Consider the following 144179-nt stretch of genomic DNA (forward strand, 5'->3'; position numbering starts at 1 on the left):
TCATTTGTTTGCATCATTTACAGGTTGCTTTTTTCAAGAAAATTGCCCAAGGTGACATGCACAATTCCAATGCACTTTACTAATTATTCACATAGCTAGAGATATCATACATATCAATTAAACCTACTAAAATAACAGAACTGCAAGGATAAAATAAAGGGGGGCAGCAAAACTGCTGGTGCAAATCTGAGAAGCTCTGTGTAGGGCTTTCATGCCTGGGATAGGGGTTAGGACAAGGATGCGGGGCCCCTCCTGGGCTTGAACCATCCCTCCCTGCCGTCTTCCCAGCCTGAAACACCCCCTCCCTACCCTCCCCCTGTCCTGTGGAGCAGAGCAGAGGTTGCCTGCTCTTTCAGCTGTAGATTCAGATTTGGTGCCAGTGCCACCCACTCACAAGTCCTGGCAAACATGCTTTTTGGCCTCTTTGCAATAGACCAATCCTATCTCCCACCATCTTCTGCCATGCAGCCACACTGACAGAGGGCATGCTGCATGCAGTGGTGGGGAGGTGACCAGATGGCCTGGGAGGGGGAAGTAAACATTTTTCTAACTTTCCTCCTTGTGGGCCACCTGGTCACCAACAGGTGTCCTTCAAGACTGTTTTGCTGTTGTATTGTGTTGCTACAAGTCTGAGGAGAGGCAGGGGGTCTATCAGCCTGGAAAAATGAGGACACTGCTGCCACAGGGGGTCCACACTCTCCATTACCCAAATCACCCCTGCCCTCTTCCTGCTATCTCCAAACCTCCCTTGAACAACTAGGTGACCCATGACCCATTCATGGTCCACCCCTGCTGGTGGTATCTTACCTGCTCCAACACAGGCTGGGTCCATACATGGTGGACCTATGGAGCCTCAGGCTTTTTCCACTGCCAACACATAAGATGGCAGCACAACAGTTGCACCACTGTTAGAAGAACTACAGCAGTAGAACAGGAGATGTACTGCCATAAACCCTCTATAGGATTGGACCGTAAGGAAAGTTAAAGATCAAAGTTAAAGATCATTCTGTTTTACTTGGTAAAGAAAAATACATCTGATTATTTCTGGATAGTATAAGGAGATGTCCACATTAGATATTTGAGTCATAGGTTTCATGATCATCAGAGCTCCTACCAAGTGGACTTATTCCTAGCTTTGGGACCAGTGGCAGCAGAAGTACCTAATACACCATCGGGGGTCAGACAAGGTATGCAGTCTAATTGCCCATACTGGGTTTTATTTGTGCCTCCCCCCACAACCTGCTGCTATGCATGTCTACACAGTGTAGTCTTATGCACATCTACTCAGAAACGAGTCCTACTGTTTTTAGTAGAACTTACTCCCACAGCAGCATGTACAGAACTTAAGTCAGGTCTAAATATCAGAGCTACACCTCTTCTGTACATAGATCACTTTGGGCCAACTATTCATCTCACTCGCGTTGGAAAGAAAGGCAGTCAAGAGCACTTTCAAAAACTAAAGAATCCTGATCGCCCAATTACAGCAGGGAGATCACAGTTTGTATGGCCTGGCAGGAACACACGAACCTCTTCCCCTGAGGGGACTGGCGAAGGGCTGTGGCTGGGAGGAGCAGAAGTAATTTAAGGACACAGCAACAGCCCCCCTTCCTTCTTTGCTTGTCTGCACCAAGCGGACAGCACCCAGCCAATGCCAGAGGCTCAACGGTGGAAGGGCCTCCTCGCGGTCATGAGACAGGCTAGGGGGGCCCGATAGCTATCCTGGGGAAGAGAAGGATTGTGGAGCAGGCAAGGGGGCACCCATGCCCCCCTGGGTTGAAAGGGGGCTTGCATCCCCCTCCCTGGCAGGTGGTCTTGTGGAAGGCTGTCCCCACTCACCTGCTCAGGTCGCGAGGTGGCCCGGGGCTCGGAGGACCCCCCGGGATGTGAAGGGCAGCCCCCCCAGCACCCGCCACCCGCCCGACGCGTGTAGAGGCGGCATGCTCCTCCCGCCCCCCCTTTTTGCTTCCCATCTTGCCCTGGCCTGTAGGAGGGCACTACCCTCAGCCCAATTCAGCCCCCCCGGGGGTGGCCTAAAAGCGAGCACCTTACTGGCTTGCGCTGGTGGCTGTGGCTGCTGCCTCCCCCCCAGACCCAGGCAACTTAGATGGTACTCCTGACTGAGCAGCCCAGAGTCTGATGGTCAGGATGATAGAAATACTGAAATTAGCTTACAGGGAGGTTGCCCCCCTTGAGTGGGGGGAGGGAGCTTACAAGTATTGGGCCATTTGGCCAAATGGATTTGGATTTATGCCTCAGCCATAATTTGGATGTGCCTTCTGGGTCCAACCTATTTTGAAGATGGGCACATAATACACCACGCCGATCAGGGCTATGGTGTATTGTGATCAGCAGGGCTATGCATGTTAGCAGCATTTTGAGACTTCGGGTTTTAAGCTCTAGTAAAACACCACTGGGGGTGGAAGATCCCACAGGGGGACTCGAGACATGGCTGGTTATGCTGCCCAAAGGGGATTGGAAGGGCTGGAAAGGTAGCAGTCACCTGATAGCTAGTAGCAAAGCTTAGTAGTCCTGGGCACGGGGGAGGTGCCAGGGATGAAGATCCTGTGCATTTTGAGTGTAACTCGGCCAGCAGTTTCAAGAGTACATGCCTGCAGTCTCTGCAGCACAACACAAGCAGTCTCTGAACGCCTTCGAGTGGAGTTGGCCCCAATCCGGCCACTGAAAGTGAGCACAGGGTGGCTGCAGAAGAGGTAGCAGGATAGTTGCTAGTTTCTTGTCCTGGACCAACGGTATTTGTAAATTGTGTAAGTTCCAAGTTGCAACCAGCATCGAAACTCCAACCACGGAGGGTCCCCCCCTTTTATGCAGGCACCTAAACTCCTCCCTGTTGATACTTCATCGGTTTCAGGGGATACTTAGGGGCACATTCGGAGCCCCTGGCCATCTAGGATTGCTTACAGCCTGCACTCCATCTAATTGGGAGCTGCTTCGAAAGCTGCCAGGCCAGGCTTCAGCACCCGTAGAATTGAGAGGAGTGGAAGGGGACACTCCGGCACATTTAATACTATGTTTTCAGTGGGCAGCAGCACAGCATTTAACAACGCATGTAGTGGGCATGCTGCCCCTGCTCCTTGACGGAGGAGATAAGTTTCGTACCACCCCGCTTACTGGGTGCACCACCCCTAATCCGTTAAGGGAAGAGAGGTGTTCCATTACTGACCTGCTTAACAGGCATGCTACCCCTTTCTCCCCAAGAGAGGATGTCGAGCTGTTACCAGCCTGCCTACCAGGTGCGCGTCCCCGTCTCCCGTGGGAGAGGTGGTGTTCTGGCGACAACGCATTTATCTACTCCTTTCAGAGAAGGGGGTGTTCCTGTGCTGACCGACTTAGTGGGCCTAATGCCCCTAAGCCTTTGGAAGAAGGGCGGAGGTTCCATTAGCAACCCACTTAGATGCTTCTCCTTATAGAGGGGTGATGTTCTGTTACCAGCCGACTTGATGTGTGCACTGTCCCTACTCCTTGGGAAGGGGCGATGTTTGGTTACAAACCTGTATGGCCCCTTCTCCTTTGAGATGGGGGTGTTCTATTAGCAACCATTTAATGTGTGCTCTGCCCCTTCTCCTGGGAGAGGAGTGATGTTCAGTTACCAACCTGCTTGACGGGATTGTGGTCCTTCTCCTTGAAATGGAGGATTTTCTGTTAACAGCCCGATTAAGGGGTGCTCTGCCCCCACTGCTCTAGGGGCGATGTGTAACCAACCCACAAAGTGGGTCCAAACAGAACAAAGTGTTAGAGTCACTAACTTTTGAGTTTTTTCAGAACAGTGGGGGGCGGCTTGTGGGGTAAGAATTGTCCCTAAAAAAGTGAATCATTTACAGAAGGGATATGCTCTGCTGATTAGTTGAGGGTGATAAGAAAGTTAATAAGGAAGTACTTTAGGTGCTACCTAAAGTTTTGCTAGACCCAATTTTTAATACAGGACTAAAGCAATCTCTCTGAATTTGCTAAAGAAGATTTATTGCTGAAACAACATGAGTGAAAGTGAGAGTGACAGCAAGAGAGAGAGAGAGAGAGAGAGACAGAGAGACAGAGAGAGCATACACATCTCTAACTGATCTGATTATCAGATGTAACAGCTGTTGGAAGCAAGGAAAGGTGCGTACACACTGCAGAAGTATACTGCACCTGAAGGGAGTGATAGTAAATTAGCCAGAAAAACTGTGAGGTTTTCCCTCTTACATTCTGAGCACACCGCAGACACTCACCTACCAGTCAACCCCACAGATAAGTCGACCCCACAGATAAGTCAAGGGCAGGTTTTGAGCCAACAATCATGAGATTTTTATGACCCTCAAATAAGTCAGGGGTTAAACTTAGGGGAGTGTCTAACTGTAGTTTTGTCTGATTTTACCCAAGGCCAGATCCTGAAAAATAACCTACCACTAATTGTTACCTAAGAACTGTAGTCTCTAATTTATTAAAAACACAGTAAAAGATCATAAGATACATTTTTATTCTTTTTTAAATTCTGGTCTTCACCACGTTTTTGTAAACACTATCAGAGTAAGTGCACTGTAAACTACATACCAGTAAAACAGTGGTTCCCAACCTGGTATTCACATACTCCCAGGGACACTCAACAGGACCTTTAGGGGTACTTGAAAAAGAATGGCAGAAAAAAGCAGGCCGTGGTCCAGAATGCCTTGCAAGGAAGGAATTTGAGTACATGCCTGCAGTCTCTGCAGCACAAAGCAAGCAGTCTCGGCACGCCTTCGGGTGGAGTTGGCCCCGATCCAGCCACTGAAAGTGAGCACAGGTTGCAAGGAATGCCTTGCAAGGACTAGCAAGGCAGGAAGGGAGGTAGCTAGTTGGCTGTGAAAGCCCCACCAATAGCTAGTTTTTGGTCATCAATTCATCTATGAACTAGTGATTGAAAACCAGCACAGTAAAAAAGCTGAAACATAATATGGAAAGTGATCAATCACCCAGAATTTCTCAGCACACTTCTGGTGCAAAACAGTGCAAAGGCAGAGTCTTCTGTTCCTCAAACAGATAAAAAGGGAAAACACTGTGATGAATACATGAAGTTTGGGTTTTCATAGAAAGGAGATGAGGGCTTGTATTATTACAAACATTTTGCTAATATGAAGGGTACAATTTATGGAAACGGGCTACCAAGGGATATGCAAGTGAAAAAGGTTGGGAACCACTGCAGGAGATCCAAGAATCAAATCCGCCCTGGGTCCCTTTAGGGAGACGGGCGGGATATAAATAAAGTTTATTATTATTAATATCCACCTTTAAGGTGAACATGAGAAGAACCATGAATCAAAGACACCTTTAAGGTGTCTGGTGTGTTAAGCCAGAAGCTCGACATACAACATACAACCCATAACACATAACTGAGAGTGTGCAATTCAATTCACCGCAGAGAGATGATATATTTGCAACCCTTTTTACTCAGAAATAGACCCACTGCTTTCCATGGGTGTTATTCTTAAGTAATGGTGCACTGAATTGTAGCCTGGGAAGGAGGGTCCCACCCTGGTGTTTCCAAAAACAGACCTGCTTTGCAAGCATTTGCCAAGCACAACCAGGCTGCAGCAGAAGGAAGGAGAATAAAAGGTTAACTTTGGCTGGAATGTCCCTGGAAAGTAACTGTAGCAACTAAGGAGGTGCCTGTCTGAGAACAAAACTGTTCAGAGTTGAAAGCTATGCCCTCTGATTGACCTGGAGATCAGTCGAAGTGAGAATTGGATTACTTGGCAAAAATTTCACATACTATAGGCGAGTATCTATAGTACTATAGTATAGTATAGTAGTATAGGTGAGTAACTCTTTTGTAATGCAGTTCTAAAGCTATCTTTTCTTCCTTCCAGATTCCACTTTCCAGCCAGGTCGCAAGCCTGTTGGTGCCTTTCCTCAATCCAAGTACCCAGCCTTCGTAACTAAAGCATTTCCTTCCTTTAAAACCACATGCCTGAAAGTGACCTATTTTAACAGAAGTCTCCCCAAACCTGCAGTGTGAACCAGCTATGCAAACAAAAACAAAAAAAAGAATTGATCACATGAATAAATGCTGCAGCCGAAAGTATTCTCTGTGCAGTATTCTCTACCTGATTCTCCAAGCAAATCAGGTAGAAGGAAAATGGTGTTGTTCTCATTAAGGTTGGGCATCTGTGCCTGGGCAATTTTAGTGCAAGTGTGGGATGGGAAAATCACATTACAAGGGCTTATCCAGGCAAGAATGTCTCCTTACACATAGAAATCCAGCCAGAGAGAAGACAAGGCTAAACTTTTTCTCCAGCATCTAGGCTTTCTGGTCAGTAAAACATATGCACCTTATTATGGGTTTGATTACTTGGCAAGCATGCTTTGTTTCTTTTCACCTTACTCTTTTCTCTAATAAGACAGGGCTGCTGGCCAGTCCCGTAATGTGACAATATGAGAATGTGACCCGAAGATACCACAAGAGTGCCATCTACCAGATGGTATTCTTTGGAATGATCTCACAAGGTTTCATTCTTGGAGCATGAACAAGTTTTACGTTTGTGTCAGGTTCCTTTGAAATATCATCTGATCAGGCAGCACATGTTTGCTTCCTGCAAAACCTACACCAGGTACAAACCTGTCAGTCTAGAAAATCTGTCATGCAGGGAATGAGTGGGGTGATGTGCATGTATGCACATCAGTTCACTAACCCATTACATGACGAGTATATATGCCAGATATGTTCCCAGTTCCCTTGCCTCAAAAAAGTCTTGGAAAAGTTATGGAAGTAGGGCAGACTTAGGGCCATATCCTACCCAGCTTTCCAGCCCTGGTGTAGCCGTGACAATGGGCTGTGTGCTGCATCCTGTGTGTGTGTGTGGGGGGGGGAGTAGTTATGGAGGTCTCCACAATGTAAGGGAACATTTATTCCCTCATCTAGGGGCTGCACTGCAACTGTACTGGTGCTGGAAAGTTGGATAGGATTAGGCCCTTAGGCTGCAATCCTGTATACACTCACCTGGGAGTAAGTCCCACTGAACTCAATAGGACTTACTTCTGAGTAGACATGCACAGGATTGCACTGTTAAGAGTCAGATCACAAATGACATGTGATCATATACATCTCTAGAATATAAATACATAAATGTATTACGTAACAGCCAGTTGGTGCATTGGATAGTGTTGTTGCACAAGGACCTCATTTCTGCATTTCTGCCTTGAGCACCTCCCTTGTGTGAGGGAAAAGGCAGGGCACAAATATTTTAAATGAATAACAAATGAAATTCCCATCTAGCCTACTTCCAAATAGAAAGCATCATGGACTGTTACGTGTGACAGACACATACGTGTCATTTTTACCAATGGACCCATCCGTAGTTTATGAATGTGACAAAATAGATGTTTGTCACTTATCTGTTCCTTAATTGAAGAGGTATATGCAGTGTGGACAGAGTTTAATCCTTACTATACAGAAAATGAAGATTTGAAGGCAGGAAGGAAGGAAGGAAGGAACCGGTTTGTAATGGAAAAGGGAAAGGGGGTCATGTGGTGCTCCACTTAAGGCAGCAAAATGTTGTGAATTTTCCCCTTCCCCACAAGTCTCCTACTGCCAAATAAGTGCAGGTAGAATTGGCTTGCACAGCTGTCATTCATGTGATGTCCGTTTTTCCCTGCAAGACGCCAGGCCATGACATAACAGATAGGATAAGTTCACTGCAGAAGGCAAATCCTGGCCACTGCAGACATGCCAGAGTTGTGACAGAAAGCAGCTCAATGAGAGCCTGAGAGCTTTAACCTGACTGCGGATTTGAGAATGCCCACTTGACTTGCTTCCTACCATCTCAAAGAAATGCGGAGCTCATGCTGAGAGTGTACTTCAAATAAAATACACAGTGCCCAAACTGCCCTGCCTTATAAACCATCACAGCAATTTGAAAATCAATTGGATGTTTGACAGGGAGCCAATGTCGCTCCCTCAGGATACTTGCATCACGCTGAGGCCACTTAGTGTGAGGAAAAAATCTGACAACAGCATTTTGTCCACATTTAAGTCTGAGAAAGTTCTCTTTTTCTCCCCCCTCCCCATAGAATAAGGTACAGTATGATGATAATAGAACTTAGGGGTAATGTTTCAAAACCTGGGCCATCATTGCTGTATAAATGGTTGCCAAAGTTGGGTGATATGTAGGCAGATGACATGATTGTGTCCCTTGACACTCAGAAAGTAGAGGACTGAGAAAAGGGGTCAGTTCTAGGGCCCACAACCTCAAAAAGACATAAGGCAATGGGGTTGGATTGTAAATGGTCTAGATGGTTGGTTGGCAACCTTCGAAAGACTATGGTATAAGCCTACAGCACCCGATATTCCCAAGCGGTCTCCCATCCAAGTACTAACCAGGCCTGACCCTGCTTACCTTCCGAGATCAGATGAAATGGTCTAGAATGTTGTTTCCATATAGGTAACTTGCAGTGGGCTCTAATTGTCCTGGACTCTATTGCCCCCCTTTTCTCCTTCATTGGAGAAGTTAATCAGCTGCTGCTTATTCCCCCAGTTGTGCATTCCCACCTAACTCCAAACAAGTAGGCCACCTGATATCTACAGTACAACCCTCTGCGCAGTTGTGTCTGCCCGGAAATCCAGGCAGAAAGCCTGCTGGGGCAGTGGACTTCAGATGTGGCTGCCCAGAGCACCACTCTGAAGAGACTGGGTAGGCTAACTGTGAACAGTGTGGCAGAATGGTAAGTGCTGCTCCGAAGTGGGAGGGCTTTTTTGCAACACAGCAGTTGCAAGTCTACTCTACTCTACTCTACAGTTGCAAGATTGCTACTCTAGCCAATCACTCTCCTTTCCTCTGCACTTCCTGTTCAGAGCCAAAGAGCAGGAGGAGGAGCAATGGAGGTATGGCTGACATTGCCAGGTAAGGGAGTGATCTTTGGTGCACCACCTCCTGTACCTGGACCAGCTGGTCATAGTGAATCCACACATGACTACACACATGACATCTCTGTGAGAGTGAGGCTGCAGAACATTTCTGCTCAAAGAATCAGAAATGTCTGAATCTGTCTTATTATCGTTCCTCACCTTACATCTCTGACATCTTGGGAGATCTAAAGAAGGTATTGTCTTACAAATTGGATATGAATAGATTATGATAAATCATAAAAGGCTGCGACAGCATTTCAAAGAACAAGGCTCTTTTGCTTATTCAATTAAATGTTGATTTTATTGTGCGTTTTTATAACAGTTACCAGCAATCCTGCTGACATTTTCAATATGGCTATCAATGTCTTTCATTACAATTACTTCAAGAGCTTTGAACTTTATGCTTTGACAGGAGAGAAGGAAACGCTGATGACATTAGATTTTATGTTTTCTTAACAAGCCTCAGTAGGCCACATTTTAAAAAGTAAAAGTATTATAGAGCAGAAAAATCAATTATAATTATGTGAGAAGGAAAGATGAGAAGTACTATTTTGTCAACTTTCTGGAAGTAAAATGATCTTGACTATGTTAAGAAAGCCTATGCTAAAAATATAGCATCTCCATGGAATTTGATGTGAATTTTGATGTATTTTTGGTGCTACTGTCACTCTGTGGGCCATTAAGAACATTCTGAATATTCTAGCTGGAAAGCACAGAAATGCTTTCTGCACAGAAAAAGAGGCTTAAAACCATGAATAAGTTGCCATGAGGTAATTGCAAACATTTCCGTTGATTATGAATCACTTTTACAATTACACAGAATCTGCCAGCACTGAGATCAAGGTGGCATATGTGGACATGGGTTAGTCCTCCTTACAAGCTGCATGCTGTCATTTCAACAGCGCCAGTTCTGCCGAGTCTTCACTTCAAAGAGTACCTCTCAGCTGATGAATGGTGAAGCGACACCTCAGCAGAGGCGGTGCTGCTGAAAGGGCAGCCACTGTGGTAACTGGGCTCTCAGAGGGTGACAATTGGGCTTTCCCATATCTTGAAAATATTATCAAGATTTGCATATTTTGTAATCCATCAGATGCAGCTAATGAGTTTCTATGTGAGAACGAAGTGCTTATTTCTGACCTTCATCCTCTTAATGACATCCCTTCCTGCTTAATGGTGTCACCTGGCCTTCAGCAGATGCCATTAACGCAAAATGGCCCACAAGAAGAACCAAGTTTTATACTCTTGTTCTGTAATGACTACACCAGTGTTTATCACTAGGTGGGTTGCGAGCCAATTTCAGGTGGGTCCCCATTCATTTCAATATTTTATTTTACTATATTAGACTTGATTGTACCATGGTATGTGATTGCATTGGGGAAATATTACAGATCTGTACTTTTAACAGGCTTACTATGTATGTGCTTATAACAATGAGAGTAAATGGGACTTATTCCTGGGTAAGTGTGGGTAGGATTGCAGCCTAGGATTGTTAAAAATTGTCCTGCTTGATGATGTCATTTCCGGTCATAATATCACTTCTGGTGGGTCCTGACAGATTCTTATTCTAAAAATTGGGTTCCGGTGCTAAAAGTTTGAGAACCACTGGATTACACCAGTGGTTCCCAGATTAACCCTGGTCACAGTGCCCTTCTTTCATGATGTCCTGTCACAGTAGTGACAGTAACCTTATTGCAGTAGCACCACAGGACAACAAGATGGCTGCCAGCAAGGCACCAAGGTTGTACAACAATCACAGAAGATCACGTGCGATATCAGCCCAGGCAAGATGGCCAGTGCCCAGGAGAACTGCGAAGAAGAGGCTGCCTGGGACATCCTGTGGTACGTCTGTCAGTACACTGGGATGCCTTGGGGCACTGCAGCACTCAGTTTGGGAACCACTGCCCCACACCATTATGATGCATCGATACAGAAACTGGCAAGCTGCAGCTTCCAAAGACATATTTAGGTGGACATAAATACATCACATCTTCACATAGTTCCCATGGGTTTTTCTACATGGCAGTGCTGCGGGTGTCTGAAATTCATGATGTTTATGGTAGCCAACAACAACAACAACAACAAAAACAACAGGTATTTATATACTGCCTTTCTTGGTCTTTATTCAAGACTTTATTCAAGGCGGTTTACATAGGCAGGCTTTATTTAAATCCCTTATTAAATAGGGATTTTTACAATTGAAAGAAGGTTCTTTCTTTCAAGAACCACTACATTCAAGTGTTTCATTCCGATCTGGCTTCACATTCTGGCCTCCATCCTCCCACGCTCAGAGCAGATGGAATAGCTCGGCTTCAGCTTGTCAGCTGCTTCAAGGTCGCACGGGCCGGTGGCCTTGAACTGGCGACCTTGTGGATGTTATCTTCAGGCAGACGGAGGCTCTACCCTCTAGACCAGACCTCCTGCCCCTCTAGACCAGACCTCCTGCCTGGTAGCCCACAGTGCAGCAGTAATATTTGAGAATTATCTTTGAATCGTATATATCAGGATATATTTTCCTATTATTGTTAACTTAAAATTTTATGTTCTGCCATTCTACCATTTAAGGCAGCTTGTTTCTCTAATGCAAATCAGTCTACCACAGTATCTGAAATCAACTCTCTTGAGATGAAATTGGGATTTCTGAGATTTCCAGAAATGAGTCTTTTTTTTGTCTTAAGTAATCTCACTATGACTTTAAAGAGTAAGGCAGTCTTGTGACTGAGAGCCCAATCCTGAACTCCTGGGCTGCATGACTGCGGCGGAACCGAAAACAGCTGCCACCACATCTTGTGCGCCCAAGGCAATTGAGGGCGGCACCACGGGAGAAGGTAGTAGCTCTGCAATGGGGCTACTTGATTCAGTGAGGTAAGGTGCCGAGCCTGACACAAAGGGTCAGGATCCGGTGGAGCATCACTCCACCGGTCCCGCCTCTCTCCTTCCCTGCTCCCTCACCTGGCATGCCTCCCGCCACCCTCTCCCCACCTCCCGCCTCCCCAACACACCTCCTCCTTGCCCTCCGCCCACTTCTCCCCTTCCCAGAATGCCTCCCCCCGCCTCTCCCCACACCCCCGCTTTCCCTTCTGCTGCTCACTGGTCTGTGCAACTACCGAGAGGCAGAGGCCAGACGCCTGCCTGCCCAGTGTTGGGCTAGCATGGGCGCTCACCCAGCATTAGGGCTCACAAGCGTGCCTTATGGCATGTTTGCGACAGTGTGCATCGGTGATAAGCCGGTGCGCAGAGCTCAGGATTGGGCTCTAAGTAGAGAGAAAGAGGCAAAAGTTCTCGGTAAATATCACTCTGAGGCGCATTTCCTCCCCCCTCCCTTCCCCATTTTGTCCCCTCCCTGCCCTTGCTGCTGTGTTACCAGCTCCGGCAGGCTCAAGGTCAGCTGACAGCCGCCTCTTGCAGCAGCACTCCTAAAATGGCCACTGGGACAGTGCTGTACATTCCATCAGCAGCTAATTTATAACACCAGAACTCTGTTCTGCTGTTCCCAGATAGGATTGGGCTGTCCATGTCCTGAAAGCAACTTCCCCAAAGTTTAATTCTAGATTTGTTAAACATTTCAAAGTTATGCAACTGTAATACAACATGAAAAGAAAAGGCAGCAGCATTTAATATTCAATGTACCTCTGGCAATCTGAATTAATTCAATACTGAGAATTGACAAAAAAAAAAAAAACAACTAAGGTAAGGACTCATGAATGAAGTCAGATATATTGTTCAAGCATGTATTATTTCATTCTCGGTAAAACTCAGGCGGGAAAAATATTGACTTTTTACGTTTGTATCCTTTAGTTATCATTGATTTATTATTTCTCTTCCTGCTATTAATCTATACCATCAGAGCTAAGAGTACCTTTAACAACACAAATTACTTTCTTCTTAAATTGTATTTCCAAAACAAAACCCACTGAAATATCAAAACAATTAGACCTATTGACATCATTTTTGGACAGCAGAATTCAAATACCAGAATTTAATCACAATAATAAAGCCTTTTGTGTGTGCAGTTTTGCCATTAATTCCTCTGCTATCTGGGAGCCTATTATCTGACATATACACATTTATATTGCTCTGTCAAATTGGTCAATGTTTTTGAAGTTGGACCTCATTCAGTATAGCGCACTTTTCGACAGATTGCCAGAATAAAAGTGGTTGAACAAATAATGCCATCTCAAATCTGTATAGTGTAAACTAGTGGTTTATGATTGATTTTAAGGTATTACGCATACCTTAAACAACCTTTTAATGCCTACCTCAGAAATAAATGATAATATGCTCGGCAAGGAAACAGATGGGCAGCCCAGACCTATCCTCTGTGGCGTTGCTGGGTGCAGCGGTGCCAAAATGGCTACCACTGCATCCAGTGGCACTATGAGGCTGCTGGAGGTCTCCCCAAAGGAAAGGAACTTTCACCCCCTTCCTCCAAGGAAAGCCCCAGGCCCTGCAATGGGACTTCTCAAGTCTTTTGCTGGTGCAGACTTAAAAACCTCCATGTTGGACTTTATAGTCCGATATGGAGGATAGCATCTGGCAGAGCAGGCCTCTGCTGCCCCCCTCCCCCATAGCTGTTTGGCTATAGTGGACTAAGAAATATTTTTCTGGTTGAAGACTATGCTAGATTTGTGATATCAACCTGGTGAGGTCGTTAGCATTATGAAGAGCTCAATCCCATGCACTTATTTCACACTTGTAAAAGTGCTTCCAGCAGCACACAAAGTAATGTGCTGCCGGAGTGTCGGCAGGAAAGCCAGAGCCTTCCTATGTGCGTTGACGGATCACTGGCCACCCACCCGAGCGGGGAAAGTGGGAGGGATGGTGTCACCAGGGCTTGGCCCTGGCAACACAGGCCTTCTCAGAAGCAAGGAGCTCCTCGGGAGTGGGAGGCTCCTCAGGAGTAGGAAAACCAAACAAGTACTGCCTGGATGCAGCCCCCAAGCAGGGGGTTTCCCAGGGAGTAGGGCCTGAGTTCTCATGAGAGCTCAGGCCAGTCACATGGCCAGAAGGGGTGGGGCTGGCTGCTGGGTTCATAAGGAGCCCAGCAGGTGGAGGTAGTTCTTCCTAGGGCTCAGGTACCTGGAGGATGGCTGGGGGAAGGTACAGCATCCCCAGTACATTTACTTGGCCTGTCTGTTACCTTGGAGGGGCGTAATCCTCTGTTTGGAACATTGCCCCTCAGAATCGGGGGAAGGCAGGAGGGGGCCAGACCTCTGGGGAGCTGCCTGCTGCACCGGGGAGAGTGGCGCAACACCCCAGCAAGCCCCTCCCATCCAGGCAGGGTGTCCAAGAGGGAGAAGGCCCTAACACAGGGATGCCCAAACCCTGGCCCTGGGGCCACATGTGGCCCTCGAGGTCTCTTAATGCGGCCCTCAGGGATCTCCCAGTTTCCAATGAGCCTCTGGCCCTCCAAAGATTTATTGGAGCCCACACTGGCCCGACGCAACTGCTCTCAGCATGAGGGTGACTGTTTGTCCTCTCGCATGAGCTGTGGGATGAGGGCTCCCTCCACTGCTTGTTGTTTCATGTCTGTGATGCAGTAGTGGCAGCAAAGGAAAGGCCAGCCTTGCTTTGTGCAAGGCCTTTTATAGGCCTTGAGCTATTGCAAGACCTTCATTCATTCATATAAGTTCACCTTTAATATATTCATTTATATAAACTTATGTAAATTTATTCAAATTTTAAATGTAAATTCATTATTTTTTTCCCGGCCCCCGACACAGTGTCAGAAAGATGATGTGGCCCTCCTGCCAAAAACTTTTGGACAGCCCTGCCCTAACAGAAGGGGGCAGGAACTGGGCAGTCGACCCAACCCACAGGAGGGTTTCCTGCCACCAAAAAACAGCCTAACCAGGCTCACAACTGGCTCAGACTCACAACAGGGTCAGGGCACCCACCTTTGCTGGAACTCCTGTTAAACCTTGGACTGTGAATGCTGACCTCTTGCGGCATAACAAGGGAGTCCAATGAATGTAAAATTGCTCACTAGACTAAATTGCCTCTGTGAAACCTGCAAAAAGTCTCTGGGGTTCATCCCTCCGAGGGGTAAGTCAGTCACATCCTGCATGCCACATCCCTTAGCCCCAGATCACCTGGGGGAAGGCAGGCAATCGCCATGGACATGACAGATGGGGAGGGTAAAACCTGGTGGGGAGGGGGCAGAACAGTGGGCAGGGAGTCTGCAACAAGGGGTGGATCCTGCAGAGATGGTGCATGCCAGATTCTCTCCCCTCCTTGAGCAGCCTTCCTGCCCCCTTTCTCTTCGCAGACTTGTGCCAGTGAAATCACTGGTGCACGCTTAGGGAGATTCACGCTTAGGGAGAGCAAGAAGCTTATGGAAGTGTAAAGGAATTTAAATCCCTTTCCCCCTCTGAAGTCTTCTGATTTGCCCTCCTCCCAGGTGGATACAGCACACCAGTTTTTGGCACAGCTTCTCCAGGTTTGGGTTGTGCAATAGGCATGTGTTTGAACACTAAACAGTTGACCAGGACTGTATGTATTCAAAATACAGCAACACAGAGAAGCTTCATCACACTGAGCTATTTCATCCATATGCAGAGATGGAATGACAAATGCTGTAATTCCCTCTGTAATGAATAATGGAAGTTAATAATGGAAACAATAAACTGACAAATCAAATTTTATTTTTAATTGTGAACAGAATCCATGTAGATCATGATTTATTTGTTTCATTTGTATTGGCTTTCATCCTGCTTTATTGTAAAGGCTCAGGATAGGGGCCAATATGTTAATTAAAATAGCAATAAATAAATTAAACTATTTAACTATTAAATTATAAATAAATTAAACTATTGTTTAATTTATAAACATCATAAATATAGTCACTAAGCTGACATAAGTATTTTAAGGGTTGTTTTTTTCCCCACAAACTGTTATTGAGATGTGTTCTAAAGAGCATGCGCAGAAGAAAGCTTGCCCAAGGAATCTTTCATGCCTGCTCAACCGCACTGCAGCCTTGTGTACACCCCAAAAGTTTGCTTCTGAGGTTGCAAATTCTCCAGAAGTACAAGATTGCATGGAGGGCTTCAGGGCAAGAGGTTATTAGCCAAGATTGCTGCTCCTTGTGTGAATGGAAGTGATTTCCATTCACACAAGAGACAGGATACAACCCACTGTTTTACGGGTTTCAGTGGGAGATAGGAAATAAAACCTCTTAAGAATGGAATATGACTTTTTTTTTTTTTTTTTTTTTTGCAAGAACTGAAAATGTAGTGGATGCTAATAGAGGAGAAGCATCAAGTGAAAGCAAAGTATGTTTAACAGCTCCCATATCAGCTGATTTTCTCCTGCTTGCCAAGACCCCTCAGGTGATGAGGAAACAATCACATGTGGCGATCCTGTATTGAAGCCCATGTCAAGCTGATGTAATTCAGTGATGAAAAGGTGACTAAGGTCAAGTTAGCAGTGCACCAAAACCTTTATGAAAGGGCCCAGAAAAATAGCAGATCTGAACTGGAGCTCTCGGAATCAGGGGTTTCCAAACTGGTGGGTTGCAGTCCACCAGGGGAACCAGAAGCAGGGCATTCCCCCTTAAGGGGATTGGCCATGCTCTGATGGCAGTGACAGTGCCACAGGGATCACGATGCTGCCATTTCCAAGGGGCTTTTTTACTTACCTTTGGGGGGGGGCTGTGCTAACCTCCTGCAGGGCCGTGGAGGCTTGCAGCCCCCTCTGATCTCCTCTGCAGCTGCAGTAAAAAGCCCCTATCTCTGATCTAAAGCAACTTCCTGTTTTACCCGTGAACACTAGAAAAGCCCTCCAGCTGTGAATGCAGGTGGAGGGAGACTTGCCCTGTTCCCTGCCTGCATGACTGGTGAGCAGCTATTGGTCGGGGGAGGGGGCAAGCTGGGCCGTAGTTTAAAGGCTGGCCTTTCCCAATCTCTTTGTTCCTCGGCAGCAGTGGGCACAGTACTGACCTGACTCCATCCAGCCACCTCGGTCTCAGGACCAGTGCGACTTCGGAAGAAGCCTCTTCTGTGCTGAATCCCACGTGCCAGCTGTGTTTGGTCAGTAAGGTGGGGATGGGGGTTTGGATGGGCTCTGCTCAAGGGAAGGATCAGAAGTGGAGCGCAGGGGACTTGCTTCTGAGCAGACGTTCCTGGAGGGTGCGCTCAGTCCCTGGCCCCACGAATGGAGGGAATGGGCTACTGCCTTCCAGCTCGGAGCCAGGTCTCCCTGCTGGCCTCAGTGCACTTGGCACTCGTGGCTCCTGCTGCTGCTTCCAGGGAGGGTGCGACCCGCCTGCTGTGGAGCCACCCGGGGTCGCTGGCGAGGGGCTCCGCGAGCGCGCGGCTGATCGCTGATCCCAGCTCTCCCCACCTGCCTGAAGCGGCAGGTCGCAGTGTGCTCCACGTGGGAGTGGGCCACATGACTTGGAGCCTGCGAAAGGCGCAGGTGCCCGGCCACACACTGGAGCTCTGCTGCAGCTCCCTGCGCTCAGTAGGCAGGTGAGCCCAAGCTGCAGGAGGTGTCCTGTTGAGCGGGCGACCTCCGGATCCCCACAGCATGAGTGCAGCCCGGGAGGCGGGCGCCAGCTCAGCGCCCCCGCCGGGCCTGCAGAGGGTCACCCACTTTGAGGGGAGTAAGCCCCAGGGACTGTAATGGGGCTTACATCTGAGGAACCAGGCAGAGGCTGGGGCTCTGGGGTTGCAACCCCAGCCGCGCTTTCCTGGGAGTAAGCCCCATGGACTAGAATGGGTCTTGCTTCCGTGTAGACATGCACGGCCTCGGACTCTAAGGCTGCGATCCTAAGCCCCACTTTCCTGGGAGTAAGCCCCATGGACTATAGTGGGGCTTATTTCTGAGTAGGCATGCAGAGGCATGGACCATAGGGCTGTAGTCCTTGCCCCACTTTCCAAGGAGTAAGCCCCATCAAGCACCCCCCCCCACACACACACACACTTTTTTTGCTCTTGAGGGCTTGGACAAGCCTTGGGCAAGGAGGTCTGGTCTAGTGGTAGAGCCTCCATTTGCCTGAAGATAACATCCGAAGGTCGCCAGTTCGAGGCCACCGGCACCGTGCGACCTTGAAGCAGCTGACAAGCTGAAGCTGAGCTATTTCATCTGCTCTGAGCGTGGGAGGATGGAGGCCAGGATGGAGGCCAGATCAGAACGAAACATCTGAATTGTTGTGGCTCTTGAAAGATAGAGCCTTCTTTCAATTGTAAAAATCCCTCCGGGGATTTAAATAAGCCTGCCTATGTAAACCGCCTTGAATAAAGTCTTGAATAAAGACCAAGAAAGGCGGTATATAAATAACCGTAATAATAATAATATTAATAAAGCCTCCCCCTTTGCCTTTCAGCCCCCTCTCCCCCTTTCTTCTCTCTATTACTTGGGGACAGGCGGTGGGAGGCAGCTTGGAAGGGGTGGCGACTGGTGAGAAGGGGTGCAGGGGGTTCTGTCTCAAAGGTGAGCTCAGTGCTTTTCATACTGCTTATAGGCAACCAAGCCCAGAGGAATAAGAAAGCGCCCTCCAGTTCTTCTTCAGACGAGGGGGAAGATGCTCCCAGGCTGAGGCTGCAGTCTGGTCCACACTTTCCTGGGAGTCAGCCCACGAGTGGACATGCACAGGATTATGCTCTTAGAGCACTAGTTGTTCCTGTGGAGGCGCTAGAGAGAGGGAGCATGTTGAGGGACTGGACTTGGGCAACATTTCAGCTGCTCCCCCACCCAGTCGGACGACTAATTGGAAGGATAGTGGGGCTAACCTAATGCAGATTCTTTCGTTCAGACTGACAGCCTTGGAGAAGCAGGTGAGCAGCAGCCTCCAGCTCAGCCTCTTTCTGCAGCAGCTGTGAGCCAAGTGAACATCCACAAGCACAGGTTGCACCGGCACCTGCAGCTCCAACAGCGTCTGTCCTGGAGAGTCAAGAAGCGACAAACCATGACCAGGCTGCTGTCAGCACCTGCGAGGACCCAGGAACAGAGAGGAGGCGAGATCACACAGGTACACAACTCAGCCTGGCTCTGGGTGAAGGATGACCAGGAAATGAACAAGCCTCAAAATACCCAGCCTGCACCAGGAGTTGCAGAACCAGCGCTCACTGCATCAACGGGGAAAGCAGATAGGGGAATAGCACAGCGGGGGGCAGAGGCTGGGTTGAGAGGGATGGAGGCAGTTTGCCTGCTGCAGCACTGGCACTGGCACTGCCCCCCCCCCCCATGCAATATTGGCTGGGATAGGGATTGCCACCAATGACGCAAAAATCCCCACATTCAGTAACAGGTCCAGAGCAACCAGCTGTCGCAAATTAAAGAACGGGGCACCTTTGCAGGGGTCTGCAGTGACCACTGCCCTCCCTTTCAAAGGGGTCTCCTCAGTTTCTGGCATCCCCTCTGAGCTTACTCCTTATGGCTAGAATTCTTATGGTGCCTTTTACCAGGCCCACAACTGATCCGCAAATGGAAAATGGACAAAATTGAACAATTGTTTCAATGGGGTATATATGCTGCCGTAGTTACACTGACGTAGCCAGCCAAGGTGGCCACGTTATTCAATATTTAACACGTTTAGAATGTTGGAGGAATATACAGGTATACCTGGGCTTGCTTTGGTTTAACTCTTCAGATTGCAAGCTTCGCATTTTCCTGCCCTCACTTGGTGCACCCCCCAGGATGAACCTGGGATCCAGATCATTATCCCGACTTCGGCTAATCTGACAATCACCCAGGAGTGGGAATTTAATTTCAAGGAATGAATCAGTCCAGGCTGCAGGTGCGACTGGGGGGTGATGGGTCAACCCTTATGCTCCTGCCACTGGTTTGTTTTGACAGGAAAATGTAGCAGGGCAGACTTCACCTTCTCCCACTCATGAGTCCAGTGTAACAGCAAACATGCAGTCTCTGCACTCCAAACCAGGGCTGGAAGGGTGGAGAATTCCCCTCCCAGACAAGGACCCACCCTGATTCACATTGCCTGCATTGGTGAACTCTTGCAGGGCTACTCTGATAACAAATTTGCACGTTACTATTGCAACTTAGACAAGGGCTGTAGGATTCCCATACTTCCTCCCCTTAGCCCACCTGACCAGATGGAGGGTCTGCTTACCACCCTTACCTTTCTGGGAATCTAGCTTGCCACTGAAGGTGAGTGCTGTTGTCTTCAGTGGTAAATGGGCAGGTAGGGAACCCGGGTTAAATCAGGAACCCGGGTTCATTAGATTCCTTAGGGACTTGCAGGTGTTTGTCAGGCAATTACTCTGCTTGCAGGGTAATAGCCCCAGTAGCACTATTCCTTTGGAAGTTGTAAGCTGCATAAGGGGGTGGGAAAACCCCATTATTGTCTGTGTGTACCTTGGGAGATGTGGGAGGACATGCACCTGGCTGCAGTTCCTGGAATTTTGTAATACAGTTATCCTTGTGGCGGGCAGGGTAGCAGCTTTAAGCAGAGCTGCAGTCCATTCCTACATAACTAGTCAGAGGTCAGGAAACATATCTTTCTGTCAGACTTGCAATGGGTCCTGTAAGGACTCTTAGATGGGGTGGGGGGAAGCTAAGCACCAGGCTAGCCCCCCCCCATGTGGCAGGGTAGTGCGGGAACTGGAGGTGAAATAGGGTACCAGTGTCTACCTTCAGGCAAGCAACAGGCCGGGTTAAGGCCAGTGCTGAGCCCCGAGGCTACCTGGATCGGGGCAGCCTGGCTTGACCTCGGAATGGAATTGGGATGCTCACCTTCGTGGTTCCCTGGCTCAGGGTGGGCAGAATAAGTCAGCTGGCTGGACCCCGTTTCCACTGGTTGGTGATGAAGAACCAACCTGGGGGAGCCTTGGGCGAGCTCAGGTTCTGAGTCAAGGTAGTTCACCCAAAGGAGGGCTCAGACAGGAACTGTCTCCTCCTAGTTAGGTGCCTGCACTAAAGGGGGGTGGAGTATAGTCAGGATCCGTGGAACCTGTTGCATTGCACCCATCGCTGCCCTTGTAATGGAATAAATCATGGCCCTGTTTCAACCAAGTCTTTTGTGTCACTCATGTTTGTGGAGGGATACCTGGGCAAGTAGCTTTATATTGGAGATAAGGGCTATTTACAGCAGCCACTGAGGAGATCAGAGCTTCCAGGACCCTGCAGGAGACCAGCGCTGCCCCTCCCCAGTCAGTAAAAAAGCCCCTTGGAAGCGGCAACACCATGATTCCTGTGGCACTGCCACTGCCCCCACCGCCTCTCCCCTTCTATGCAAACACTTACCTGGTGATTCCCAACTCCCCTGAAGGAGTTTGGGAACCACTGCTCTAAATAATCACATTCACTCTTCTGCTAAACAAGGGATTTCTAATGCTAACACTTGCACACAATGCAGCCCTAAGGACAACAGGTTAGTAGCATGGGAGATAAGAAGAAGGAAGGAGAAAAGGGACTTCTTAGAAGGAGAAGAAGTAGAGCGGGGGGGGGGGAATGTAGGGGAAGGATGTAGTTAGGTGATCTGGACTTGCAGAAAAAAAATTGGAGTTAAAATGGGGTGCGAGGATGAGGAAAAGAGGGAAGACAGCCAAAGGAATTAGCAGAAGGAAAGAGGGAAGTCCAGGTAGTTTGGTGCCTCAGCAGAAGGCTGCAGCCAGAATTCGTTCTCTGTAGCCTGAAGTGAGGGCTACAGGCAAGAGATGAACCCAGGAATAGGTCATCAAATTACTCCACTCTCTTGTGGTGGGACAGCTAGTCTCTCCCATGAACAAACTCTATTGCCCAAGTGCCACAGGCCTCTAGAGCAGTGTTTCTCAAACTGAGGGCTGGGATCCACTAGGTGGGTCGTGAGGCAGTTTTATGTAGGTCCCCATTCTTTTCAATATTTTATTTTTTAATACATTAGACTTAATGCTACCATGGTATGTGACTGCTTTTGGGGAAATGTACAGATCTGAACTTTTAACAGGCTACTATGTATGTGCTTTTAACAATGATAGTAAATGAAACTTACTTCTGGGTAAGTGTGGGTAGGATTGCAGCCTAGGATTGTTAAGAATTTTCCTGCTGGATGATGTCATTTCCAGTCATGACACCATTTCCAGTGGGTCCTGAGAGATTCTCATTCTAAAGAGTGGGTCCCAGTGCTAAAAGTTTGAGAACCACTGCTCTAGAGGTCCTGAGAAGTTGGATAAGTGAACTCATTTGGAAAAGAGGCCTGAAGCCAGTTGATGCCAGTGGGCCCAATCCTATACAATTTTCCAGTGCTGGTACTGTGCCAATGGGGTATGCACAGCTTCCTGTGTTGGGAAGGCAGACGCAGAGGCTTCTTCAAGGTATGGGAGCATTTGTTCCTTTACTTTGGGGGAGCATTGTGGCTGCATCAGTGCTGGAAATTTGGATAGGATTGGGCCCTGAGTCAGGCTAAGGTTGCAATCCTAACCAATTTTCCAGCACATACATAAGGGGAATGCAGCTTTGAGGTAAGGGAACAAACATTGCCCTTTCTTGAGGAGGCCTCCAGGACTGCTCCCCAACTGCAGGATGCAGCACATGCCCCACTGACAAAGCTATGCTAGTACTGGAAAGTTGGTTAGGATTGTGCCTTGACTAGCGTATGTCGCTAGCTCAGGGTTCACTTTTGCACTTTGCATAATTCAAGACAAGCGACTGGCTTTAATCATAAATAGTCCTTGGGCTCCATATGTTGGAACTTAGCAGAGTCCATCATGTGGATTAAATGGGATTTCATGGGCTTTAATCTTGACCAAGTGCTTGAGTTATGCCCAGAAAGCTATAGGAAGCCAACACAGATTTTTGAGCATCAGAGATTGTATGTCAGATAAAATAATAAATGGCCTAAAAACATGAACAAATCTCTGGTTTTTTGTTTTGTTTTGGGTGTTTTTTTCATTCACCTGTAAGGGTTTCCTATATTTATAGGGGAAATGTAAAGCATAAGCATCCACTTAATATTTAATATTAATGTTTAATATTCCTCTTATGTGGGACATGTTGTATAGCTACACCAATTATTCTTACCTATGGACAGTTATTATTTTTTCAGTCTTGCTGGACAGTGCCTGGTCATTAATTCAGATTAACGAAGAAAAGTTCATGACATTCAAGCAAAGGGTGACATATCTGGGACACTGAGGAAAACTGCAGCATTACCAACAGGACAGACATATTTTAGATGCTCTTATTCAGAATACTGACATTTCCTGAAGTGTGACAGGAATAGAATTGGACTACAGTTCCATGTTGTAATGAGAGAGTCTATTTCACAAATATATGTGATTATTCTCACATATTTCTACTTACATATTTGTCTGCCCTGGAGAAGTGGCATAATTTGTCAATAAAATATTATATATTCCTTGTTTATGGTATGGTCCACTCATGTACAGAGAGAAAATGAAGGAATTATGGATTTTCATTTCATTAAAAAAAAATGGTGCAAAAGAAGTAAACTTAATATTCTTTGCTTTAAGCAAAGTGCTTAAACAGCTAGTGCTTTTGTGTTCATCCTAACCTCAGAAATACATCTTTGCATTACACATATACATTACGAAGTGTAATAAGCTGCCTAGATAATAAATTTGGGCTATTCCTAATCAGTTCTTCATGGCCTCTGATGTGGAGGAGTTTTAGTGGAAATTAATCAAGCATGTGGAACCTTTTGAAGATCATGTTAGGGTGTTTCTAGACAAGACAATGCTCTTCCATAACATCTTATAATATCTCATTACCAGCAGGTCAGCATGTTTATGAAACAGGGGAAAGGTGTGGGGGCACAAAAGCCACCAGGAAAGCTTTCTGCATGCTTGTGCCAGGTTGCTGGGGGCATTGGGCCCCATATAGGATTCCCATCATCCCTGGTGATGCATTGGGCACTGCCACCAATGGTCCAATCCTACCTGGGCTGGGCGATGCCAGGCTGGGCAAAGCTTTGTGTTGCTGGAGCACCAGTGGGAAGACCAGAGCCTTCCCATGCACTCTGGAGCAACTGGAAGCTGCTAATGACAGAGTGGAGGCAGAAGGGATGGGGGAAGCAGAATAGGGGGCAAGGGAGGGCGAACCAACACAGTGATGGGGCAGGGGAGGGCAGAACAAGCAGCAACAAATGCATGCAATGGGAGAACTGTGTCTGGGAAGAGAGCAATTTCAGTGGCAGTGGTGGCTCCAAAATTCTAACCCCCTTCTTGGACCCAATCCCATGGTGCAGGTCTATGTGGACCTGCACCAGCTATTTGGCTAGTGCAGGTCTGGATAGACACCCTCCAGGCTGCAGAGGCTTATCCTCTTTTTGTAAGGGAATGATTTTTCCCTTACCTAGAGGAGACCTCCACAATTGCCTCCCCCCCCCCACCCCTGGCAGCATGCGGCAGTAGCCATTTTGGTGGTGCTGCATTAGCAGGGGGGTAAAAGAAGAGGGTTGGCTTATGGGGGTTCATGGATTAGGCCTGGCTGGTGGGCCCAGTTATGGCTAGTTGCCCACCTGGTAACATTTGACCTACTCTATGACTTCATGTATATAACAATCATCTTAGGACTAAAAGAGGAAGGTGGTTGAAAAGGAATGAATGATGATTTTGAACACTCTGCTACAGCAATTCTTCCTTTGTGTCAGAATCACAACCAACTAGTCAAGGCATGTATTTGTGGCATGGCATTTTCATATGGCTGATCCACTTTCACTTTCTCAACTATTTCTTTAAAAAGGAAGGTATTCTTATCTGCTGTTTTCTTGAAGGAGAAATGTTCCTTGGGGGTGGAAGACAAACCTCTTGAAATATATCAATGTTATTGCTGCTGGCTTGATTTTTCCAAAGTAGTTTTCTCCAAGGGGAATAAAAAATGAAATTCCCCTCTCCGGAAGTTGCTATTAAGGAGGAATGAAAAAGCATGTAAAATAGAGAACCAAAAATGTATTGTGCATTGCCTAGATAACACATGTATGTGTTTCTCTGTTTCCTCCATTCATACATGAAGGAGATGGACACATGTCAGCTAGATCGGGCACTGGCAGGGAGACCACACACATCAAAGCCAGTTCAATTGTTATGTGAAAATCCCCTTTTGCCTTTTAGCTGTGATTTTCTGTAGCAGCGCAAGATGCTGCTTTGGGGAGCACCCAAGGCTTTGGGGGGCCTTGGTGCTTGGTGGGAGACACACAAGACTGTAACTTGTTGCCTGAGTGAGAGTGCTAAAGCACTCTGAGGGTTTGAAAGTTAGAACTTGAGGCAGCAAAGAGTTATAGCAATGAATAAGACAACAGACATGTATAGAAGCGAGATGCAGAAGGAAGGCCTGATGCAGAAGGAAAGCTGGGATTCAGCCTTCTTTGACTTTTATTCCCTCTCAAACAATACACAACAGGCTGGGGTTTTCCATTCTCTGACCTTGTTTACAATACTAAACCATGAGTCAGAAGTCTGTGTAATAGGGAAATTTTAAGAGGATACTGAGATTCACACTGGCTATAACTAGCCGGCTCTCTAGCTTAACCGCAATACACATTCCTAGATATGATTCTCTATAACATCTTTTTGTTGACAGGCTACAGAGCTTCAGACTCAGCATGTCACCAAGGCTGCACAAATTTGCTCTGCGCAAGTGCAAAGTGTGCTTACTAAGGCTAAGGCTAGCGCCCCTACATAAACATTACAATTTTCTATATATCTGGTTATAATATCATGCAAGCTAAACTGTTCTCCCAGCATACAGGCCACAATACCAGGACTTTGGTCAAGCCACAAGCTCATGGTTACACAACCACCACCACCCATAGTCACACATAATGCGAGGAATTCTTGTGTTTTAATCCAATCACTGTTTAAGCATCTCCTACATTACTGTATAGAAATGATTTTGGTGTTGCTGATTCATTGCATTGTACCTGTTTTCCACAGTCTTTGTTAAGTTCCCCCTTCTAGGAAGCCCAACATCAACTCCTGATTGAATTTTGTTGATAACTGATCCCCATTCAAATGTATACATACTCCAAGCACCCAGCCTTGTGTTAGCAATCAAGCTACCATCCAGCTCAGCACTGTCTCCCAACCCCTTATAAGAGAGGGCTTCCTCTCACTCTCTCTCTCCAAGGCCCAACATATTTGCGTTGTGGCAGAGGGTCCTCTCCACAGGACCCTCCCTCCAACTGCTCTACAGGACAGGTAACTAATCTTGCGCCTGGAACTCTTTTCCTTCTTCCCCCCTTTTTCTCCCCTTCTCTCCCCATCTTTAGTTAGCAGCTGGGATTGGCATAGCGGAGACCCCTAAAGCCTTCCCTACAACCCCCATCCTTTTCTGATTTCCTTGGATGCACCAAATACTCTTCACACGCAACCACCATGAAAGCTAGGAACATTGGATTCAAGCATTAGGACCAAGAAACATACACTTATTTCTCCATGTGCATTATGTTTACCTTTGTGCTTTTGTAATAAATTATGATCTTTTATTGAAAGTTATCTTTCTCTCAGTCTCCTCTTAAAGCAAAAACGGAATTTCTCTGCATAATGCCGTCTTGTTATCCAGCCTACGATCCTAATGTTCCAATAAGGGCAGTGTAATAATTCCCCTAAACAAAACAGCCCTTTTGGTAACACAATCCCTGAGCCCTCAGTATATGAAGCAGTAGTTGCACCCAGTGCACTATCAAGATACAATTGGGGGGGGGACAGTACAAGGCTTTACCCCATAGCAACCTCAGCAATCTGGTACTGCATATCACTGCAAATGGACTCACAGCCCAATCCTGAGCTTCCTAGTGCCTGCTGGAGCAGTGGCGCAAAAAGGGCTACCACTGCATCCAGCGGGCATCAGGAGGTCTCCTTGGGGGAAGGGGACTTTTGGGGGGGAAGGGGAAGCAATGGAAGCAGACTTCTCAAGTCTGCACCAGCTATTTTGCTGGTGCAGAGTTGAAACTCTATGTCGGGCTGGAAGAAGAGCTCCACCAATCCCACCCCCTTTTTGTCCCAGTTCTTCCCCCCTCCCCACCCCCCTGTCCTGGAATGTTTGCCCCTCTGCCCCAATGAACTTCACTGCCATCCAGAACTCTTCCTTTACTCTGGCCAGATTGTGGCTGGCACTGGGCTCAACACTGATTGCCGTTGGGCCGCTGCAAGTGCTGACCTGGTGCAGAGTGTCGCAGGTGTGCCTTATGGCACGTTTGTGACACTCTACACTGGTGGTATGTTGGTGCGACAAGTTCAGGATTGGGCTGTCAACCAGTTGGGAGGATGCAAAGCCTAAACAGGGGCTTTGGGTGCTGGAAATCCAACCAATTTTCATATGTTCTCACATTTTGCTTTTTCTACCAGAGAAAAGAAAAACTATATAGATCTAAACACAGAAGAAGAGGGAATTTCATTGTGTACCAGAGTGTAAGAGGTTAGCTACTGTCATTTAACTAAGTAATTAACACAATCATGAAATTCTATCACATATGTTTGGCTTTCATTGGAATTATGCTATCTAGATGAAAAGGACTGTTCAGAGTGAACACAGATGCACACTCATATAAAAAGTCCATAGGTAGCTGGCATGCTCATCTACATTGGCCTTACTATTATTATTCTATTCCATACTGGTTTTCTGACAAAAATTCAAATTGGCTTATAGAAGTTTTCCTGGATGAAATTTTATCATTGACAGATTGGAGAAGTGGCCAGAAGGGGTACGTTTTCTTGCATTTCCTGCCTTGAAAGGCTGCTGGTTTGTCAGTAGCTGAAATTAGAGGCAATGATTGTCCCCATCTAGCAGCTGAAGGAACAGGGTGCCAAATGGCGGCAAGGCTTCAATAAGCGGAGAGAAGCAGACAGCCTCACCCTCCATGTTTTGTGTTCCAAAGTGCTCAGAGGCAACTCTGTATGGTTTTATACAAATATTCCAAAAGGAAGAGAGTGCCAAATTATGGAACTATGTAATTGCTCTCATTCTCTACTTGCATTTGAACATATTGGCTTCTTGGTCTGATTGTGCAACTGTAGGAAAGGATACAAAAGACTCCATGATCAATCCCCTGAAGACGCTCTCAACAGAGAGGTGAGAATTGATTTGTACTGCAGCATTTCATGGACTGACACTGCTGTTTGGAATCGGTGAACCTGGACCAAAGTGACAGTTTTGAGGAGAAGGCAGCTGCTTGGACTTTAATTATAGGAACAGTTTAGACTAGCAATTTTCAGCCTTTTTCATCTCATGACACACTAAGGGTGCAATCCAAACTGCGCCCTGGGCCAGTGCAAGTCTCTTGCACCAGCTCAGGAGTATCGCAAAAGTGCCATAAAGTACTTTCACTCTGAGGGGAGTTAAGCCTGTGTACGGATGTGCGCTGGCCTCCCTGCACTGCCGCAGGCCTCAGGGAGAAGTAAATTTGTGCCAGCCGAGCTCGGCTAACACGTGGGTCTGGGAGGGAGGGGAGGAGGCAGGAGAGAGGCATTTCGTGGTGGAGGGAAGACGGGCGGTGAGTGTTCTCGAGGTGGGCAGGCAGGGAGCGGGAGGCAGGGCCAGAATTTGGCACTTATGCTGGATCGTAACCCCATTTCTGGGCAGCCCAGGACACTCCTAGACTGCTTGGATTTGCGCCATTTCCTGAAGTGGCGCAGATGCGAGTAGCCCCATTGGGACTGCAGTGGCTGAGCCTCTAGTTGCTTGAAACCTGCACTGGATACAGTGCAGGCCTGCTGGTTTGCCTGTTCCAGAGCAAGTTAGGATTGGGCTGTAAATTGCCCTCTGGACATTCAGGATTTAGTGTTCCCCTATTTCTTTTCTTACACACAACAACAAATACTACAGTCCTTCCTTCCAGAACCTCTCTTACCCCTTCCAGTCCAGATTAAATTCTGGGATGGATCAGTCTACATGTCAGGGCATTCTAAAAAGAAACTAGCCTGGACCAAGGAATAGATAAGATTATGCACAATTCTCACAACAGGGTCTTCTTTTTCCCTGATCAGAATAGTAAACACACACACACACACACACACACACACACACACACACACACACACAATCATGTTCCATAGGTGTTTTAAGAACAGATAATGCTATGCCCTTCAGCAAGCCATTACAAAGAATTAGTTACAACTGCTTATATCTTTCTTCATACCAGGAGGCTAATAGAGATTTTTTTTTTTAAAGAGCTATTTTAAGTCATTTAACACAGTTGCTAACATGATAGCATGCTGATGAGCATAAAAGAGAGCTGGCTCATTATCAAGCAAGAGTGGACAGGATGGTGAGTGTTAGGTGATAAGGTTGAGAAAAGATATTGCGGTATCAAATCACAGTTCATTGCTCCCAGCCCTATTACGGAACAGAGTAGATACAAGATGTGGCATTTCATGTCAAGAGTGCAATAAGATGGGAGCATGCACAGTGCTCTAGATTCTCAGAATTTCCTTTTGAAAAATGAAACCCAGAATGATTTCAGAAGAGCAGTCATTTCTCTCTCTGAATTTGTGCTTGTTCAGCCAGTGATGGCATTCCAAGAAAACCTTTGGCATGTATAATTACGCCAGTAAAGATCAGGTTTAAAAATGGAGAAATAAATTTGATGGACAGCCAGTGGCAGACTATGGGCAAATGCCCTGGGAGCAGAGTGTCACTCGCCTTTAGGATCCTGCGGAAACCTCTACGATGTTCCTGACGGGGTTGTAAACTGTGCTTCTGGTTTTCTGGAAGCACAGTTTAAAGCATCAGGGAACCTCAGAGAGGCTTCCCCAACGTGTCCTTGAGTCGTACAAGGCTCCATGAGCTTCAGGTAAGTGGGGAGGGGCAGATTTGCGCATGGGGGGTGGCGACATCCCACGAGGGGTATCATCATGGACCTTTGCCCCAGGGTGCAGGGCTGGGGAGGTCCACCACTGTGGGCAGCCCAATCCAATGATGCATCTCACAAATACGTCAGTGTAAGCCTCATTCTGGCTGTGTGAAAGCTATGCCACTGCCATGTGCTTCAGAGTCACCAGTGCAAACAGATTGAGGACTTGCATGTACCAGTGGCTTCCAGATGCCCCATCAGAGCAGATAATGTGATGAAAGGGACAGTTCAGGGGATGATCAGGGCAGTGATGGAGCCAAACCAGGGGTGGTTCTGGGACAGGTAGTGGAGGATCTTGGCTGCAGTGATGCACACTGGGATCCTATCCCCCCTTTCCCTGCCTGAAATAGACTTGGACTCCTTGGACTTCTGACAGTTAAATAGCTAGCATAGGTCCAAGAAGACTCATTGGAAGTCAGGAGGCCAGTGGGGACATAAGTAAAAAAGATTCTTTTGGACTGTCTGGTCACTTTCACCACTACCACACATGCATTGTGTGCTCCGTTGGTGGCACTGCAGCCTATGGTTCTCGGCTGGGCATAGGATTGGGCTGTAACATTTGAAAAGACCAGAATAGCTGAAGAGTTTGGCCCCATTGCTGCCCTGATAGTCTGCAATTTTATGAATACTTTCCCAAAAGTAAGCCCATTAAACACAGTGGGGCTAACTTCTGAGTAAACATGAATCAGATTACACCAGAGAGGTTAATACAAGAACAGCAATGAGAGGTAACCTAAGTTACCATTTCTAGAGCCTGACATCCTGTCACAGTACCACAAGACCTTGGTGGTGTCACCCTGTAACTTCAGCTCCAATGCACCCAACAATGATGTCATTGTTGGGTACTGTAGACCTAATGGAAGCCATCAAGGCCAGGTCCAGCAGAGTTATTGGAAGGGAGTGGGTTTATCATGGGTGGGACCCCTCAAAAGACGAAAGATCAACATACAAGGGAGAGAGATGGTGAGAAAGAAGAGGAGAGAGTCTGAGGACAGATAAATTAAAGAGAGGCGAAGAAAAAGAAAGTACAAAGCAAGGGAAGAAATACTGATGCTGGAATGAGGAATGGGAGATAGGATAAGACAAACATGGGGGAAGAGGAGTAGAAGGAAGGCAGGGGAAGGAAACCAAATGCAGGGAGTGAAGGAATTGAATAGGCAGGTGCAGGAAGGAAGAGAATTTAGAGAGGAGAGGGAGGACAGGAGGGAGTGAACAGACCAAGAAACCCCTACAGGAATGTTTCCCTGTAATGGGATAGGTGGCCTCAGCCAGGAGTATTCAGGATTACGCCCCATCAGCAGAGCAGAGCAAAGTCAGGCCCAAAGCTTCTTCAGCAACAGGACCAGCCTTCCCATGACAGGACCCCAATTGGGTCCAATAACTTCTTCCGTGTCTCACCCCAAGGAACCAGACAAACTCCATCTAGAATCCTGGTGAACCTAAATGAATACAACTGTCAAATTTCCAAATAGGAACTTGACTGCTTCACTGTCCATAAATCTCCATCTAAGCAGAGCACTGTTAATACAAGACTGATCTAGAATGCACCTGAAGTTTGGTTTGGTTGATATGCCAATAAAGGTTTCAGAAAGAAGAAGAAGTTTGGTTTGGTTTCTCCCCAGCATACCATACCCCCTTTGACATGGATCTATTCTTTGGGACAAGATGGAAGGGGTAGACACAGCAACACCATCAGAGAAAGAAGTCTCTTTCTTTATGCATAGCATAATCCTATGCATGTCTATACTCAGAAGTAAGTCCATTATATTTAATGGAACTTACTCCCAGGAATGTGTGTATCGAATTGCAGCCTAAATGTTGGAGAATGGCACTTAGTCCCTTTGAATCACTGGGATTCATTTCTAAGTACACGTATTTATGTTTGCAGTGCCAAAAGACAATAATTTGTAACAATAATCTGTTAATGGACAGTATGGGAATTATATTCAGAAAACAGTTGGAGTGTGCATTCATTTGGAGATGAATGCTAAAATGATATGAGTAGAGCCCATTTTGTTCTGCTGGCAGACATCCCAAGCCTGAGAGTATCAGTCCTTAGGGGGCAGGATCCATTTCTGCATTCAAACCTGCTTAAGTCAGCTTATTTCCCTTGATTTAGTACTATTCAATATTATTGTCATTATACACTTTGGGGAATTGAGGGATCAATTAAGAGTGGGATCTGTTCAGATGACTGGCCCCAAGCTATTAAGGATATATACAGCCATGGTGTTAACACATCCCAGCCCCTACCTTCATGTCTCAGTGAGTTTTCTTAATGTGTGTGAAGGGTAGTTTGTCTGACGTGCCCTGTCCAGTTAAAAAACAAAAAACAAAAAACTGGCCCAGATTCAAGAGGAAGGACTAGGATGTGCATATCCTTAATCACATGGGATAATTTGGATGACTAAACACTGGCATACCTAGGGGGGTCAAGAGAGTCAAATACACTGGGGTGCCAAATCTGCAAGGGTGTTGATGCCTTACTCGCCCCTGCCTCCTTCTTCCGAGGGCCAAAAGAGACCAAGTGTGGTCTCTGTAGCTCTCTAAAGGCCTTATGAAGCCTCTGGAAGGCCTTTTAAGTGCACTTCTGGTTATGGGGTGAAAAAGGGAAGTGACATTTATGGCTTTCTGGAGGCCTCAGAAGGCCTTCAGAGGGCCAGAAGAAGCCATGTGTGGCCTATTTTGGCCCTCAGAAGGCCTCTGGCTGGCCCCAGGTAGCACAGGGGCCAGGATTGTCACTGGAGCTAAAGTATCCTAAGAACAGGTCCTATGACATAGGGACTATGGGAGTCAGAATTGTTCTCCTTGAGAGGTTGTCTGTTTACACACAGCATGAGGTGTTGGAAAACGGAAGTAAGCCCATTGTGTTCAGTAAGACATTCCATTGTCATTGTAGTTGACTAAAGGTGCCTTCTCTGCATGACTAGCTTGTGGGTGTAATCTGTGTGCAACATCATGATTAGGGTGTGATGCTGGAGCTTGTCAATATGGCTACGTTGTTTCAACATGCAGGTGTGCCTTGCTTAGCAACTTTCTGCTTAATGCCAAACGGCATATATGATGGTAGTCAAAGCACAACTAAGAGGCTCTTAATAAGGCAGTCAGCAAGCTGCACAGCAAGCTGCAGAGAGTCTGTTTACACAACAAAGAGGCTCTTAATGCAAAGAGGCAGTCAATCTCCAGTAGCCTGTGCAGCCATCTAGTGTCTGGCAGGGAGTGTCTGTTTACACAACAAAGGCGTTGACTCAGGCAGGGCGGATTGCGTTGACTGAGTTCAGCCAACACAAGGGTCTAGGGAGGGTGGGGACGAAGCGGGAGGGAGGCGTTCTGGGTCGGGGAGGGTCCCAGGGGTGGGCAGGTGGAAAGCAGGAGGTGGGGCTGGGACCCAGCTGTTATGCCGGATCCCAACCCTGTTCCCTGAGCAGCGCGGACTGCCTGCAAGCCACTCTGCTCTCCTCAGACTTATGCCACCTCCTGAGTTTCCCCTTGCCTCCAGCTGAGCCACTTTGAGGCCCTATCTTGCACTGGATACAGCGCAGGCCTCCTGGCCTGCCTGTTCCAGCGCAAGTTAGGATTCCACTGAAAAGCAGATAATTCTGCCTTTCTCTGAATTCAGAAGACTTTTGGAAGCATCCTTTCCATCTTCTTGTGATGGCTGCCAACATAGTGAGGCAGCCTGTTCCGAAACACATTTATTCAGCGGTTGCTCTGCGTTCAGTGGGATTCACTTCCTAGTGAGCGTGCTTAAAATTGCAGGTTTTAGCGAGACAGCATTGTCAAATCTTGGGCTCGATAGCATTCAATTAGCTTGTGTTTCAAAAAAAGAGCTAAAATATTGCTTTGCTTTTTGACTTTCTTTGCTACTTACGCCGTGATGATTAGTGCTCATTTCCCCCTCACACTTTCCCCCCTTTCTTTCTCTGTTCTTTTTACTAGTTACACCTATCAAAACAAGTACTGTCTTGCTGCATTTTCCGGTGTCCATGGTGACAAGCTAAAAATAATTCCCCAGCACCTTGATTCTGATAAGTGCTTGGCCATGACTCAGGGTGACTAATAAGGTTGCAGGCTACACCGGAGGTCTTCCAGCAACCGCAGTCCTAGAAGCAGGCAAAAACAGCTTTCCCTTGGCTCCTTCTCCTGGCCTTTTGTTTCTCTACTTTGGTGTTCATTTTTCTTAAGAAAAGTAAAAACATAGAAATGATCCCTCAAGAGGCCTAATGTTCATATACCAAAGACAAAATTCTTTCAGGAATGATTGCTGTACACTGGTCCATGCTCTCTCTCTCTCTCTCTCTCTCTCTCTCTCTCTCTCTCTCTCTCTCTCTCACACACACACACACACACACACAGTAGAATCTCCAATAACGTAGGGCAGTATTTCTCAAACTGTGGGTCGGGACCCACTAGGTGAGCTATGAGCCAATTTCAGGTGGGTTTTGTTCATTTCAATATTTTATTTTTAATATATTAGACTTGATGCTCCCATGGTATGTGACTGCATTTGGAGAAATGTTACAGACCTGTACTTTGAACAGGCTACTATGCATTTTCTCTTAACAATGATAGTCAATGGGACTTACTCCTGGGTAAGTGTGGGTAGGATTGCAGCCTATGATTGTTAAAAATGTTTCTGCTTGATGATGTCACTTCCGCTCATGACATCGCTTCTGGAGGGTCCCAATAGATTATCATTCTAAAACGTGGGTCGCGGTGCTAAAAGTGTGAAACCACTGACATAGGGGATCCTGTCCTGGAAAACAGAGTGCATCTGAAACGGCACCTAGAAGACAACACTGATTGATAAAGCAAGAAACTGGCACTGATTAACCAGACTACATTGGCTGTCGCAGCTGTTAATCAGCAAAGAGCGCTGTAACAAAACGGCACTAAACAAAGTTGCATTATTACAAGTATTACTGTACCTTTCTGTCTCCCTCCTAGTACTTTCACCTTCCAAGCGAAAAAGAATGGTTGGGATAGGTATGGAAAGAGTGTTAGAGTGTTTGGTAACTAATGTCTTGATCCTATCCCCTGTTGGCATGCATGATGCAGGGTCACTGCTGTAGACTCTGCTGCATCCTGAGCACTGATCAGGGACTAGGCTGACTGGGAGAGGTAAGAAAATAAGAACTCAATTACCTTCTTGGCCACGGCTTGGTCTTCTTTGGAACTCCTCAGATCTACACGAGCTAATTTGCTGGCATAGGTCTGAAGTACCAGAGGAGAGGTGTGAGGCCTGAAATAGGTGTTTGGGATGCTGTAGACACTGAGACTGCCCTGATCAACCCCATTCCACCTCTAGTCTGGGTCAGATCCCCTCCACCGCTGGCAGAAACCTACTGCAGTTGGTCTATGTGGCACTGCATTGGTGCATGGCCTTCTGGACTTTGCACCAGCAGCAGCACTCCAAAGACTGGTGGAGAGGCTGCAGCAATGGCATGCCTCGCGGTTTGCTGGCAGCATACCATAAGGATAGAATTGGATCAAAAATCTCTTTCATGTGGCCCTTTGTCTCCATCAGTGCCAGCATCACATTGCTTGGGCCCTGTGTGAAAAACCCTACTCTGGGCCATACACATTGCTTCCCCCCACCCACATAGTGCTTTGGGCGCTACTGCCAGTACTGAAAGTACTGAGAGTTCAGTGGTCAGCCCTGCCAGGGGCTGTCAGTCCACCTTTGCCACTCCTGATGCCATCCATAATTCTCCAGCCATCTTGCCTTTCTAAGATGGATATGACTCAGAAAGTCCAAAAGGGATAGAGATACAGACAATTGCTGTTTCAACTGGGAAAAGAGAGGTCTCTCCTTCTTTGCAAGAGCTTGGTGTGCTTGTTCTTCCTATCCAGCCCCAAAGCATGACTCTTGTAAGAGATCAAATCTTACTTTACCCCAACTTGCTCCTCCTCTAGTAAAACATAACCAAATCCTTTTGTCTTAGCTTCCAACTCACAGTGCCCACATTCCTCCTCCTTTTTTCTTTAATGAATTGACAGCTGACTGTTTTGTACTTCTTTCTTAAAAACACAGTACATGTGGGGAGAGATGTCCCAAGTAATTGCCCCAGAATTGACCTAGATCAGGCATGTCCAACAGGTAGATCGCGATCTACCCATAGATCATGGAGGGGTCAGAGGTAGATCGCCAGCCCAACTTGGCTCCATCTCTCCAGCAGCTTGCCCCATCGCTAGGAGAGAGCTTGTGCCAGCAAATCGTTAGCCGAGGGCTTGCCGCCACTGCTGATCCTTTGCCTGTCTTTTTTCCCTGCCTGCGGGAATCTTGCCAGTGGGTGTATTGGGAGCGCTTGTTGTTTTCGTGCCAATAGTTTGTGGGTACCCCAGGGGGCTGTCGCCCACACCCCACGACAAGACACCACAGGCCCAGCGTCATACCTGGTCTCCTGCCTCTCAGAATCTCCCATTCCTGCCCCTGCCCAACACCCCTTAGAAGTGTGTTATATACCGGGCGATATCCATTCGCCCGGGCTTTAACTGAATACATTTACCGTATTAGTTGTGTCGTATGTTGGTCGTTGTTTGCTTTATAGTTTGCTTTCATTAAACATTTTTGGGCAGACACAACAAAGTGTCAAGAATTTGGTGATTTTGGCGGGCTTTTCCAATTTTGTTCTAACTTGCCTATGCCTTGCCTTCGAATTGGTTCAAACCATTTTATTTTGCCTAGCCTTTGCGTTGATTCTACACTGCAATTTTATTTTGCCTTGCCTTTGCGTTGATTCTACACTGTGTGCAGAATTTATTAAATCGCGTGTGGTGGTATTTGAACTTGTTTGGCGGTATTTGATTTTATCTGGTTTGCTGGACAGGTGTTTGAGTTTTTTTGATGATTGTTTGGTGGTATTTGATTGGTGCCAGTATGATGAATTCTTATTTTTACTTTTAGAACTGCATGTGTGGTTTTGGCATCGCCAGTCCTTGTATTGCACATCATCCAGAGGTCTTCAGTTCCTGTTGATCTTTAATACTTTGGGACAGTGAAGCTTTGGACCAGATTTAGCCAGTGTTTATACTAACTTAGCAGATTTAGCCTTCTTACATCCAACCACTCCAGTATAACTAAGATGAGTGTTCCAAAGAAGAGAAAAACCTACCAATTTCATGATGAATGGGAAATGGACTACTTCTTCATCATGGTGAAAGACAAGTGTTGTTGTCTAATTTGTAACACCCCAGTATCCTTGCCCAAAAAGGGTAATCTGGAACATCATTTTAAGGCTCTGCATAGCAATGTTTGATGCTGATTTTCCACCCAAAAGTGAAATTCGTAAACTGAAGCTCAAAGACTTAAATTGAAATTGGCTACTCAGCAACAGTTGATGGCGAAGCCAAGGTCACATTCTGTCAATGCAACCATAGCATCCTTCAAGGTCAGCAACCTGATCGCAAAGAAATGCAAACCTTTCACTGAAGGGAAATTTGTAAAAGATTGTTTTCTTGAAGCAGCTGACAATCTTTTTGAAGGATTTAAAAATAAGAACGAGATCATAGCTGCTATTCAAGATGTACAATTGTCTAGAAACACCATCGTGCGGCAAATAGAAAGGATGTGTAGAGACACAACTGAACAATTGTTGGAGGATGTTTCAAACTGTGTTGCTTTCTCACTCCAACTGGATGAATCTACAGACATAAGAGACATAGCCCAGTTACTAGTCTTTATCCAGATGGTTTTTGAAGACTTCAGTGTTAAAGAAGAACTATTTGGAACAATTTCTTTAAAAGGGAGAACTACCGGTCAGGAAATATTCAGTTCTTTACATTATTTTGTGACAAAGTGTAATCTTCCATTGCATAGACTTGTTTCCATCACTACTGATGAAGCAAGAGCAATGACAGGTGAGGTTAACGGTTTCACAGCCCTCTGTAGACAGCATGACGACTTCCCAGATTTCCTTTCTTACCACTGCATCATTCACCAGCAAGTTTTAGCAAGCAAGAGACATCACTTTCAAAATTGTAAATTCAGTTCATGGAAGATCACTTCAAAGACGGCTTTTCAATCTTACTCTTGATGTAAGAAATCATTGCAGTGGAAATCAGTGTGCAGTATGCAGTGGAAATCATTTTGCACACAGATGTAAGGTGGCTAAGTAGGCACAAATTTCTGCAAAGATTTTATGATTTGCTGAATGAAATAAGAAGTTTTTTGAAGGAGAGGGGAGATGACCAAGCAGAGTTGGAAGATGAGGAGTGGTTATGTGATCTGGCATTTCTTGCTGACTTTACAGGCAAACTAAGTTATATGAATCTTGAACTACAAGGTAAAAACAAATACATTGGAGAGATGATGAGTACAGTTTCATCCTACAAGAGCAAATTTGAGGTAATGATGACTGACCTTGCAAACAACACTTTTGATCATTTTCCTAATACACAGGACCATCTGGGACAATATCCAAATTTTGTTTTTCAGAACCTGAAGTATGTGACAGAAATCTGTTCTGTTATCCAGGAATTCAAAAATAGATTCTGTGACTTCTAAAAAATTGGAACAGTTGTGGAGTACTTGTCATACCCATTCAAAGTAGATGTGGACATTAAAGAAACTGCAGCTGCTATCAGTAAAAATTACTCATTGAACAAGCCATCTCTTGAAAACGAAATATTAACCCTTAAAAATGACATTTTTCTCAAGACCCGTGCTGAGCAAGAATCGTTTTGGAAGCTAGTGCCTAGAGACAAATTTCCCAACTTGAAAAAATGCAGTGAAGCTGTACATTCCAGTTTCGGTTCAACTTATTTGTGTGAATCTGCATTTTTCCATCTGAAAATGACAAAGATTACACAACCTTCCAACATGACAGATGAACATCTCCAGGATTTCCTGACTGGCCCTCATGCAATATTCAACCAACTTCAAAAAGCCTGGTGGATGAAATGCAGGCTCAGACGTCTCACTAATGAGCAAGAGCGAAATATTAAAGATTGTGCAAGATCAGCCTGGATCAATACTTGACCTAAATTTAACACAAATTACTCAATAAAAGTTAAAGAAAGTTGTTAAGACAGTTAAAGAAAGTTACTACTCAATAAAACTTTAAGAAAAAATGTACTTCCTATTTCCCCTCACAGTTCTTACTGGATCTTCGTCTCTCTGTTTTTTTTTTGTTTAATTTGCTTAACAGCTGATAACATTCAGGTAAATGACAGAAGTTTCATTAAAAATGGGGGGGGGGAACCCTCCAACTTTATTGGGTTAAAATTTAATTTGAAACTAATTTGAAACTTAATTTTCATGGTGGTAAATCACCGGCACTTTTGGCCGGAAAAAGTGGATCATGACCTGTTCGAAGTTGGACATGCCTGACCTAGATTATAGGTAAATTGTTTGTTTATTTATTTATTTATTTATACAGGTATTTATATACCACCTTTCTTTGGTCATCAGATTTCTCCTCAGACTTTAATCCAAGGCGGTTTACATAGGCAAGCTGTTCTAAACCCCCGTAGGGATTTTTACAATTGAATAGTTCTAGTCTTTCATAAAACTCCTCTTTCCAGATGGATTCCTTCCCAGTCTGGCCTCTCTCTGGCCCTTTGCCTCCCACACTCCACTTGATGGCAACTCCTCTCTGCCACTGAGGGTCAGCTCATCAGTGTCATCAGTTCTCGGGTACTTCTGGTTGTTTCAAACTGGCAGCCTCAGATCTTCAGGCATACAAGGCAGCAGCTCTACCAACTAAGCCAGACCTCCTGCCCTATTGTTCTAGATCCTAGAAGAACAAAATTTGTTCTTTTGTTCTAAGTCCTAGAAGAATGAATGGAATAATAATATTATCTAAGCATCTGCTCAGTATTGTAAGGTTCTCTGTATGTAATTCTTAATTCATGTTGAAATAAACTGTTGTTGTTGATGATGGTATTGATGATATGACACTCCTAAATTAAAACTCTTCCCTCTGGCTCCGTCCCAACTTCTTCATGTCTCTAGCCCCCCTTCTACAATATTTTGAGAAATCCTACCTTCTTTCTGCCTATTCAGATGTGAGATGGAAGCAGGGAGAGAATCCAGCCCAGTTCTGTGGATGCTGCAGCTCTTTTTTTTTTTTTTTAACTTAGGCTAGCCCTCTGCATTTTGTTAAAATACCCAGTATCCTGAAAAGACTGATGAAATTGCATGGAAATGGGCAATGAAATTGCATTGTGGAGCCAGTTCAGACAGACAGTCATACAGACAGACAGATACAGAGAAACAAACACACACACACACACACACACACACACACACATTCCTAAGTGGACAGAAATATAGCAATTAGGATAATAACATAATGTATGTGAAATGTATTATTCCTTGACTTTCAGTTATACAGATAATGTAAATTTCATTGTAGTTTAGCTGCTGTCGCACTGTGGGTGGGAAGACACAAGTGCAACAATCTGAGGAAAGAGAGGGGAGGAGATGTTACAGAGGAGAATGGACAGAGTTCTCCACTGGAAAAGGGAAAAACAAAGAAATGAAGTTCACAGTAAATAGGTAATGACGAAGATGAGATCGATCATTTGGGGCTTTAACTGATAAACGTTTGGCGCTCCAATTCAGAAAGAACATTCAAGATTAATAAAAACGATGATGAGCTGTGATGATGACTGTATTTTGGAAATAATGGTTTTCCAGCAGTCTTGTCGTCCATCTTTATGTGAGAATAAAACCCTGTAATTTGTTCTTTTTCAATAGACTCTAGTAAGCAAGAGCTGTGCAAGTGTTTGTCACTGGGCAATGTGATGCGGGGTGGCGGGGGGATGACGACGACGAGAACAGCATCCTAGAATGATTATAGATCAGGATGAAAACTTGAATGATTATCCTTCGTGGTTTTGAGGTCACTTGGCAGGCACACACAAATAAAGCCGCCATTTTAGCAGTCCTGGAAAATAGTTATTACATTGCCATTCTCAGAGCCCAGTGTTAGGAAATACACTTTCGTCTCCAGGGTACAAATTACCATGCAGCATTTACTTAATAGTGAAAGGGACGTCAAGGTTTTGATAGATCTTTCCATTATTCCTGAACTCGGCCTGAAGTATAAGTCTGGGTATATAGAGAGGGTTTTTCAATCATTTAGCTCAGGGGTGGCCAAACTTTCAACTTTGGGGCTCCTGAACCTTTAACAACTGTGTAGAAAAGGGAATTTCAGCAGGTGCAACTTGTTATCTCACAGCTGACAAGCTGCACCTGCTGAAATTCTCTCCTCCGTACAATTGTTAAAGGTCCAGGAGTCCTACAGTTGAAAGATTGGCTACCCCTGATTAACTTATGGAGAAAAAATTGATATTGTCTTACTCTGTTTATTGTGACAACTGAGAACTGTCCAGGAAACCAGAGCTCTCTCCCTCTGTGTGCATTCCTAGGGCTGCAATTATACAATAGATGTGGTGTTTGGGGTTTCTAGCTTGGGGTTTAACGTTCACTTTAAAATAGCAGCTGCATGTGCGCCAGTTCAAATTGGGACCATGGTGCAGAGGTAAGGATGCCTAACCCTATCATTTACCTGTTGAAAATTTACCCTGAAGCTTCTTTTGGCCCCACTGGCTTCAATGGCACTTTCAAGGGGCTATAGCAGCTTCAGAAGGATTTTTGGCAGGTAATTGGCATGGAAAACATCCCTTTTTTGTACCATGATCCCAATTCAGACTGGGGTCCTGACACAACTGCTATCTTAAAGTAAAACTAAAGCCCAAACTTGGCAGATTTAACTTCATATCCCGTTTAGTCTTCATAGCATCATGCTCACTGCCTCTGAATATTTTTTTGTTTTTAATTTTTCACATTTTTATAACACCCTTCTTTCAAGGAACTCAGGGTGGTGTACAAAGTTGGGGTTTACTTTCACTTAAAAATAGCAGCTGCAGGTGGGCCAATTCTGATTGAGATCATGGTGCAGCGGTAAGTGTGTTTAACCCTGTCATTCACCTGTTGAAAATTCTCTGGGGTCTGAAGTCGTACAGCCCAGCCTCCCTACAGAGAAAGACATTGAACCCCAGTCTACTCACCAGACTATTATAAAAAATAAATTTTATTATATAATATAATATATCCACCGGGTAGATGGGACTCGTCAGCCTGAGAAGGCAGCTCATCTGAGAGAAGGAAAACTCTGATTCCAAACCTCCACTGCCTTGTGGCTACATCCAGTTATGGAAAAGGCTTCAGGAGTCAACCTCGAGGCAAAATCCGGAGCCGGAGTCCCTGAGGCAGTTCATGGCTGATCACAGTCACGTTCTGGCAACTCCTGCGACGCCGCTTGAACCAACAGTATTGGCCTCTGCCTTTCCTTTGGACCATTTCAGCGACGTGGAGAGGGGGGATTTGCTGCATGGGTAACAGTCTATCCTCCATATCTACTTTACCCAGGCTTCGTGCACTGGAGAAGACACTTTGTTCCAGAACACTATTCAGAGTGCGATACCATAGTATTCCAAGACTGAAGGATGCCAACAATATTATATAGGGATGCTTCCTATAAGGTGATTCTCTGTTCTTTGAACATGATCACAGTCTGTATTCACCTTCTAACCACTTCTCTCATTTCTTTCCCTTTCCTTCTCAGTTCACTTCACTCACTCTTTTTTTTCCTTTTATGTCATAATAAAAAATGCTATTAATAGACTTTCTGCCGGTTTATAGACTTGATGGCTAAGCAGGATAGCAGAAAATAAATTACGGCATAAATGTCTCCTTCCCTGATCAACTCACCTTGTTGTTGCCATCTTTGTACTAGGTTGTCCTAGCATTCATTCTGCATGCTGTTGTTGAGATGTCAAATAGCATATTCAATCTTCTATGGAATGATTGAAATGCAATGAATTAATGAAGTTAGAACTGGTTTTAAAAAAGGTATATTTATGGCATCTGCATTGGTGGCTTTCCTTCAGTGTCCCCTTCACCATTAACACCACTACCATTTTTATGAACCTAGTTCAGTAGATATGGTTACTATCTCAAATTCTTTTTCCATACACAAACACACACTCAGATACCTGCAACGCTTTAAAACTGCATGGGGTTTCAACATCTTTTCCAATCATTTCCCCTATCTGTATCTTACAGTACTTGTAGGCTAATGTGAGCTGAGTGAAGGCAAAATGCCTGGTACTAGACCTATTATCAGCACATGGCACCCTTGGAAAGTTGCCAACTCCAGCATCCCTGTTGAACCCCCTGGTGATTGCCCTTGCTTTCACTGGGAGGACTGGAACCAATCACAACTTTTCCCTACAATGCTCCTGATCTAGCATTAGTGACAGGCTGTTGGGGAACCTGGAGCAAGGCCACACTCTGGACCCCACTTGGTAACCCCTTTAATGGAACCCTACCACTGCTACTGGCAATGAAAGTTCAAGGATTGGCCCAGCTAGATGGGCCATCTGATGAATAAAGGCCAGTAGGAGCCATCATATTTTCCTACGTGCTTTTGACTGATACTATGTTTGTCTGCATTATCTGGGAAAAAGTGCCTGGGAAAAAGCTGCTGAGAATGTGGCACTCGCAGCTCCTGCTGCTGCTGCTTCCCTAGAGGGCACAACCCACCTGCTGCGGGGTGAGCCACCGGCTGCTCCAGGGCTCTCCCCTCCTGCCCGAGGCAGTGGGTCACAGCGTGCTCTCCACGTGGAGCAGGCTCGGCATGACTTAGAGCCCTCTGAAAGGTGCAGGTGCCTGGCGCCTGGTCATGCGCTGCAGCTGCAGGGCTGCTACAACTCCCTGCGCTCAGCAGGCAGGCAAGCCCGGGCTTCAGGAGGTGTCCCGCCGAGCAGGCGACCTCCGGATCCCCGCGAAGTTGTGCACATGGGGAGCCGCGCAACCGCCGCCATGGGGGGAGTACAGCCCGGGAGGCGGGCGCCAGCTCAGGGCCTCTGCCAAACCTGCAGAGGGTCACCCACTTTCAGGGGAGTAAGCCCCAGGGACTGTAATGGGGCTTACATCTGAGGAGCCAGGCAGAAGTTGGGGCTCTAGGGCTGCAACCCCAGCCACGCTTTCCTGGGAGGAGGCCCCATGGACTATAGGGGGCCTTGCTCCCAAGTAGGCAGGCAGAGCCTTGGACTCTAGCTGCAATCCTAGCCACACTTTCCTGGGAGTAAGCCCCATGGACTATAATGGGCCTTGCTTCCAAGTAGGCAGGCAGAGGCTTGGACCATAAGGCTCAAGTCCTCACCCCACTTTCCAGGGAGTAAGTCCCATGAAGTATAATGGGTCTTGCTTCTAGGTAGTTGTCAGGGCAGCAGGGGAGGATAACCCTTGCTTTCCCGATAGCAAAGTGGCACGGGAACATAGGAAGACAGCACAAGAAGCAGGTGATCCCAAACAGAGCCAAAGAAGCAGACACAGGCTTGTTTGTTGCAGAAGCAGGTATTGGTAAAAGGAGCAGGCAGAAGGGTAGTCAGTCAAACGGAGCAGAAGTCAGGGATACAGTAAGTCACAGTCACGAGAAGGCAGTCCAAAATCAGTACACAAACCAGCAGCACGCAGAAACTCCACCACAATAACCCACACCTAGGTGTCTGTGCTTGCCCCATATATACCGGGGTCAGCCAATCAGAGTAGGGTGACCTCATAGTCACAGGACAGTCTTGTAACCCACTCTGATTGGCTGTCCAGTGGTGTCCAGTGGTGCATTGCACCACTCCACCATAGCCTCCACCATAGCGACTCCACCCAAGGTTGCACTGTTACACATGATAATTATGAATTATAATTGCTGTTAAAGTGTACTAGGTAGGTGATATAGGTGGTATGGTATTAGTAGATGCAGCCACAGTCATCACCCATTAACAAAAATTCCCATTACCCAAGGACCATTACCCATTATCAAAAATCCAAAATCACCCCTGATCACCCATTATAAAAAATGAGAAGTGCAGAAAGTAGTGTTGTGTGTTTTGATTATCACCAAAATATCATATCCCTACATACTGGTCATTCACAAATCCAAGAGTTCTTGGGACTATATTGATCAGGAAGTCTACTGGCCTATTGCAGTCCCACTTTACTTAGAGATCTTATTTATCAAGATCCATGAGTTCTACTTACATGTTGAAACGTACACTTTGCTGCCTTTCAGTATCCAGTTCACGGTTTTGTTTTTCTAGAATTTTACAAATATTCAACACGCTATGAAGAGTAATCAGGTTTGCAAACTTTTTTTTTCCTGCTGGGAAATGTTAGCAGTAGCTACTGGCTACTACATAAATAAGACATGCTTCTTACAAACAGCCCTACATTTGGTAATCACCCTGCTGAAAATGTTCATTCAAATAAATGGTTGCAGCGGGGGAAATTATCCAAGAAGTGTAACCTCATGTAGCAAACGTAGGTTATTTCAAAGTCATACAAGCTGCCATTGAAACAAATTAAGAATAAATAGAGGCCAACAACTGAAACGACGTTCAAGATTTTGTATGCATACTTACAGTTAATTAACAAAAAGAAATGAATGCATTAATGCCCCCTAAAAACAACTGCAACCAAATATTATGAAGGAATTAAAAAGTTAACCTCAGCTGCTACTCAGGTAAAGTATTTACTTCAGATCTTCATTTAGCTTTACTGGTTTCTGTGGTACTAAAATACAGTGGGCCCTCCTTATCCATGGATTTGAATACCCACAGAGGCTAGAGGGCCTCAGAAGACATCTTGGTCATGTCCAGAAGTGCCTTCCAGTTGCATTTGAGACAACTTCTGAGGAGACCAGGAGCCCCATGCAACCTCTGGAGGGCTGGGCATGGCCCCGAGGTAAGTTGTTGTGGCACTGCAACCCCTCCTCCCATTCAATTATTTGCAGAATTCAGAATCAGTAGGTGGTCCTGGAACAGACCCTCCACAGATGCCGAGGGCCCACTGTAACATAAATCTGATAGCCCCTTGTTCCCACTCTGCCAACAAACAGAATTCCTAATCCATGTGGGATTCCACCTAGCAACTGTGACCCAATGTTTTCTGGTGTTATCCAGCCCAGTACATCAAAGTAACCTTACAAAGATCCCTGATAAATTCATTTTCAGACACTGATCTAGACTATGTAGAATAGAGCATGCACAGCTTCTTGGGTGGTAGTCCAGTGCTATGCAGTGGACAGAGTGCCAGACTTGGACTAAGATGCCCACATATCCATGAAGTGTACTGAGTGACCTTGATCAGGTCATGTCCTTCAACCTTGCCATTTCCACATGGTAATTCAGAAGATAGAATGTAACAACTAATCGTAGTTTCCAAGTCACAAGAAGTTGTGGTTCTGCTTTACTCTGCACTGGTTAGACTTTACCTGGAATATTGTGTCCAATTCTGGGCACCCCACTTTAAGAAAGATTCAGAGCAGGTGGAACAGGTTCAGAGGAGAGCGATGAGGATGACCAGGGGGCTGGAGGACAAGCCCTATGAGGAAAGGTTGAGGGAACTTGGCATGTTCAACCTGGAGAAGAGAAGCCTGAGAGGGGATATGATAGCTCTCTTCAAATACCTAAAGCAGTGATTTTCAACCTTCTTCATCTCACGGCACACTGACAAGGCACTAAAATGGTCAAGGCACACCACCAGGTTTTTGACAATTGACGAGGCACACCATGCTGCCAGTGGGGGCTCACACCTCCCATTGGCCCTATTAATAAATGACTTTCCCCCAAATTCCTGTGGCACACCTGAGGACCACTCGTGGCACACCAGTGTGCCACGGCACAGTGGTTGAAAATGACTGACCTAAAGGGCTGTCATATGGAAGAAGGAAATAATTTATTCTCAGCTGTCTCTGAAAGTAGAACTAGAACCAATGGGTACAAACTGCAAGAGAGGAGATTTTGATTAGACATCAGGAAAAAATTCCTGACAGTCAGGGCGGTTTGTCAGTGGAACAGATTGCCGAGAGAGGTGGTGGACTCTCCCTCACTGGAGATATTCAAGCAAAGGCTCAACAAGTACCTGTTGGAGATGCTTTAAGAGGATTTCCTGCCTAAGGCAGGGGGTTGGACTAGATGACCTATTAGGCCCCTTCCAACTCTATGATTCTATGATAGGGTGCACTGAGCAGTGCTCCTTTGAGAAACAGCAGAATAGAAATGTACTGATGGTCCAATCCTAAGCTGGGGCAGTGATGGCATCACAAACATGCCATCAGGCATGCTGCCACTGGTGGTAAGGCCACGGTGCCTTACCTCAGTCAGCACTGGGCCTCATTGCCAGGATGATGTGCTGCTGGAGCAGCCAGCAGCAAGTTCCTCTTCCGACCTGTGGAGAGGCTTTTCGGGGCAGGGGGAGGGCAGACTGAGGAGAGGATCGGGGCAGGGAGAGCAGGGGGGCAAGGATGGCAGCAGAGTCTGCTGCTCAATCTCTTGCCCCATTGTGTACCTAGAAGCCCGACATGGGCCTCCTTGGTTTTGTCCATGCTAATAGCGGGCCCAGATCCGAGGAGACCCACCCACTGTTGCACGTGGAGCTCAAAATGGGGTATGGGGACAAACATTCCCTGACCCCAAGGAGACTCCAGCAGCTGCCTCAGTTCTGTAGGATACAGTTGCACCCATTTCAGCACCAAGGTACCTCATGGCAGTGCCGGGGCATCAGATTGGGCTGCTCATATTAGTATCACAACAGATCTTCCAACTCTTTGTTCTAGCATACTAGACGGCTTGATTCCTCTTAGTCTGTTGTAAGAGGTTGTTTTAACAGGTGATAACGCTACTGAAAATAACAAAATGGTTTGGATAAAATATGCTTTGTTGTCAATGCACTGGAATAAAGTTAAAATTATTTAAACCAAATCCATATGCTTTTGTCTAAAAAATATATTGAAACGATACAGTTTTTTTAGTTGTTTAGTGTTACATACTTTAGGAACTGGAAAATTGATCTGAAAAAATGTAGCTTACTATAGTAATCTGAGACATGATGCTCAGATTGATTCGAAGCATTCCATTCATAAGATGTTTGATTTATGTTTATGCGACACTATGGAATCATGGGAACCAAAGCATTCTGTTATGTGTAGCCCATTTAAGGCACATCTGAGCAGTCACTGTAACTAATGGATAAAGTCAGCTAAAAGCCAGTTCTTCAGACTTCCATTCTATACAGTTTTTGACCTTGAAAATGCATGACTTTCCTGTCCCAGTGTTCAAAACAATTTTCCCATTGTTCTTTATAGGTAAGCCGAAATGATGGATGAATCTTTTAACAGTCTTTGGTCCTGTTCCGAAACTACAGCATGGTCAAAAAATGTTCGTGGCAAGGGGTCTTGTTGTAACCGTGCCAGGTCTGTTTGGCTTGGCTCTAGTTCTGTTTATGGTAGACCAGCTTTCTTAGAGCAGTTTAATCAAAAGGACTGTTCAGATGTTTGCCTGTTTACATGCATGGAGGGGAAGCAGGACTGCAGAGATCCAGCCCACTGATGACACTGGCAGGAGGAGTTCACCAGATGGGTAGTGGGGGATATGCAGATACAGAATTGTCCTTGTAGTCCAGTTTAAATATGCTGTGAGATACCTGAGTGACTTGTGCAAAGTCAGCCATGTGTCCAAAAAGGAAAAACAGTCTTTGTAAAAGCAGGATTGAAAAGAACTAGGTCTAGCTGAGAAATGCATGATTCGTCCATGCAAGTATTAATAAGAGCACCCTCACCAACATTCCATAGATGAACCTTGGGATTTTTCTCTCTCTAAAACTAACATCTCTGTTCTTGTACCATTGTTCTGTGTTGCTCATTATTGAACTCTCTTTTGCACCCTTTGCAGGGTGCTGTATTCATTTACTCTGCAATTACTCGTTTTATGACCACTGCTCTTTCATTTGTTGAAAAAACCTAAGTGCGTTCCATTCAAAGCTTAACCTCACCATATATATGATTGTACTGATTGGAAATCTAACCTGCCTGCAACGTTTTGTTTCTTGATTGGCGGTTCCGTGGCAGGTAGAAGGAATGGATGCACTGGGCTTTGGGGTTAAGAAAGAGTTAATGTAACTACAGCCTGGGATTATTCATGAATTAAAAACAAAAAGAGTATTATACTGTTGTTGTTTTTTTTATTTAAAAAAGCAAATCCAACATTGCAGGTGCACTAGATTCAGCCTTGATCTTTGTGCTGATTTATTCATATTATGCACTAGAATTGATATGCATCTGTCCTGATTTAATTTCAACAATAAGTAGGGAAGGAGCCTCAAGGACTGAAGCTATATTGCCAGTGTGAACACTGGCAGTTCTTTTTTTTACAGAAATGTCTAACAGCCCAATCCTACGCATTTCTACACAGAAGTAAGTCCCATTAGATTCAATGGGGCTTACTCCCAGGAAAGTGTGGATTGGGTTGGAAGGCTGCAATCCTATCCACACTTTCCTGAGAGTAAGCCCTATAGACTACAATGGGACTTACATCTGAGTAGACATGCATAGGATTGAGCTTTAAGAAGTTAAAAATAGGGACAACATACAGGCAGGAGTTTACCAGGGACAGGTACCAAAAACTAGAGACTGCCCTTGAAAAATAGTAGGGTACATACAGTATAATAGTAGCAGAATCATGATAATTAGGATAGCGATGATAATTCAGGTGACGCCAAGTTCAGATAATGGACATCTTACTGGATTTTAAGATGGGAGAACAGCATATTATTTTGCGTTCAGAAAAACATAAATGCAGTGATGAGAGGAAATCCAGAAAGCGCAATCTTTTCAGCTGAAGTATTCCTTGAACAGAAATAAGTTTATTAAAGCCCTTTCTGAAATACCCTATCTGACTGCAACGGAAAAGTTAATCACACTAGGAAGCTGTGACGGGCTATCAGGATTGCCTCCAATAAGCCCTGTGATCTGCTAGGAAGGCTGCACTGTCGCACTCCTGTGCTTTACACGCCAAGACCTGAACCCACAGAAAACCATTTTAAGCTGAAAAGAAAGGAAAGAAACACAGTAATCAGAATTTAACCTAATGCGGGCGCATGAAAGGATCTCTATAATCATGTACTTAGTGAAAGCTGCTTCTGCAGTAATTCTCACTAAGCACTCGTTCCTAATGTCCTTAGTACAGCACTACTTCAATGGATGGCAAAACGATCCTTGTCAGCCACTGAAATTCCTGCAAGCGCAGCAATCCTTAAAATATCGTCACAAATTTCAAAGCTTAGTGCAGTTGCCATACACTAATCTAACAGTCTGGAAAAACTGTGCTAAAACGAAGATAGAGGTATTCGGTTTTCACATCATGGGTGATTAGCTTCTTTCATGTGCATCTGAGATTTGGGACCACATCTTGAGTTCTGTGGACTTAGTAATCAAACCTGCTTCCAGATTTAGTCATAGGCTGTCTTATTTCAGTCTGTGTCATATATAGGCCTTTGGAACTGCAACAGAAGGCATCTATCTCTGGACCAGATCAGACGGAAAGCTCTTCAACCTCTCCAGACTGAGAGCAAAGTCCAAGGTCCAGCTGAAATGTCTGCGTGACTTCCTCTTTGCCGACGATGCAGCTATCACTACCCACTCTGCCAAAGATCTCCAGCAGCTAATGGATCGTTTTAGCAAGGCCTGCCAAGATTTTGGACTGACAATCAGCCTGAAGAAAACACATGTCATGGTTCAGGATGTGGACTCACTTCCCTGCATTACAATCTCTGCGCATGAACTGGAGGTTGTCCATGACTTTGTGTACCTTGGCTCAATGATCTCCGACACTCTTTCTCTCGATACTGAGCTAAACAGGCACATAGGTAAAGCAGCTACCATGTTTTCCAGACTCACAAAGAGAGTCTGGTCCAACAAGAAGCTGACGGAACATACCAAGATCCAGGTCTACAGAGCTTGCGTCCTGAGTACACTTCTGTACTGCAGCAAGTCATGGACTCTTCGCTCACAACAGGAGAGGAAACTGAGCGCTTTCCACATGCACTGCCTCCGAAGCATCCTTGGCATCACCTGGCAGGACAAAGTTCCAAACAACACAGTCCTGGAACGAGCTGGAATCCCTAGCATGTATGCACTGCTGAAACAGAGACGCCTGCATTGGCTCGGTCATGTCGTGAGAATGGATGATGGCCGGATCCCAAAGGATCTCCTCTATGGAGAACTCGTGCAAGGAAAGCGCCCTACAGGTAGACCACAGCTGCGATACATCTGCAAGAGGGATCTGAAGGCCTTAGGAGTGGACCTCAACAGGTGGGAAACCCTGGCCTCTGAGCGGCCCACTTGGAGGCAGGCTGTGCAGCATGGCCTTTCCCAGTTTGAAGAGACACTTGGCCAACAGTCTGAGGTAAAGAGGCAAAGAAGGAAGGCCCATAGCCAGGGAGACAGACCAGGGACAGACTGCACTTGCTCCCGGTGTGGAAGGGATTGTCATTCCCGAATTGGCCTTTTCAGCCACACTAGATGCTGTTCCAGAACCACCATTCAGAGCACGATACCATAGTCTTTTGAGACTGAAAGTTGCCAACACATATATAGGAAAGGTCCATGCTCTCAGTTTTGGGGACAAATAGCCATGAGCCCAACATTCAGAAAACATAGACTCCTGTTGGTCTGGTCAATGTGAGGAACAGCTATTTTTGGCACTACAGAATGTAAGGGCAGGTAGGTTGGGGTGGATAGGATATGGAGTGGTCAGGGTGGGTGTGGTACACAATGAGTTTAGATCTAATTTTGGCGTCTAATTTTGGCAAATGTTGGAATGCAACATAGGAAGCCCTAGTTACACTACATCCACCAACTGTCTGTATTCATAAGGGGCAGACCTGTCTTCTGTTACCTGTCTCTGGTAAATTCCTGTTCTTATATTAGCCTTTTGGAGATGGAATTTCAAAATTGCTAGCATGCAGACACATGCATGAAAGTAGGGCCAGCCCAGTCATGAGGCAAATTGAAAACTTGACCTCATTTGACAGGTTGGAAGAAGTAGTAAGGTGTCATCACCCCCACCTACTTCCTCTCTCAGTCTTCAGCCTACCTAGAGGCTGGGCACATCTAATTCTCTTACTCTAGTGCACAACAGTAGAGGGGGCTAACTTACCTCTCTCTGATAAGTCCAGTCTTCTCTTTGAAGTACTCACACAGTGAAACCCTAGGCAGATTACAGCCCAATCCTACCTAACTCCATGTGCAGAGAAGCAGTGGCACCAACGGGGCACCCATTACATCCTGTAGGGGGGTTTTGGCATCTGGAGATCTCCTTAGGAGTCAGGACAAGACCCCTGCTGGCCCAGTAGGTCTGTTCAGACCCACACCAGCTATATAGGCTGAGTGGATCCATGAAGGCAGATGGGCCCAGGAAGGGGGCTAAGACTCTGCAGATATTCTCCTCCCCACTACTGTCACCTCCCTGTCCTGCCCCTCCCCATATCCTTTCACTCCCTTATCAGCAAAGGGTGTCTCTAAGCCACTGGCACATGGACCCAGCTGCTCACTGCTTGCGTTAGTGCTCATACCATAAGCTCTGACTTGGCACATTTGTGACAGCCGGAAGGCACATTACACTGCCAAAATGCTTGTTCTGGTGTCGTAACACACAGTTGGATAGGGCTGTAAGAAAAGGGGGGAAATCTCAACTCACAACATTCACACAAAATAGTAGGAGGAAGGGGTAGAAACCCTAAGCATGTCATCAGTTTGATTGTTCATAAGGCGCAGAAGCTAGTGTTATTGGGGCTGATGTTCAGGGGTACCAATAGCCAAAGTTATCTATCTGTAACTGCTGGGATGAGGCTTGGACCACTGCAGGGACTGCAGAACTAGTAAACCAAGACACAGACACCTCCCGGTTCAGAAGGGATGAACATGGGTTTGATAAGTAAAAGCTGCAGGAGCGAGGCAGAAGTCTCAGCTGATTTCAGGGAAGGAAGCAGAGCAAGAGAACTAAGAATGCTTTCCTGAGGAAGGCTTCTTGGAAGGCAGCTCAATGTGTGCTCAGCTGCAGAGCTGGGGAAAAAGGCGTGGGGAAAAAGAAGGCTATAAAGGAAATTGAGAAGTCTGATACTTGTCCAGGATGCTGCCTGGAACAACTATTTATGGCAAAGGACAGAATGGGAGATTGTAACGGGGGGGGGGGGGGGAGAACATGGAAGCTATTGTGGGATGAGCTCATGTTGGATCTTCTTTTGTGTCCTGATGACAGTTGATGGCCCATCCCTGGTGCAGAGGATTGCCTCATATTGTTCAGCACTTTGGGAAGGATGCAGCATGGAACTCCTGATTGCCTAGGAGGCCTGTGCCTTGATTAACACGAGGACATTGACTGAGTTTCTAATGAAAGTTGGTGAGTGAAGCCAGGCCTGAATGGACCTCTCTCTCTCTCTCTGTCCACAAATGGTCTTTTTCAGAGTCAGAAAGCTCACAGAGTGTGGTTGACCAAGCATGGTATGGCTTGTCATGACATTTTTTGAAGCAAGGCTTCTCACTAGCCAGCCTGCAAGGGGCAGAGGTTGCTCCAACAAACCAAAATGTCATCTTTTACCCAAAGGCATATGGGACTTAATGCTTCCTTGTCACCGGCAGAAGCAAAACCTGGGTTATGCTCTCCTGGCATGCACCCAGCACCTGATAATCAATGACTGGTTTCCAAAATAAACTGAGGAGAGTTTGCCTATCACTAGTTCCACATGGACGGAGTATGCTCCCTAGATTATGTTGGCCAAGAATCCTGTTCTGAACACCTTGGGACTGCATGTGAGTGTTCCTTAGCACAAACCAATACTGACAGCATATCCTGAAGGCAGAACATTTGGAAAACTACTGGTTTAGATAACTTCAAAGACTTCCAGTTGTATGGTAGGCATCCCTCCCCCTTCTCCACACATGCTACCTACAGAAACTTATTGAACAAATTATGGCTTTCTTTTTATCTGTGAATATAGTGAGATGCCACAGAGATGTGCAGAGTACATTTTCTCTTATGATCTTTAAATGGTTTGCTTTTTATACTTTCACCAATTGCTTTGTGGAGTACAGGGTACAATACTTCCTTTGTCAACATTTAATGTCATAGAAGCCATTTCACTCCTGTTTCCCGAGCAGAGGTCTCCCATAAAAAGAGTACCATAAATGATTTTAATGCATAATAATGAACACTGTCTTTTTCATGCATACTTTTTATTGACAGAGTGTCTTGCTACATTTTTTAAAATTTAAAAAATGCATTAAGAGGGCTGGATTTCCAATCCAAATAATAAAAGCTCACTTTGACATGTAAATGAAATTCACAAAAAAGGTTGCACACCACTTGAATGGAGAGTTAGATAGGCTTGGAATATAACATACCTTGCTTTAATAACAATGGTTTTCTGGTTAAAATATCACAGACCTCACAGAAATCATTGAGGGCGCAATCCTAACCCCTTAAATCAGTGCTTTTTCAGCACTGACATAAGGGCATTGTAGCTCTGAGGTAAGGGAACAAACATTCCCTTACTTTGAGGAGGTCTCCTTGAGTGACACCCAACTGCAGGATGCAGCACATGTCCCATTGGCACCGCTATGCCACTGCTGGAAATCAATGACATAAGGGGTTAGGATTGCGCCCTGAATTAATTTTCCCCAAACCTGCCTGTCAATCAGAAGACATTTTGAACTTTACATACATTACTGATGTCCCAATTTGCCAAGGACAGCCTCTTTTCTGGGGTACCTGTTCACTATCTGTAATTCACTATTGTATATTGTCCCTGTTTTGGTCTTTGAATAATGCCTTAGGTGGACACCCAGATATGTCTTTTGCTAGTGAAAGGACGCTTGTGCAAATGGAAGGGCACTGCAGCAGGTTACCACTTGTAGAAAAGTGCTTCTGTTTCAAAGCAGTTCTTCCACTAGCAGAAAACACTATGTAATACATTGCATTACCAGGGCTGGCCTAGTGATGAGGTCAACTGAAGCAGCCATTTTGAGCCTACCACCCACTGAGCTGCTTCAATAAGTTCTCTGACAGCCCAATTCTGTTCAGCATGTGGGCTGGTGCAATGTGTGCTGCACCGGTGCTAGCTGTCGTGAAAGTGCTGTAAAGCACTTTACGTCAGCATAGCAGTTGCTGGTGCTGACACAAAATCCCACACTACAACAATCAGAAGATGCAGCACATGCCAGATGTGGGGATGGGGAAAGGGCAGGGAGGGTGTGACAGTCCTGAGGAGGGTGGTGACAGGGGTGAAGGTGGCCAGATCAGGCCCAGGAGGGGGCAAAAAGGCAGCTGTGGCATATGGTGCATCCTATCCCCTCTCCCAGGCCTGATCCACCAACCTGCATGCACATGGGCAGGAGGTCTGGTCTAGAGGGTAGAGCCTCCGTCTGCCTGAAGATTTAGGGATTTAGATAAGCCTGCCTTTGTAAACCGCCTTGAATAAAGTCTTGAATAAAGACCAAGAAAGGCGGTATAAAAATACCTGTTTTTTTTTTATTATTATTATTATTATTATTATTATTATTATTATTATTATTTATGTGTGTGTAACCTTAACTAGGGATGGGAACTTGAGTCAGGTGACTCAGCAAAAATCAGTGTTTTTTGTTGACTTGTTTACACTCAAGCTGTATGTGTGGAAGACTTGGAAAAACAATTGAGTCAAGGGCCCCTTGATTCACTACTCATCGCCATGCATGCAAACTCAAGTCTGTCTGTGTATGGCTGTGCTTGCTTACTGTTTGTGTGGTGAGAATGTCAGGCCCTCATTCATACTGGGCAAGGAGCAAGGAAGTTCTAGCCAGGAGACAGGGAAGGGTTAATGTTTGTTTTTACATCTGAGTGCTGAGGGGAGGCAGGATTGGGCTCTCTTGCCTGTCTCTGATAGGAAGGAAGGAACCATTGCTCATCGGACAAAGGATGGACATTCTTATATTTTCTTTGACTGAAGTAGGGTAGAAGGAAGAACCTAATGGGGTTCTTGCCTTACAATTGGCTGGAAAAGCCTATGGAGGCGGAACAGGCTCTCTTGCCCATTTCTGAAAGAACCAAAGATCAATAAAGGAAGAAGGGTGTTCTGATATTTTCATTGGCTAAGGGAGAACAGGATAACATACAGGCAGTAGTTTAATTGGACAGGTGTGTTGTCCTGTATGTTAATCTGTTGGAGAATAAAGATGTTCTGATTGAACAGTAGCTGCAAGTATGTTCCTTTAAATTGGCTGCTCAGCTAAAAGAACCGGGAAAAGGTAAATTTCTCTCTAACACCTAACCTTAACCTTCTTAAATAAACCAAAGTATGTTTTACAGGCCTGAGTTGGTCTTGAGTAATAAGAATTGGAATCAGCTATCCAGCTTGTCTGCTTGGCTGAGTTACCAAAAGAAACTTTAAGTCAGTTTAGATCCTTGAGGTCTGGGTCCTTCAGCTGGAGGGAGCCCAGGACCTGCAAGGGCTGGTGTAAGCCTGTAGGACCTCAAAGTGCCTGAGGCACTAGCATAATCAGGGTGGTGGCAGTACTACCAAGACTCTTGGTATGTCTTAAGGGTACATAAGAACATAAGAACAGCCCCACTGGATCAGGCCATAGGCCCATCTAGTCCAGCTTCCTGTATCTCACAGCGGCCCACCAAATGCCCCAGGGAGCACACCAGATAACAAGAGACCTCATCCTGGTGCCCTCCCCTGCATCTGGCATTCTGACATAACCCATTTCTAAAATCAGGAGGTTGCGCATACACATCATGGCTTGTACCCCGTAATGGATTTTTCCTCCAGAAACTTGTCCAATTCCCTTTTAAAGGCGTCTAGGCTAGACGCCAGCACCACATCCTGTGGCAAGGAGTTCCACAGACCGACCACACGCTGAGTAAAGAAATATTTTCTTTTGTCTGTCCTAACCTGCCCAACACTCAATTTTAGTGGATGTCCCCTGGTTCTGGTATTATGTGAGAGTGTAAAGAGCATCTCCCTATCCACTCTGTCCATCCCCTGCATAATTTTGTATGTCTCAATCATGTCCCCCCTCAGGCGTCTCTTTTCTAGACTGAAGAGGCCCAAACGCCGTAGCCTTTCCTCAGAAGGAAAGTGCCCCAGCCCCATAATCATCTTAGTCGCTCTCTTTTGCAGCTTTTCCATTTCCAAGAGGTGCCTGCCCTCCCAAGATTACAAGGAACAGAAGAACCACAACTAAGAACAGTAGGCTTGACACTTAAGCTGAGATTTAGACCCCCTAACTGCCTGGCCAACCTAAGAATCTAAATTGGGCACAGAGATCTCTGAGCTGCTAAGAGTGGAATAGTAGGGCCAGAGGTGGTCAAACTGAAGTGAGGAATTTTTTTTTCTTTAACATGTCACATGTTCCATGTTTCAGGGTTACACAAACCCAGCTAACATAACTAAAGAAGTTTTCATTATGCATGTAAACACAAAATCTGTGCCTATGAAATGCATGGACTCTGTGCAGTTTCTTCCCAGCCACCTACTGCTGCATTCTGAACATTCTGTATAGCAAATGGAACTCCTGGTACCAATACATGGATTTGTGAGGTCAGCCAATTAAATTCTTCTGTAACAAGATATCTCTGGTGTATAATCCAAAGGAAAGCCCAGTGGCATTGTGTTTTAGCTGCTGTTTTATATTCAAACTCTGCCTAATTTTATGGTTTTTTTTCCCAAACCTATTCCTAGATTTCTCTTTTAAATCAAATGCCCAGGTTTTATATTTTCTTCTCATATATGTGGTACATATTTCTCCAAGGGAATCACTCTTCCCTTTTTTCCCCTCCTGCCAAATATTTCCAGTCTACTTTATTTCATTTTGCATCTTATCGGAGTTCTTGCTATTACAGCATATCCCATTTTTATCATCAGCAAATGCCATTAAAATGCTGTTTAGCTCCTCTTCCAATCATTAATGTAGGTGTTATGAACAATGTAAATCCTGTTTTGCCCCAGGGAACATTTTCCTCCATTTGATATATTGAAGTTTATCACCTTCCTTTATTTATGATCCTTCAGTTACATTCCAATTCTCTTGACAAACTAGGTATAATCCTCCAGAATATAGTGTATCCTGCTACTGTCTTGTTTACCTTGAGACTTTGATTGTTTTTCTTGTTTGTTTGGCTTTTCTTCATTCCTGGGGTCCAGTGATAGATTTTCATTAGTTATAGAGAGAGTAGTAGTAGTACTGTATTTAACTAGTGAGCTGCACATACTACCAAATCCCAACCCCCTCCCCAAAAAATTGGTTCCCATTTTGTTCAACATGGTGCATCACTGAGCCGGGGTTCTGAAAGCATCTGCTCCTTCATCAAAATAAAGCACAACTTGACCTATGCCAAGCAATCTGCTTTATATTTATAAGAAACCAAGTACATACGTATTGTTGTCAGGTGATATGAATCTGGAATCACTCAAAAGATGGGCAGTCCAATCTACCGTAACTTCCCATATGGTAACGCAGCAGTGCCAGTGCAGCTTGTGCTGTATCCCACGGGGGAGGTTCAGCATGTTGAGACCTTTTAAGCTAAGGAAACTTTTGTTCCCTTGCCCAGGGTAAGCAACAGCTGCCACCATGAATTAACTTGGACTTGCACCAGAAATATCTTTGGCACAAGTCTATGCTACCCTGTGAACATGAATCAGGCCCAGGAAGGGGGTTAGGATTTGGCTGGCACCACTGCTGCTGAACCCATCTTCTTTGTGGGCCAGATTTGCATTTGCCCCGCCTCCATCTCCTCCTCCTTCCACTTATCCCTGCCCCATTCTAACCCTTCCTTGCTTCCCTCCAACTCCCCTTGTGCAGTTTTACTTGCAGCAGGGACATCCTCAGTTTGTCTTCACATGGACTATGTGTTTGTTACTTGCAGTGGCCGCCAAGCCATGTGCTCTGGCAGTGTCGCTTTTGCAAAAGCGCAGGCGTGAAATACAGCACCTGGAAGTGGTTTGGTGGTGACATGATGACATTGGCATGTTATTGTGCCTCCTGCAATTGCTTTCAGAGGGACACGTTTTGCAGTCAAAGACTTGGGCAATGTCCCCATAAACCCCTCCCTGGAGCATGGCACCCAGGTTGGTCCACCCCAGGTGTCCTCCTAGCAATGCCACTGGTTACAATATATATTTTATTGTATATTCACATCAACCAGTGAGGTAGGTTAAACTAAGAGTGTGATGCCCAGGATAGGCCACGGATAACTTTCATGCCAATTTTAACGACTTAAGGTCAAATATGATCCAACTTTCCAGTGGCAATGTGGCCACAATGCAGCCCTGGGGTAAAGGAACAAATGTTTCCTTATCTTGAACAGGCCTCTGTGATTGCTGCCCCCCCCACCTCAGGATGAGCACACACCCCGTTGGCACAGTTGCATCAGCACTGGAATGTTGGATAGGATTGGGCCCCAACTAATTCACTGCACTGTAACCAACAACTATCAATGTCAGACAACAGGTTTCAGGGAAATCTTCCTCTTTAAGAAACTCAGTAGTAGAGCTAGCTGGTTAAAAAAAAACTTGGTAATCTCCTTCAGTGGAAGGTTTCAGGAAGAACTTAGGCACAGAATGGTTGTCAGAGATGCTTTAGGCATGAGTTATTCTGTTTTAAGGCAAGGTATTAAATTACATTACCAATATATATATATATAGCCCCTTTCCCACTCTAATATACTACAGTTAAAATGGCAGGTAAAGTGTCCTTCCACTGGTATCTTTCCACTTAGCCTACTTCTTTTTGCTTTTTGTCTAACAAGCAAGTAATGGTAAATATTCTGAAGTTTGCAATTTATTATGCTTTTGCTTTTCCACTTTGGCCTCCCTTGTAATTCTCTGGAGATTACCTGAGTGGTGCATATTTTTTAAAGAGAATCCAGTTGCCTGATTTTCTTTATCACAATGCCAGCTTTCAGGTACGAAACTGTTTCAGTTGATTACATGAGGCTGGGACTATAAAATAAGCACCTAATGGTAACATGGTAGGAAAAAAAATAAAATTAGAGGCTCTCTGTTCACCAGATGTCATTTGAATACTTTTGATGGCTTTTAGATCACTACATTTTGTGCTGATCAGCCACTACAGATAAAGTGACAGAGAAGAATGGTTCAGAGCCAAATGTATTCTGGCTGTAGTGTGAGCAAACAAAAATACAGTAGGGAAATTTAATTTGGAAGCCTGTCTAAATTCCCTGGAAATGAAATGGAATGGGATCATTTTCCAAAGAGCTGGATTAACATTAAAGTGTTTTACTATTCTATTATCTAATGTTATACATAAAGTTTTATGTCCACCAGCTTAGCATTTTAAAGATCTTTAATACTGGCACAATAAAATTGAGTGCTGCAGCTAATTTTATATTCCATAATAAAAAATAAAATAAATTTGTGCAGGGAAATCAGTCATCTTTTTAAGCTCTTAATAAAAGGGGAAAATGCCTAGATGTGAGTAGTATTTGGTTTTATGTAACACGGTTGCTTACCATATTTAAGTTGAATATTGATTCACACTTGAACCTGCTCTATTTTTATCCTTTTCTCAGATTCTGTCAGTGAGAAAATTAATTGGGAGTTTAACACATCTGTCAGTGGTCTAATAAAAAGTCACATTTAATTGTGAATAACTCACATTTAATTGTGAATAAACATAGGCTGTTACATAAATCTATGTTTTAACATTGATAAATCACATTAATTTGACATGATTATTTTGGAAATAAATTTAAAAAATTTGAAAAAAGATTGGGAGAGGGACAAAAACAATTCCCAAATCATGTGTACTCTGGAAATGTGAAAAATATAGGAGAAAAACTCTGTCCAACTATGGAAAAGAAAATGTTTGTTCCAAATGATTTTTTAAAAAGATTTGACTAGATATCTTTAGAATTGATTAGTGCAGTGCTTCTCAAACAGTGGGTCAGGACAGTGTGAGTCCCCATTCATTTAAATATTTTATTTTTAATGTATTAAACCTGATACTACCATAGTATGTGACTGCATTTAGGGAAATGTTACAGATCTGTACTTTTAGCAGGCTACATGTATATACTTTTAACAATGATAGTAAATGGACCTTACTTCTGGGTAAGTGTGGATAGGATTGCAGCCTAGGATTGTTAAAAATTTTCCTGCTGGATGATGTCACTTCCAGTCATGATGTCACCTCTGGTGGGCCCTGACAGATTCTCATTCTAAAAAGTGGGTCCCGGTGTTAAAAGTTTGAGAACCACTGGATTAATGCGATGCATTGAACTTTGCTCAAATATTTTCCCAATTTTCTATCTGTCTCTCCAAGTTTTGTATTCATTATAACATATACCAGAATTCCACACAATTGAATTTATGCTGCAATATATATGCATGCAGACACATGCACACAGACACTCACATGTATCCTATAGTTGTGGTTATTAATTTGTGATACAACTATATAAATCATCTGAAAGCTCAAATTGCACAGAATATTAACAGAAATCTTGATATTTTTGGTGCTTATTATACAGATTTTCCTCTCTTAACAGTAGCTCAAAAATAATTGAAGTCAACAGTATACTAAGGTCACGTTTTCAAAATGTGACTCATTCCCAAGGCACAGGAAATGCTACCTTAGCAACAGGTGCACAGACTCACTCTCCTGATTTCAACATAGTTTTACTCCAGCAAAAAAGCTGGATGACCCTCTTCTTCCAACATGTTTTGCGTAGGTTGTTGCAATCGGGCAATTACATATGTCAGAAATGAAGTATGAAAAACAAGTTGAGCTGTATTTCAAAGCTGCTTGGGATTGCTACCTACTTCACTTGTGCTCGGTTTTCTGCTTAGTTTGATATAAGAAGAGAGGGACACTCTTTCAGAACTATTGCCCTGGTCATAGGTGTTGACCTTTCCCCATCACCACAATGTGAACGTCAGCCGTTCCTAATCCCTTGCACTGCTCACAGAGCCATACTTGCTTCCTGCTCGCTTAAAGTTGGACTCCATTTGAAGAAGATAATCATAATTTTCATTCAAATCAGATGAACTTGATCCCAGTGAGCTAAGAGATCCAGCCAATGATCCAGTTCCTTCAAAAGCAAAAGTCTGAAGGGAATCATAAGGAGGAACATTTGGATCAGAATTGGCTTCTTCTAGCTTTTGTGTAATGAATTCCCGGAACACAGCACTCTCGGGGCCCACCTGCAGAGACTGCCGGTAAAGACTCTGGATCTGTGTGGTAATATTTCTCCGGGGCTTGTGCTCTCTCAGGACAGGTTGGTCTCTCAGTGTTGAAATATCAAAAGCCTCTGTGTCCTGCTCTCCGCCTCCTTCATCATCATACTTAACTATGTTCTCTCGGAACTCTTCACCTTTTTGTGGAAACAGAGATTGCTTCCTCTGCTGCTTCAAGGCCACAATTGCAAGAACAAACACTGATAAGCAAACAAAAGACAAGGCAGAAAGATCAGTAAGCATTTGAGAATTCCAATGAGGTTAAGAATTACTACTATTGATCCTACTGCAAACTCTAGCAGATCGACCAATTTTATGGATTATGCTTTATAAGATAGGCGAGGACAGCGTTATCGGGAGCTCAACTGGTTCCTGTGCTCGAGAGTGCCATGGAATGGGGTACAAATGCAAGCAGGAGGAATGGGTATGCATTAGATAGCATGGTGTGCAGATGGGGTGTGTGAGTGGGGTGTGAACAGCTGAATGTACAGGAGAATATAAATTGAGAATAAATTAGTGTTGGGATCAAACTTCTCCCATTGTCTCTACTGCATTCTCAAACTACAAAAATGGGAGAGGAGGTTCATTATGTCCATAGAGAAACCCAAATGTTTTAAAATAAGTTTTGGGGGAGGCTTGATGGGGGTGGGGTGGCCGTGCTGTTTTTTTTTAAAAAAACACACACAGAAAAAATGTCTTTTCAGGTGATGTCTGGTCTAGAGGGTAGAGCCTCTGTTTGCCTGAAGATAACATCCACAGGTCACCAGTTCGAAGCCACCGGCACCATGCGACCTTGAAGCAGCTGACAAGCTGAGCCGAGCTATTCCATCTGCTCTGAGCGTGGGAGGATGGAGGCCAGAATGTGAAACCAGATCAGAAAGAAACATCTGAAATGTTGTGGTTCTTGAAAGATAGAACCTTCTTTCAATTGTAAAAATCACTATGGGGATTTAAATAGCCTGCCTATATAAACCGCCTTGAATAAAGTCTGAGGAGAAATCTGATGACCAAGAAAAAAGGTGGTATATAAATACCTGTACTATTATTATTATTATTATTATTATTATTATTATTATTATTATTATTATTATTATTATTATTATTATTATTATGTCTGCAGCAGTGCTTTGAACACTACTATTTTTCTGAAGTTGTTCTCGTTTGCCCTTTTCTTGCCCAGAATGCTGGTGCATCCTGGGAAGGTTATGATAGGTGGCAGCTGCTGCAAAGAGATGGCATGGTTCTTCTGTGAAAAAGGTATATCACTATTGTGTCATTGCTGGTAAGATGCCCTCCAAGTTTCCAATACTTTTGTGTGCCCCCCCTCTGAAAAAATCTGGAAGTTCCCTGCCCCCCCCCCCAAGGCCCCTTGCATGGCAAACTTTGTGTGTGGGGGTGAGAACATTCAACCTAGTACTAGAAACAAAAGCTATGGTGAATAATTCAGTTTTCTCAGGCTGGTGCTTCTGTGGTACCTCTAATGTTGTTCTCAGTCAAATCCAAATAAGCTATTCTAATCAACAAAGAAGGCAGTGGTCTATAAATCAACTGAAGTGATGGTGCCAAACTCTTATTTTGCTTACCTGATACTATTAGTGTGCAAGCTACAACAGCCACCAATGCTTGTGCACTGATGCCTATCGAAAAGAGGAATGCCCCATATCGACATGATTGTAGGTTTGCATTGGTATCACAGTCACAGACTGTGACAGTCAGGGTACTTGTGCTAGTGAGGGGTGGATATCCATTGTCAGCAATCTGGATTGGTAACGCAAAAACAAACTGTTCTCGGCGATGGAAGCCATTTCTTATAGTCAGAATTCCAGCCGTGTTATCTAAAAAGACCAAGAACAGAGTCACTTGTGAATATTTTGAAGTCCAACAAAAGTCTATAATTCGTATTCATTGTAGAATATACTTAGCTAGAAATATTGTGCTAAATTGTGAATACATAATTGGTATAGAAGGAGAAAAATGATAGGATTGCACTCTAAATCTCTTATCATAAAATAACTATCTTGTGCTGGAACAGGCAAGCCAGGAGGCTTGTGCTATATGCAGCACAAGATAGGGCACCACAGTGGCTTAGCCAAAGGTAAGGTGAAACTCTTCCCCTTACCCCCAGGTAAATCATTGCACACCGTATGGGTCTCGTTGTACTTGCGCCACCTCCTGAGGTGACACAAGTCCGAGGAGAGCGGAGTGGCTTGAAGGTCCCAGCATAACTGCTAGGTCCCAGCTCCACCACCCGCTGCAGGGCCTCTGGTTAGAGGTCTTCAAGCAGAGACAAGATAGATTCTATCAGAGATGTTATAGTTGTGAACTGCCTGGCAGGGTATTGGATTTGAAGATATTGTAGGCCCCTTTCAACTCTATGGTTCTATGATTCTTTTATTAACAGAATGCTAATCTGTATCTGAAATACAGTGGCATTTGGATTCCAATGCAAGGGACATTACAATGCATGGGACATTGCATTAAGGGAAATCCAAATTCTTGACCTGTAGTCCCATTGCAGTTCCAAAGGGGAGAAGGTACTCCACTAGGGCCTCTGCTTCCACTGCCAGTCCCTTCATCCAAGGTACGTTTTTCAAGCTGACTTCAGCTTGGGGGTGGGGAGGTGGTGAAGGTGGCTGACAGGATCAGGGCAAGCACAGGTCTGATTGCTTGTGTACTTGCATATGATGAGGGCTGTATTCATCCCAATCCTGTACATAAAGGATCAATTACTCCATACAGTGGGTTCCTCAGATTGATTACCCTGCACATGCCTGATCTCATCTGATCTCAGAAGCTAAGCAGGGTCAGGCCTGGTTAGTACTTGGATGGGAGACCGCCTGGCAATACTGGGTGCTGTAGGCTTATACCATAGTCTTTTGAGACTGAAGGTTGCCAACCATTTCGCTAAACATCTTTAGTTGTAGTGTCAGGCTGGTGCATTCCTGGAAAAATGAAAGGCAAACACCACAAAAACATGGTAGCCCTCTCTGGTGGCTGCCATTTTCCCATACAGTTTCTAGAACTGACAGTGCACCTGGGACATTATGGGTTTATGAAATGATTGCCGCCAGGAGATAGCTGTGCGGAGAACCTTGATGTCCTTTGCAGCCGTTAGCAGCAACAAATTCAAAGCAAGAAAATGCCTGTGAATAATGAATGACAAACCTGAACTGGTGTTGAAAGTGGGAGAAAAATGACTGGGTACCAACACAAATCAATCTTTAAATCACAGTCGGGGGATAGGATAAGGAAAGAAATGTTTGATTTTTTTTTTTCTTGCACACACCTATTATGGAACTTTCTAGATCATGACCAAAGCAATTTAAGTGGTACAAATCCAAGCAGTTCAATTACCTAATATTGATACCATAACCACATTCCATGTCTATAATATCAACACTCCTTAGCAATAACCCTGTAAGGTAGACCAGTATTAAGTCCAGATTCTGGATGGAGTGGGAGCTGAACTGAGAGAGGGTAGCTTGTCTAAAGTTCCTTCTTACCATGGGTCAGGCCTGCTGAGTATGAGTCTGAACCAAACCATTTCTTGTTCAGAAGACAGTGAACTTTCCAAAAGTTAGGCTGTATTGATTTATTCACCTAGCCAGAACATTCAAATAATTAGCAAAGTCAATGTGAGCAATGTATACTTTAGCTGAATTTGAAACAGCTCTTCTTTTCAGTCTCAGAAGGCTGCTTTAAGTGGTCTTCTTCCCTGCAATTTCCTCATCTGTTGAACTTAGGTTTTCCCTTCAGATTAGTTTCGATTGGTGTCCCCCTATACGATACTTTCTCAGCCTCTGGGATCAATACAAATGCTGCGCACCCTGGCTGCACGGAAGAGCCATTCGTATGATGTCATTGATGTATCAATGAAAACAGTGTAATGGGGAACAGGAAACAAGTTAAATAATTGTGAACAATGCCTTTGTTTTCCAATGATTTGTTTTAGTAGAATGGAATAAAAAAAAGTAAGGAGCTTTTATTAATATTAAATCTTCATTTTATTTGAACACCTGATTTCTCTCCCCTTTACTAATACTCCCAGCAGTTGGCAGTTTATGAGATAATGGGAAAGTTATCACTCCTACAGTGTGCCATATTTAGAAAGTAATTATTAAGAGGTAAAATGGGCTTCTGAGGTTTCATTTTGTTAAATTTCAGACTACTGTCAATGCAGATTTGTGTGAAGCCGGTTGCATTAAGTAGCTGCCAGTGATGCGTCACCTGAGAACATAAGAAGCACCCTGCTGGAAGCCCCATCGTGTCTAATATCCTGTTTTCAACAGTGGCCAAGGCGGAAAGGCATCAAGCCAAGTCATTGGCATCAAGCCATTGTTTGCTCTCAGTCTCTGGTACTTGGGGGGTTTGAACATGGAGGTTTCATTTAGCTATCAGGGTTATTAGCTTTCAAGAAACCAACTCTCTGTGAGCTTAACTGGTTTATTTTTAAATCTATCTAAGCTAGTGACAATCACCTCCTCTTGTGGAATCCATAAAGTATGCGACATGGTGAGATTTTGCCTCCTTTTGAGTGCATTGTGTTCCTGGCAAGCATTGTTATTTCCTTTTATTAATGTGTGAAGCATGATGTACATGTATATATGCATACATGGCACTGGGCGCCTGCTCGGGGGGTCCCACACCAGCCAGTGCTGTCACAATCCGCCCAGGTGACCTAATGCAGCTTGAGACACATGATAAGGGAAGAGAAGGGACTGGTAGACTCAAGGTGCGCTTCACTCAGTCTGTCACTGCCTTTCTCCAGCTTGCTGTGGATATGGGCCACGCTGAACTGCATACCACTCACTTGAGCAGGAAGCCAATAATGGGTCTCCTTACTGTGCTCCTTCTGCAAACCTGGGAGTGCGGAACTTCTGATTTTATTTACACATCATGCAAAGGTGCTACTTCATTTTCACACTCCCTTTGCATGAAAGATGCCTGGAAGTACTGCTTAAAGACTGCATTGGAAGCCTCAGAAGGCTTTTGGAGCAGTCCTGAATGCTTCATGCAGCTAGGTAATGGGAGAGGGGAGGGGAGCGGCGTGATGCGGGGGGCAGCACTGTGGACCTGCATCCAGGGTGCCACAGGGGCCAGGTTCATAAGCTTAAAAAGTTGCCTGTCTGTTTTGCTGCTGTGGCTTTTTTTTTTCTCACTTGACCTGTTGTTGCTGCCCCCATTCCAGCCACTCCATTATCTCACCCCCATTCCAGCCACAACCCAAGGACAATGTGCCAAGCCAGCATTCAGGATCAGGATCCCTTCTCCTTCACCACCTTTCCCCAAGTACAACTGAAAGCAGCCTGGACAGTCATCCTATGTAGGACACCTCACAATGTGCCCCTCTCTCCTGGAAAAGTAGCTTTCTCCCCTAGGAGAAGGGGGGCATCAAAAAGCCCGTGCCCTTCATCAGAGGTGCTGGTGAGAAAGGGTGGTGGCTGCTGAGAACTGAGATACAAATGCTGTCACTGCTGCTAAGGAATGGGGGCTTACTAGGTTCAGATAGAGGAATGCCAACGTAGGTACTTACTGCATCACTACGTCAAGGCCCCCCAATGACACTTGGTCAAGGACCTCTACAGATGCTCGCCCCGCCTGCTCACATTTTTGTGGGTTGCATTTCATTTGTTATATTCACCCTGTTGTCTTGTTATATTTCTGACCTTCCTACATGAATCTCAAAGAGGTCAGGCAATTCTCCGAACAATGCTATGGGGTAGTGAGAGGCTGTGTTTTCCTGGAAATAGTAAGGTTCATAACTGAGCAGAGATCTGAACCTAGATTTCCCCATTCCATACTTTTAGCCACTGAACTACATTGGCTCTTGAGTTTTGAAACTGTCATGTGAAGCTTCATAAAGAAAATGCTACCAAGGATGAAATAACAAACTAACAATTGAAGGGATGAATTGAGCACTCATCTTTTCAAAGGATATTTCAGAGCTTGCAGACAGGACACTTACCTCCATTGTCTTGGATTGCAAAACTGGAATTGCTCGTGGCCTCTTCGACTAACTGGAAGAAGAACTGATGGTCTTCCATGGAATCATCTCTATCCCTTGCACTGATGGTCTGAATGAGCTGAAAGAAATCATTGACAACTGATACCTTAGCAGAAACCAGTATTGGCTGCTTTTAAACGCCGGGTGCCACAACTGCATATAAGACAATCTGTTCAGGGACAGATTTGGTCAGGTGCAATTTGTCTCCTTGTCCCCAAAGGGCAGGAAATCTGTAGCTGTTGCTACAAATACACATCACTTAGCACAGTCCTGTAGGGTTTGTTGATTTTCTAATGTCCTACAACTATGCCACTTGCTTTTGTATTGACTGGAAAGAGATAAGCACTGAAGTCTTGGGTTAATGCAAATGGTTTCGGGAACTGAAATGCAAAGGTTAAATAAAGTTTCCATAAGCAAAAAAAAAGTCTAAAGTATTCTGCCCTTCCTTTGTTCTCCAAGGTGAAAAGTATATCATTCTATATTTGAACACATCCTTCAATACGAAAACCTATTTCCTTCCAGCCCACAAACATCATAGGCATCACTCAAGTGATGTATTATAGTTGCCGTGACCGCGAGATTGTGACAAGTTCATGTGCTGAATTGTGGATTCTTTGAGATTGTAACAGATTGATTATGGGAACACTTGGTTGTGTTTTCAAAGAAACAAAATAGCCCGTGTTTCCAAATGAATCGGACCAGATTGCTGTTTGTAAACGAACAAAGTCAAAATTAGCATCTTTACATTCAGAGATCATAGATTCTGCCGTCTCGAATAAACAGGCCACGTTGCCGTTGTAATGAGCCACGCATTCTGCTCATGAAGAACAAATATTTGTTACCATTATCAGTTGATGTTGTTTGAGGAATCATATGTATCAGTCACAACATTCTTTATCATGCTATTTCAGCTAAATGTTATCTTGCCATTTCAATGTGAAGCCAATTCATTTCCTTCATGGTAAGGCTTCCAAAGTACTCTTTAATGGCTAATTATTTGGGGCTGAAGAGTCTAGCACTGCCAAGTACAGGGTCAGAGGAGCCTCCTGACTGCCCCTGAAATCACTTTGTGATTATGACACAGCCGTAGTTCAGTTCAATGACTCTCCAGGCTAATGGAGCTTTTTAAGAGTTTTCTTTCTTTCCAGTGTTGATTCTGTCACTTTTGCCTTTGTGCTTAGGATGGGATGAATTTCTCAGTCGAAATCAAATAAACTGTTGAGTATTTTATAACTGAGAATGCCATGAGTCATTAGCACAGTCCACTCAGGATAATCAAAGCTGAACCTTTGGCTCAGGTTGCTGGCCTCAGATTCCTGTCCATTGCCAAGACTGCAGGAGAAGCATCCTTTGTTGTATCCTGCCACAGCATGAGGCAAACAAGAGAGAGCCAGGATGGTGATGTGGTTCAAGAGTTGGACTAGGGCCTAAAAGATCCAGGTTCAAATTCCTGCTCAGCCATGAAGCTTCCTGGGTGACCTTGAACCAGGCACTATCTCTCAGCCCCACCCACCTCGCAGGGTTTTGTGAGGGCAAAAGGAGGAACTATGTATACCACCTGTATTTTAAAAATGTAATAAATAAATGAGGTCAGCTGAGGAAAGGGCTTGCTTGCTTGGAAGAGCTTCATCTCCCAGCACTCTTGAATACTAATTGATCCCATCCTGACCACCCATGTGAGATTAGGTGGTTGCCTTTTGGAAGTCTGGTAGGAGTTTTTTTTGTTCCTCACCTAATTGGCTTTTGGCATTGTTCTTTCCACCTATCCCGTACTGTCCAGGATAATCTGGTGTTTAATCTGGTATTTAGACAGTGTGGCCACAAGTGGTAGGTCTAGTGCAGGACAGGGAATAGGAGGAGGGCTTTGATGTGCACCTTGAAGTAAGCCAGAGCCACGAGGAGAATGGATCTCAAGGGCTTATTTGGCATAGGGCTGTAGGCCAGTGACGCTTCAGGATTGAATTGCAAAGTCTCTTTCAAAGGCTGTCAGGCAACTCAGCTTCTCAGATTGGAGTCAAGGTAGTGATGCCCAAGGGGGAAATGACAGTAATGTGCTATGTCCCCCAGGGTAGTTACCTGGACAAAAGAGGGGGAGTAGGGTTGGGAAGATCAAATATTCTGCAGGGTGTTTGATTACTGTTAATTAATAAATATTGGGCAATATTACTCTGACAGCCAAATTCTATTGTGTATTGGGCTGTCACATAGAGGCATTTGTAACAGTGGGACAGAGTTCCGCTGTCATAAAATAGTGGACACGGTGCACAGCACTCAGTTGATGGCCATTTTCCTAGTCCTGCCACTGGAGGCAGCAGTACTCCACCTCTGCTGATGGACCCTGCCACACCTGCTGGAGAAGGTAAGGCAGCAGTGGAGCGGGTAAGCAATAAGGGAGCAAAACAGGGCAGGGAAGGGGAGGAACACGGGCCAAGAAGGCTGCAGGAGAGGGGTTGATCCAACGGCCATGGCACAGACCGGATCCTATCCCCACTTTTGCAAGCCTCCCCACTCCCTTTGTGGTCTCAGACCTGCACCAGCTACAGAGCGGGTGCAGGTTTGAGGAGATCCATTGCAGAGTGGGAGGCTTATAACTATACCCTCTATAACTCCCCTCTGAAGCTTCCCAATCCATCCCCCCTCCCCGGGTATGGGTGGAAGGACAGGACTGAGCTCAAAATGATCTTATCTTGTGTTATCTGTGGAGGGCACTGGGGCAATGTTAGCTTCAAGCATCAATAGCAATTCATGTGACTGCTTTTATTTTACGTACAGCACAACTACATGCTGGCATAATTCAGTCCTTGGAAAGCAATGGCATGCAATCGTCCGCATGGCCATTCCTTCTCACCATATCCCCATGGGAAACAAAAAGCAATAGCGTACATTTGGATGGTAGCAACATAAGGTTTGTTCAGGTTTTTTGGTAAGTTAGAGCAGTGGGGACAGCTACAGGAAAAGGGAGCCTTCATCTCCTCTCTGCTTTGTAACTACCTTAGGAACCAGAAAGGGGTCAGGGGAAGAAGCTGCAAGGTAATAGCTCAACAACAGAACAAACACTTTGTCTCAGGTTCAATCCCTGGCATCTCCAGATAGGACTGGGAAAACCTGCTGTCGGAAACCTGGAGAGTTGCTGTCAATCACTGCTGTCAATCCTAGCTTAGTTAGACCAGGAGCTTGATTAGGGAGCAGTGGTAAGATGTTCACATAAATAGGATGACAGAATTTTGAAGATGTTTGAAGCTTCCTGGGTAAGAACACATGCAATTCAGCAAATCTGAGACATTTTCTTTTAAAATAAGCAATGAAGAAGTTACCCTGGTATCACCTCTGCCAGCAAGAGGAGCATGAAATGAACAGCCGATGCTGCTTTCATGGTTGCCTCATGCTCGGGATCTTTTTTTCTTTTCTATGTTTCTGTGAAACCAGCTGCCAGTCATACTGAGAAACACATATCTGGCTTTCTAAGTATACTGCAGATAGCTGGAGTTTCCTTTGCTCTTCTGACTTGTTTCTGCACAATGTTACACAGACAAAAGTGCTGTCATAATATGGGTGACACATGTAATTATAACCTTCCTAATGAATGTCAAGAAAATGGCTGTTTTGTGATCTTTTTCTTGGTTCTCTCGGGGCTGATAAGCTAATAGCCACCTCTGTGCACCTTGTAGAATTTCACCTTTTTTTAAAAGTGAGTTGAGCATTTAAACACAGCAGCCTCTCCCATTTGTACAAATCCATGCTTGAACATTTTTAACAGAAATCAGTAAAATCCATGTGATTGATGAAATATTTTGAATGCAATAATTCTGATGCGGCTGAATCAAAGGGTGCAGAAAGATGCAAAAAATTAAAAATTTTTCCAGTTTCTCCAGACTTGGTGGCATCTAGAGATCAAGCTTGATGTGACATGGGAGATTGGTGAGTCGATCTCCCAGCAACTTTTTCTTTCTGTCAAAGCAGAAATTTGGATTGGGATCATGCTACAGTTAGGCAGGTAGGATGTTGATATTTTGTATAGTTTTCCTGATTTATGCTTCCTTCCCCAGGAAGGCAATTAGCTATGGCAGGGCTTTTCAAACTGGGGCGTCGCAACGCCCCAGCCTGTGGGCCCTGGGCACTTTCACCTTAAGGGGCAGGGACAGCCTGGAGGCAGGGAGGAGGCAGTGGTGCAAGCCCCAGGATCGTGCCACTCAGGGGGGCTGCAGGGGCTTGGCTGCACGTACCTGAGCCTCCTGCAGCCTCCCGGGGGTGTGGGGATCTCTGCGTGACCTTCTGCAGGGCTCCCCGCAGCTTTGAAAGCGAAAGTGGAGCGATCGTGCCCCACCTCCGCTAAAGCACTCACACACAGGGAGGGAGGGGTATTGGTTTTCCCCTTCAGTTGTCATGAGAAAATGACATTGTGGAAAGCAGTTAATACCATTTCCCCATGTCATCTCCCTGATTTAAATTGTTCCTGGTATCTCCCAGACTGGGGTCGATAGGGGGTGCAGTGGAAGTGCAGGTTGTACCATGTGACACACACGGGGGGTGACACCACTACTGACCAATTTTTTTTTTAAATCTTGGTATTTTTGAATAATACCATCATGTTATATATCGTTTGATGCGTAATTTCATACAGAATGCAATGAAATAAACCATGTTGAAATATTTCTATTCTATCAAAAGTTATAGCCAAAAAACCAGCAGGAATGGGGTAAGGGTGAATCACCGTGCCCACCGCCCAGGGCATTGCCCTGTCTACTGCATGGGAGAAGGTCTACCATGGGGGTGACACACTGGTCTCCCAAACCGGATGCCACAAACCCGAGTGACGCCACTGATCTCCCATCACATTTTTGCCACAATCCTAACCCTCTCTACTACCGGTGTAACTTGAATTGCACCAGTGGAGGTTACTTTAAAGCTGTTGTAAAGCATTTGTCATACAAATATACCCTCACCCAAGGAGACCTCTAGCAGCTGATAATCCCCCACGAGATGCAGCGGAAACCACACTGGCACCAATGCATTGCCGCTCAGGAATTTAGGTAGGATTCAGTTGTCAGTTTGCCCCAAAATCAATCAAGCTGAGCATATCACTAGATGAGTTTCAGGGCCAAACTAAATGTTACATCAAGTATGTATTTTAGATCTGCATGGTAACTATCGTGTGTGTGAGAGTCTCTCTCTTTCTCTCTCTCTCTCTCTCTCTCTTCCATGGAAGTGACCTTCCTAAGCCTAATAACATCATCAGGGACATGATGTACAAGTGCAACATGAAGGGATGGGGTTAAAACGTCCTCTGCATATATCCTGATCCAGATTCTCCACCACACCCATAGTTGCTATGCAAATTTCCATGTACTATAACATGTAGTTTGGTTCTTTGTTTGAAAAGCAGTGTGCTAATTGTTTCTGAGTCAAAGTCTAAAATGCATGCATGCTTGATATGGCAGCAAAGGTAACGTGGCTAGATATTGCATTTGTAAGACTGCTCCTTTATTGATTCTGCTGAAATCTAATTGCCAAGAATTGTGTTATATCAAGGCTCATTAATCTGAAAACTGTAATAATCTACAAGACAGTGGGGAAACTGCTAACTGGGGAGTTAGCTTGGTAATTGTTTTTTTTCTTTTTTTTCCAGGAAATCTGTCAGTATAGAGACTCAGAGCTTACAGCTGGACTACACATGGAACTACTCCACTTAGAGAATATGCCAGCCTTGCCTGTTGAGAACCTTGCATCCCAAGAGCTTGCTACTATCAAAGAAACAGATTATTTCACATTTCCTTTGTCTGATCTTCTCCTCTGCTCCAAGTGAATCATTTCAAACTTTTCTTTCTACTGTTCTTTCGCACTCAATTATTATTATCTACAAAGTACATAAAACTTTCTGAGTGCACTGTACACACTTTTTAAGAAGATACCAGAATGGGGTGGTGACAGGGGTGGGGTGTAGTGCGAATCAAGTCCTGGGAGGAGGCAGGATTGGAAGCAGTGACAGCGGCTGAATCCAAACCACCTTCCCAGACCCAATCTTGTGTCCACATGGACCTCTGCTGCTGAGTTTGCTGGTGCAGGTTTGAGTAGACCCCTCTATACTCAGGGGGAGGGGGAGGGACGGGGAGAAACTGGGGCAGGATGGAGGTGGGACCAGCAAAGTCCTGCTGGCACAGACCTGAGAAGCCCCATTGTGGGACTTGGGACTGGTCCTGAGGAGACCTCTGGCAGCTGCCACAGGGTCAAGAATGCAGTGGTAGTAGCTTTGGTGCTGCTGTATGTGGCGGCGGTGGCGCCTTTAGGATTGGGCGGTGAATTTCTCTTTATGTCAAGGTCAATTGTGATGAGGACCAACTTCCTCTAAAAATGTCCACATGGACTTTCTCCTCATATGCACAAAATGATACCAACACACCCACTTTTCTTTTTCATGGGAGAACAGCTGAATGTTCTGCACCTTCATGGCTCACATTGGTTCTTCAGAACAATTTGGCTGCCATTGGAGTTTCCTCCAAAGGGTATGCAGACGTCCACAATTCCTCAGCAAGAAGATAAGCAAATGTGGTAAGCCCTTATCCACAAAGCTAGCCTTAATGCTATATAAAAATAACCAATATATCTCTATAATGTAGGGGTGTCCAAGCCACAAATGATAAACTTTAGATGTTTGAGAGCTGAAATATTTAAGAAGCATTTAAATTCTTAAATAGATTTATTCACCATGAACATTAAACTTATGTTTTAATCCAGTGGAGTCTCAGTTTAGACCTCTTGGATAATTATAACACTTGAAAATTTCTTCTTTCTCTTTAATATAAATTGTGATGCAAAATGTAGATAACAATAATGATTATTAGCTCTAAATAACTGTTAGATCAGCCAACATATTTCCAAAAGTCGCATATTATATGTCAAAGAGCTGCGTGTGGCTAACGGGTTTGGCCACCCGTGTTATAATGCCAGAGGCAAGGGAGTGACAACAGGATATTAGTATCTTGTTTTCTTGAGTGCTCACTGAGGCATCTGACGGGCCACTGTAAAATACACGAAGCTGGACTACATGGGCACTTGATCTTATTCAGCAGGGCTTATTTTCTTATAAAAAGTTTTAATATGTGTGCCTAGGAAATAAAATGTATACATCAAGGCAAGATTTCAGAAATTAGAGGATAGAGCAGAGACTTTACCTTCACAAATTTCTAAAAATGGGTGGTGAGCAACTACTTAAGGTTTACTATTAGCATTGCATTTACCAGAAGTGCCATCCTGCTGAAACAGCAAAGTAGCTTTGCTTGTTTGTTTAAAAAAAACAAAACACAAAACCCTCAGGATTATCTTCATTCGCATTCCATCCAAAGATGAGATTTGCAAAGCAGGAGTGAAGAGAGAGCCCATAAAAGAATAACACTTTTCCCACTGTATGCCATAATTCAGGAACATCTAATTTGCTATGCTCCAGAAGTGCATGTAAAAACAACAGGGCTTTATGGTGTTCTGAAGCTATTATCCTCTCAACTTTATGCGAAGGGCTCTAATTAAGATTTACGTTTCTTTGTTTGTATTTATTATTCACTACATGTGGATTATCTATATTGTTTTAACATCCAAAATGTTTTCCCATTATTTCAATACCTTATATTAATACCTTGGAATTGTATTAAAACATTTTGTTTTGTTTAAAGGGATTGGGATTTTTTTTTTTTACGGCTAGACAGAGAGCAAGTGGGGTGTACACTTAGCAGTTAGCAACTGGCATGTCCTACTGCCACTTCACCCTTTCAACTAGGAATGAAATGGAAGAAAATAACATTTTTATAAGGAAATTAATAATTTTTTAAGCCTTAAGGTTTTTAATTTAAAATTTGAAAAACTGTAAAACATCAAACCAACTGAAGGTAAATTGTATAGTAAAAAACAAAGTACTGATAATTCAATAAAAGAAGAAAAAAAAGGTGTTGCAAGATATTAAAATGTAAGCATCAAATATAACAATACCTGACAGTTTCTCTGGGTATTTTTCTACACAATTTATCTAGATACTTTTATATCCTAGTTACACAGGCTGTTGCGGGTTTTTGAACTCTTAGTAAAATGGGTGGGTAAGCCCCCTCAAATGGCTCCTGATAATCAGATGAATAAATGTACAAAGGGGCACACAGCCCAAAGGGGCACACAGATTTTTATGATCTGCTTGTGTTCATCAAGTTTCCCCTGTCGGATTAGGTAATCATTGGGACCCCTGGATTTGCCATTTCTGAGAAAAAGGCAGGCTTAATGGTCCAATGAACTGGCTAAGGACCATTGTTTATGAGTCGGTGGGGGAAGAAGAAGATGCTCAGACATTGAACAGAAACACCTTACAACACAATTGGCTATTGTCCTTGAATGACTCAGCAGCCCTTTCAGAATGCTAAGTCACCACAGACATTTCTGAGGCAAAAATAGGGAAAAGCAGGGATTTTCAACACAATTGCATAAGAAGCTAATATCAAGTAAGTTGCATTTGCTTTCACTGCAATTGTTGTTGATTCTGTTTTACGCTAAGTGCTGGGTAAATAAGTGTAGAGCTGCTATCTTTGACTTGAAGTAAAAAATGCATATTCATTTGTTTTGTGGTCTAATAAGGAAATTACCAAGGAAAGTGTACATCAAAGTCAATTCATAAGTGATCCTCAAATTACAGGTATTTGTGTCAGAATGAAAATGGATTAAAGAGGACTGGACTGACTCAGAAACATAGAAGAGTGTTCAGTGCTACTTGTACTTCGCCAAAACCTGTTCTTGCTTCATGTAAAGCAAGACTAGCATTCATTACTGTACAAATATGGCCAATCCAAATATTTTCCAGATTTTCAGCTCAAAAGACAATTAAGATAGTAAGCAGGATATTATTTATTAGATAAGACGTTATCATTAAGATCATAGACTGGACATAATAATAAATATATATTATACATCTATTATATATAAATATGAGGCACAGGGTGATATCACAACGGTATGCAGCCAATCAGATAAGGATAGTTACAATCAGATAAGGGTAGTATGCAGCCATCAGTAAGGACAAATGAAGCTCTTGGGAAGCCCAGTCCTATCTAACAGTCCAATCCTAACCAACTTTCCAGTGATGATGCAGCCATAATGCGGTCCGGAGGTAAGGGAACAAAGATTCCCTTACCTTGCGGAAGCCTCTATGACTGCCCTTCCACCACAGAACGCAGTGTGCACCCTGTTGGCTTGGCTGCATCGGCACTGAAAAGTTGGTTAGGATTGTGCTGTAACTGCACTGATGCAGCTATTCCAACAGGGAAGGGGGCACACTGAATCCTGTGGGGGAGTTTCAGGCCCTGGAGGTCTCCTCCACATAAGGAAACATTTGTTCCCTTGACCAGCAGTAAGTCTCCACATGGGTCTACTTGGATCTGCCCCAGCTATCTTGCTGATGCAAGTACGAGTGGAGCCAGGAAGGTGGATTGTGGCCTGGAAGGGGGATAGGATATTGGTGGTTTTGCTATCGCCAATACCACCCCCTCCCTGTTTCACCTCCTCCTCATTCCACCCTCTCCCCTCTCTGATCTGCTCATCCCACCCCCACCATTATCAGTCTTAGCAGCAGTGGTCCTCCCACACTTACTGTTTAGAGACTGCCTCCTAAAATGGCCACAGGCGGCATGCTGCGTGCGCCATCAAAAGTCATTTTATAACAGCAGGAACTGTGTTCCACTGTCAAACCCCTCCATGCACGGGCCCAACTTTGGATAGGATTGGGCTGTAAGAGAAGGGCAAAATTTCACATATGTGTAACCAGATGTGTAATTCTAGTCTATCAGGGATCACAGAATCGACAGTCAGAATCCTTTCATAATGTTCCCTAAAAAAGTCAAGGAAAGTGTGGGTCTTCTTTGTATTCTAAAGAACCTTGTGAAAAGGCATACTCCTTTGGCTAAGATCTATGTATAAGACAGAAAAGGAAATGGTTTAGAAGCTCAGCTTACTTGCTCTCTGCAAACACATTTGAAGCAGAACATTTCAATCTCCTCCACCACAATACCAGATTGTCATATTTCTGACTGAGTCAGATTCATTCTTCTGTAGTATCTAAGATAAATTTTGTTCCCATCTCATATTGTTTGATATACTGCAGCCATTCTGAGCGTGTAAATTTGGAAGTATGCCCCACAGGAAGCAATGAGATTTATTAGCATACTACATCAATCTATACATTTTGGAGGTCTGTCTGATTGAAATTGTTTCAGATAAGCAGCAGGGAGTATGACTGACCTGCAGTCTTGCTCCCCAATGCATTTTTATCATAGCCAAAAGAAAGGTTTCACATGGGGGGGGGGGATTATCTGAAATTTTCCTTTTTGACACAAAGACAGGATTGACCAAGAGAACAAGTCAGTTCCCCTTGTTAACACATTTCAAATGGCAGAGTGAATTCCGAGGTAATTAAACCACACTGGGGAAAATTTACATTGGTGTGATTGTTGTTTTGTTTTATCCTGAGCACTTACTCTCTGCTCCACCAAGTTTTAGGCCTAGAAAGGTTTATCCTAGGCTGCCCCCACTGCGGCTAAAGAGTTGGCCTTTTTCCTCCAGGTAGAAAACATACTTTTTAAATTCATAAACTATCAGTTCATGTTCCCCTTGTGTGTTTTTCCCCTTCCCAACTGTTTTACAACTTCCAATCTAAGAGTACATTACCACTTACAAATCCTAACCACAACAGAAAGCACTCTCCTAACATCTATCAGGGCATCACTGATTCTCAGGAGCTATGCCCCAATATACACCTGGACAAGCCCAGATCCATCTAGGTCTTGGAATATCTTGCCTCAGGGCTGGCCTTAGTCAATGTGACCAATCTGACCAAACTGGGCCCATGCCTGGAGTTGTGTAACCCACAGCTGGCACCTCACTCTGTAGCTGACACTCCAGCATAGAATCTTCCATGCTGAGCCATCACAAGGAGAGCATGGCAAATGGAGCTGCCACTGGATGGCATGGGAGAAGCTCACCCCTGGGTCTGATTGGCTTCGCCCCTCCCCAAAGCAGTTGGCAGTGATGCCACTGCCAGGTGCCTTGCTGCTGTTGCTCGCCCTAGTGTGTGTATGTGGGAGGGCGCCTAGGGGTGCTCCCCCCCCCCCCGCAAAAATGTTTTGCATTGGGCCTCACAGCTTCGAAGGCTGGCCCTGACTTGCCTAGCACACTGTTGTGCTTCTGTTGTTTAAAATAAGCTTTTGGGGCAACTTTTGCTTCCTAACTACTCCACTTGGAAAAGATTTTTCTAACTGAGATTGAAATATAGAGAGGAGAGAATGGAAAATGAACTGTTGTACAGCTCACAGCCAGAGAGCAATAAACGAACAGGAAGCCCTGAGTTGGAAACACCCCTTGATTCTGTCACTCATTTGCTCACTTTTCCCTGAGATGATGAATAGCGGAAGGTGTGCAAGGGGATTTGGGGACAAAGCAGGCAAGCGAGTGTGAGAGCCCAAGGATAACTCCTGATCCCTTCTCAGAGAGGAAATTACAGTCTTCCTCTAAAACTACCTCTTGGATTAAAAAATATGCCACTTTGACAATGTCAAATACCCGAGTATTCTCACGAAACCTTTTGTGAACAATGGGCTGCTAGTACTGCAAGGAGCAGAAAGCAGAGCTCATTTCAAGCTCCTAGGTGGCCTTTTTCTGAGACTGGGTGACACTGAATTGCCATGCCAGAATAAAATGTTTCTCTTTGCTTTCTGGAGCTGAACAGCAACTGACTGTAGTAGTCAGGCTCTTTCACACAGGGATTGACTTCACAATAAACTGCTTCTACAACCAGTTTTATGATAGTGCCTTTCTTGACTTGTTGCATCTTCCCCACCCCCACCCCAACCTCTGAGTCGGGTAAGAAACAGATGTGGGGAGGAGAAGAAGGAAAGACACCAGACAGACCCAAAGTGGATGGGAGGGCCAGCAAATTGCTTTAAACGTTAGTCTCTCTCTGCTGCCTACATATCTACAGGCATTATATACATTTATACTTTGCCTGCATATCTGCTTTATGATTAAATCTTTTATGTTGATACTAGCAGGATCAGAACCATAATTCAGGAGTGGGCAACACATCTGAAGGTGACCTGCTTAGACTATCCTATGTGATGCTATTAATCCACGTGTGTTTAGTACATTCGTCTTTGCTTTCTTTTTCTGAAAAAAAAGTTCATAACAACATTGTGAGCTCATTTAGCAGCAACTTGCAAAGGAGTCATTAAATCTTTGTTTTTCCCTTGGGGGGAAAAGACACCACTGCAAAATGAAGTGCCATCTCATTGGGATGGAACTGCTTGAAATTAACAAACTTCAAGTCAAATGTCACCTTTACTTTGGCTTCCCTTTCTTGTTGTAAGGAATGTGACGTCATAGTGAGTCTCAGGTCTTACAGCCATGTCAACAGCACTCTTGACATTTCAGTGGATGACATTGGATCTGCACAGTGACTAGTCTTTGCTTCTCCAACCCACTTACAGTCTGATCCTATTCATGCCTACTCAGTTGTTTTAATGGGGCTCACTCCCCCCAAAAATAGGATACATGGTACACTTGGCACTAATGGAGAAGGGAGAATGGGCTCTTTGAAAAGATGGACACATTAATTTTATCTTTTTTTCCGTTCCACTGCCTCAACTCCTTATCTTTAAATGAATGGCTCAACTAAATAAGATGTTAAAAATGTCATCATCATCTATGTGTGCTAATAAAACAGGATTCCCAAGCAGATCTCATCTTTATATGGGACTGTAGCTGGAGTGGAAACCCTTTACCCCACCCCACTTTCCTAATGAAAATTGTCTTCCTAAAGAGGCTGTTTGCCCCCAAAGGTGTTATTGAAGCAAACAGCACCCATGATCCAAATCTGAGGAGAGATTTGGATCAAGAAAATGATGGGTGTACAAAGGTAAAAACTCCTTGTAACCACACCACAGTTCCCATGCAGACTGGTCCCACTGCCTTTTAAAGGAAAATCACTTAGGATATCAGCAGCTGCTTGATATCATGTCTAGATTGACCCTGAGCAAGCTGCCATACTTTTGGATGAATGACATAATTACTATGAAGCACTCTGCACATTAAGTGACACAGCAATGATTAATAATAATAAATCAGTTAAAGTGCAGCACAAAGATAATTAAAAAAGATCTTTCTGTTTAGATCTGAATTTAATTAAAGAGTAAGCTTTATCCACTCCATCTGATTGTATCCTTCTCAGCTTTCATGGTTAAGTGAAGAGAGCGAGTGAAAATTCCACAAGGTTTGTCAGTATTTATAACAAGGTTTGTGACTACTAGAGGGTCAGATTTTGTTTTATCAAACACTTCTCACTACAAGTTTTTCAAAGTGTTTTACACTGTAATGAACTTAGCAAAGATTGTGCACTAGACATGGTTTGTATGAGATGAACCTAGTTACGCAGCTAATGTGTGGATCAGTAGACAGTACAGAACTGTAACATAAAAAAAAATATGATGAAAATCTATTTAAAGTTTCTGGTGAACATGAAGGATAGATTTAGGGGGAAAATTCAATCACCTTTTACATTTAGTCTTTATTGTTGAGCTACGTTTTCATAGGATTGTCCCCTAGACTCACGTATTAAAGGGAAAGAAGCGTATTTTCGCAGGGTTAATCAAAAAGTTTGACACCTACAAAGGCGTAATGATGATATGTATTCATATTCAGCAAATGAGTGGAACTCTTCAAGAAACTTGTGCTGGATTAATGAATATTAAATGAAAATCAATGGAAGCACTTTTTCTTAGGGCCCAATCCTATCCAACTTTCCAGTGCTGATACAGCTGTGCCAAAAGGGCATTGCTGCGTCCTACGGTAGGAGAGCACTCAAGGACGCCTTCCTCAAAGTAACGGAGCATTTGTTAACTTACCTTGGGGCTGCATTGCAGATGCATCAGTGCTGGAAAGTTGGATAGGATTGGGCCCTTAGTTATTTCACTACAGCTATATGCGTAAGGCCCAATCCTATTCAGCTTTCTAGCCACCTATGCATCCTGCGGTGGGGTGGAGGGGCAGTCACAGAGCTGGAACAATTATCTATCCACAGAGGTACTTGAAAATAAAAACCAAGCAGAAAAGAGGGTCAATGGAAATGCTCAACAAGCATGTGGTTACAGCAAGGCCTCAATCAACTTCTGGGGTGGACTGAAAGGAAGTACGATTATAAATAGAAACTTGATCAGCCATGAAAATCAGCTGTAACTAAGATCAGTCATCCCAGAATGCCTGTCAAAATAAGGCAGTCTTACAAGGTTTCCTCTGACCAGGCAAAGATGAGCAATGGCAGATCTCAGCAGGGGGGAAAAAGAAGCGCAACAAGAATGTTCCGTCTCACCTGTCCAGATCTTGCATTCTCACACACGTATGTCTCATAGTATTTGGAAAATTCTGGTGCATATTCATTAACATCAAGAACTTGGATATAAACGTTTGCTTCTGATATTTGTTTGGGGTTTCCTAGATCAACAGGAACAAAAATAAGTATAATAAATGGCAATAAATAAATAAATAACAGTTCATACTGCATGTCATTTGTTCTTGTGGTATGCTTGCAAATACTGAATCTTGATATGCAGTTTAAGTTCTAACATGGTCCAGTTCAGCAATGGCAATTTTTGCCTACTGTGGAAATTGCCTCTGAAGAAAGAATTGTGCATTTACCTGAAATAATAAGCGTCGCAGACATGATTGTGTTACATATTATTGTATAAAGTAATACAAAAAAAGTTAATAACAGTAATATAACATGACCCATTGTGCTGATATAAGGAATCTTCCATTGCAGCAGAAACTTCTGTTTCTGACAAATGGTCTTTTGCAGAGAATTGTTGAGTACTCAAATTAGCTTAACTACCATCATTCACTCCCAGTTATTCCTTCTTTCCCTTTCATAAGCACAGTAGCAAATAGGAAGTTTCTGGGGTATGATTGCAGTGGCTAATATTGCTATTTCAACTTAATATTGGTTAAATAGCAGGCTGTGTGTTTATGTGCTTTTTCTTAATCGATAGGATCCATTTGTCCTACATTAAGAAGTTTGACTAGTCAGATCTCTTGGAGGTTTCTAAAATACCTTCAAATGCCATGATGAAAACAATGAAGTAAAAGAAAGGATAATTTCAACTGGTTGTCCTGTTGAAATCAATGAGAATGAATAAGCAGATAAATGAAATTTCTGATAAGCCAAATGCACTTTAATAAATGAATTCTGACAGGAATGAAAGCACAATCCAGACTGGGAGATTGGCCCCCTGCACTGGCTCAGGAGTGTCGCAATGTGCCATAAAGCACATTTGCGTCTCCTCTGGAGCAGGCTGGGCTGGCTAAGAGGCCTGCACCAGCCCATAGAAGCTGGATCTGCACTCAGGTGGGGTACATTTGGTTCAGGCCAGGCAGGCCCATGCAGGGGATGGGAGAGGGTGGTGGGAGGGTGTTCCAGGCATGGGGAGGGGGGATTTCTGAGCACCTCCATTAGCAATAGTCTAGTAGTTCTAAGTCTACTGTTCCCAGTGTCTGATATCATTTTAACAGAATTCTGTAGCAAAGGAAAGCTGAATTTTGCAAAGCCTTGGCAAAGAAAGAGAAGTGAGTCATGAGCATGACATGGGATTTGTGAACTGCAGACAAGTAAATCTGCAGATAGTTTTCTGCGGATATGGGGGATATTACTTCACAGCTGATTAATAACATTAAAATAACATACACTTGTATGCAGTCTGGATATCTTTAGTCAACCAGCTTCTCCCCATTGATATTCTTAGTCATTGAAAAGATGAGAACTAAGTGCACTGTAGACCCCTTTGTACAACTAACCCTCACTAGACTCCCACTACTCAGAGAGTACAAACTTGTTAAGAAGCCATAAGGCTGGAATCCCTAGGCACATTCAAAAAAAGTGAATTCTAATTCTAAAATTGGTTTTGAGTACTTGAAAACATTTCTTGTGGATTTCATTTGATCACCTTTAATTGCCAGAACCTAAAATTTTGAGTACGCATTTCAGATTCACAACAAAGCAAGTTTGGGCATCTTATCCCAAAGGCAAGGTGACCTGTAAGAGTGCGAAGAGGTCATTTTTATGGACTTTTTAGACAAAACTGACAGATGAGTTCTATATAAGGAACACTTTCCAAGTTTAATTGCAACTGCTTGGAAGTCCAACTGATATAGGCCCTGCTTTCACAATTAATTTGAAGTCTAGGTTTCTGCCCAGTGTTAAACCCGGGTTAATTTTATAGCAGTAAAAAAATCTGCTGTGAAATTAACCAGGGTCTAATTTAACACAAGATCTTCTATCAGGAGAGCAATTTATATGCTTCAGTGTAACTGTTACAGTTTCCATGCTTCTTTCTTTTTTAAAAATGAACTAATCTCTTATGAAATAGCAGAAGACCTTGGAGTTCAAACATTATTTAACTTCTCCCAAACCCATCATTTTAATAATGTTCCATAATGTAACAAGCAACAGTGACATAATGAGAAAGTAGCATATATGCTCAATTCAGAAAGAAGGATATTCGGAAGATAATTGCAATGAATGCATGCAGTTCCTCAAGCACGAGGTTTCGTAAATTCTTACTCACTTGATTCAGTGGCTGTAATAGTTATGTTGTGCCAAGCCGCTATCTCTCGGTCCAGAGGTTTAGTTATAATGATTGTTCCATTCTGTGCACTGATGCTGAACAATCTCTTTAAATACTTGCTGTGGACAATGGAATACCTGCACCCCAAAGGGAGAAAAAAAAAAGAGACTTCAGTAGACATTGAACAAAAAAGGTTCCTCCTGAAACAAGGACACATAAGCTATTGTCAGTGAAGAAAAGAGAGCTGCGATGACATGAATATGGATGTATGCTGCAGCTACTCAGAAATCATGAAAAATGTACACTGATAAACATTTAAAATTCACTGCTGCCAAGATCAAAGTGCTTCTTTTTATGAAACTAAATATGCCTCAGCCCTATATTAATGTGAACCAAATCTAAAATGCATTATTCATCCTTATTTCACAGGCAGGCGCACAGCAGGTGGATGACTCGATTGAAAAGAAACAGTGAAGTGCCACTTGTGAAATGACTAACACTGGCAACTAAGTCTGGATAGAAAAGTAAATTTATTTCATCACTGTTGGCTTGCGACAATGTCAAAGGGGAAAAAAGGAAAGCAAGGCAGGCAGGCAGGACCATCTTTGAGGTCCATTTTATTCCATGTCTTCTCCTTCCATTTGTATTAAACATAAAAAGGCAGTATTTGTGGCACCATAAAAAGTACCGTATATACTCGCCTATAGGACGAGAAATTTCTGCCAATAAATCAAGCTTAGATCATCACCTCTCCTTATCTCCAAGGTTGCTCAGGTGTCAGGGCAGAGGCGTCGCTAAAGGGGGGAGGTGCACTAAGTTTTGCAGAGAGCCTCCCTGCAGTGTACAAGCAGCTCCTCCCCTCCTCTTTGGAACCATGTGGGGGAAAACAGAGGCGAATGGCTCCAGAGGAGAGGGGAAGAGGGCCTTGCTGAGGGAGAGTCAGCATGGCTTCTGTAAGGGTAAGTCTTGCCTCACAAACCTTATAGAATTCTTTGAAAAGGTCAACAGGCATGTGGATGTGGGAGAACCTATGGACATTATATACCTGGACTTTCAGAAGGCGTTTGACACGGTCCCTCACCAAAGGCTACTGAAAAAACTCCATGGTCAGGGAATTAGAGGACAGGTCCTCTCATGGATTGAGAACTGGTTGGAGGCCAAGAAGCAGAGAGTGGGTGTCAATGGGCAATTTTCACAGTGGAGAGAGGTGAAAAGCGGTGTGCCCCAAGGATCTGTCCTGGGACCGGTGCTTTTCAACCTCTTCATAAATGACCTGGAGACAGGGGTGAGCAGTGAGGTTGCAAAGTTTGCAGACAACACCAAACTCTTCCGAGTGGTGAAGACCAGAAGTGATTGTGAGGAACTCTAGAAGGATATCTCCAGACTGGCAGAATGGGCAGCAAAATGGCAGATGTGCTTCAATGTCAGTAAGTGTAAAGTCTTGAACATTGGGGCAAAAAATCAAAACTTTAGATATAGGCTGATGGGTTCTGAGCTGTCTGTGACAGATCAGGAGAGAGATCTTGGGGTGGTGGTGGACAGGTCGATGAAAGTATCGACCCAATGTGCGGCAGCAGTGAAGAAGGCCAATTCTATGCTTGGGATCATTAGGAAGGGTATTGAGAACAAAACGGCTAGTATTATAATGCCGTTGTACAAATCTATGGTAAGGCCACACCTGGAGTATTGTGTCCAGTTCTGGTTGCCGCATCTCAAAAAAGACATAGTGGAAATGGAAAAGGTGCAAAAGAGAGCGACTAAGATGATTACGGGGCTGGGGCATTTTCCTTATGAGGAAAGGCTACGGCGTTTGGGCCTCTTCAGCCTAGAAAAGAGACGCCTGAGGGGGGACATGATTGAGACATATAAAATTATGCAGGGGATGGACAGAGTGGATAGGGAGATGCTCTTTACACTCTCACATAATACCAGAACCAGGGGACATCCACTAAAATTGAGTGTTGGGCGGGTTAGGACAGACAAAAGAAAATATTTCTTTACTCAGCGTGTAGTCGGTCTGTGGAACTCCTTGCCACAGGATGTGGTGCTGGCATCTAGCCTAGTCACCTTTAAAAGGGGATTGGACAAGTTTCTGGAGGAAAAATCCATTATGGGATACAAGCCATGATGTGTATGCGCAACCTCCTGATTTTAGAAATGGGTTATGTCAGAATGCCAGATGCAAGGGAGGGCACCAGGATGAGGTCTCTTGTATCTGGTGTGCTCCCTGGGGCATTTGGTGGGCCGCTGTGAGATACAGGAAGCTGGACTAGATGGGCCTATGGCCTGATCCAGTGGGGCTGTTCTTATGTTCTTATGGGAGGAACTGCTTGCACACTGAAGGGAGGCTCTCTGCAAAACTTAGTGCACCGCCCCCCCTCTAGCAACACCTCTGGGTCAGGGCTTTTCAAGTAAGTTTCGGCATCAGAGAAGCAATGCAAAGATAATTAGAGGGTTGTTAATCTACGGTAAATTCTCTGGAAAACTCCATCCAAAGTTTATTCTCTTCCTGAGAAAAGGACTAAAGGACTCATGCATTTAACACCAGGACCCACTTTTTAGAATGAGAATCTGTCAGGACCCACCGGAAGTTAGGCCACGACTGGAATTTACATCATCAAGCAGGAAAATTTTTCACAATCCGAGGCTGCCATCCTACCCACACTTACCCAGGAGTAAGTCCCATTGACTATTGTTAAAAGAGTATACATAGTAGCTTGTTAAAAGGACAGGTCTGTAGCATTCCCCCAAATGCAGTCCCATCCCATGGGAACATCAAGTCTAATATATTAAAATAAAATATTGAAATGAATGGGGACCCACCTGAAATTGGCTCGCGATCCTTCTAGTGGGTCCCTACCCACAGTTTGAGAAACACTGGACTAAAGGCTTCCTCACTGAATTTTGCAAATGCTGCTGCAGCATCTTTCCATTTTGCAAATGCTTGCATTTTGTAGAGTTCTGTTTTTTAAAAACCAGGATGTAATCCTCATTTCCATTTGAAACAAAGTCCCAGACTACAATTCAGTGCACCATTACTTAAGAATAACACCCATGGAAAGCAATGGATCTCCTTCTGAGTAAATAGGGTTGCAACTATATGCAGCTGCACTTGCTCACATTCATTCCTTGTTGCTTGTCTCTCTGCTGTGAATTGAATTGCACTTCTAGTTATGTGTTATAAGTTGTATGTTATATATAGAGCCTCTGGCTTAACTCACCAGGCCCCTTAAAGGTGGATTTGATTGATGGTTCTCCTGCAGTGGTTGCCAACCCTTTTCACTTGCATGCCCCTTGGCATATTATGTTTCAGCTTTTTAACTGTGCTGGTTTTCAATCACTGATTCATACATAAATTGATGACCAAAAACTAGCTCTTGGTGGGGCTTTCACAGCCAACTAGCTACCTGCCTTCCTGCTTTGCTGGCCCTGCAAGGCATTCTGGAGCACTGCCTGCCTTTTTCTGCCATTATTCAATTCTTTTTCAAGTATCCCTAAAGTGCCCTTAAAGTGTCAAGTGCCCCTGGAGGTACTGTTCTACTGGTATGTTGTTTACAGTGCACTTACTCTGATAGTGTTTACAAAAGGGTTATGAAAACCAGAATTTAAAAAGTTAATGAATACATCTATGATCTTTTAATATCTTTTTAATAAATTAGAGACTGTACAGTTCTTAGGTAACAATTACTGGTAGGTTATTTTTCAGGATCTGGCCTCGGGTAAAATCAGACAAAACTATAGTCAGACACCCCCCCCATAGTTTTAACCCCCCCCCCCAACTTATCTGAGGGTCACAGAACATTCTATGATTTGGTTCAAAACCTGCCCTTATCTGTGAGATTGACTTATAGGCTGGTATCTGTGGTAAATGCTCGCTTTGAACCTTTAGTAAAGCAGCAGAGAATTTTTGACAGCTGGGGGGATAGATCTCATTCTTTCTTCCTCCCCTAACTGAAGACCTGTCTCATAGACCACACTTACATACCTGAGCTTCAGGGGAATTGTCTTCTTTTGTGACCTCAATAGAAGAAGGAGCAGAATATGAGGAAGAAGATAGATCATTCATTTGGGGCTAGGTGAAGACTCAAGATACAGGAAAGAGCACATCAGATTCTGTTTCCTCCTATCACCTCCAATTCCTCCAGATCATTTCTTTTGGCCTGCTATTGTTTATGAATCTTGGTGACAGAAGCCAAGAGACCTGCTGGATCAGGCCAAAGGCCCATCTAGTCCAGCTTCCTGTATTTCACAGTAGTCCACCAAATGCCCCAGGGAGCACACAAGACAACAGACACAACTGCAGCCTGGTGCCCTCCCCTGCATCTGGCAATCAGAGGCAGCCTGCCTCTAAAACCAAGAGCTTGCAGATACCTACTATGACTTGTAACCTGTAAGGAACTTCTCCAGAAATTAGTCCAATCCCCTCTTAAAGGCATCCAGGCAAGATACCATAACTACTTCTTGTGGCAAAGAATTCCACAAACTAATATGATTGTGTTGATCCTGACCCAAGATGCGAACAAGACCAACCTCCCACCAGTGGGAGTTCTGCCAGTATCTAAGCTGGCCGTGTCTTTGTGCCAATGCCCTGGGCTCATTATGCCAGCAGGCCAGCTGCTGCTCTGGTGGAGCTGTTCTGTTGACATCCCAGGATATGCACCATGGTATATGCAACTCAGACTGATGTAGCACGCAGTCTAGGATTGGGCAGCAAGTACTATATACTCCAACACAGTTGTGTGCATGAGAGAAGAGTAAAAGTTTATATTCATTATTTGGAACAAAGCACATTTTCCATTTAATCTAATGATGAAGAAAAAGTTAATCAACGGGGATCTCAAACTATAGTTTGATTCTGCTTTGACACATCCTTTGTTAAGGAACTGTAGCTTGAAGAAACCAGTTTCTCAGAATGGAATGCAAGATTTAGAACACTGCTTCTGAAACAGGCCAGTAATTAGCAGAGCAATGACAGAGGGCATAAAACTTAAACTTTAGTAAGTGAAATCAGTGCGTTCTCAGAAGAAAGGCTGCAAGCTTGTAATACTTGAATGTCTGTGAGCTCCACAAAGTTAGAACACTTGCAAGTAAATTGGGAGTAAATTCATCAATACTATTTCCTGCCACTCCACAGCATGGCCCAATCCTATCCGCTGCCACCCCACAGCATGTAGCGCCACCAGTGAAGTAGATACTGCATGCTGTGTTGGGAGGGGAGGACTAATTTTTACTTACCTTTCCTGGGCCATCTGGTCGCCCCCCCACACCATGATTTTTACTTATCTCCCTGTGGGCAACCTGGCCTCCAATGGGTCTCCTTAGACCTACACCGGCTATTCAGCTTTTGTTAAGTTCAAGGAACCTCCAGGGGCATGTCAGGCAGGAAAAAGGGGAGAGGGTCTTGGTATGCCCAACTGCCACTGTGATCATCCCATCCTACTTCTGAACCACCCCTGGTTTAGTTTGCTCCTTCTCCTCCTATCCCAAAATTGCCCCCACCACCACTTTACCTGCTCTGCTGGGGCTTCTGGGAGCCTAGCTCATGCATGGAACTTCCAGCCATTTGCACCAGTGGCTACGAAGAGCACAAGAGAAGTGCATCTTTCACACCACTGGAACTCAGTTTATGCTGATGGATCATGAGATCTATCACCGTAAACTCGTTAGGATTGGGCTGATAATATATTATCTTGCACAATTATGTGGAGTTATGTGGCTATCATAGTCCTGATTTTCAAGAAGGGTAAGAGGGAGGACCCTGCCAGCTACCACCCGATAAGCTTGCTGAGTATTATCAGCAAACTTTACACTGGCCATCATTTAGAGAAGCTTAAATGCTGGGCTGATCAAGAAAACCTAATTGCAGAGGAATAGGCTGGTTTCAGGGAGGGCAGGGCCACAGATGGACACACTATAATCATGCAGCATTTGATAGAAAAATACTCTGGTTCTCTCTACGCAGCATTTATTGATTTGAAATCTGCTTTTGACTCTAGAGACTCTGCTCTTTGATTTCTAGAGTCAAACTGTGAAAGAAGCTGGAGGGTTTGTCCATTGATTGCAGATTATTATTTCTAATCTGTGCTTTATATTCTAACACATCACTTAAGGTGAGATGTTCCAGGTATGGACATCTCCCCAATGCTATTTCAATTTATAAGGGTGTAAAGCAGGGTTGTGTTCTTGGCCCCCTCTTATTTAACATCTATATAAATGGCTTGGTGGATCAACTGAGCTCTCCCGACTTCCACCCTGCAGCATTAGCTAACCGTAAGATATCTGTCCTACTATACGCGGATGATACAGTTATCCTTTCAAGGACCCCAGTGGGACTTAGAAGGGCCCTTAATAATTAGTTTTTTTTCTGTGAAGAAAACCAGTTGGCTATTAATTATCAGAAAACTAAGATTATATCCTTTGATAAGAGATCTAAGTGTAGGTCCTGGAGTATCAATACCCATAGGATAGAGCATCCTTATAAATATCTGGGTGTAATACTGCACTCCCCTGGAACTAGAAGCACTCATCATGAATTTGTGGCTGCAGCCGGTCAGAAGTCCGCAAGTGCAATAACTAAGTTCTTTCATGTTAAAGGTGGCCTTTATATTCCGGCAGCAATTAGATTGTATCTTGCAAAGATCTTGCCCCAACTTTTGTATGAGACAATTCTAGGTCCCTCCTCCTCTTGCTTTGCCCCACTTGAATGCAGGGCCTAGGAGAGGGGGGTAAAGGGGGTAATTTGTACCCAGGTCCAGGGTCAGAAGGGGGGCCCAAGAGCCAAAGGAGGGGGCCCAGAAATTTCCTGGGATCTTACATTTTTCAATCTCATCCAGATTTACTGCCCACACAGGATGAACATGGCAGCAACTACTGCCGAAAGCCACACACCCCAGGCCCAGGAATACATACATTCCTGAACAGTGTCACATCTGGGAGGAAGCTGGCCTTCTCCAGGAGCTCTTTGACTTGTGGATCTGCTTACAATGAAGGAGTGGATGGGAGCTCAAGCACACAGCTGCGGGGCTACAGCTGGTGCAGAAGTGGTGCCGGCTCCTATTGCCCCCCCCCACTCTGTTTCACCCCCTCCCTCTTTGGGAAGGGACCCCAAAGAAACTTGGTACCCCCGAAAGAATTCCTCTTGGAGGCCCTGCTTGAAAGTGTCCAATCCAAATTTTTAAGATCTATATTTCAAGTGTCCAGCTATGTGTCTAATGCAAGCTTACGTCTTGATTCTGGCCTGTTAAAGGTTGAGGCCAGAATTGCTTTAGCATCCATTTATTTGTGGCTCAATCTAAATTTTAACATCCAAGGTTTAACATCTTTGGTTTTAATTGACAATTTTCAATCTACCTGGCTCAAGGCGGTACATATGAAGCTGAGACACTTTGGGTGTTGACCAGAGATTGTTCTGGCAATGGACTTGATTCAGGCAAGAGTGGCTATAAAACAGACTGATGGACACCAAACAACAAGAAGATGTCAGCAGATATCCAGATTTTCTTGCTTCTGATGACACAAGATATATAGTTGCCCCAGCCACTTATCTCTCATTATTAGAGCTCCCAGGGCAGAGGAGAGCTTTTTTCTTAGCCAGATGGAGAGCACTTTCTTCGGCATTTGTTGAGCATTGCTTAAGATCCCCATATCTGAAAGGCTGTGTCCCTGTGGGTCAGGGAAGGTTGAGACAATCGAGCATGTTATGTTCTGTTGCACATTTTATCAGGGCATATGAGATAAGTTTATTATTCCCCTGAGCGGAAAATTCTTGGGTTTGTCACAAACAGAAATGGCCAAGAAACTTCTTACAGGTGCTAATCCTCAGCTTATAAGACCAAGTGCAAGTTTTTTGGTTGCTGCTTATAAAACCCGGATGGGCATTATTAACAATGAGAGGAAATTTTAATAGCTATTCTTTCTTATTTGTTCGTAATATTATGATGGCTATTTTACTGTATTTTAATGTTGTATTTTAATGCTGAATGTATTTTAATGCTAAAATTTTAAATTCCACCTGATGTATGGCGGTACTGTGTGTTTATTTCTGCTGGTCTTTGACCGTAACAATAAATACATACTTACTGACAGATCATGTGATCTATCACTGTAAGCTCATTATAGGATTGGGCTGATAATATATTATCTTGCACAATTATGTGGAGTTATGTGGCTATCATAGTACATTCTCAACTCTAGATTTAAAGAAAAATACTCTTCAGAGAGATACAAGAACCTAGGCACAGTTCCTAAACCACAGTTCTAGTTCTATATGTTCTGAAGAGTACCTGATTGGACTGTTGGCCTTATCCGGATCTTTGGCACTCACAACCCCTACACAAGAGTTGTTCATATCCTCTTCAAAAATCTGCATCACATATTCCTCTGAGGTGAAAACAGGAGGTTCATCAGCATCATCCACACTGATCTTTAGAACAGCTGTAGCTTCAAATGGTCCATCTTTCAGGAAGCGCTCATCTCGACGTCTGTTGACAGCTCTCACCCTAACAGCATATCGACTTCTGCTCTCATAATCTATTTTCTGTATAAGACAAAAAAGTGGAAAGTGGAATATTTTTCTGTCAGCATTAGGAAATTAATAATAGATCAATGTTAAGACTAAAAAGCAAGAAATAATGAAACACTTCATATGGGAATGTTTTGAAAGTAGTTACTTCCAATGTTGTTTTCCGGCAGTAAATATATATTAATTATTGACCTTTCCCTCATTTCATCTAACTCTTATGATCATGTTTACCCCTTGGGTTTGTGGAATTTTTGGATGTCAATTCTGTAGTATTGTGGTGGATTCAGTCTTATTTTTATCAATTTAGGAATATTTTAACACAGACAGCGGTGTTAATGCTTTTTTTCTTCTTTTCTACTTTGCTTCCATTTGATTCCTTCCAATGGTATGCCTTTCATCCTTATAGCATACTACCCTGGAAGCCTCCCCTAATATTAGGAAGGGAATTTTCAGGTGATGGTGGGGACAAAGGAGGAGCTTAAATGTTCTCATGTTCAAGTGGAGTAGCTGCATGCCAGACTAAATCTCTACCATAGTACAGGTCATGCCTCGTTATCCACTGGGGTTCTGTTCCAGAACCCCAGTGGATTTTAAAAAATCAGTGAATACCAAATCAGTGGGAAAATAGCTTTAAAGACCCACTTCCAGGTTTCTTACTCCGCCATTGTCACTCCAGAATACATTGGTATAGACGCTGTACTGCATTCAGTCACTAGATGGGGTGAATAATGGAATCTAGTGGAATGAAATTGAGCAGTTGGCAACCTTCAGTCTCGAAAGACTATGGTATGGAATGAAATTATAATTATTTAATAGCACAGAAGTGGGAAATTGGATTTTGTTGCTTTTTTCCTTGTTACAAGGCATTTAAAGGTGAACCTTGGTATCAGTGGTGACTCAAATTAGTGGATAACAAATCAGTGGATACCAAGGTCCCACCTGTATTTTACTATTCTTTAGTGTTTTTGGCTAGTTGGTGTTTTGCTACTTATTTGTTATTATTATTGTTGTTGTTGTTAATAGCCCAATCATTAATTAATTAATTTACCTGTATTAAATTAAATTAATTAAATCTTTAGGATACCTTCCATTGATGGAAACAGCATCCATCAGCAAAATGCCCTCTATCACTGTACAGCAGACACATCAATGTTGCATGCAATGAGGCCACCAGCATGAATAACGGGGCATACCACTGACAAGGTGAGTTTTTGGCAGGGGTGGGCAGGCAGGGGGAGAGGGAGGATTGGGATGGGGATCAGGGCCACCAGGGGATGCATTGGGAAGGGCAGGGAGCAGATATCAGTGGAAAAGATACAGTATTGGGGTAAAGAGGGACAGTTACTTTCCCCTAGTAAACATAAGAGAAATATGTGAAAAACTGCCGCTTCACCCATAGCAGCATTCATGAGTTTGGGATCGGTAATTTTTTTAAATAATAGTAATAATAATAATTACAGATTATGTATACCATGACAGGTATCCCTGTTTCCAGACCAAAACATGAAGGGCATGGGATGGAATATTGTGTGAGGGGAGGCTAACAGTGAGGGTGCTTTGGCGACAGTCTGGTGCATGAGACGGTTGTTTTCTAACCTTCAGATTGGCTTGGAAATTATACAGATTCTTCTCAATTTTGGAGGGAAGAAAATGGATCTTTTCCAGTTTAGAATTGTGAGTTGCAAGTGAGGTAAGCTTGAAGTGAGGTAGAATTGCAAGTGAGGTAAACCCGCCCATCTCTAAGAACATAAGAACAGCCCCACTGGATCAGGCCATAAGAACAGCCCCACTGGATCAGGCCATAGGCCCATCTAGTCCAGCTTCCTGTATCTCACAGCGGCCCACCAAATGCCCCAGGGAGCACACCAGATAACAAGAGACCTCATCCTGGTGCCCTCCCTTGCATCTGGCATTCTGACATAACCCATTTCTAAAATCAGGAGGTTGCACATACACATCATGGCTTGTAACCTGTAATGGATTTTTCCTCCAGAAACTTGTCCCCTTTTAAAGGCATCCAAGCCAGATGCCGTCACCACATCATGTGGCAAGGAGTTCCACAGACCAACCACACGCTGAGTAAATAAATATTTTCTTTTGTCCTAACTCTCCCAACACTCAATTTTAGTGGATGTCCCCTGTTTCTGGTGTTATGTGAGAGTGTAAAGAGCATCTCTCTATCCACTCTGTCCATCCCCTGCATAATTTTGTATGTCTCAATCATGTCCCCCCTCAGGCGCCTCTTTTCTAGGCTGAAGAGGCCCAAACGCCGTAGCCTTTCCTCATAAGGAAGGTGCTCCAGCCCAGTAATCATCTTAGTCGCTCTATTTTGCACCTTTTCCATTTCCACTATGTCTTTTTTGAGATGCGGCGACCAGAACGGGACACAATACTCCAGGTGTGGCCTTACCATCGATTTGTACAATGGCATTATAATATTGGCCATTTTGTTCTCAATACCTTTCCTAATGATCCCAAGCGTAGAATTGACCTTCTTTACTGCCACTGCACATTGGGTTGACACTTTCATTGATCTTTCCACCACCACCCCAAGATTTCTCTCCTGATCTGTCACAGACAGCTCAGAACCCATCAGCCTATATCTAAAGTTTTGATTTTTTGCCCCAATGTGCATGACTTTACACTTACTGACATTGAAACGCATCTGCCATTTTGCTTCCCATTCTACCAGTCTGGAGAGATCCTTCTGGAGCTCCTCACAATCACCTCTGGTCTTCACCACTCGGAAAAGTTTTGTGTCGTCTGCAAACTTAGCCACCTCACTGCTCACCCCTGTCTCCACGTCATTTATGAAGAGATTGAAAAGAACCGGTACCCAGGACAGATCCTTGGGGCATACCGCTTTTCACGTCTCTCCATTGTGAAAATTGCCCATTGACACCCACTCTCTGTTTCCTGGCCTTCAACCAGGTCTCAATCCAGGAGAGGACCTGTCCTCTAATTCCCTGACTGTGGAGTTTTTTTATTAGCCTTTGGTGAGGGACTGTGTTGAATGCCTTCTGAAAGTCCAGATATATAATGCATGCCTGTTGACCTTTTTGAAAGAATTCTATAAGGTTTGTGAGGCAAGACTTACCCTTACAGAAGCCATGTTGATTCTCCCTCAGCAAGGCCTGTTCGTCTATGTGTTTTGAGATTCTATCTTTGATGAGGCATTCCACCATCTTACCCAGTATAGATGTTAGGCTGACCGGCCTATAGTTTCCTGGGTCCCCCCTTTTTCCCTTTTTAAAGATCAGTGTGACATTTGCTATCCTCCAATCTTCTGGCACCGTGGCCATTTTGAGGGATAAGTTGCATATTTCAGTCAAGAGATCAGCAACTTCATTCTTCAATTCCTTAATAACTCTTGGGTGGATGCCATCAGGGCCCGGTGACTTATTGATCTTTATCAAAGAGGTCTGAAACATCTTCTCTTTTAACCTCTATCTGACTTAATTCCTTGGTCAGGAGGGGCAGTTCGGGCAGCGGTATCTGCCCGAGGTCTTCTGCCGTGAAGACAGATGCAAAGAACTCATTTTATTTCTCTGCCACCTCTAAGTCTCCTTTTATCTCCCCTTTCGCTCCCTCACCATCCAGAGGGCCAACCGCTTTTCTAGCGGGTTTCCTGCTTCTAACATATTTGAAGAAGCTTTTATTATTCCCCTTAATGTTGCTGGCCATGTTGCTGGCCTCATAGTCTCTCTTGGCCTCCTGTATCACATTCTTATATTTCTTTTGCCACAGTTTATGTTCCTTTTTATTCTCCTCATTAGGGCAAGACGTCCATTTACGGAAGGAAGCTTCCTTGCCCTTTACAGCCTCTCTAACTTGGCTCGTTAGCCATGCGGGCACCTTCCTGGATTTAGTGGAACCCTTCTTTCTTTGCAGTATACACCTCTGCTGGGCCTCTATTACTGTTGTTTTAAGCAGCCTCCATGTACTCTGGAGAGATTGGACTCTTTTTACCTTCCCTTTCAACCTCCTTCTAACCAGCCTCCTCATTTGAGGGAAGTCCGCCCGTCGGAAGTCAAGGGTTTTTGTGAGAGATTTGCCCAGTATTCTTCCCGCGACGTGCATGTCAAAACGGATTGCAGCATGATCACTGTTCCCCAATAGCTCCATAACACTGACATTTCTAACCAGGTCCTGTGTACCGCACAATATTAAATCCAGAGTCACCTGTCCTCTGGTGGGCTCCATGACTAGCTGCTCTAAGGCACAGTCATTTAGCATGTCAAGGAATCCGGTCTCCTTTTTGTGACCAGAACGCAAATTGACCCAGTCAATATGAGGATAATATGATCTCTACAAACAACATTAGAAGAAATAAACATATTTAAATCCCAATCATATCAAGAACTTACTGCAGCGGATCTCATGACCTGTGTCCTGTTAACGTTAGCCTTGTTGAGGTATCACAAAAGCAGCGCTACAATTGCACAAGATGGAACTGCTAGTGAAAATGGCCAGTGCATGTGCCAAAATTGCCCAGGTGCTCTGATGGCCCAGGTAAGGTGGCAAAGGAGCAGTTTGTGGGTGGTTCCAGGAAGGTTTGGGTAGGGAGGGCCAGGGCAAGGAGTGGGCTGAAGAAGGTGAATTCTGTAGCAAAAATGTATGCCAGATCTCCCATTTTCCAACCTGCCCCACCCCCTTCCTTCCCTTGGAATTATGCCAGCTCCATAGCTGGAGACCCATAGGTGGCCAGAAGGCCTGCCAAGGGGTGCACACCACTCATTGGCCTTCTGGTCAACCACCATAGCATGGAGTGCACTCAGTTGGCATGCCTGCATGCTATTAGCATAGGGCGGGGGGATAAGATTGGGCTGTTAGTCCTGTCTGTTTCAGCAATGTCAGTACTATTTCTTTGTTGTATAATACTCGACATCTCACCTTGTTCAATATGACAATTCCTTCTTGGGTGTCATTGTTGGTCAAGATTTGAAAGATGTGAAATTCGTCTTTTTCTAGGGTATAATCCATTGCTGCGTTCTCTCCTATATCACTGTCATCTGCCATGATTTTGCCTACAATGGTGCCTACAGGTGCTGCCTCCGAGACATGCATTTCATAGAGATCTTAAAAAAACAGCCATGAGTTAAGAAAAAGTAAAACCGCCAACAAATTGTTGAATATTAATGTGATTGCAGTGAAAGATAAGCCACTACAGATGCTGAAGATTGACTAGCTATAAAAGAATTGACATCAAATGGTTTCCCATTATCTCTGCCATATTCTCAGGTTATGACATTGAGGACCAATGTTGGCATTTTTTGTTCTTTTTTGGGTGCTGAGAAACCCTGAGACACGGTCCAATGGCCACTGCCATTTTTTTCCCTAGGTCCATTCACAGGGCATTCTGGATAAAGATTCATGGCAACTACTAGGAATTAGATGCTGAGATGAACTCCCCACTACCAAAAAGGTGGCAGAAAAACTGAAAGGGGGGGTTGAAGCGTGGTTGTCTGCCACCAAACAGTAGCAAACTGTTCTTTAAACTTCTTTAGGATTTCTTTTCCCCAGCTTGAACTTGTCTCCTGTTTTATGCACTGCCAAATTTTACCACATGGTTCATCAGTCATTTCAAAAGTGTCACATCTGTGAAGTGCATGCCTTAAAAAAAACAAAAAACATTTTCTTAGCTCAAACCTCTTTATTTCTGTTGGCTTTCAATGTAATGCTTATCTAATTAAAACAGCAAATGGAGGAACACAATTGGCATTGGAATGTCTTAAAGCCCACCTTTGTCTCTACTGTGATTTCATCCTGTTTTGTATTTTTTTGTAAAGGAGAAGTTGGGGGAAACCGCATGCATTTATGTACATGTGTGCATTGACACGAAAATGTTAATTCCTGAAGCAAATTTTTCCTAGTGATTTCATTGTGCAGTGCCAATCAAGGAATTGTAATAAACACTCAGTATAGGTATGTACCGACATAAAGCACTTGTTTTCAAATGTTCTGAAACCCAGAAGGCTTTTTCTAACTCTCATAATGCAGTGATACACTTTGATGCTCCAGTTCAATGTGTTCAATGAGCAGATTGTGACATAAGAACATAAGAACATAAGAACAGCCCCACTGGATCAGGCCATAGGCCCATCTAGTCCAGCTTCCTGTATCTCACAGCGGCCCACCAAATGCCCCAGGGAGCACACCAGATAACAAGAGACCTCATCCTGGTGCTCTCCCCTACATCTGGCATTCTGACTTAACCCATTCCTAAAATCAGGAGGTTGCGCATACACATCATGGCTTGTACCCCATAATGGATTTTTCCTCCAGAAACGCGTCCAATCCCCTTTTAAAGGCGTCTAGGCTAGACGCCAGCACCACATCCTGTGGCAAGGAGTTCCACAGACCGACCACGCGCTGAGTAAAGAAATATTTTCTTTTGTCTGTCCTAACCCGCCCAACACTCAATTTTAGTGGATGTCCCCTGGTTCTGGTATTATGTGAGAGTGTAAAGAGCATCTCCCTATCCACTCTGTCCATCCCCTGCATAATTTTGTATGTCTCAATCATGTCCCCCCTCAAGCGTCTCTTTTCTAGGCTGAAGAGGCCCAAACGCCGTAGCCTTTCCTCATAAGGAAGGTGCCCCAGCCCCATAATCATCTTAGTCGCTCTCTTTTGCACCTTTTCCATTTCCACTATGTCTTTTTTGAGATGCGGCGACCAGAACTGGACACAATACTCCAGGTGTGGCCTTACCATCGATTTGTACAGCGGCATTATAATACTAACCGTTTTGTTCTCAATACCCTTCCTAATGATCCCAAGCATAGAATTGGCCTTCTTCACTGCCGCCGCACAATGGGTCGACACTTTCATCGACCTGTCCACCACCACCCCAAGATCTCTCTCCTGATCTGTCACAGACAGCTCAGAACCCATCAGCCTATATCTAAAGTTTTGATTTTTTGCCCCAATGTGCATGACTTTACACTTACTGACATTGAAGCGCATCTGCCATTTTGCTGCCCATTCTGCCAGTCTGGAGAGATCCTTCTGGAGCTCCTCACAATCACTTCTGGTCTTTACCACTCGGAAAAGTTTGGTGTCGTCTGCAAACTTAGCCATTTCACTGCTCAACCCTGTCTCCAGGTCATTTATGAAGAGGTTGAAAAGCACCGGTCCCAGGACAGATCCTTGGGGCACACCGCTTTTCACTTCTCTCCATTGTGAAAATTGCCCATTGACACCCACTCTCTGCTTCCTGGCCTCCAACCAGTTCTCAATCCACGAGAGGACCTGTCCTCTAATTCCCTGACTGTGGAGTTTTTTCAGTAGCCTTTGGTGAGGGACCATGTCAAACGCCTTCTGAAAGTCCAGATATATAATGTCCACGGGTTCTCCCGCATCCACATGCCTGTTGACCTTTTCAAAGAATTCTATAAGGTTCGTGAGGCAAGACTTACCCTTACAGAAGCCATGCTGACTCTCCCTCAGCAAGGCCTGTTCGTCTATGTGTTTTGAGATCCTATCTTTGATGAGGCATTCCACCATCTTACCCGGTATGGATGTTAGGCTGACCGGCCTATAGTTTCCCGGGTCCCCCCTCTTTCCCTTTTTAAAAATAGGCGTGACATTTGCTATCCTCCAATCTTCTGGCACCGTGGCTGTTTTGAGGGACAAGTTGCATACCTTAGTCAAGAGATCTGCAACTTCATTCTTCAGTTCCTTAATAACCCTTGGGTGTATGCCATCAGGGCCCGGTGACTTATTGATCTTTAATTTATCAATGAGGTCTGAAACATCTTCTCTTTTAACCTCTATCTGACTTAACTCCTCGGTTAGGAGGGGCCGTTCGGGTAGCGGTATCTGCCCGAGGTCTTCTGCCGTGAAGACAGATGCAAAGAACTCATTTAATTTCTCTGCCATCTCTAAGTCTCCTTTTATCTCCCCTTTCCCTCCCTCACCATCCAGAGGGCCAACCGCTTCTCTGGCGGGTTTCCTGCTTCTAACATATTTGAAGAAGCTTTTATTATTCCCCTTAATGTTGCTGGCCATGCGTTCCTCATAGTCTCGCTTGGCCTCCAGTATCACCTTCTTACATTTCTTTTGCCACAGTTTATGTTCCTTTTTATTCTCCTCATTAGAGCATGCTTCTAAAGAACCTCTAAAACAGAGAGACTGGGCATCTAAATGGTCAAAGCAGATCAATGTCAACAGGTGCCAGGTGTGAAGTGATGCATGTTGGAGCAAAATCCCCAACCTCACATAGAGAGCGATGGGGTCAGAGCTGTTGGTAATGGATCAGGAAAGAGCGCTTGGGATCATATGAATGTCGACCCAGTGTGTGGCTAGTAACCCTCATCACACTTGTTGGCAGCAAATTTCCCAGATTCACGTTACGCTGAATGAAGAAGCACTTCCTTCTGTCCATCCTCAGTCTTCCACCCTTTACTTTCATTGGATGACTCCTATTTCTATTATTGTACAAGTGGCAGAATATTTTTTCTCTGACTGCACCATATGTAGCTTTCATACATGTAGCTCAGTACCCCTGCTATTAGTCAACTGTAATCTAAACTTACTGCCCAATCCTATTCCCCACCATTGGTACTGATGCAGCTGTGCTGATGGAGCGCCTGCTGCATTCAATGGAGCATGTGTAGGGGAAGGGGATGATTGGACAGTAAAAATTGCCTAGTTTAAAAAATTGCAGATTGTCTATGGGTCTCATTGGACGTAAGCCAGTCATTTTGCTGGCATATGTCCAAGGAAAGAAGAGGGGTGGGGCAGCCTGTGAAAACAGATAAGATGCCGTGCATGCTGGTGCTACAAAGATCCACTCCCTCTCTCCTCCTCCCTGCCCCTGCTTTACCCTGATCCTCTGCGCTCCCTCTGCCCTCCCCCTCCCTGCCAGGACATGCCTATGCCCCCAACTTACTGGTGGGAGCAGCAGAGGCCTCTGGAGCCACTGCTGTGCACTTCACACCACTGCCTGTTTGCGGCAGTGGCCCAAAACTGTGCAACAGCAGCCTGATGTTCACACTGCTGGAGATTGCCGTGTCTTTCTGGAATACAATTTCCAACAGAATTGGGGAACCATAGGATTGGGCCCTAAAAACCCAAATCATGTAGCCTTTCCTTATAAAGTTTCAGCTCCCTGAGCATTTTGGTTGCCCTCTTATGTGCCTTTTGCAGCTCTACAATATCCTTCTTGAGATAGTGACCTCAACTGTACAAAGCACCCCAAATTTGGCTGTGCCAAAGATTTGTATAATATCAGTAGTTTTATTTTCACACCCTTTCCCAATGATCCCTAGCATGGAATTTGCCTTTTTCACAGCCACTACCTCTGCTTTGGTTGAGCCATTCATCACGGCACCAAGATCTCTTTCTCGCTTCGTCACCAACAGGTCTGCCCCAAACACAATTTAAAATCCACTGTGGTAAAGTACAGATCTGTGTTATTAAACAGCCAAGTGTGCCTTATTTTTTTCTGAGATGCAGCCTGCTAGATAGCACAGAGGTGCTTTGCTTCCCAAGTTACACATTTTATATTTATCACTTCATTACTTGGGCGTCGCTGGATTTTTGTCCCCCATGAAACCTAATTTTATGATTGTCAGTATATCAACAGTAAGAATGAAAACCTAGGCTGCTATCCCCTAGACAAAACTACTTTAGATTAGGTGTTCTACAGTAAGGGTTTAAATCAGAGATTCTCAAACTGGAGCATCATGATGCACCAGACTGAGGAGCTCTGGTTTTGTCCCTTTAAGAGGCGGGGAAGAGGGAATGCAGCAACGAAATTCTTAGGATCGCACCATTGCCAGGGGCTTCATTTTACTCAACACCAGCAGCAGTAGCCTCCCAGGAGAGCCCTACAGAAGCCTCCACAGAAGCCTCCTCAGGCCTCCTCCTCAGGCCTCCCTCCCACGCTCTAAAAATAAAGATTGTGACCCACTTATGATTTTGCAATCGACAAGCAGAAGTGGGTCATGATCTTTATTTTTAGAACTAGGGGAGCCCTGTGGGGGTTTCCATGGGGCTCCCCACACCCCCTTTAGGAGGCTGCTGCTGCGGGTGAGTAAAATGAAGACTGTTGCCCCTGGCAGTGGTGTGATCCTGGGGATTTCGTTGCTGCATTTCTCTCACCCCCGTGAGGCTCCCAAATTCCCGGAGAGATGGGGAACTACCGGTTTAAATCAATATATCAATTATATGAGAGATGAGACATAATAGGGACATGCTGCATGAATTCTCATTCCCACAAATCCATACTCCCTTGTACTGGAAGAGCTGGGAATGCAGGCAAAAAGGTTTCCACCATGGCTAACCCTCCAACATTGGGGTGATGGCAATTTTACTTGCCCTCATTGAAACTGGCTTCACAATAATGCGTATGACCAAACATAGCTATACAAGCATGCTGAAGAGGCATTACAAAATCAGATACTAGTGCACTTGAATAGATAGAGAACAGGAGAATGGGGAAAACCCCACATCTGTCTCTCTCGTGCTCTTTAAGCCCACCCCCTGTCCACCATACCTGCGGTGTTTGTTTTCATAGATGAAGAGCCCAATCCTATCCAACTTTCCAGCAGCGATGCAGCTGCAGTGCAGCTCCAAAGTAAGGGAACAAGCATTCCCTAACCTTGATGAAGCCTCTGTGACTACACCCCCATCACAGGAAGCATCACATGCCCCATTGGCACAGCTGCATCTGTGCTGGAAAGTTGGATAGGACTGGACTCTCAGGGTTCTGCTGTGATTAAGGATGCTGAATGTCCAGAGTCCCTAATCAAAGGGAGACCTATCTCAAAACACTGTATTTATCTATACCAGGGGTGTCCAAACTTTTTGGCAGAAGGGCCACATCATCTCTCTGACATGATGTTGGGGGCTGGGGAAAAAGAATTAATTTATATTTAAAATTTGAATAAATTTACATAAATGAATATGTTAGAGATGGAACTTATATGAATGAAGGCCTATAAATGACTGCGCAAAGCAAGGCCAGGCTTTCTTTTGCTGCCGCTGCTGCTTCACAGACATGAAGCAGCAAGCACTCAAGGGAGCCCTTGGCCCACAGCTTGCGCAAGAGGTCAAACAGTCAGCCCTCACACTGAGAGTAGTCATGTTGGGCCAGTGAGGGCTCCAACAAGTCTCCAGAAGGCTGGAGTCTCATTGGAGACTAAGGGCTCCCCGCAGGCCAGATTGGAGGTCCCCAAGGGCCGCAAATGGCCCCTAGGCCAGGGTTTGGGCATCCCTGACCTATACAGACAAATGCTGTAAGTATGGGGCAAGGTAAAAGAACACGGTGGGGATGGCATGCTCCCATGTCCCTGGTACATTGAACCTTGGTTTACCATACCTGAATAGAACTGTCACAAAGGTTACAGCTTCCCACCATCATTCCAAATATTGGAACAGACATGACAGTGAAAGTCTAACTTTTTGTAAGTTGGGAGCACAGTTATATACTGATGCTGTGTTTTCTGATGACAGTTTCCATTGGGACAGCTAATAATACACATTACAATAATACACTATGAAGACTATATTCTTTGGATTGGCTGCCAAAAAGATGAGAATTTCAATCAAAGAAACACATTTCATGTAAAACATTGCTGGTTTTTGTATGAGAGAGAGAGCGAGAGCTTGGAGCATGTAACAAATGTATTCCCCAAATTTATAGGACTGTGTGAAGCCTGAGTTCTCCCACAATATTTCTGAAATGAAAGCCAGAAAGCATTATACTTACTTTCTGAAAATCTGGGAGGGTTGTCATTAATATCAGATATTTTGATAGTCACAGTTGTTGTCCCTGATCGTCCACCTGTTTGGCCAATCATGTCACTGGCTTGGATGATTACAAAGAACTGATCTTTTGTTTCTCTGTCCACTGGAGAAGATGTTCTTATCACTCCTAAAAAGAACATATGTTTAATGTCCAAACATGTGTTTTATATAACACTCCTCTTAAACATTCAGAGATGGTAAGGTTGCAAAAAAGAGGATAGGATCCGGTGCATACTGTCACCACAGGATGCACCACCTCCAGTAGCCTCCCCAACCCTGTTCCTCCCCTCCCCACCCCTATTCCGCCTTTCCCAACCTCCTCCCTGCCTCTTCTGCCATTTTAACTTCCTCAGCACACTGCTGGAGTGTTTTTTTTTTATGGCCGGTGTTGACTATTTTACGGCAGTCCACACTAGCGGAATTTGAGTTCCACTGCTGCCCAGGCCCATTAGAATTGGGTCATCAGTTATAATTTTTCAGCATTCCTAGAACTTGTAATTGTAAAAATCCGTACATGGGGATTTAGAAAGCTTGCCTATGTAAACTGCCTTGAATTAAATTTGGAGGAGAAATCCAATGACAAAAAAGGCGGTATATAAATACTGGTATCATCATCATCATCATCATCATCATCATCATCATCATCATCCTTACAATGACTATGAAAAGTATGACTGTCTTTTTTTTTTTTAAGCAAAAATGTTGCATTTTTAGTGTCTTTGTTGTAATCTACTTCAATAGTATGAGTGGATAATCCAGACTTAATACAGACCACTGTCTGGTTCACACACATTCTGTGAACAGTGGTGTATTTCATGAACACAAGCTCACAGAACACAAGAATGCCACAGCATTCTGTTCATGCAACAGGTCCTTGCACGAATGGAATGCTTTTTGCAATCTTAGAGGGAGCATGTGTTTACTGAGTATGCTTCCATTGATGGAATCAGTACTCTGGGTGCCCCCAGTGTTTAGAAAACATGTGCAATCTCATGTCTTGTTTATTTAGAAAATGTACAGCCCAACTTTCAATATAAGAAATCACAAGCTAAGGGAAAAAAACAACAACACAACTATTGTTAAACTGCCCAATTAGCTAAAGTACTACCTCTACAAACTTGCCAACTAGTTAAAAAAGGTAGATCTGATTTTTTAAAAATGAAAAGTTCTATAGGAATTATATAGCAAAAGGAATTTAACCATCATTGTTCAAGTTTGTCTTACCTAAGCTGTTTATTAGTATTACTCAAGTACGTTATATCCAGCAATACCTGTTGTTGGCTCCACAGAAAAATACGGCTGGTCCTCAAGAATGCTGTAAAACAGACGGACGTTGGTTGGATCTGTAGCCGTAACCTGCATCACTGATGTACCTGAGGAAACATGGAAGGAGCTTATTTTTTTCTTCTTCTAATTAAATAGATATAGAAAATTCTTCATGACAATATATATGAAAACAATATTATGATGAGGAAAAAATCTTGAACAGAACAATTTTCAAAGTATATCTTTATAACATCTGTAAAAGGAGACTAGTTAAAAGGAATTCTAATAATTGCTTTCCATGTCTTCATTTATTATTTAAAATATTTATACCTTTCCTTTCTCATCTCCCTTTTGGGAGGTGTCCAACGTGACTGTTTCCCCCCCCCCCCTACTTCTTAGTAGTCCTATCCCCAGAAGGTTCACATCTTAAAGAAAAAAACATGGTATGGGAGATTAAAAGCCCAGTCCTAATTGGACCTTATGCTGCCAAAACACTCATTCTGGTAGCATAATGCCCTTTATGGCTGTTGCAACAGTCAACAAGCCATTCGGAATGGTCTGGCGGCCACTGCAAATAGTAACCAGCTGGGTCCGCATCCAATGAACCAGGGATGCCCGCTGGATGTTGGAAAGAGGAAGGGAGGGGTACCACGGGGCAGGGAGGAGGCTTGGATTGATACTGGGAAGAGGAATGTATTGGCGGTAGCAGCGCATGCTGATATCTGAACCCCATTCTTGGCCTCAGCCTTAAGCTCATTCTCAATACGTCAGCCTAGGTTCATGCAGACTGAGCCAGCTATGAAGCTGGTGCAGGTTCAAGTAGACTCAGTGGGCCAGTGCAGGCTTACCCTAGGGCAAGGGAACAAATATTCCAAGAGGCCTCCAGAGGCTAAAACTCCTCCAGAGACTTCAGCAGTCGCCTCTGCATTGGCGTGCATAGAATTAAGTAGGACTGGGCTATAAAAGAGGCCAAAGGAACTAAACAATGATGCTAAATCATGATCTTTTTCTCTCCTCCTATTCACAGGGTTGTTGGTGTTTCTTTAGCCACTGGGAATAGTTTAGCAATTATTTCGTCAGCCTACATATTTTAATCAACTGTTATATTAAGCAAGCACCATTTTAGACAAAACTCTGAATCAGACCTTTTTAACATATGCAGGAGTGGAATCATGCACGCCCTGCTCCTTCGATAGGCACAACTCACTTTTCCTAATTTTGCAGAGCAGTTCAGATGAAAAGGCTTCTTATGCACAATTCAGATACTTTAGTGTTTGGATCACATGTGAAGGGGGGTGATTAAAAGCAGTTCCCGTGTGATTAGGAAAAGTGGCATCCCAAAAGTAGGTGTAGTACACATGTAACTTTGCTTCTAACTTTTGAAGAGGATCCAATTCAGTGAGCATTACCTGAATTGGATCCAAGTTCCCATCACTTCTTCATCATCTAGTGCAGTGGTTCTCAAACTCTCCGGGAGTCTGAGAACCAGGGGCAACTGGGGGCAACCCAGGCACATTTAAACATATCTGGGGGACTGTGCAGCTTCCTGAAGTGTTCTGGAGACTCACAGCCCCCTCCACGAGCCTCCACTCTGCTGTAGTGGGCTCAGATCTGTAGTCAGAGCCCATTTTGGAAGTTTCGTGCCCCAGAACTCCAACCGCAAACTGGAAGTGGGCTCCAACTGCAGATCGGAGCCTACTCCAGCATTGGGGAGGCTCAAAGAGGGGGCTACAAGCCTCCAGGACCTTCCCAGAGGCTGCCCAGTCCCCCCCAGATATGTTTAAATGCACCTGGGTGCCCCCAGCACTGCAACTGCTGCAGTGCTGTCAGGACACCCATTTCTGGGTCACTCCCCTTAAGGGGAAAGTGACCCTTTTAGGTTCCAATGGTGGGATGCAACCCACCAGTTTGAGCAGTACTGATCTAGTGGGTTACTTACAGAGTTGAGGAGCCCTCAACAATGCACAATGTACCAAAGGGGTCTGCTCCTCTCCTGTACCTTTGTGGTGTATCCAGTGGCATTGCAAGCAAGGAGTGGGGGGGTTGTATGCCCTGAGTACCATGCTGGAGTGTCACCTGAGGGGGTGCTACATGAGGCCCAGCCAACATGGTGGAGGCCACCTCTTAGTGTTTCGATCCTGATTGGAGATCTTAGAAACACTAAGAGTCAGCAGCAGTGTGATGAAAGGGGAACTGAGGAAAAAGGAGGAAGGAGGCAGTGGCCTGATCACCACACTGCCCCTTTCCTCCTCCTTCCTCTACACCCCCTTCCTCCCACCACTGTGTTTTAGTGTATTGGCAGCTTCCTGACTGAAAAGCTGCTGAAACACTAAGAGGAAGCAGCAGCACAATCTGCCCACAGCCCTCTTCCTCCTCCTTTGGAGGGTCTTGCTGAGCAGTGGACAGTGCCCGGATTGCGAAGGTGCCTTATCCTCTTCTTCTGAGAATACCCAAAAGTGACATCATGTGACATTTCAACATCGCACGACATCATAACGTCACTGCCCCACTGTTTCTGGACCAGTCATGCCACTGAATACATCAGGTTTTAAGCTGCAGACACAATGTTAGTGTGGTTGGTGGGTACCCACTGGCACCATTTTCCTTTACAATTCTCCAAACTTAGCACAGCAATACTGCATTAGTCAGGGACATTCTGGCTGAAATAAAAATGGTGGGTGACAGGAGACATCCTCTTGTATTTTTTGAGGGGGTATGAGAAGGCTCATATATCTTCTGCCAAAGGTAAACTTTTAAAATTATTTTTTTTAAGTGAAAATGAAAACAAATGAGTCATATTTGTTTGATTCATTCTAACAATGAAAAAGAATGGGAAGTACAACAAATGACCTTTAAAATAAAATCCATTTATGTTTTTCTGTCATTTTTTCATAGCTTTCATTTGTTTGAAAAGGAGAATTTAAGCCGGTGTTTATTAATTTTTTTTCTAAGTGCATCTCTGCATTTTCATTGGATTTCCTGGAACCTTCTGCTTATCCAAACCTATGTGAATGCTTCCCGCCCCCCCAATAATTTTTCACCGTCATTTTCAGAGGTGGTCATAAAGGACTATGTGAAAAGTCAAAATAAGATGACTGTATCAATCCCTAATTTAGTGCCTCTGGTCTTTTAAAGAAACAAACTTATAAAAAGGAATGCATCTGAGATACACAACAGGACTCTGATAGCTTTTTTATATCCTGGAGGTCTTTAATGAGCATTTTCCACTGAAGAAAAGATAGGACAATCCATCTGCAGAAGACAAGTTTGTTTCTAGTTGGGAGCCAGATGTAGCCTAGATCCAAATCTGACACCATTCCCTCAGGCCTTCGACGAGATTATCCCTGTGAAGAAAATATTTTCCAGCAGTCTCATTTTATAATGCAGTGTTTATGTCAGGTTCATTTCTTACCCAACTTCTAAATAAAAATACAAATTGACCTCCCTCACGGGAAACCAAAACCTAGAGCTACTTTCCATAGGTTTCTGTGATCAAATCATATTATCACTTCTTATCCCGAGTCATTCCACTACCCCATGTTTTACTGATAAATTAGTCGGCAGAGCCCTAAGGACGTTTACTTGCTGATATAAAGCTATCATATTATCTGTAAGGAACTCTGGCTGGTTTCAAGGCATCAAAATCAACTTTCTAAACTAACAGCTTTTGTATTTGTGTCTTATCTGGAATTCTAAATGTATGTCATTTATTTTAGATGGCAACCCAACCATCTCCCCACTCCAAATATCTGGTTAGGCTGCAGGAAACATCACTGAAACTGCACTCTGTGAAGTAGATGTGGCGTCCTGAGGAAAGTAATTCTACCTGATAATAAAACATGCTGTTTTAAGCTGTTGTTTGTTCTCTTCAGTATCATCTGTCTGAATGACCCATGACACCCTGAAATATATGGCACTGGGTCTATGTCATGTAAAATGTTTGTTTAATTGCTTACACTCACCTGAGGTAATCTGAGGGAAGCAATGCATTCTGAAATCCATCTAGTTATGTTTGACTTTTTTGGTTGCAGTTTTTCAAAATCATGTCAATCCAGAGATGACAACAGGTTGGAAAAATAATCATTTCCAAATGTTGGCAAAGATGATCTAGTTATGCCACACAACTTGCTCTTACTGCAGGTTCCAAATTTCAATTTACTAAGATAAAAGCTCATAAAAAACTGTTTTATACTGAATCAGACCAAAACAAACTCTTTTAAAAAGCACTGTTCTTTGCAGTGCAATGTTGAAGATCACCAAGAACACATATTTGATGCAAAACCTGGCCAAAATCTTTTTTTGTCTGCCTCCAGTACTTAAATAGCATAGAGATGCTTTCTCTAAAGTGGATGAAAGGAAAAGTGGATTTGAATACAAGACAGCAAGGAAGTTGCTGCAAATGTGCCTGCCTGTGTATTTTTGTGGCCCTTGATCACACCCACTGCATTTGTTTACTCATAAATAAACTGATACATATGAGACGCTGCCAACACCAGGTTTCAAAGACCAGAATTGGTTCTCCCATAGTGCCCCATCCACCTCTGATGGTTCATTGGGTGCTACTCCTGCCACTAGTACTGATGGTTCTGGGTTGGTGGTGAGCCTTTAGGTTTTTTTTTTTTTTCCTGATGCAGATTTATTATTTTGTTATATCAATAAAGTGGCTCCATTTAACCCAAGCCTCTGTCTCACATGTTTATGAGGGAGAAGGCGTGCACAAGCAATCAGAGTTTGGACCCACTGCAGGGTATCATGAAATATCTCAGTGCTTTAGAACAGGGGTGCCCAAACCTCGGCCCTGGGACCACTTGCGGCCTTCGCGGCCTCTCAACGCGGCCCTCAGGGAGCCCCCAGTCTCCAATGAGCCTCTGGCCCTCTGGAGATTTGTTGGAGCCCGCACTGGCCCGACGCAACTGCTCTCAGCGTGAGGGCAACTGTTTGACGTCTCACATGAGCTGTGGATGAGGGTTCCCTCCACTGCTTGTTTCACATCTGTGATGCAGTAGCGGCAGCAAAGGAAAGGCCAGGCATGCTTTGTGCAAGGCCTTTTATAGGCCTTGAGCTATTGCAAGACCTTCATTCATTCATACAAGTTCCATCTTTAAAATATTCACTTATGTAAACTTATGTAAATTTATTCACATTTTAAATGTGAATTAGTTCTTTTTTTCCCCTGGCCCCCGACACAGTGTCAGAAAGATGATGTGGCCCTCCTGCCAAGAACTTTGGACACCCCTGCTTTAGAAAATGGACCCTGTTTGGCAGGGCAAAATGGTCTAATGCTAGACAAAGGAGAGAGGGACATTCATACTGCTATAAGAGGAGGTAAGGCGGGGGAAAAGTATGGGAAAAGTTTTAAATCAGGCTTTCAAACCCACTTAAATAACAAGTGTGATCTCATTAAATACCAAGTATACTTTCTAGCCTTGCTCATTTGGAAAGATGTATTTGTCTGTAGACATTTAACAACTATGATTGCACTTCATGCAAAACACCAACACTGTAGGGAAAACCACAGACCTGTATTTGCAGAAGAGGCCCTTTAGCATTACACTTTCATTTGATATAGCATGTGCATTTAAAATTCTAACAAAATTTGAATGCTGCATACGGCGAGAACGGACAGACTATGAGAACACACAAAATCTTAAACTAATGAGTGTTCCCATTGATACAAATATTGATTTCGGAACCTCACTCCAGTTGAACTATTCTGTGAAGAGGCTGTAGATTTTGAAGTGCCCTGAAGATGCTGGGTGCTTTTGAATACACTCTAGGAATGAATGACTTTTGATAAAATGTTCGGAATTGAAACCAGATTCATTGGTCTTGAAAGCAACAGGAGCTGTGACCATCTGCACCCTTCTTAAGTGTTAAGATAACAGAAGGAGAAAGTTGGCTAAGAGGGACTACACTTCAAATTCCAAGAAGGAAGTCAGGCTGAAGCAGATAGACAGAGCAAGCAGCTAGGACCAAGCCAGATATCAAATCCAATGAGGCAGGCCAGGGGTTGCTCAACTGGTCAGCAGCTTTTCACTTGTAGAGCTCCTCTGAGCTGGTATCAAGTCAGATGGACCAAGGCCGGTGAATGCCATCAAAACACTGTTGGTATATGTGTCATTCACATGTGAAATTCACATTATGCTAGATACAAGGCCTGTCTTCACTAAGGCCAAACGCACACAACCAAATTCAGTCACAAGGTAGGTTCAATGCTATGCTATATACCAGGTTGCGAAGGGTCTGGGGTGAATGATGCTTTGATGACCCCATGATGTCCATCCACCCAATAATGGTACACTGGGTACTACAACTGCTAACAGTAGTGAGGATGCAGGGGCTGCACCCTGATAGATTTGGGCTTTCAACTCAATGTCTGCCATGGCTAATCCATGATGCCACCTCTGATTCAGAAGAACCAAAGCTCAGCTTCATGTGCTGAACAGTTTGATACATTTTTGTTTTTGTCTTTGTGCCAGCACCTTGATAATCAACCCAAGAAGGTTTATTGGGTTTCAACCCTATCATTATTGAGTTGCTTTGGACCATTTTGCAATGACACAGTATCATGGAACACAGTTATTTCCTGACGGTATGTAATCTACATTGAATGGGAAAAAAGCAAAATGAAGAGAAGCGTCAGAGTACAGTATCTGAAAAAGCAGAAGGACAAAGTACAACATGAAATACCTTCTGCAGACATTTCAGGAACAGTGGCTTCATAAGGCCCATCCAAAAACTGTGGCTGAAAGAATAACAAGTGGATTTTCAGACAGCATTCAAACAAGCAAACCAACCAACCTTGTACTCCTTGATTTCAAAGTCAGTTTTTTAATGTCAATTTATTTCAAGTCTGTGATATATTTTAGGTGTAGATTTCTGTTAAAAGAGAATTTTAAAAAAACACTGTTACCTATCTATCCAACTGCATTGGAAATGGCAGACTGGTTGCGTATAGAAATGTTTCTGTAGACTCTGCTGTCAGTAACAGAAACTGGCAGTTCACACAGTTTTAATTACTATGTGACAGCCATCATTCTTTACAGTAAAGCTGCTGATTCCCCTCTTTGCATGGCTCTAACCTAGATCGTCAAATGCAATGAAAAAGACCAATTTAGCAGCCAGCGATGTGGGGATTATTCAAATTATTCAAAAAACTTTGGGGTTAATAAGAATTAGTCCTAAGGAATCCAAACAGTCAAAACCGTTTAATTCAAGGAAGGCAGTTCATCCCTTAAACCAACCTCCCAAGATAGAGATCTAACTGGAGACTGCTAAATATTGGAATCATGCACAATAAAATCTTACCTTTTTTTTTTTTTTTTAAGCACAAACATAAAATGTGCATCCAAAGAAGTAAAGATACAGAGGTACCCAGGAGTTTCCACTACACACTGTGGAACAGGGGTTCTTCTAATGTAAGCAGAAGATACTTGCATTCGCACAAGGTGACTTCCCCTTCATATAGGCACACCTTTCCAGAAAAACCCTTTACCAACCCCCAAGTCTAGTTTATTTTTGTTTGGAGAAGAGCTTGTAGTGATAGATGAGAAAGCTCTCTTTGTTCGGTGAATGTATTTCTCTGATACAAACCCAATGTTTTTAGCCATGCACCTAAGATCTACAAACGTAAAATGTGCCTGTAAGTGCTTGAAAACACTTGTATCACAGAGGTACATTAAATAAAAGAGTTGAGATTGACATCAGCTCTCTGTTGAATACTCACTTGGTGGGGAATGTGTGAAATCATTATAGGATTCTGCCTTAGAAGCAGCTTGAAAAACTATATTTTACATTGCTTCAGAACAAAATAAAAAAAAAAAAAAGATCAGGTTGAGAAAACTGAATGATCAGTGACTCAACTGCTTGAAGGTTTTAATATCATTGAAGGCCACACCACATGCCATCTGGCATCTTTTCCCTCTTTGGTACAATAGCAGGAGTTTCAGAAATAGCTTGGAAAGCAAAGCAGAACTGATGATCAGGGCCTAGGAGAGGGGGTAAAGGGGGTAATTTGTACCCAAACCCAGGGCCCAAAGCGGGGCCCTGGAGCCAAAGGAGGGGGCCCAGAAATTTCCTGGAGTCTTATGTTTCCCTATCTACTCAGACTTGTTGCCTGCATGGGATGCTGGGGACACTACTGATGCCACATGGTCTGGTAGACCTGGGCTCCAAAGACTTTTCCAGGTATCTCTTTCCTCCCCCTACTCTGTTTTGCCCCTCCCTGCCCCTATTCTGCTTGCCCGTCACCACCCTCCCCCGCTGTTTCACTCCCCCCTTTGCAAAGGGGCCCAAAAGAAACTGTGTACCCCCTGATAAAATTCCTCTCAGAGGTCCTGCTGATGACATAAAGGAGAGAGGGGAAAGTTGCCCTGTGGTGTCCATATTGCTCTTTTAAACAAATACAGGCTCTTGGAATCATGGTCATGATGACCATGACTGCCCCTACAAACAGAGCAAAGAGACACCTTTTAAAGTGGTGTCCTCTTATAGTTAGCAGGGGAGAGCAACTGTCCCTCTTCACCCCAGCATAGCGTCTTTTTCAGTGGCTGCTACTGATGACTCTTCTGTATTTTTTTTTTATATAACACTGTGAACCCTTTGGGGACAGGGAACCATTGAGTGATTGATTTTATTATGTAAACCATTTTGTGAACTACTCTGCTTGAAAAGTGATATAAATGTTTCTTAATAAAGTTCCACCTTTGCATTCTTTTACTACTCTGTTGTTTACACACACACATACACAAAAGTAAGTTTCACAAAACTAAAGAGGCTATGTGACCTTTCTTTGAAAAAACCACCATGTTTGTGCAGATGTACAAAATGTATCGTGATTTTCCATTTGCTCCTTTTGAAAAGAAGCATCATACTTCCCGAATAGTTGCTTTGAAAGGCTGTGAAAAGTAATTAATGAATTCTGAGCACTTCACCCTTTGGGCCCAATTAAATTTTAGTGCTAGTTGATTAGTGGTTAAACTTTTCTCCCTGCATTCTGTTCAAAAGTTGCCTTATAGGAGAGCCAGCAAGATACAGAGATGGAAAATGGCTTTCGCTTTTGTTTCATCATCATTTTGTTTTAAGAACTAAATAATAGCGAAGAAGAAGAAGAAGAAGAGGAAGAAGAGGAAGAAGAAGAAGAAAGAATCATTAAGAAAATTATTAGGTAGTGTATTTTTTAAACAGAGTGAAAAATAATTGCGTATTGTGCCAAAGTTCCGTTAATGTAATGAACCATGTAGGTTCCCGGAGCTTTTCCTTACTGGTAAAAGGATTTAGTATTAATCTGCTTCATTAAAAATTAATGAGGGGTAAATCAGTCGCTACTTAGTGTAATAGAATATCCGGCTAAATACGGAGCGTAAACGGCATTGTTGCTCAGTATGTCTGCTCTGATGCTGTGCCAAAAAATAAAAAAAATAAAGCCGCTGAAGCAACTTGCCAGATGTTGATAAATGAGCCCTTTCTTTGCTTCGGAAGACCCAAAGGAATTGCAAAGCCCTGAGTCAATACAGCGCTGATATTATTTTTAATTGTAGGATGTGTTCTCTTAAGAACCTGAAGGATTCTTGCATGCCATTCCAATAAGGGTCGGAAACATGTGCATTTCTATCCTGCAGACAGAGAGCTGTGACTGGACCATCCAGACCCATAACAAATCCACTGCAGGACTTGAACGGGAAAGAAGGACTAACAAGATACGCTTCTAGCAAGTATTGGCAAAGTTTGTATTCCTCCCTACAGCTCACGACCTCAAAAGAAACTTACAAGATTTTTCACTCACCAAGTCGGATTTAAGGAAGGCTTAGCAAAGCAAGCAGATACTAATCAACACCTCTGTTTGTTGCTAAGTCTCCCACGGAAAGAGTTACTGTACCTGGCCAACTTTCAAAGGATGTGTTAGAGTCTGTTCCTCCTGCGAAACCAATGGGCTCCAAGCCCAGCCACGTTTTGCTCTTCGAGGTCTCCCAAAAGTTTGAGCCAGGCCACCAGAGTTATCACCCTGCGTACTGGCAAGACATGGCCATAGCTGAGCCAGTGTCAGTGCAAGGGAGATCCATTTGTAACAACGCATGCTGAAATTTCCTTTCCAATCGATATGCATCTGCGGGAAGAAAAAGGCAACTCTTACAAAGCAGTGCAAATATTGATTCTGTGTCAAACTGAAGGCTCAATTTTCATGATTAGAAATTCTTTCTGTTCTTAAAAACAAAGAAATAGAAGAAAGGAAGAGGTTTTATTAGAAAAACAAAAGACAATGTGGTGTGTTTTTTTTAAAAGGGGTAAATTTATAATTTCCACTGTGTGGCCTAGTTACCATTTTAGCTAGAGGAAGCAAGTTGACCAGCATAGCCAAAATGAGTTTTGAGTTTTTTAAAACTTTCTTTAAACTCACCATGCAAGCAGCCCCTTCCCCTCCCCTTTGAAGCCATTCCAGGCAGTGGGAGCAAAATGGAGGCAAATGCCAGAATAGCTCTGAAGGGGAGGGGCCACTTGCACAGTACATTCAGGTGCCTGCAAAACTTAGTGCTTTGCACCCCCTCTAGCTATGCCACTGTAAGACATATTTGTTTTGGGGGTAGTCTGGAGAATACTGGAAGCTAAGCAGGCACAGCCCAGGTCATGCTTGGCAGAGACAACAGAAAGTCACTGATAAGTTGATGTGACCTTTGGTGGTAGAGAGGGGTCACTATGCCTGTTGCTTGCCGCGGTGAGAGAACGGTCTGGAAGGTTGAGAATGTTGGTGACAAGAATGATAAGAATGGAAAATGCCCTGCCTGGTATGATTTGTGGCATTGCCTGCGGAAAGCTTGGAGGATTCCTGCAGCTAAGAGAAAGTTGGCTACAGGGATAACAGCTGGAGTATGAAGGGTTGGACAACATTGTAAAGACCCTGATTGGGAGCTCAATCCTGAGCTCCTGTGGCGCGCGGCTGCGGCGGCACCAAAAACGGCTGCCGCCGCATCCTGCGCTCCCACAGCAGCTGCAGGCGGCACCTCGAGAGAAGGGGACTTTCATCCCCTTCCCCTGGGTAAAGGGAGTAGCCCCACAATGGGGCTACTTGATTCATCGCTGACCAAAAGGATGGCGGTGAAGGAAGAGCCTTTATGTCAGGTGCTGAGCCTGGCGAGAAGGCTCAGGATCCAGTGGAGCATCACTCCACCAGTTCCACCTCAATCTCTCTCTGCTTCCTCCCCAGTCACACTTCCCCCCACCTCTCCCTGCCTCCCCCCTCCCCGGAACACCTTCCTCTCCCTCCCCCCGCTTTCCTCTCCACGGCTTGGCAGTTCATGTGACCGCCGAGCGGCAGATGCAGGGCACCCGCCCAGCGCTAGCCCACTGCCAGCCAGCACTGGGCTAGCACAGGTGCTCACCCAGCATTAGGGCTGCCTTCAACAGTGTACGCCAGCGGAAAGCCGGCATGTCAAGCTCAGGATTGGGCTCTGGGTCTAGTAAGCCTGCCTATTTAAACTGCTTTGAGTAATATCCAAAGAGTATTCTGAGGAAGAAAAAGATGATATAGAAATACAGAAATAAATGAACACTGTAATAAATAAATATTAGCTATTCGCCTCTTTGAGTTTTGAAAAAACAGTTTATAAATCTTTTAGATAAATAATGAGAGACATTGTGAAAAGATAAACCCCAGCACTGTTGGGGTGATAAAAGATCACAGTGTGACAAAAGATCACCCCAGCACTGTCTGTTCTGGTGGCTGTCTGCTGGTATTCTTTTGCATCTTTTTAGACTGTGAGCCCTTTTGGGACAGGGAGCCATTTAGTTATTTGATTTTTCTCTGTAAACCGCTTTGTGAACTTTTAGTTGAAAAGCGGTATATAAATACTGATAATAATAATAATAATAATAATAATAATAATAATAATAATAATAATAATAATAATAATAATAAGTGATCCCACAAATAATTTGAGAATCTAAGAGTGTATCACAGCATTTTCTGGCTTTAGTACATTTTTCCCTTTGCTAATAATAATAATAATAATAATAATAATAATAATAATAATAATAATAATAATAATAATAACTTTATTTTTATCCCGCCTTTCTCCCCAAAGGGACTCAAGGTGGCTTACAACATATAAAAACAGAATTTAAAAACAAATAAAAACATATTAACACATCATAAAAAACAGCAGTCAGAGTAAAAAATAGGTAAAAAGAGCATAGAGCAGCAGCAAGTCATAAAAGAAACAGGCCTGTAACAATATTAAAAGATGTTAAAAAGATGTTAAAAGGCTGAGAACTCAGAAGGCCTGTTTAAACAGAAGGGTCTTCAGGCCTCGCCGAAAGGTCTCAAGAGAGGGAGCCATTCTTAAGTCCGGGGGAAGGGAGTTCCATAGCGTTGGTGCCACTACTGAGAAGGCCCTATTTCTTGCAGCCGCCCCACGTACCTCCCTAGGCGGCGGCACTTGTAAAAAGGCCTTCTCTGATGACCTAAGAGGACGAGCCGGATTGTACGGGAGCAGGCGATCTCTAAGATACCCTGGTCCAGAGCAGTATAGGGCTTTAAAGGTCAATACCAGCACCTTGAATTGGGCCCGGAAACGAATGGGCAGCCAATGCAGCCGCTGGAGAAGCAGACTGACAGAGTCGAACCGCCTACCTCCAGTAACCACACGGGCCGCCGCATTCTGCACTAGTTGCAGTTTCCGAACCGTCTTCAAGGGCAGCCCCACATAGAGCGCGTTACAGTAATCTAATCTCGATGTCACAGAGGCATGGATCACTGTGGCCAGGTCTGCACGATCCAAGTACGGCCGCAGCTGGCGCACCAGCCGAAGCTGAGCGAATAGAATGTTTGCTATATTAAACATTGGTGTGCCTGACAGCCAAAGTAACACCACGACAAACCTCTGCCTTCTAGCAATATGCTATTTGCATCGTTTGTTTTGCTTTGCTGCAACAAAGTGTTGCATCTGCATGTGTGTGTTAGTTCACAAGCCAAAGGCTGTAAAATTACCAACATAGAATCTGCATTTTGAGTCAAAAGATAAGATCCTCAGCACATCCAAATCTTCCCAGTCACATTCAGATCCTCCCTGCAGTTGGTCTGGTTCCAATGGCAATTATTGCCCAAACAGCCTGGCACATTATGAATGATAGCAGAGAAGGATACAGGGCCAAAGGTCTGAAAACCAATCCGGAATTTTCTCTACAACTTCTTGGAGAATTCAGACATATCCAGACAGGACACTGTCCCCAAGCTCCAATTGTGCCAACCAGCCTCAGGAGCTTTTGGGTGACTTTGGTCATTGGAGAGGGGGTATTTGTGTATGTGAGTGCATGCACGTGTGGGAGTGGTTGTATATGTAAGGCACATCAATATTGTAATCCATAAATGTGGTGCTGAGCCTTATCCCCTAACTCGGCCCTTGTGAGCATAATTCCCATAATTTGCATTTCATACTAGGAAGCCTCACCACTGTGCCAGCATACTCTGTAGTTTTTCCCTGTCCCCCCTCCAAAGACAGTGTATATCTGAAGACCCAAATGCTTCTCCTTGGCAGAGTGGAGGCAGGCCTTTATAGTGCATTGGTAACAGGGGAAAACACAGTATTGCTGACATGCTCATTGTCATGGCTATAGCTGTCATGTCTGCACACTGCTCTATTCAATATTATGAAACGTTCTATAAATGCATTTCCTTGCCTATATGAAACATTCAGCCACTGTAAAGAAAACAGAGTATCTTATTTCCGCATTGAGCAACGGAGATGCATCAAACCCCATTAATGCTCACTAGGATTGCAAGAATGGAATAATACAGGAGAAGCCTGTTTGTCTACAGATTTTACTTCAACTGTTTATTCTCTAGGGCTTCCCTGGTCCTCCCAATGCCTTATAAGGCATTTAAAAATCACTTTCAATTTCCCTCTGGAAACCAGAAGTGGCATTTTTTGGGCCTTTTCAGTCATTCTGAAGCCCGCAGAGGCTGCGGGTGGGTGCAGGTGACCTCTATGGGCTTCAGAGAGCTCTCTAGAGGTGACCGGAGCACAGCTCAGGTCACTTTTGAAGGGTTTAAGAGGTCAAAACCCACAGATTTGCCTGTCCATGGTTTTGGTTATCAGTAGGGGGTCCGAGAACAGATCCCTCGCAGACACAGAGAACAGATCCCTCGCACCACCTGTATTCTAGTAAATCCCTCTCCTGAAAATGTGGAATTAAAAGACCCAATCTTACCTTCGGGATATGCCAACATACTGTATCTCCATGTGCGCCAGCACAATGACAGCCACAAATGCCTGTACAACTTTAGAAAAATGCTGCACTGACAGAATTCAGATGTTACTTGGCTACTAGCACAACTCCATTAGTGGCCAAAACAGGGAGGAGGTTGGGACTTGGTGTGGGAATGATGTAGGTTGGATGTAGGAGGGATAAGGAGTAGCTGATGAACACCATGCCTGTAACCCATTTAGACAGACTCATCCCCAATGCCGGTAAAATGCCACACCAATGACAGGTCTGGCGTAGGTAGGAGTAACCCACCAGGAAAGGGGGAAACAGGATAAAATGGCATTTCCAATCACTCCCCTGCCCTGTCCACTTTTTGATGATCGAGATAGGATACAGACAATATTTGGCAGACAATGGCAGCACACTAACCCCTGCCAGAATGGGTTTAGGATACGATGGATGTTGTGCTGGCAAGCATGCCGTGTTTCCACACTGTCCTAATATGATTGGGCCATAAGACTGTAATCCTATACAAATTTAAGGGGGCATATCACTGAACTCAATGAAGCTTAAATCTAAGCAGACAAGCACAGGATTGTACCCTAATAACGCTTTAAAAAAATGGACTACTATATGGAACATACTAATGTGCGTGATACATTTTATCATTTTTAAAATTTCCATTCAATTCGTTCAACTGGCAGAAGGAAAATGCAACCCATAGGGTCCTAAAATGTATGCACAATAAATGCATAATGCAAACCAGGCTTTTTTCAGGAGATATACCCCATCAGTGTTTGGTTAGAGTTTATGGACAAGGTGAATAAAACTGTTTCTGAGACAAAACCAGAAATAATTGGGTAAGCTTTACCACCTTTCATGAGACAAATAAAACATTTCCTCATATCTGGCCATACATTTCAGTTTATTAAGATGCACTATTAAACAACAGTGGGCTTCGATGGCTCATTAAATAGGAGAGAAATGGTGCTGTAGTGTACACCAGGGAAAACTTTCAGGTTCTTGGTTTGCAAAGCATGCTGTGCATTCATTCCAGGTGCTGCAATGTGCTTGAGTATCAACTCCCCTAGGCTATGTCTGGCACAGCAGTTTTTCCAGGGATCCAATATATGCTGTTCTTATCCCTGCACCTCTCACGCAGCAGCTACTTTGTTTTATGCTGGTGTCCTGCCCATGCACACAAGTGCTGGGACAACTGTGATACAGGCCCTGCACTCCTTTCCTCTGTTTTGACATGCAGATGGCCCAGGGAAACAGCCTCTGCCTTTAGGTCACCTACTTTGTTTTGGATTCTGACTGAGACCTCCAAGTCTAATCGGAGCATCAGGGTCAGATCTACAGATGTGCTGTTCTACCTTCCATTGCAACTAAATAATGATGACTGGGCTTTCAGATACAAAATGCAAAAGAACAATTTGTGGCAAACACTGAAAAGGGTAAAAGGGACATAGGATTGAGAACTCAGAAACACATACGTATTTCTAGTACACCAGCTGAATGTACCTGTGGTCTGTTCCTCATGTGCCTACTGGGAGCTTTTAAAGAATGTATTTGCAAGCATTTAGTTCCATGTTCTATCTTAGGCATTTCCACGGACCTCTGTCTTAAATCCTAGGGAGCCACTGACAGTCAGTGTAGACAAGACTGACCTAGACTAGCGCTCGCCAAACCACAGCCTGTGGGCCAGATCCAGCACAGCACTGCATCCCTTCTCCTTGTGAGCAGTGTTTACCTTCTGCCTCACTGCTCACACAAAGCCCACCTGAATGCTGCAACATGATGCTCTAGGCCAGTGGTTCTCAAACTGGTGGGTCACGACCCACCAGTTTGTGTAATACTTCCCCCGTCCCTTTAAGGGGCGGGGGAAGGGGAGGGAGGCAGTGACACGATCCCCAGGATCACGTTGCTAAGGGGGGTGAGGGGGTTGCTTTGCATTTACTTTTTACAATGTAGGGCTGCAGCAGGCTGCAGGAGGTGCGGGGAGCCTCGCGCAGCCCTCAGCAGCGCTCCCCGAGGCTTGGAACCTGCAATCAAAGCAGGCGCAAAAACTTCTGTTTTGCAGGAGGTACTTTGTGCCTGCTTTGATTGCAGGTTCCAAGTGTCGGGGAGCACTGCGGAGGGCTGCACAGGGCTCCCCGCACCTCCGGCAGCCTGCTGCAGCCCTACATTGCACAAAGTAAGTGCAAACCACCCCCCTTGCCCCTCTTAGCGATGCGATCCTGGGGATCACCTCGCTGCCCTAGCCCCTCCCCTGCAAGAACTTACTAGGGGGGTAATGCTTCCTCAAAGTTGGAGAACCACTGCTCTAGGCAGTTGCGTCTGCCTGGAAATACAGGTGCAAAGCCTGCTGGGTCAGTGACTGCCTAGAGCATCATGTTGCAGCACTTGGGTGGGCTTTTTCCCAGCAGCGAGGCGGAAGGATAAGAGCAGGTCTGGATGGGGACAGCTTTTACTGTGCAAAGCGGTCACAGGTTTGGTGATCATTGACCTCAACTGATCAACGGTCTGAGTCAGCATAAGACAGAGAGTCATATGCCCACCATCTTGTGAAAAGAAAGAGATTACCATACATCTACTGCCCATCAGGTATTAAGGGAAAACCTGAAGATTCAGCATCTTGAATCACTCCAGAATAACAAGCCTAGGGGGAGCGTGTACTGACAGTCAAACCCCTATCTTTAGTCACCTGTCCGGGCTGAAGCTACTGACTCCAGGTGCTCTCTAGTTATCCAGCATCAGCTACCCCCCAAAGCAGCTGCGCTTAATGGTTCAGGGTGGTTTTATATCCCATATTCTAGCCAGCTAGTTAGTGAATAGAATTAGTGTCTGGATTTCATGCCTCTGCCTATCTTCCTCCCACAACCTCCTCAGCTAATAGGCACACAAACACTGTTCTGCTGGAAATTTTTCTTCCCTTTGACTGTTCTTTTGTTTCTTAGTTTTTACTTTCTAGTTTATCTTTCTTCCAGTGTCTTCCATCTATACCCTTATTTGTTATCCTTATTCAGAGTTCCATATGGACATTTTTTAGCTCATTTTACAGACAATATTTCAATTACATATTTTCACTTATTGTCCACATATATTTGATTTTTGAGGTTTGTTTGTATCTTATACAGCACAAGAAAGAATGCTACCCTGGTTTATTTGACCCTGCTTCATCAGTTCAAATGGACAAGAGCCTGTTAAGATTTGCCTTCTGTCTTGCATTACTTCTCTTCGTTTCATAGAGTACAATCACACCTGACTGACAACCAACACTCAGCATGCAATTTTCAGTCATTGCACGAATGAAATAATTTCATTTTCTCCTCAGCTGAGTAGACAGGTGTCAAGTCTCAGTTCTGGCTTGAAGAAAACATGTTCAGTTATCTATTAGTGAGATTTTTGATCACCTACTTTTGACAACAGTTCTTTTGCAATACCAATTTTTAAACATGTAGTACATGGGAAAAATATCGCACAGGGGAAGCTTGTTAGTACACCATGATGACACATGTTATGTTCTACACCTATGAGCTTATTAAGCATATTGAAGATGGCATTACTTCACCAACTAAAACCTTGCACAAGTTGGACACTCAGCAGACAGACATCAACGGTGAAACATGTAAAGGTATAACTAGCATTGGAGTTAGCTGGGTTAGTCTGAAACATGAGGAACAGCTGTTCAAAATCAGATCTTTGTCTGACACTGTCTACTCCTGTAAACTTGGGAAACTGTTCAGAAGCTTGAGTAACTTCTTGAAATACTCCCCTTCTGAATGTTTTACTGAAGTTTGGTGTTTTAAATTTCCTTCAGCCCACTTGTAGAGCTGAAGAGCTTGTAGAGCTGGTGGAATGTGCGTTCTGCTAGCACTACCTGTTTTCCGGCTAGTGCAAAAGCACATCCGGCAGCACATGATGTGCTGCTCAAGTGCTGGGGGGAAGGTCATAGCCTTCCCACTTCCCATTGCTGGATTGCTGGCCACCAGCTGGAGCAGGCAGGCCAGCAGGGGAGCAAGAAAGAGTGGAACAGGGGTAGGGAAGCTGCAGAAGTGGTGGATCCGGCAACACTGGAGCAATGGTGCGGGTCTGAGGAGACCCATTGTGGAGTGGGAGGCTTATGGAGAGGTAAATGTTTCCCCCGGCATTAAGCCTAGTCATTTCCAACTCTAGGGGCGATGCTCCATCTCTGTTTCTAAGCCAATGAGCTGGCGTTGTCCATAGACAGTTTCCGTGATCATGTGGCCAGCATGACTAAGCGCCTAAGCGCATGGAACGCCATTTACCTTCCCACCAAGTTGGTACCTATTTATCTACTCGCATTTTTACATGCTTTCGAACTGCTAGGTTGGCAGGAGCTGGGACAAGCAATGGGAGCTCACCCCGTCACGCAGATTCGAACTGCCAACCTTGCAGTCAACAGGCTTGTCAACTCAGAGGTTTAACCCACTGAGCCAGTGTGACCCATGAAGAGGTAAGGAGATTTAAATCCCCCTTTCCTTCCAAAGCTTTCTGATCTTCCCCTTCCCCACTGAATACAGTATGCAACATTTTGGTGTGGCTGCAATAGTGGGAGGAAGGATAGACTTGGCCTGATAGTCTTATTACTGAGGGAAAGGAATGCATCTTAAAACTCAATTGTTCTGTTTCATTTCCAGAATTCTCTACAGAGCATTGTTCTGCAACTTTGACTTTCTGTCAACCTTTTACCCTGGAATGTTATTGATAAGTGAGAAAACCATTAAAAAAAGTAATTTTGGTATGATCAAATATAGATTTTTATCAAACTTCTTTTGACGTGTAGCGCATATGTAGTGTGCATTGATTAAGCCTTGCAAAAAAAGACATGTGCCCTGCAAACCATACCAAACCAAGTTTGATGCAGTTTGATTGCAGTCCAATATGATGACATCGATTGAATGTTGGCAGTATTCTATCAATGTGTGCATATGCATCAGTTATGCAGAGGAGGGAAAGATGCAAATGACCTTGAGAAATGGAAAGTTGCAGCACATGTTACGATTCCAGAATTTATTTGAGAAATTCTCCTAGCTGAACTGGAATTCAGAGGTTGTTTTTAATACCAGGCAGGGAAAATCTGTATTCATGGTAAAAGAATACCCCAAAGTACTACTTTGGGAGAAAGGTGATAGTTAGCTGAGTGGGCCTGAAGGGAGTGAAATTGTTTTATTGTGGACAGGGATGTTTTTAGCTGTCTTTTTGTGCACCGTTTTGTGTTTTCTTGTCAGAAGTTCTCTCACTTCCTAAATTTTCCAATGGCATCACTAGGGGTGTGTGGGCTGCACCGGGTAACGCGCCTGCAGGTGGTGGTGACACCACCACTCACCAAAATTTTTTAAACCTTGGTATTTTAGAATAGTGCCATCATGTTATATATCCATCGATGCCTGATTTCATGCAGAATGCAATGAAGCAAACCACATTGAAATATCTCTATGTTATCAAAAGTTATAGCCTAAAAACCAACTGAGGCAGACTGACGGTACATCACCACATGCCCACCGCCCAGGGCACTGCCAAGCCCACTGCACGGGAGGAGGTCCATCATAGGGTTGACATGGCTTCCCATACCAGGGTGATACAAACCCTACTGATGCCACACTCTGAAACAATTTTGGGGGGGAAGGGGCAGAAAAATACAGAAGAAAGGGCAATTGGCAAAAACCGCTTTCCATTCCATCAGCTTCTTTTGCGAATAGAAACAACAACTTAGCGTACAACCCACTATTTTTAACAGCAACAACATCAGCAGCAGCAACAATAACATTCTAACCACAGTGACTTTTTTTAGAGGATTAAAAAAAAAAATGCTATATTAAATAAAGAGAGAGAGCAGCCTCTCATGCAAAAATTTTCAGGTACCTAGTGTAACAGTGCAGAGATTTGGATCACACCAGGTATGTTTTCGAACATGTGCCTTAATTGCACAACATTAAGTTTCATTTTTTGAAAGCGCTCCCGCCACGGGAAGGAAAAAAACTCCTATTATCTATTAACACCTGCAGATGATTTAGGAAGCTTATATTTATGCTTTAAATGTCATCTTCATTATCTCAATAATACCCAAGGGGAGACACAAACATAAATCAAAGCATGTCATTAATGCATTTGTTAAGCTGGGTTTTCTTTGCAGCATACTTAGGAGGAGATATACATCAATTAGGAAATATGAAACGGCGTGCCAAGCAGTGAGTTTAATACTATTCGCATTATATTGTATGGTGAATTCTGCCAGGGTTATAAATAGCAGTTAGTGCATCTGTGGTGCTGATTAATTATCCTTTTGCTTGCTTTTCAAATGCATTGTTTAATTTTTTTCTGTCAGTGTGAAGGAAAAGCTGATATCACATGAGTTTCTTAGCTTGGATTAAGGGTATCATGCACAGTGAGCTAGAAAAATGCCTATTAGAATTTATAAGATCTTTTTGTCATTGTGAATGAGTTCCTTTTTTTTCCGTCTCATGCTGGTTACTTACTTTTTGTTATTTTAAGGGGAAGTCAATTAAAACCAAGCTATCATTATTCACCTGTACAACTGCTTTGTTTTACAGTGTATTTTGGTTGTCAAAACACATTTCTATTACTGTTTTGGCTTTGCAACATTCATGTTGTCAGCAGCTTTGCATACTGTTTGAAACCAGGTATAATGAACTCCTGGTATGAACTGAGATCTCAGCCAGTCTACTCCAATCAACAAGCGTTCATTAGTTCTGTTTCTGGAGGCTGTTTGTACTGGTAGAGGTATAGGATCTATAGATATGCACCCCAAAGCCTTGCCCCCTTCTGAAAAGCATTTGTCTGAATAGACAAACATTACACATAGAAAAAGATTCTCCCTGAGATTAGGGGCCCTGATTACACAGGCCAACACACATTTTGCTTCCTTAAACGTTACACCAATTCCTCGGTATATTTGGGATGCAGATTCAAAAAATGGCATCCGTTTTGCCCTATCACAAGGAAGCTGCTTGAGAAAGCTCATGAGGAAGCTGCCTGAACCATTCACTAATGAGGCTATACTATATCTCCAAAACTAGATGTGATAGGGCAACACGGATGCCATTTTTGGAATCGGCACCCCAAATTCATATCAAACCACCATAAAGTTTGGGAAAAACTTTTCTGACCCTTAATTTTGTAGGCCTGTGTTATGACACCTACAAGTATAGTGTGCTTGTATTGCTAAAGTCCGCACAGGATGTATACAGTCTTAAAACTTATGCAAATGCACAGGTGTTATACGTACAGTTCTATACTGAGAAAAGTGCTTGGGACTAAATGGTTCCCACAATTCACATTGGTTTGGGCACCAAACCATTCTAGTCTCGAAAAAAAAAGCTTAGTACAATTGATTATCCTTATCTTTGGTTCTGAACACTAATCAATGAATAATTCATTTCCGTCCAGATTACACCTGATCATGGCAAAATTCTATTTCAGTCAAACTGCATCTGGATGCCAACATAGAACAAAAGGGGAAACCTGAACATTTGTTTTAATTAAATATGTCAACCCATTAACTCAAGTGACCAAATATCTGTGAGAATGTTTCTAAGACACTTTTGGGAGCATCCAATCATTGCTTCTGCTGCACTTCTGCTGTTGGAAGCTCCCCCTGCAAAAGGAAATTCCTTCCATGAGCAGAAGGTGTATTCCAGTTGCACGAGAGGTCCTTGGGCAAGTGGAAGTGGACTATGTGCAAGTGGAATTCTCCTTTCATTTAGGAAGGGAGCTCCTGACAGTGGAGCTCCTGAAGTTGGGATGCTAGCCAGTGACAGGACTTGTAACATGTGAACAATTCCACCTTCGTCAACCTTGGCATTTGTTGCCTTTAACAGTTCTTGATCATTACATTGTGTTGGAAGTTGTGCTGTCTTGTTATGCAAAATGTCTTTCCCTTGGCTTTCCTGGTCTAGTCATTGATAGAGAAGAAGAAGAAGCACTTGCTGCTGATTCCAATCACTGGGAATACCAGGGCTCCAATCTTTAGGAGCAATAGTCAAAGAACTAGGTGCTTATGCACCTATTAAATAGTGAACTGTGGGTACCTACTGAACACTTATATATGTACAGGTGTGCACCACTTAATGACGGGGATACATTCTTCAATCCCCATTGTTATGCAGTGAGGTCATATTGCCTTTGTTGTGTAAACAGACACTCTCTACCAGACTCTAGCCAGCTGCACAGGCTACTGGAGACTGATTGCCTCTTCTTTGCAATTAAGCATCTCTCTGCTGTGTAAACAGACACTATGCTGCAGGCTGTGTGAAATGTGATTGCCTCATTAAGAGCATCTTTATTGTGCTTTGACCACCATCATATATGTGGTCCATTGTTAAGCGAATGGTTGTTAAGTGGTGCATGCCTATACAGAATCTCATTGCATGTTCCAAGCAACTGCTTGGTAAAATGGAACTCAATTCATAACACAATCAAGCATTTTGCAGTGGACAAATTCATATACCAAATTCTGAATTTTGGCTACATTGCCAAGCATCTCCCTAGTTTCAAGCTGACGTATTTTGACTATGGAAGACTAAAGTTATACTGTCTCAGACTGCTCCTGAACGAAGACCTAATGTTATTAAATGCTGGAGGAATGCCAAAATGCAAGTGTTTCTTGGAACACTCTTATCATTATTCAAGATTTAATCAGAATGCTGAATATGGTTTACATTCCTTATTCAGATTTATTTACACACACATTATTTTCTTAGCATATTTGAATGGCATTCTGCCATGGAAAGTAGTCAGTCAGGCTTGACTAGAAATACACAATGCTGCCATGTGGTTTGTTTTGCACCTACTGAGTATTATCTATGCGTAAGGGATTATCAATCCATATCCAAGAAAATTACAGCCAATGGCATGGTTACCAACCAATGGCATGGTTGCTGGAGAGGGAGAAGGAATGAATTCAGTCCCACCAGAGGAGGACACCTTCAGTTTGGTCTAAGCTCATTGCATTCCCAGGGCACTGTCGAATGAAGCTAAAGGCATGACAAAGGTGGTGGAGGATCTGTATGTTTCTGCAGATAAAGGGCACAATCCTAACCAAGTCTACTCAGAAGTAAGTTCTATTTTGTTCAATGGGGCTTACTCTCAGGAAAGTGTGGTTAGGATTGCCGCCAAAGTGAGTTAACACAGTTGCATGTGAGTTCTGTTGTTCTAGTGTTGTTCCAGTGCTTATTTCTGAAATTCTTAGCAATGGGTCTAAATAGGAAGCATCTTTGGAGGCTCTCAGGGGAGGGATAGTGTCATTTAGACTTTGCATGACAGGGCACTAATAGTGATTCACATGCTGGATTTTATCCCCTTTCTGTAAAACTTCCCTGTTCCATTTAGAACAGGATTATAAATAGGTAGGTAGGTAGTGGTGAATGTAAGAACATAAGAACAGCCCCGCTGGATCAGGCCATAGGTCCACCTAGTCCAGCTTCCTGTATCTCACAGTGGCCCACCAAATGCCCCAGGGAGCAGTGGTGTAGCTAATGATCTTGTAGCCCGGTGCCAAGTTCAAAATGTTGCCCCATAAGTGATGTCACAACCAGAAGTATTGTCACGTCTGGGCTTTTTCAAAAATAAAAGGCATCTATCTGCTATCTGGGGTCAAAGAAGATTTGTAGCCCCCTCCCCCCAGACAAAATCAAATTAATTAAGTAAATAAATAAAAAGTGTGCCCGATAGGTTCGAGAAACTGTATTGGGGTGAAGTGGGATGGTTAGTCTTCTCTTACTCTAAGAGGGGCACGTCTTGATCAACAATCAGTCTCGTAGGTCAGTTTTGAGTTATAAAAATCCACTTTTTGTTCTATAAGGCAATTGTGTTTTCATTTTCTGGTTAATTAGCCATAACTTTTGATAGAATACAGATATTCCAATGGGGTTTGTTTCATTGCATTTTACATTAAATTACCTTTCCAATGATATATAACATGATGGTTGTTGTTGGCAACCTTCAGTCTCGAGAGACTATGGTATCGCGCTCTGAATGGTGGTTCTGGAACAGCGTCTAGTGTGGTTGAAAAGGACGATTCGGGAGTGACAATCCCTTCCACACTGGGAGCAGGTGCAGTCTGTCCCTGGTCTGTCTTCCTGGCTATGGGCCTTCCTTTGCCTCTTTGCCTCAGTCTGTTGGCCAATGATGGTATTAATCATATATACCAAGATTTTCACAATTTTGGTCACTAGTGTCAAGTTCAGCTTGTTGCCCCCCTAAAGCTTGATGCCCGGTGCAACTGCTACCCCCTTAGCTACACCACTGCCAGGGAGTACACCAGATAACAAGAGACCTGCATCATGGTGTCCTCCCTTGACAGACACCTCCTTGGTGTGTGTGTGTGTGTGTGTGTGTGTGTGTGTGTGTGTGTGTGTCTGTCTGTCTGTCTGTCTGTCTGTCTCTCTCTCTCTCTCTCTCTCTCTCTCTCTCTCTCTCTCTGTGTTCCCGTTTAACTCATGTTATCTGGATATGCTTAGTATTGTACTGCCCAAGAGCCCAATCCTATGCATGTCTACTCAGAAGTAAGTCCTATTATAGTCAGGCTGTAATCCTATCCACATTTATCTGGGACTAAGTCTCAGTGGGGCTTACTTCTGAGTAAACACATGTAGGGTGTCAATGGGGCTTACTCCCAGGTAAATGTGGATAGGATTTCAGTCCAAATGTTAAATTTATTTTTATGGCTCTGTGCCAGTGTGACCAGATGTCATAAATGCATAAGAGGGCAAGGCACCCCAAAATGTAAGAAATTCAAGTAAAAATGTAGGACGTGACAAAATAAAAGCTAAAAACACTTGTATATGGATTCCATGTTGTTAAACATTATATTACTTATTATTAAATTTAAAACTATATTACATACAATTTATTACATATTATCTGTTAATTACAAGATACGCTCTGCTTGCAGGGGCCTGCTCACAGGAAAAGGACACTTCAGTTCTTTTTCCAGAGCACAAGGCTAAAAAAGATGTGTTCTAGAAAAAGAGGACGTCTGATCACCCTGCTCTGTGATAGCTCAGAAGCTGGTTCTTGTATGACAGGCAAGTGAGAAGTCAAGACAGATGACCTAGAAAACAATTCAGGGCTCTTTGCCCTAGCAGGCTGGGGAACACCACACATTTTTCATGCATTGTTGTTCTGTTTATATTTAACCTACGCCCATCCTCAGAAACCCTTCTTTGAAATGCTGCCGAAATAAGGTGGAAAAGGCAATCCCAGCAAGGAGAATGACTGCACCTCCAGTTTTTAATGAGAACTCTGGATGTGTAGCCCAGTTCTCTCTGCTCCAGCTCCCAAATACCATTTTTGGAGACCAAATAAATGAGTGGGTAGGATGACAGACAGGAAAATTTGCTTGAAAAATACTTGATGCCTCGCATCAGAGTGTCATGAAATGTGCCATTTATATTGATGCATTTTATTTCTCTTGTGCTGAAATGTGCATGATTTGATGCGGTCTGTACCATATGGTATGATGCAGGAAAGGAATGTGTCAAAACTGAATAATTGAAAACAATGATGATCTCTCAATTCTGACAAATGACCAATGTTGACTTGATTTTGTAAATGAGGCAAGTGGAGCCAGATAACAAAGTACCTTATGGTTTGGAAGTGGAAGTGGAATTGTTATAGTTGCATTTCCTTGTGTGCTTATTGAGCATGGGGTCAGACTAGATGACCTATGACCTATGACTTATACTTCATCTAGTCTGACCCCATGCTCAAAAAGCATATAAGGCTTTCCTGCGGTTTTCCTGCAACTCTGTGATTCATAGCATCATTCCTGGGAAATGTCTATCAGTGATCTGATTTTGGTAGCAGAAAACATTAAAAACCCCTGTTAAGATCATATAGTTCAATATGCAAATCTTGTAGAACTGGAAAGGGATAGAGAACAAGGAAATATATATTTTTTTTTAATGGATTCCTTAGTGCAGTGGTTCTCACTGCTGGGTTGGAGAGCCTCACAGAGCCCTCTGCAGGGCTCTGCAAGGCTTATTGAAAGTTTAAAAAGTTATTGTGAGCCACTTCCGGTTTCATGAATGCAACCCAGAAGTGGGTTGTGACAGTTTTTTTTTACTCCACAGGGCTCCAGGCCCCAGCAGCAGGTAAGGCACATTAGAAAAAGCCTCCTATCCCCCCACAGCGGCACAATCCTGGGGATTGCGTCGCTGCTTTCCACCCTGTCCCGCACAGATGTACCTTGGTTCTTGAACTCCCAGGGAGTTTGAGAACCAGTGCTCTAGAAAGTGCGACTAAGAACACAGCATGTCTACTCAGAAGTAAAACCCATTGTGTTCAGTTGTGTCTACTCCTAGAAAACTGTGTATAACATTGCAGCTTAAAAGAAATTCAGGCTGAAATCCTTTACACACTTACCTGGGAGTCAATCCCATGGCATTCCATGGGACTTACTGCTAAGTAGATATGCCAAAGGAATGCACTATTAGAGAGTGGAGGGAGTTCATTTTTTCAATGAATATTAATTTGGAAAAAACAAACCCCCCTCCCCCCACATTAAGCTGGGGCTCACTTTTCCATGAAAAAGCCTCTAAAGATTGCTCTTTTCTGATGACTTATAACTATCCTGCCATAATATCTAGGTATACTCACCACATGAATTATGCCATCACATTGTGACGCTCTCTACACTCCCACTTGAGATTCCCAGAAGCCATCGGACATGGCAAGGAAGAATCACAATGGAAATCACCTAAAATCTTCCAAATGTTGAGTGATAAGGATGGAGATTGGTCATCCTTGGTAGGTTATTTTGGCAGTGACATAATAATTGCATTCCTCTTCTAGCTCTTGTTTATTTATTTACAAATGTGGTCTTACTGAACCAGCCCCATCAGGCTCTCTAAAATATGTACCCTAATTCATCATTTCTATTGTGAAGCAGGATATAACTAAAGTGTTTTCTGAATGCTGGTTTAGAGCCCCCCAGAGTAAAACGGATAAAAATAGAAGCTTGAGTTACTAGTAAACGTTTTTTTTTTTTGTCTTGTAAAGCTAGGTGGGTCCCACAGAGAGTCATTTTAAAAAGTGGGTCCCAATGCTACAATGTTTGGGAACCACTGATCTAGCTTCTAATGAGTTGCTAGACATGTCACATATCACATTGCTTTATTTGATTCCCCAACCCGATACTTCACACATTCCCACAATAAAGTTTGTTTTGTTGCATCTTTCACTCTTGCCTCCTTCCCTGCTGAATCACTGAGCTCTGCCACTGGCCACTACACAGGATCCTAGCACAAAAATTAGTTTTCCCCTGTGTGATCATGTGTCGTGCGTTTAAATGCACATACAGTAACAGCTCGTATTCTTATTTGTTCTTTTATTCATGATGAAATTAGGAAACATGGTTTTTTCTGTAAACTTTTAGAAACTTATTTCAATTATGGCTGAAATTAAATAACTTGCTAATATCATTTTTATGATATTTTCCACACAGTACAAACATAATGGAACAGTGGTAAAATATCAGTTGGAGCCAATTAAAGCATTAGATCATAATTGCACATGGAATTACCTTAAAGTGAATTGAATGCCGATGTAGTAAGAAACAATAATATAGATTCAACTTTGAATTTATGAAAGAAGACAGTGGTTTATAGATACTCATAATTTAGGTAAGAACTATCTACCATTTCATTGCTCCAGAAGAAAGGGTAACAAACAGACCCATGAGCATAAAAACAGAAATGGATTTCTAAATTAAAATTGCAAAATAAGAAAATAATTTCTCCATGCATGAGATTGCTGTTCTGTTTTATACAATTTGCCATCAGAATACTAACCATATTGACAATATAGAACTCAACTCTTAAGCTACTTTCAGCAAGGATGACCATGTTTTACCTTTAGACAGGCATAGAAATGACCTGTATATTTGCCAATGCTCTACTTGTACATTTGTACATAAACAGCCCAATCTTATCCTGGGCTGACTCATACTGTGCAGCGGCACAAATGCAGCCTGCACTGCATGCTATCAACCAGCCGAGGACCATGGTGTGATGGAGATGTAACTACAAACTTTTTAAACTTCCCTATTCTGCTGTGCTGTGGTCCCTATTGGGCCTACTAAGATTAGTAGGAACATGCTTGACTGAGCCCAGAATGGGGATGACACCCTGTTTGGCCTGGACTCCCTGAACCTCCACTGTGATGCTATTGGCTCCAACCTAAGATTGCCTGTTGGCAACCCCAGCTTTTCCATACCAACTCTTGGAAAGGGGGTCAAGGTAGCCAAATTGCTCCACCGACCCCAAGCCAGACAGTCTTTGAGATAGATATCATCATCATTCAAGCCTGAGGGATCACCGGCCTGCATCCCTGAACCACACGACTTATAGAGACTGGTTCTGATGCTCCCACTGACTCTCACTTATAAGGATAGGCCCCAAATCCCTACTCCTGCTTTCTGACCCACACTATACCTGCCAGCTTTGGCTGCTCTGGTTAAACACCACACCTTAAGGAGAGTCTGGGTAGGTGAAACAACTTTATTCCAAAGACCAATCAGGAGTGAGCAAAAAATTCCTACCCAGCACCTAACAGTGATTGGCTAATCCCAGACTATAGTGATGGGTGGGCTGGGTCATGAGCTCCTGATGTCTTGGAATGCAGCGGGACAGAGGCCACGTGCAAGCTGCAAATCTCTGGCCCTGCCCTCTGCTTGCATGGGTTTCTTGAGGCCTTCTGTTATGGCACTTCCATATTATCTACAAAGTCATTCCATCAATATCTATTTCAGCAGCAGTAGGTCTCTAGTTATTAGATACTGACAAAGACCAACAAGAAGGTACCTCTTATTTCTACAATGCTTCCCAAGTGCTTCTGGGTGACGACTGCTGGAGGGTAGCAGACAGACTTTTGGTCAGTTCCACCAAAGCATTCTCATGGACTGACAGTCTTAATTTTACTCATCTTAGAGGAGCCCTATTCCATTGAGTTCTAGTCTGAAGTCATCTTCACCTTTCCACGTGCAGTATTTACATGCAGCGTCACTGATCGTAAGACCGTTCAAGCACATTGCCTTTGCCGTCATTAGCATATTTGTGTGTGCAAGCAGAGGCAGCTGAGTAATCAGCACCGTTTATCTCTGCGTGACATTTTCAAATGCTATTCATGCATTTCATGGGTCAGCTTCTTTATGAAATTGGCCAGGTAGCCCAGCTATCTAATGATCTGGCATTTTTAATCCAATTCAATTTATATGTTAAATGGGATTTCAGAAGGGGAAGAAAGATTGTTATAGGTTTCTCTGTATTTAGATTCGGTTAGCCTCCTTCCATTTTCCAAACGACAACTTGGGATATCATACAGAAAGTAATATGCATTTAATCTAAAGCGTCAGTCTGGAACCCTTCATGCTTTCAATGAGTGAGACAATTAGTCCCACTTACTCTCTCACACAGTGGCCTTAAGCAATGGGTGATGGCCATAGCCTCTTCCACTACATGGATGATTCCAACCCTTCTGACATGTAGAATGCCTATTGAATAATTTACCTCTCCAGTTAAATTTGTTTAAAGTGAGCCCTACTGAAGGTTAAGTACAAAAATGCTAGCTTTAATAGTTTGACAGTATTGACATCTGTAGAAGTTTGAAGCCACTCTCTGGGTTCAATACGCATTTAGTGAAGCAATCTGCAATATAGAGAGCACTGATTAAACAGTGGGAGAGAGACATGCTTGTAATGCTCCTGTTCTATGAAAAATCACTTTACAAGCCTGTTTCTTCCACTATTGAAGGACTACCTGAGTGTTTGTTCACTCTGAAATAAACTGTCCTTCCCTGATTTAAAACACAAGAAGAATGATTCTTTCAGTGAGAGAAATACTAGCGAAACATAATTGTGCTATGAACAATATGTTATCAACAGTTTTAAAAAATATATATATCACAGCAGGTACAGCATGTGAAATACGATATGCACTGCATGGTGTCTTAAGTTTTCATGTGTCTGTATTTAGTTCTATGCTCACTAGACTGGATTCATTCATTTCTCACTCTGGATGACATTCTGTGCACATTTGTACATGGGAGTAAATTCTAGTGGCACTGAGTAAACAGAATGCAATGTCAGAGGTTTAAATTCTTAACCCAGGGTTAGAACTTTTCTCCTGTGTAATACTACCACTTCCAACAGAGGCAACCACATTTTAACAAGGCTGCCTCAAGAAGCACACATAAGAACAAAAGAACGTGATTTTCCAGGGGGAACAAATAGGAAGTGGAAAACAGGAACTGTTCGGAAATGAGAACAGTTGGAGTGTATTATTTGATACTTTTTAAAATGTTGGGCTGAAATCCTATGCACACTTTCCTGGGAGTAAGTTCCATTGAACACAGTGGTATTTACTTTTGAGTAAGAGTCATAGAATTGCATTGGTTGTTACTATACTTTACCACATTTCTTTTACCAACTTCTAAAACAGAAATATTTGTTCTACTTCATACATTGTACTTTGGAATTGGAGGGTTAGGACTGAGGCCTGTAGGAAAGAACGGGTCAGGATCATGATACCATTAACATAAGCGGTTAGAGGTATGAGGGGAAGTTTGCACCCACAGTTGCTTACCTCCAGCAATTGAAAGACTTCCCACCTCTGCCATTACTCTGGCCCTTTCCCTGTTCCACCCAATTAGGTCCACCCAATTATCTCTGTTGATGGGCCTACATCATTCCACCACCGCTTGCAGGGCCTCCACAGCCTCTCCAGTGATGGTCTGGAAGTGCGTGGTCTGGAAGTCACACACTTCCAGAGTGCCTTTTGTGACAGCTGGAAAATGCATTCCAATGCTACGGGAATACTAGTTCTGGCACTGGCAATGCCCCAGAGGATTGGGCCATAAAATAACATGGAGACTTAGAAGAGAACATATGATATTCTCTTTCAACTTGCTTTGTTTTAGATGCTTGTTTAAGTCTAGGAAGCATCTAAGCAGGTTACATAAGTTACCACAAACTTCCCTGTTGCTGGTTTCCATCAACTGAGGTCTGTCAGCAGGACTGGTCTCCATGAAGCAACCTGAAGTGCTTGCATGGAGTGGTGCAGTTGGAATGGCAGAGAACAAATGAAATGCTAGCCTGTTTATCCACCATTCTCTTCAACCTATGCTGGGGGGAGAATGGGGAATGGAAAAAAAGTTGTGAAAGCTCCAAATTTTTTCTCCTCACCCACCTGGTGAGCCAAGTGGATGGAGAGAAGTGATTTGGAGCCTGCCCCCTTCCCTTCCTCTCCCTTAATTTATGAGGAACACATCTTGCACCCCCCTACTCCATGCCACTGTGGGAGATTTTAGTGGTTTACCTGTTTATAATCTTTCTATTAAATCATATATCCAGTGAGTTATCCTAAGGAGCTAGAAATGAATATTACTCTGCAAATTGAAAGCTGAGGGCCTAGTGTCATGGCTGCAGGCAGAGGCTTGCAGCTCTAGCTTAAAGCCTGCCTACGCAGCAGATAAAGTGAAAAAAACATGTTTATGACCAAAAGCTCAGTCGGCTGGGGGCCAGGGACTTTTTGTTGGAAGAACAGATACGGGAAATATGTCAAGATGTTCAGGGCGAAGTGACCTCCTGATTTGAGAATTGTGAAAAGCCCCAGGATGAGAGCCAAAGCTTGCATCAGAGGGTCTCATTAAACTTGTTTACACATTGCTATAATTTTGTGTGCAAAGGGGAGGTTACTTGGGGGCTGGTCCTATGTCCTGACGGTCTTGTTTCTGTCTTGTATGGCATATCTGCTGGAGCAATAAAGATGGACTAAAGAACAGTACAAATCTCTGTCATTCTATTTGGCTGCTCAGCTAAAAGAACCAGAAAAATAAATTTCTGTCTATCACCACCTCTGTTTCCAGTGAACTGGAGCAGTGCATGCTGGGTTCCCAGAAGTGGTTCATTTGTAAAAGAGGTGGGTCACAATCCACAGTCTGGGAAATTCTAGGTACATCATATATATAGGTGCATCATATGAACTGTTGTGTTCTTGTTTATTCTGTATCTCTTCCATTCTCCAAATTATTAGTATAATAAAGACTTGTTCTAACTCTAAATCAGTTCATCAATCTGAACACCAACTATTTCTATGTTATTTCAACTGTTTAAATACATAAAGCGTTGATGCCATTTTAAAATAACGGAGGACATTCACCTGCCTAAAAAAGAGCAAGAGTTTTCCAGTAAGGAAAAGAAAAAAAGTAAAACAGGAAAATTGTTTGTTCTTTAACTGCTGGTGTTTTGATCCTTTTTGAAAGTAAAAGTCATTTTATTTGATGGGGCTATGACCACTTCTTCTGCTTTAGACACTTTGGGAAACAGAATTCCATTTTCCACCTACCTAAAAAATATGCTGTAGCTGAAATAATCTCACGGTGTCAAAGAGATAAAATAAAAACCTTTCATCTTTCAAAATTCAAAGGGAAACAATTTGTTCTTGCGAAGAAGGCCAAGAGATAGTGTTTTAGAGGCAGTGTTCTGTTTTAGGCTTGTTTTCTGTATCAAGAGTTACTTCCAACTGATACTGGACATGAGACCTAAGATTCCATTTACACTGTCAATGGGCCAGTTTGGACAATCAATTCAAGCCAGACCCTCACTATGTGATTGCAGGTCCCAATCGCTTCAGCATGCCTCCCAGACTCATCTAAGCCAATGTTTGCCAAACTGGTGGGTCGCGACTCACCAGGAGAACCAGAAAATGGGAAACGCAGAAATTGTCAACAACCCGATCACTATGATTGTGCTGCTGCCAGGTAGGGAGGGCCTTTTTACTTAACTGGGTGTTGCTATGGCTCTCCAGAGGGTCTGGGGAGTCTGCAATCCACTCTGTAGGCCTTCCTGAAACTTCAAAATGTAGGTGAAAGGGGGGGAAACCCACACCCAGTTTTTGTCCCAAAAAAGAAAGTTTTTTTTTCTATTTTTTTCTACATTTTGAAGCCTCAGGAAGGGCTGTAGATGAGGTTGCAGGCTCCCCAGACTCTCTGGAGAGCCATAGCTACCCCCAGGTAAGTGAAAAAACCCTCCCTGCCTGGTAGCTGCATAATCATATCAGTTGTGTTGCTATCCTTTCTCCCACCCACAAAAAGACTTACAGGGTTCCCAACGTCTGAGTGGGACGTCGGGAACCACTGATCTAAGCACATGGGAGAACGGAAGACAGAGAGAGAGGGATGGGTGAGTTTCTCAGTGGGGAGGGGCAGGGAGGGAGGTGGGAGGAGGGATGGGATGGGATTGGCAGCACTCACATGTGGCCAGATCCTCTCCCTCTCTCTCTCAGCTGCTGTTATTCTCCTTGGTTCTGCACCAGCAAAATAGCTGGTGCAGAACCGAAGAGACCCATAGGAAAAGTGGAGGCTTTCCCCAAGGTAAGGGAACACAGGTTCCCTTATCTTGTGGAGACTTCCAAGACGACTGCCACTATAGGATGCATTGTGCATTTTTGCGATTTGTCTTCATTTTTCAATTTATTGTTGTGCTGGAGATAAAAAAAAGTGGAGACCATATACAATGATGTTTTGTCTTTTTCTCATATGCAATATTTCTCATTATTATTGGAAATTTGTCTAAATTCTATGAAGCTTAGATATTTCCAAGCTTCATACTCAACTAGTGCTCAAGATTAGGTAGTAGTAGAAGATGAAATATTTGAAATGTAAATAAATTATTCAATGCACAGTACTAACTACGATCAAAGGCTGATTTTCATTCCAAAAATATACTTTAAGTTGAAAATATTTGTATACTTCAGGCCAATCACATTTAAATCAGTGTATATCCTGCCAGTCATTCCATATATACCTTGAGACATTTTCTGCTGCCCCAGTTTAGTGCTGTCTCATGCAAAACGTTAAACTGCTGCATATAAAGAAAACCAGCAATTTTTCCACAGCATTAATGGCACTGTCTTTTTTAAAAAAATAATTTTTGCCTAAAGGAAGGCATTAGTTTTAATATTTTCGTAGCATACTGCAACACTGTAAGAATTGCCTGTTTTCAGGCCAAATGCCCAATTTTACGACTGCTATTCATTTAAAAACACAGCAATCAGTTTTTTGAGATCTTAGGCATCTGATCATCATGCATGAAATTATAAACCTGAATGAAGAAGAAGTGATCAATTGCTGAAGCTGACCGTGGGTGCAGTTAGATGATGGTTTACAGCCTAAATATCACAATGCTTCTAAAAGCCAACAGGGACGCCTGTTCTCGCCTCTGCAACTGCCACGGAATTAGAAGAAGATTGCCAAAAAAATCTGAACAGGAATGAACTGAACCCCCAAATTTACTACTTTCATGCATTTTCTCCTGTGGTGAGTAGGGTGTGTTAAGCAGAGACAAAACTGCCATGACAAATCTATGAAACAACACATTTGGAAATTACTCCTCCCAGTGAAAGCATGAGACACCAATGCTTTGTGAAACTGATTTCCAGGTTAGTACGCTTTGGACCACAATCTGAGTTAAGTGAGTTGTACATTCCATGTTTACACAAATTTTAATGAAATACAATAAAATGTGAATATGCCTACACATGCAGCTCTCTTATAATGGAGCATATCACTAAAACCACCATAATCTCTATTCAGACCAGAAGTTTATTGGAGGCAAAGACAAATGTTCTCTAGCGAGGTGGCCAAACCAGAACTCAGGAGCCACATATGGATCTTTGACATAGAATATGCGTCTCGAAGAGATATGTTGGCTGAGCTCCTTTTTGCATCACATGAATATGAAAGGTAAACACATTTTCAAGCTTTAAAAGTTATTGGGTACAAGTTCAGAGTCTGTTGGATGAAAACACGAATTTAATGTTCGTGGTGAGTAAATATATTTAACAACTTAAAGTCTTCTTAATATTGTGGCTTTCAAAACATTTTTATCATATGGGGCTCTTACATTAAGCAAGTTTGGCCACCCTTATTCTATAGCAATGAAGGTGAAATCATTGCTTGTCATTTTTGTTTTGGGCCCCATTACATTCTGTGCTTAGTTGTGTAAGTTTCTGTAGTCCATTCTAAAGCTACAGGCTATATATGAGCAGATACGACATTGAGGTCAAAGAATCTAGTAGACAGCACCTTCACCCTTTCCATAACAAAAACAAAGCCTTATTGTCTCCAGACTGGATGGTCTTGGACAAGGCAATAGAGCGCGATACCATAGTCTTTCGAGACTGAAGGTTGCCAACTGCAACTGCATTTAAAGAGAAATTAAGTAATAGTAGGATTGTAAACCACCATATAGTCTGAAGAGAACCAGAGAAATAAATAACAACTTGAAAATATTTGAACTCTGATCCAAACATAAAGAACTCTGATTCTTTATTTCACTTAGAAATAAAGTTTCATCTAATTCAGGGTGTTGGTCCAATTCAGAAAGCATTTAGATTTAATTCTTTCATTAAAGCCAGCACAGATACTTCTTAAGAAAGAAAGAAAGAAAGAAAGAAAGAAAGAAAGAAAGAAAGAAAGAAAGAAAGAAAGAAAGAAAGAAAGAAAGAAAGAAAGAAAGGTATTGAAAACTTACCTGTGTGGCCAGCAGGCCCTCCTAGCTTTTGAAAAATGAATAATACAAAAATTGGTTTAAATGTCGGATAAAAGGATTGAGAAATTCTTTCGACTCTCAGAGTCTTCTGAAAGCTTTTGGAAGCAACAGTTTCCTGCCAGTAAAAGGCACTTATGCTTTGGGGTTTGAAAACTCACAGTATGTCACTGCTTACTTGCTTGCTATTTTGGGTGTTCAGAGTAAAACACAGACCCTTTTGTGCAAAACATCATTAAAGCTTCTCTGATGTTCTGGCTGAACCCAGAATTAAAATGCAGCATGTTGGCTCTAGTGAGCAAAATACAAGCTGGTTTTCTTGCTCTCTTAATATATCCCCCCCCCCCGATAAAAGGCATTATTGACAAATACCATAGGTGGTGTGGAGGTCAGTAATCTTTGGTATGAATATGTTGCAAAAGAAAGGGACATGGCTTCCATTTAGAGATTAGTTGGGGAAAACAAGTGATCAGTTTAGAGCTGCTACAAAAAGCTACATGAAAGAAGGGAGTGGTTCTTCTTCAGTGGTTTTTTGTTTGCTTTTCCAGCCAGGGGAGCAGTGGAATCCTCACATAAAACCAGCCTCCCTAATGCATAGGATTGTAGCCCTAATGGAGAGCTGTGGCCAATGGTCCAGTAGCTTAAAAGAGGTGCCAGTCAAAAAAGTTTGGGAACCACTGTGATAGGAGTTTTCTCTGTCCTACCAAAGAAACAAGGGATTGAACCTGGGACCTTCCACTTGCAAAGGAGATGCTCTCAACTCCTCCTGAAGTAGGGCTTGACCTACTGACCAAAAGATCAGTTGTTGCATTACTTTTGCACCCGTTCTGTGAGTGGTTCATACCCATAGAAGATTCCACTTTGATTCTCAGCTCAAGTTCCCCTGCCTCTGATCCTAGATTTATTTACCTGAGAGTAAAATCTAATGAAATGCATGGGACTAACAGTTCAGTGAATCATATCATCTTATATAACCAATAGCAAATTCTGATGGTTTAGTGCCTATCAGATGACAGGCAAAGGGGGACCATCTCAAAATAAGGTAGCAGCTTTTACAAACTCAGGAGACTACTTAGAGAAGAAGTACATAAATTTGTGAAAAAGAAAAGGAAAAATAAAGAAAGGTTTTTCAGTTTTCGTTTCAGACAGGCTGCTGGAAGTGGAGCATGTTAAGGAACATGGAATGTAGTGTAGCTTGAAAAAAAGAAGCCATCAGCAAAACACTGAGGAGAGAACAGGGACAGAAAATGGACTCACTTGAGCCATTTGGGCAATAAGGTTGAGGAAATGCATTACATTCTCGGCATTGTCCTTGCATGTTTACATATTATCCAAGCTTACATACAGCCAGTTATAAAATACATCTTCTCCATTAAATGCTGGGGTTATTTGTATCACCCTGGGTCCATCACTTTGGGTCCATCACCTTCCCTTCTCTTGGTATTTGGTTCTTTCACCTTCCACCACTTGGGCCCTGTTTGGGGATTGCTGACTGGTTAGTGCTCTGCTCTGAGCGTGGGAGGATGGAGGCCAGAATGTTGCAACCAGATCAGAAAGAAACATCTGAATGTTGTTGTTTCTTGAAAGACAGAACCTTCTTTCAAATTGTAAAAATCCCTACGGGGATTTAATTAGCCTGCCTATGTAAACCGCCTTGAATAAAGTCCGAGGAGAAATCTGAGGACCAAGAAAGGCGGTATAGAAATACCTGATTCAGCAGTTGGCAACCTTCAGACTCGAAAGACTATGGTATCGTGACAATCCCTTCCACACCAGGAGCAAGTGCAGTCTGTCCCTGGTCTGTCTCCCTGGCTATGGGCCTTCCTTCTTTGCCTCTTAGCCTCAGACTGTTGGCCAAGTGTCTCTTCAAACTGGAAGAGGCCATGCTGCACAGCCTGCCTCCAAGTGGGCAGCTCAGAGGCCAGGGTTTCCCACCGGTTGAGGTCCACTCCTAAGGCCTTCAGATCCCTCTTGCAGATGTCCTTGTATCGCAGCTGTGGTCTACCTATAGGGCGCTTTCCTTGCACGAGTTCTCCATAGAGAAGATCCTTTGGGATCCGGCCATCGCCCATTCTCATGACATGACCGAGCCAACGCAGGCGTCTCTGTTTCAGCAGTGCATACATGCTAGGGATTCCAGCTCGTTCCAGGACTGTGTTGTTTGGAACTTTGTCCTGCCAGGTGATGCCGAGGATGCGTCGGAGGTAGCGCATGTGGAAAGAGTTCGGTTTCCTCTCCTGTTGTGAGCGAAGAGTCCATGACTCGCTGCAGTACAGAAGTGTACTCAGGATGCCTGATTATTATTATTATTATTATTATTATTATTATTATTATTATTATTATTATTATTATTATTATTGGGCAAACCACCTCAAAGTGCCTCTAATTAAGCTAGCAGTAAACATGAGACAGAGTTTTCTGAAAGAATATAGATTTTATTAAGAGATATAGAAAGAAGAACCCAAGAAAACAGCCATATTTACTGGTAAGATCAGTTGCACAAAGATTTAA

At 43.8% G+C, this 144179-nt stretch overlaps 1 protein-coding gene and 1 pseudogene across 1 annotated transcript; one reads left to right on the forward strand and one right to left on the reverse strand.

Annotated features, from left to right (window-relative positions):
- Nucleotides 1-60958: 60958 nt before the first annotated feature.
- Nucleotides 60959-115783, reverse strand: CDH19 (cadherin 19). The gene is made up of 11 exons (XM_066622793.1): nt 115755-115783; nt 112568-112622; nt 105883-105984; nt 104574-104738; nt 97751-97935; nt 92619-92872; nt 84337-84473; nt 82089-82210; nt 67670-67787; nt 63288-63539; nt 60959-61904 (listed from the first exon to the last, which is right to left on the reverse strand). Exons 2-11 carry the CDS (start codon nt 112578-112580, stop codon nt 61414-61416), a joined length of 1839 nt encoding a protein of 612 aa, XP_066478890.1. The 5' UTR covers nt 112581-112622; nt 115755-115783; the 3' UTR covers nt 60959-61413.
- Nucleotides 64448-64566, forward strand: LOC136650079 (5S ribosomal RNA; annotated as a pseudogene).
- Nucleotides 115784-144179: the final 28396 nt, after the last annotated feature.

The sequence above is a fragment of the Tiliqua scincoides genome, chromosome 4 (genome assembly GCF_035046505.1).
Source record: "Tiliqua scincoides isolate rTilSci1 chromosome 4, rTilSci1.hap2, whole genome shotgun sequence".
NCBI classification, from domain to species: Eukaryota; Metazoa; Chordata; class Lepidosauria; order Squamata; family Scincidae; genus Tiliqua; species Tiliqua scincoides.

Bases quoted from the DNA above. Each gene is read 5' to 3' on its own strand.
- CDH19 (XM_066622793.1), bottom strand. The intron at 84,474-92,618 runs GTACTCTTCAGA...TTTGGGGTGCAG, and splicing joins AAGGCCAACAGTCCAATCAG to GTATTCCATTGTCCACAGCA. The intron at 67,788-82,088 runs GTGAGACGGAAC...GATTTCTTTCAG, and splicing joins AGAATGCAAGATCTGGACAG to CTCATTCAGACCATCAGTGC.